The 125720-nt window shown below is 46.5% G+C and overlaps 12 protein-coding genes, 1 long non-coding RNA gene and 3 pseudogenes across 18 annotated transcripts; 7 read left to right on the top strand and 9 right to left on the bottom strand.

Annotated features, from left to right (window-relative positions):
* Positions 1-17387: 17387 nt before the first annotated feature.
* LOC120669099 lies at positions 17388-18650 on the bottom strand (annotated as a pseudogene).
* Positions 18651-19750: 1100 nt separating this feature from the next.
* On the top strand, positions 19751-21788 carry LOC120670722 (zinc finger protein CONSTANS-LIKE 16-like). Its single transcript, XM_039950865.1, has 2 exons — positions 19751-20975; positions 21058-21788. Exons 1-2 carry the CDS (start codon positions 19878-19880, stop codon positions 21310-21312), a joined length of 1353 nt encoding a protein of 450 aa, XP_039806799.1. The 5' UTR covers positions 19751-19877; the 3' UTR covers positions 21313-21788.
* A 13857-nt stretch (positions 21789-35645) lies between these two features.
* Positions 35646-37341, top strand: LOC120668553 (3-ketoacyl-CoA synthase 6-like). The gene has a single exon (XM_039948294.1). The coding sequence runs from the start codon at positions 35688-35690 to the stop codon at positions 37068-37070; it is 1383 nt and encodes a 460-aa protein (XP_039804228.1). The 5' UTR covers positions 35646-35687; the 3' UTR covers positions 37071-37341.
* Positions 37342-47152: 9811 nt separating this feature from the next.
* Positions 47153-47859, top strand: LOC120669098 (annotated as a pseudogene).
* Positions 47860-54463: 6604 nt separating this feature from the next.
* Positions 54464-54557, bottom strand: LOC120671704 (annotated as a pseudogene).
* Positions 54558-61569: 7012 nt separating this feature from the next.
* LOC120669826 (ubiquitin receptor RAD23d-like) lies at positions 61570-67627 on the top strand. Of its 2 annotated transcripts, none has more exons than XM_039949680.1 (12): positions 61570-61807; positions 62265-62426; positions 63279-63338; positions 63989-64071; positions 64144-64212; positions 64771-64945; positions 65259-65423; positions 65976-66083; positions 66161-66208; positions 66317-66429; positions 66506-66584; positions 67273-67627. In XM_039949680.1, the coding sequence occupies exons 1-12, from the start codon at positions 61742-61744 to the stop codon at positions 67396-67398; spliced, it is 1254 nt and encodes a 417-aa protein (XP_039805614.1). In that variant the 5' UTR covers positions 61570-61741; the 3' UTR covers positions 67399-67627. The 2 variants fall into 2 exon arrangements, with proteins under 2 accessions (XP_039805614.1, XP_039805613.1); XM_039949679.1 differs by having other exon boundaries at positions 64768-64945.
* A 9181-nt stretch (positions 67628-76808) lies between these two features.
* LOC120669591 (protein NRT1/ PTR FAMILY 3.1-like) lies at positions 76809-80057 on the top strand. Its single transcript, XM_039949382.1, has 4 exons — positions 76809-76993; positions 77117-77334; positions 77413-77981; positions 78766-80057. Exons 1-4 carry the CDS (start codon positions 76918-76920, stop codon positions 79697-79699), a joined length of 1797 nt encoding a protein of 598 aa, XP_039805316.1. The 5' UTR covers positions 76809-76917; the 3' UTR covers positions 79700-80057.
* Positions 80058-80124: 67 nt separating this feature from the next.
* LOC120669594 (acylphosphatase-like) lies at positions 80125-80802 on the bottom strand. The gene has a single exon (XM_039949385.1). It carries the CDS (start codon positions 80716-80718, stop codon positions 80371-80373), a length of 348 nt encoding a protein of 115 aa, XP_039805319.1. The 5' UTR covers positions 80719-80802; the 3' UTR covers positions 80125-80370.
* A 1331-nt stretch (positions 80803-82133) lies between these two features.
* Positions 82134-82858, bottom strand: LOC120669593 (acylphosphatase-like). Its single transcript, XM_039949384.1, has one exon. It carries the CDS (start codon positions 82801-82803, stop codon positions 82390-82392), a length of 414 nt encoding a protein of 137 aa, XP_039805318.1. The 5' UTR covers positions 82804-82858; the 3' UTR covers positions 82134-82389.
* A 4935-nt stretch (positions 82859-87793) lies between these two features.
* LOC120669592 lies at positions 87794-88678 on the bottom strand. The gene is made up of 2 exons (XM_039949383.1): positions 88346-88678; positions 87794-88261 (listed from the first exon to the last, which is right to left on the bottom strand). The coding sequence occupies exons 1-2, from the start codon at positions 88548-88550 to the stop codon at positions 87996-87998; spliced, it is 471 nt and encodes a 156-aa protein (XP_039805317.1). The 5' UTR covers positions 88551-88678; the 3' UTR covers positions 87794-87995.
* A 455-nt stretch (positions 88679-89133) lies between these two features.
* LOC120669595 (light-harvesting complex-like protein OHP1, chloroplastic) lies at positions 89134-89909 on the top strand. Its single transcript, XM_039949386.1, has 3 exons — positions 89134-89358; positions 89457-89579; positions 89681-89909. Exons 1-3 carry the CDS (start codon positions 89212-89214, stop codon positions 89747-89749), a joined length of 339 nt encoding a protein of 112 aa, XP_039805320.1. The 5' UTR covers positions 89134-89211; the 3' UTR covers positions 89750-89909.
* A 2234-nt stretch (positions 89910-92143) lies between these two features.
* LOC120671245 lies at positions 92144-95851 on the bottom strand. Of its 5 annotated transcripts, none has more exons than XR_005673563.1 (5): positions 95377-95851; positions 93584-95271; positions 93244-93357; positions 92975-93098; positions 92144-92563 (listed from the first exon to the last, which is right to left on the bottom strand). It is a non-coding gene; the product is annotated as an uncharacterized LOC120671245 (long non-coding RNA). The 5 variants fall into 5 exon arrangements; XR_005673561.1 differs by having other exon boundaries at positions 92975-93080; XR_005673562.1 differs by having other exon boundaries at positions 92975-93080; positions 93244-93740; positions 93834-95271.
* Positions 95852-98972: 3121 nt separating this feature from the next.
* LOC120671084 (protein CURVATURE THYLAKOID 1A, chloroplastic-like) lies at positions 98973-100378 on the bottom strand. Its single transcript, XM_039951321.1, has 5 exons — positions 100107-100378; positions 99875-99966; positions 99665-99772; positions 99491-99562; positions 98973-99225 (listed from the first exon to the last, which is right to left on the bottom strand). The coding sequence occupies exons 1-5, from the start codon at positions 100216-100218 to the stop codon at positions 99160-99162; spliced, it is 450 nt and encodes a 149-aa protein (XP_039807255.1). The 5' UTR covers positions 100219-100378; the 3' UTR covers positions 98973-99159.
* Positions 100379-100594: 216 nt separating this feature from the next.
* Positions 100595-104639, bottom strand: LOC120671083 (carbon catabolite repressor protein 4 homolog 3-like). The gene is made up of 13 exons (XM_039951320.1): positions 104309-104639; positions 103799-103962; positions 103658-103723; positions 103524-103576; positions 103348-103429; positions 102724-102804; positions 102436-102528; positions 102141-102173; positions 101887-101963; positions 101686-101797; positions 101536-101621; positions 101376-101460; positions 100595-101217 (listed from the first exon to the last, which is right to left on the bottom strand). The coding sequence occupies exons 1-13, from the start codon at positions 104607-104609 to the stop codon at positions 101056-101058; spliced, it is 1395 nt and encodes a 464-aa protein (XP_039807254.1). The 5' UTR covers positions 104610-104639; the 3' UTR covers positions 100595-101055.
* A 513-nt stretch (positions 104640-105152) lies between these two features.
* Positions 105153-111911, bottom strand: LOC120671082 (asparagine synthetase [glutamine-hydrolyzing] 2-like). The gene is made up of 14 exons (XM_039951319.1): positions 111663-111911; positions 110332-110470; positions 109940-110035; positions 109657-109798; positions 108622-108717; positions 108122-108216; positions 107199-107360; positions 106951-107031; positions 106643-106864; positions 106316-106450; positions 106139-106219; positions 105964-106050; positions 105773-105880; positions 105153-105670 (listed from the first exon to the last, which is right to left on the bottom strand). Exons 1-14 carry the CDS (start codon positions 111740-111742, stop codon positions 105434-105436), a joined length of 1761 nt encoding a protein of 586 aa, XP_039807253.1. The 5' UTR covers positions 111743-111911; the 3' UTR covers positions 105153-105433.
* Positions 111912-112688: 777 nt separating this feature from the next.
* On the top strand, positions 112689-115518 carry LOC120669097. The gene is made up of 6 exons (XM_039948914.1): positions 112689-112803; positions 112900-113846; positions 113927-114164; positions 114312-115086; positions 115174-115243; positions 115456-115518. The coding sequence occupies exons 1-6, from the start codon at positions 112689-112691 to the stop codon at positions 115516-115518; spliced, it is 2208 nt and encodes a 735-aa protein (XP_039804848.1).
* Positions 115519-125720: the final 10202 nt, after the last annotated feature.

Below are 125720 nucleotides of genomic sequence, written 5' to 3'. Positions count from 1 at the left end.
GCGGTGTGATCGTGCGCTTGGTCTTTGGATTGCAGGTACACGGGCGTCGAGTGTCGACGGGGAGCTGCCGTGGAGGTGCTGTGGCCGATGGACCGTGCGGTGGACGGCGGTGAAGGGCAGCCGGGACCAGAGCTCGGACCGGGCGGCAGCTGTGGCGTCCACTCCTGGATCGAGGGCGCAAGCGGCGACGGAAGGCGGGTTTCTTGGTTTGCACCACAAAACCAAGGAGGCGGACGGCGGTTGAAGACGCCAAGTCGTGGAGGCACGGGCGTCAGTCTCGGGACTGACGGAGGCGACGGGCGTCAACGGCGTCTAGGGCCTCGCTGCGGGCCAGGAGGTGACGGGCGTCGGGCGGCGTCTAGGGCCGTCAGAAGGCCGAGGCGGGAACGGCGTCTAGGGCCACGGCGTGGAGGCGGGAATCTTCCCGCGCGTGAGGTTTTGGCGGTTTTGTCAAAACCGGCCATCTACCCGAGTTTCGCGGACCCTTCAAAATCGCGGACTGGATCTTCATCAAGATGGCGGCATCGCGGAGAAGACTTCGTTTCGAAGAAAGAACCTCGGCCGTCGGATGAGATCATGTACAGGGGGTGCTGCAGGCCAACCGGTCTGACCGGTCTAACACACCGGTCTGACCGGTCCAGCGCACCGGTCTGACCGGTCCCGCGGGTATAAATACCCCTTCACTTGTGTTAGGTCAAGTGCGGCTTTTGTAATCTGTTCGTGGACTCTCTGTTTCTCCAGGCCGCCGCCCCTGCGTCTCCCTCCCTCTGTTCCTCTCGTTTGAGTTGATTTTGTCCATGGATTGTTGAAACCTTGTAAGGGATTTGATTGGGAAAGGAGGCCCTATCCTCCTCGTGCCCTCTGGGCTTTTGATCTGATTCAATCCCCTGGTTTTGTGCCTTGTGCAATGGATTTTCGATTTCGTTTTTGGCACACTTGATTGAGAGGAGGCTACGAGTTCTTCGTTGTGATTCCCGTGCTCCCAACTCTAACCTAAACCCTCTGGAATCACTGGCGTGTTCGAATTCGAGTTCTTGAGTGTTTGAGAAAACCCCAATCCCTTTTGATCTCCCCCATAATTCTCACGATTCGTTGATCTTTGGGTCGAGATCTTTTGGGGATATGCTCACGGGGTAGGGGCGAAGCAATCCCCCAAGTTTCATCGGTTTTCGTGGTCGTTTGCTCGGGATTCAATGTTTGAATCAAATTTCTCGGGGGTTTTCTGGGTGCTACCGGTCAGACCGGTAGGCCCGACCGGTCAGACCGGTACAGCGCACCGGTCAGACCGGTCCAGCGCACCGGTCAGACCGGTCCTGGCAGATCAGTTCTGCAGCTTTCCCGATTCGCTTCCGTTTTGCTTCGTGGGTTCGCTCGCTCGTTCGAGGCCTTTTGTGTTGGGTTAGTTTTTCAATAGTTACCCCAAACTTTGGTCAGAACGCTTGAGGGCTTGGGCGATTTTGGGACATAGGCCGACGGTTTGAATTTCGGAAGAAATTTTGATCGGCTCCCATTCACTCCCCCTCTGGTCGCCGGCTTCGGTCCCACAATTGGTATCAGAGCTTGGTTGAGGTTTTCAGTACCTTAACCGGTTCGAAAACCACTTGGCGACCATGGCGAGTCTTGGTAAGATCCCGGTGTTTTTCGGCGAGGACTATGCCTACTGGAAGGTTCGCATGAGAGCCTTCCTGCAGAGCATGAGAGCCGATGTCTGGGAGATTACCACGAACCAGCTCTACGAGGTGCTGGCTGTTCGGACCACGCCTCTTTAGGTGACCCAGCACGAGGCTAACGCCAAGGCGGTTAATGCCTTGTTCGCTGGCGTTTCTCGTGCGGAGTTCTCACGCGTCCAGGGGTTTCAAGAAGCCCACAAGATTTGGACGTGTCTTGAGAATTACCACGAGGGTACACCTCAGGTGAAGGCCAGAATGTTCGAGACTCACCGGCGTGAGTACGAGAACTTCACACAGGAGCCGGGTGAGAGCATTGACCTGATGTTCAGTCGTTTTCAGTCGATTGTGAACAAGGTCAATGCGAACAGATCTGCTGGTGCCCTTGAGTACACAGAGCACGAGAAGGCCCTTAAGCTGCTTTACGCACTTGATCGCTCTGTGTGGGATCTCAAGGTGAACACCATCATTGAGTCTGCTGGCTATAAGACTCTGACGGTGAACGAGCTTTTCAGCAAGCTCAAGGCCACGGATGTGGATAACCAGACACGAGCTAAGCTCAATGGTGCCCCTCCTTCCAAGAGCGTCGCTCTTGTGACTGGCCCAGGTGGATCGAGCTCTAATGCTAACTCTGCTCTTGGCTTTTCTCTTGCCTCTTTGCCTTCTGTTTCAGATGAGCAGCTGGAGACGCTGGGCGACGACGACTTGTGCCTCCTCATCAGCAAGTTCTAGCGCGTCTACCACAACAGGCAGAGGAAGAAGAACCCCGGGTGCTACAACTGCGGCGATCTGAACCACTTCGTCGCCGATTGCCCCAAGAAGTCCGGTGGTGGCCAGAACAACTCCTTCGACTACTACCGCCACCGTGACCGCGACGAGGGAGGCTCCAACAAGGAGCGTCGGCACCACAAGCACCGCAGTCGTGACCGGGGAGGACACTTCGACAAGGAGTCGCTCAAGAAGCGCTTCCAGTACAAGGCCAAGAAGCGGGAGAAGGCCTTCCTGGCGCAGCTCAGCGACCTCGACAAGAGCTCTGACACCGACCGCTCTTCTTCACCGACCTCCGACGACGACGACAAGAAGAAGAAGAAGCGGGACAAGGAAGCCACCGGCTTCATCGGCCTTTGCTTGGCGGCCGGTCGGCGCAAGAGCTTCTGCACCATGGCGGGCGAAGCCAATGGTGCTCGTGCGTCTTCGGGTGGACATGCTACACCGACGCACTCCGGCTCTTCTCCTGGATCCGAGAGCGATTCAGAGGTAAACTCCATGATCGACCTGCTTGATACAGAGGTTAGGGAGTTGTACGCCGCTCTCGACAACCAGAAGAGGCTGCTTAAGGAAGCAGCTAGAGAGCGTAGAAAGCTTAGGGCTGAGCTGGCTTGTGCTAGGGAGAAGTCTAGTGAGGATGAGTGCGCTGGCTGCATATCTCACATGAACGATCTTGTTCCTCTCCATGCCAAGCATGATGAGAACGTCGCGAACTTAGATGTTGCTAAGATTTCGCTTGCTGATGTGTCTCATGAGCTCGCTAAGGCCAAGCATGAACTAGAACTGGTTAAGGATGCTCCTATTGTTAGCGATGTGCTTGAATGTGAGGAGTGTCCTATCTTCAAGTCCGATCTAGCTTCTTTGCAGTCCAAGTTTGCTACTGTTGTGTGTGAGCTAGAGGAGATGAAGTCTAGGCCAGTTTTGCTTGGTGCTTGTAAGCTTTGTCCCACGCTTAGGTCGGAGCTAGAGGAGAAGAACGCTTTGATCAAGTCTTTTGGAAAGGCTAAGGTCATAGAGTCTAGCCCACCTATTGACTGCTCTGTTTGCCCTGGTTTGATCTCTGATTTGGATAATCTTGCGGTAGAGAAAGCCAACCTGGAGAATGAGAATACCTATCTTAGGGCGATTCTTAGTTGGGTTTCTGCTAGTGAGCCGCAGTTGGGCATGATGATTAAGCAGTTCAAGCGTGGTGATGGGTTTGGGGTTGGTTACACATACACGAAGTCAGACTTTGACAGGTTGTATGGTAAGATTGGCAAGGCTGCTGGAAACATTACTAGTACGAGCACGCAGCCTTCGCTTGTTGACCCCGCGGATGGTGTGCTTAAAGAACCACCGAAAGCACCTCCGCAGAAGCAGGTTTGGGTTCCAAAGCCCAATGAGCTGAGGAACTCCCTCGACACGCTCCCTGCTGCCACAACCCAGGTTGCCCAGAAGAAGAGGGCCGCTCCTCCCCATCCGCAGGCTAAGCCTCCACCTCCCAAGCGTGAGGTGAGGTACCACTACGAGTTCTGTGACAGGGAAGGTCACCTGGAGGAGTTTTGCTTCAGGAGGAAGCGGGCTGTGAGGAGAGAGCAGGAGAGATGGAACGCGGACATGTACTCTGCTCGGGTGCATGGTCCTTCTCGGCGTGGTGATAGGCGAGATGCTAGGGCGCGCCGTGTAGGTGGAGGTCAGGGAGACGGTGGTGGTTACCGTGCTCCAGCAGGTGGTCGCTTTGCCGGCAGTGCTCCTGGTCGTTTTCAGTACGGCTATGGACCACGAGACCGAGGCTTTGGAGGAGGTTTTGAGGCTCCACGCTTTCCTCGCGGTGGTGTTCATCAGTCACGCGGTAGACGGGACGGGGGATACGCTTTGTCTGGTTTTGCTAACCCTTCTGTAGAGCAAATGGCTCGACACTGGTTTGCTTCTCACTTTGCTGACCCCAGTGTTGAGACATTTGCTCACCCTTTGTCTCACTACTGATGTGCAGGTCGGAGGCTTGGAGAATAGGTGGATCATGGACTCCGGTTGTTCGCGCCACATGACCGGAAATGACAAATGGTTCTCCAGCCTCACCCCGATGCGCTCAAAGGAGTACATTGTGTTCGGGGATAATGGAAGAGGAAAGGTACGTAGACTTGGCGCTGTTCGGGTTTCTGATCGCTTCACCCTGAGAGAAGTTGCTTTGGTTTCGAATCTTGGATTTAATTTGCTTTCTGTTTCGCAACTTCTTGATGAGGGGTTTAAGGTTCGCTTCAAAGAGGGTTGTTCACGTGTTTTGGATTCCAGGGGAGATTTGGTTTGCCGGATTACACCTCGTGATCGAGTTTTCTTGGTTGACTTCTCTGGAACTCCTTTTGGCCCTTCTCATTGCTTGATGGCTGGTCCTTCTTCTGATTTGTGGAAGTGGCATAGGAGACTAGGACATTTGAGCTTTGATTTGTTGTCGAGACTGAGCTCACTTGGCCTGATCCGAGGATTGCCCAAATTGAAGTTTGAAAAGGACCTTGTTTGCCATCCGTGTCGCCACGGGAAGATGATTGCCACTTCACATCCGCCTGTTAATCAGGTGATGACCTCTCACCCTGGAGAGTTGCTACACATGGACACTGTCGGTCCTTCTAGGATGATGTCTGTTGGTGGGAAGTGGTACGTGCTTGTGATTGTGGATGACTTTTCTCGCTATTTTTGGGTCTTTTTCATGAGAACCAAGGATGAGGCTTTCGAGTTTGTTCGAGACTTGATCTTGAGGTTGAAAAACGAGCTACCCCAGGCCATGTGAGCGATCCGCTCTGACAATGGCACAGAATTCAAAAACGCTCGTTTTGACACCTTTTGCAGTGATCAAGGGCTCGAACACCAGTATTCTTCTCCCTACACTCCACAGCAGAATGGAGTTGTAGAGCGGAAGAATCGGACGCTGGTTGAGATGGCGAGGACGATGCTCGATGAGCATAGGACTCCTCGCAAATACTGGGCTGAGGCGGTTAACACCGCTTGTTACGTGTCCAACCGCATTTTCTTGCGTGCTTTCATGCACAGGACTTCTTATGAGTTGCGGTTTGGACGCCAGCCCCGTGTTGACCATCTCAGAGTTTTCGGTTGCCGGTGCTTTGTGCTGAAAGATGGAAATCTTGATAAGTTTGAGTCTCGCTCGTCTGACGGTGTCTTTCTCGGTTATGCTTCTCACTCTAGAGCGTACCGTGTGCTGATTATTGATACTAACATCGTCAGAGAGACTTGTGAAGTCACTTTCGACGAGACTGCACCGTGCAATTCCTCTGTCTTTGAAGTTGCAGGAGATGATGAGCTCGGCACCTCCATCTTTGAAGATGAGGAGGAAGAAGCTGCAGATGGCGAGGCTGTGGCTACCACGCGTGCTGTGGACCCGGCTATCTCTGCTACGAGCTCGGACGATGACGAAGGCCCCGATCCGACTACGTCTACTTCACGGGGGCTGTTCGAGGAGGTGACTCAGGCTTCACCAGCTGCACCTGAGGAGGCACCAGCTTTGGTTGAGGAGGAGGCGACTTCGATACGGGAAGCACCGCGACACATTCAGCGCCGCCATCCACCTCAACAGATGCTAGGTGATCTCAACGAGCGAGTCACCAGGTCCAAGGTAACTAGTATCGCTGGCTTTGCTCATTCAGCGTTTGTTGCCTCTTTTGAGCCCAAAGATATTGGACACGCTCTTTCTGATTCTAATTGGGTCAATGCCATGCATGAGGAACTTGAAAATTTTGAAAGAAACCAAGTTTGGGTTTTAGTCGAGCCTCCACCTGCTTGTAATCCCATTGGAACGAAGTGGGTTTTCAAAAACAAGCAGGGTGAGGATGGTTTGGTTGTTCGAAACAAGGCTCGTCTTGTTGCCCAGGGGTTTTGCCAAAAAGAGGGTATTGATTTTTGAGGAAACTTTTGCCCCTGTTGCTCGTTTGGAAGCTATTCGAATCTTTCTTGCATTTGCTGCTTCCAAGGGTTTTAAGGTTTTCCAAATGGATGTTAAATCTGCCTTCTTGAATGGCTTTATTGAAGAAGAGGTTTATGTAAAGCAACCCCCTGGTTTCGAAAATCCCAAGTTTCCAACCCGTGTTTATAAACTTCAGAAAGCTCTTTACGGTTTGAAACAGGCACCTAGAGCTTGGTATGATAGATTGAAAACCTTTTTGCTGGCTCAGGGTTTTAAAATGGGATGTGTGGATAAGACTTTGTTCCTCATGCGATCTGGCACTGATTTTCTTTTAGTTCAGATATACGTGGATGATATTATCTTTGGTGGCTTTTCTCACGCTCTTGTCTCCAAGTTTTCTGAGCAGATGTCCAGGGAGTTCGAGATGAGCATGATGGGTGAGCTGCAGTTCTTCCTCGGGCTGCAGATCAAGCAAACTCCTCAGGGCACTTTTGTCCATCAAGCCAAGTACACTAGAGACTTGCTGCGGAAGTTCGACATGAGTGACTTGTCTCCTCAGCCGACTCCGATCAGCACATCGACGGCGCTTGATGAGGACTTGGACGGCGAGGCGGTGGACTAGAAGGAGTACAGGAGCATGATCGACTCTCTTCTGTACCTGACGGCGACGCGACCGGACATCCAGTTCGGCGTCTGCCTCTGCGCGCGGTATCAGGCTTCGCTGCGCACCTCCCACAGGCAGGTGGTGAAATGCATCTTCAGGTATTTGAAATTCACCCCTGAATTTGGTCTTTGGTATTCTGCGGATTCTTCTCTGATTTTGGTGGGCTTTTCTGATGCCGATTTCGGTGGGTGTCGGTTGGATCGCAAGTCGACATCCGGCACTTGTCAATTTCTCGATACATCTTTGGTGTCTTGGTCCTCTCGCAAGCAGGCTAGCGTAGCGCTTTCTTCCACAGAAGCTGAGTATGTTGCCGCTGCTAGCTGCTGCTCCCAGATACTTTGGATGAAACAAACCTTGCAGGATTATGGCTTGAGTTTCGGTAGGGTTCCTATCTTTGTAGACAACATATCAGCCATTAGCATTGCAAAAAACCCTGTCCTACACTCCAGAACCAAGCACATAGACATCCGATTCCATTTCCTGCGAGACAACCATGAGAGAGGACACATAGACCTGATCCATATCTCTTCAGAGAGGCAAACTGCAGATATCCTCACCAAACCGCTAGAGCAGGACACATTTGCTCGCTTGCGAGGGGAGCTTGGGGTTTGCTACCCCTTTTGATTGCTGACTTTTCTTTGGTTAGCTTTGTAGATTTTATTTGCTTCTCTTTGTTTTTAAGGTTTGGTAGTTGCATTGTGCATATGCATTGTACATGTTTGCATTTTGTATTGTCTCACTTGCACTAGCATTCTTGTATACATTGCTATGATCTTCTAGTGCCTGCTAGTGTGAGTTGATAAACTTGATCATGTATAGCTTGCTCCATTGTGTATATGACATCATCTGAGTTAAGCTATTTTGATTTGAAAATCTGAAAACATGATCACCCTGTCTTGGCTACTAGCATGTTAGGGCGTGTTGATATGCTTTGCTATCTTATTCATGCTAGTGTGGCTTTTCGTTCAGCAATTCATACTTGAAATGATCTAAATCTGATAAAATTGCTTGAACTGTTCTTGAAATGGATTGAAAAGATCCATGTGGGATTGCTTGTCGCACTAATCGAGCTTTCGGGACGGCTCACTTTGCACTTGTGAGAACCCGGGCAAGACTGTGCATGACTGAAACGAGTGCTTTAAGCTTCTGATTGTCTTTTGGCATAGGCTTGGCCTCGTTGCTAAGTAAAGCATGACAAGCTTTCAACCCCTGGCACTTAGAATTGCTTGATATAAAAAAATTGATTGAAAAGTGAATGTTGGCAACTTGTTTTGGCTGTTTTGGCTCACCTGTATGAGTATGAGTAGCACTGCTTTTCATTCCCTACTTGTTAGTGCTAGATCATGGGTGATGCTTTTATTTCTTATAAACTGAACTTGCCTAGCTCTAGACTGATTTGATATACCCTGTTGAGCTAGATGCATGTCTGGTTTATGGATGCACACGTGCTTGAGACTAGATGTTGCTCATATCTTTGTATCCCTGAATGCTTTCACTTACACCTCCTGCATTGTATTCATGGCATAGCATCTGTTCAGGGGGAGTTTTTGCTTTAGGGGGAGCTTTAGGTCTTTTTAGGCTTGATGTGTGCATGTGCCAACAAGGGGGAGAATTTTGAGAGAAGTGATCGAACAAGGGGGAGACTTGTTTGATTTTTGAAAAACTTATTGTGCACAGGGCTTTGAGAGTGCATCATTTTGGGAGAGTTGCACTTGTGAGAGGGAAAAATTTTGCTTGGGGAGTTTCTGCTTTGGTTTTGGCTCCTGGTTTCCTTGTATTCCCTCTGCTTCTTGCATGACTGCGTCGAGCGTTACCTCTGTCTTTGAGGAGTCATGTTTTGGATTTTGATCGATTGCGTCGAGCTTTTGCCCTTGTCTTAGGGGATCGATCTTTGCTTGAGTAAGTGAATGTTCTTGCCTTTTTGAGCTTTTTGTCACCTGCTTGAGTTCTTCTCTTTCGTGCTTCTTTGTTCTTCTTTGGTTTCACTTCTCTTGGTTCGTCTATGGTGTGTTGACAATGCACTCATCAAGGGGGAGATTGAGGAATGTTGAGTACTCTATCCTGCTTATGATGAGTGAATTGTCAACCGTGCGGTGTGATCGTGCGCTTGGTCTTTGGATTGCAGGTACACGGGCGTCGAGTGTCGACGGGGAGCTGCCGTGGAGGTGCTATGGCCGATGGACCATGCGGTGGACGGCGGTGAAGGGCAGTCGGGACCGGAGCTCGGACCGCGCGGCAGCTGTGGCGTCCACTCCTGGATCGAGGGCGCAAGCGGCGACGGAAGGCGGGTTTCTTGGTTTGCGCCACAAAACCAAGGAGGCGGACGGCGGTTGAAGACGCCAAGTCGTGGAGGCACGGGCGTCGATCTCGGGACTGACGGAGGCGACGGGTGTCGACGGCGTCTAGGGCCTCGCTGCGGGCGAGGAGGTGATGGGCGTCGGGCGGCGTCTAGGGCCGTCAGAAGGCCGAGGCGGGAACGGCGTCTAGGGCCACGGTGTGGAGGCGGGAATCTTCCCGCGCGTGAGGTTTTGGCGGTTTTCTCAAAACCGGCCATCTACCCGGGTTTCGCGGACCCTTCAAAACCGCGGACTGGATCTTCATCAAGATGGTGGCATCGCGGAGAAGACTTCATTTCGAAGAAAGAACCTCGGCCGTCGGATGAGATCATGTACAGGGGGTGCTGCAGGCCAACCGGTCTGACCGGTCCCTGGCACCGGTCTGACCGGTCTAACACACCGGTCTGACCGGTCCAGCGCACCGGTCTGACCGGTCCCGCGGGTATAAATACCCCTTCACTTGTGTTAGGTCAAGTGCGGCTTTTGTAATCTGTTCGTGGACTCTCTGTTTCTCCAGGCCGCCGCCCCTGCGTCTCCCTCCCTCTGTTCCTCTCGTTTGAGTTGATTTTGTCCATGGATTGTTGAAACCTTGTAAGGGATTTGATTGGGAAAGGAGGCCCTATCCTCCTCGTGCCTTCTGGGCTTTTGATCTGATTCAATCCCCTGGTTTTGTGCCTTGTGCAATGGATTTTCGATTTCGTTTTTGGCACACTTGATTGAGAGGAGGCTACGAGTTCTTCGCTGTGATTTCCGTGCTCCCAACTCTAACCTAAACCCTCTGGAATCACTGGCGTGTTCGAATTCGAGTTCTTGAGTGTTTGAGAAAACCCCAATCCCTTTTGATCTCCCCCATAATTCTCACGATTCGTTGATCTTTGGGTCGAGATCTTTTGGGGATATGCTCACGGGGTAGGGGCGAAGCAATCCCCCAAGTTTCATCGGTTTTCGTGGTCGTTTGCTCGGGATTCAATGTTTGAATCAAATTTCTCGGGGGTTTTCTGGGTGCTACCGGTCAGACCGGTAGGCACGACCGGTCAGACCGGTACAGCGCACCGGTCAGACCGGTTCAGCGCACCGGTCAGACCGGTCCTGGCAGATCAGTTCTGCAGCTTTCCCGATTCGCTTCCGTTTTGCTTCGTGGGTTCGCTCGCTCGTTCGAGGCCTTTTGTGTTGGGTTAGTTTTTCAATAGTTACCCCAAACTTTGGTCAGAACGCTTGAGGGCTTGGGCGATTTTGGGACATAGGCCGACGGTTTGAATTTCGAAAGAAATTTTGATCGGCTCCCATTCACCCCCCTCTGGTCGCCGGCTTCGGTCCCACAATCTCCTCCAAGAATCAGCTGGGAGAAGAGACATTACGATGAGGCATTGATTAATTACCTTGCGCAGCTTGAAGAATGATAGATATCCGTTCATGTCTTGGTTGTCATGCTCGAGGATCGCATGCTGTGGGCTGATGTGCATGTGGAGAAACTGGAGGAAATTTAGCTCCCAACAAGAGGGCCCTGTTTACGCACTAACTGTAGCCTAAACGTTAAACGTGAACGGTCGGTCACCCACCGTTTAGTAAATATTCGGAATACACGGCCATTTAAACGGCCTTATAAATAGAAAAAACAGTTTTATACAGCTTTAGATGGCTAATCGGCCTACCCGGCTACCCATCGAGTAGTGTTTACACGGCGTGTAAACGGTGTAAACAGCCGTGTATGTGAACAGTGCCAACTGCTAACAGGTATTCTTATTAGCGTTAGTGGTCCCAGCTGCTTCCTTCCATATAGTACCGTGATACACTGAATCTGACTGAATTTCATTCTCGATCAACCTTAGAAATCCAACATTAAGGGTGAAGCCGGAAACTCGACTTTTTCTTCTTTCTTAGGGGAAGGCAGCAGTGCTAAATTATTTTTTTAATAAAAAATGAATACAAAATTTTGCAGTGCCGCGCCAGGGAAAGAAGTTATAAATCGTCATGTTCTTAATTAAATTTCATCTTTTTTTGGAGATGAATAAATATAGTATCGGCGCGACCATTTTATTTATCTGAGATGCAGCAGGGGCGTAGAGAGCTGGGCTACATAAAAGTTCATTTGGATCCTGAAGGAGCAATGCACATCGTGTTGGCTACTACAGCTCGTCTTGCCATCAAGAAAATGCAGCATTTCTGTAGAAAGATTGCCCAGCCCTGACTTGGCCTGAAATGATAGGCTTTTAGGCTGACCGAGTTGGCCTGAACATAAGAAGAAAAACGGGAACATGGGGGAGATCTGTGGGTACATCTCAGTGAGGTTGTAGGCATGTAGCTGAACTGCTCAAGTATCTTGAGTGCGACGGCCTAGCTCACATATCAACGCCAGCGCTAGCTGGGCCAAATTGCAGGTTAGGCCAGCATAACTAAGCTGAGGCCAATGCGGACAATGGACTGCGGGCCCAAAAGCTCAAGAGCGTATGTTAACTACACAAGAAATGAACAACCTAAATGAATAGAGGGTGATGAACTCCATCATGTCACTAATTTGAAAGCTATTCCAGTTGATCAAAACGTGATTCCATTCAATATGGACCCAAATAATTTCCTGTTTCCATAGTTGGGGTGCAACTTTTCTACTTCTTTACATGCTACATTCAATATGGATCCTTGATGGACCCGCTCAGGTCCATAAAGGATCCAAACATGCCGCCACCTTTGACAATTTATTTTTTGACCCACCCACCCCGCAATCCACATTTGGTTCTTCATCACTATGGTAATAAAAAAGTCCTATATAAATTTGGTAATAAAAATGGTATATATCAATAATTCTCAAAAATCTTCTTGACTATACATACTGTATAAGGTTTTAAAGCCAACCATTTGAACTAAAATTCTATAGCAAAAAATCCATCGATTGGGCCACGTTCGGCAGGCTGGGCTCCAATGAAGCAACCCAGGCCTGGAATTAGTTGATCCACTTGACGTGTGTTTGGTTGAGGGTTGGGGCGAGGTGGGTTGGGTTGGATCCGCCCCTATGGCTGTTTGGATACAATCTGAAATGGGTTGAGTTGATCCCTTGAAAGAATATTCCTCTCAGATGCGGGTTCATCTCATTCCTCAAAAAATGACGGATGGAGCGAACCCACAGAAGCCGACCCGTTTTTCTGGACGGCTGGCAACGGAGCAGACGGAGCGGGGCCAAGACTGGGAGACGGCGGTGGGCCGGCGGAGGCCGCGCCACGGCGCGTCCGCGGCTGGACGACGGTGGCGGGCGGCGGAGGGGCATCGGAGGGAGCGCCGCGGCGGCCTGGGGGCGGAGATGCGCAGGGAGAGGCGCTGCGGTTTGGCCGGAGCTGGCAGGGAGGAGCGATGTGGCGCGCCTGGACGAGCTAGCAGGCGGCGCACCTGGAGGAGCAGGGAGGCGCTGCTCGGTGATGAGGGCCCTGGCGCCCGATCCATTTTTTGCGGGAGGAGAGGAGGCCGATCCGTTTTGATGAGGAAGAAGAAAGGGTCCAGAGAATGACCGGTGGGACCTATCAAGCGGTTGCTCACGGTGTTAAATGAATCTTCCATCCCCTCTTTTTCATCCCTCCAACCAAACAAAAAATGGAATCAACCCAACCTCAACTCCAAACACAAACCAAACATGATAGAAATTGGAGCCAACCCCAAAATGAGGGTTGGAGCCAACCCATCCCTACTAGTTCCACAACTAAACACATGGTTGGTGTTACTCATTCCAGGTCTGGAATCAATCCAGGTGTAGGAGGGTCCGTCTCCATTCCGGGTCGAGAAGAGGAAAAAATGGCCCGAATTGACCACTTTTCATTTCGGGCCGGCATCTAACCGAATGGCCATTCCTGATTTGGTATGACTTTGAACTGGGCCATATTGATCCAGGTGGAACAGGCTACGTTCCGGACCATTTCGAGCCAAAACTGTGAAAATATTTTAAAATGTTTCTAGTCATTACATATGTTTTTTTTAAAATCCATTGTAACATTGTCATGACTCATATTAATAAAAAAATTCATTGGCATTAGTAATATATATTAATTTTTTTATATCTTTTTATTTTAGTGGTGGAGTTTAGAAATGAGACTTTGATGGAGGTGTATATCAAGTCCATCCTCATGTCCAGTAAAAATGTATAAAATATTCATGAATTGTTTTAGAACTACTGAAAATGGAATCTATACTATTATGACATCTTCATTAATGAAGTAGTGAAAATAGCACAGTGTTGTAGATTGAATATTCACTATACCCAAAAAGGTTTGCAAATATTTATAATTTTTATTAGGAGCAGGGATGGGCATAATATTTCTCTCTATAAAATTTCATTATCAAAATCGAGTTAAGTAAAAAAAATGGGAAACAAGATTTTCAGTCATACAAATTACAAATGGATTTTCCAATAAAAACATCTACAATATTTCAAGGAAGTCATTATTAGCGAGATTTATACCTTATTCCGCTGCCATATGCATATTCAATTGAATGTTGAAATAGTAGCCCTTTATTTTTAATTAATTTTGCAGGCAAAACGTAGTGCTCTGATTCTACCAAAAGCTAAAGCACATTCGCCAGCTACCAAATGTTCAAAAGTCAAGACAAGTTGAAGCCGTATATTTCCAAGTTCCTACCACTATAACACAAAGCCTCCAGGATTCAGCGACGTGCTACGATTTGCTAGGAGCATATGTGTGACTTTTTGTTACACTCACTGGGATTGTAAAGAATCCGAGACTCAATATAACTACAGAGGAGTATAGTAGTATACACTTATTTGCCTCTCCCTAATCAGGACACGGTAAAGTACGGTAGTCGTAGCCTTTTTTTTATATCAACACTGGATGAGCTACATCAAAGAACAAATGCTCCATAGTACATATACACATGCTTCGTCACAGACTCGCAGCGTCTCACATCGACACGTGTCCCTTCATGCATTTTAAATCCCCGGCCCGTGAAACATAATTTCTGGAATTATCCGTGACATTTGTATTTTCGCGTTCAGAGGGGAATATAGTACATGCCAAGACAAAGACGGTGTCCAAAAGGTATCTTGACAAGGACATATGAATCAAGTGGATAAACACTAGCCCCACCAGCAAGCAGTAGGAAATTTGATCTTTTGTGCCAAGCCATTGTCCTTCATTATTCCAGTTTAATCTTTTTTTGCAGCGGTTCATTTAAATTTTTTAAAACTCATGTAAATAGAGGTTGGGGGATACTCAGACTCATCTCAATACTCAGATCAAGTACTAGTTGAATGGCACTGGAGATTTGAAGTTCATTATTCATTTTTCTAGCTGCTTTCTATCTTTTTATGAACATGTACTGCAGCTGGCCGGTAAACTGGGCCACTGGGGAAAGAAGCGCGTCCATCTCAGTGACATGCACATCGGTCACATAGGACCAAGATCTGGACGTGCAATTGGCTATTGACATGCTTTGGATCATGAAGGGTACCCCATCTTCTCCCATTGGACCGCAGGGATGGGCATGACGTTGATGTCCCGGCTAGGTTGTTCATTCACATCCAAATCTCACTCTGCTGTCCCATTTTGGAGGAGGAGCACCTGCCTCTATTTCCCAAATAATATGCCTTTTTTTCTGATAGGGAGACCCTCTTCATATCTCGGTTACTGTTATTGAAAAAAATCTTGATATAAAGGCAATCTCTATAAAGGGTAAGAAGGATGCTCCTTTATAGAGATCCCAGGAACAATTCTAGTAATAAAAGGCAAACCCCGAGAATGTCAGAAGGTGTTCTACTTTATTTCAAAATGATTTTCTCATGAACATCACTTGAGCAATATAATTCAGCACCGAAATAATAACTATATCTTGATAAAATCCGGCCTTGACTGTTTCAGTAATCTATTACAATATACTTGGTAGACATGCATTAGTTTTTTTTTTTGCCACGAACTTGGCACATGCAAAGATTTTTGTCGCGGAGAAAAAGGGAAACCTTTGAACATACGTTGTGTGTAAGTTACCAATGCAAGCAAGTGGGTTATATTTAACCTGTCGACAACCAGTACATTGCTGGAGAATGTCGGAACTGATTGCTACGGCTCACTCGAGGACACGGAGGAAAAAGGAAAAGAAGGTAAGAAAACTAAGGAAGACAACTTGGAGCAGCGGCTACCTTTCGAAGCTGGCGACCTGTACCTTCGATGCGACATGCAAGTGCTAATCCATTCGCCATGCGCCAAGGACGATGTGACATGTTTATATATGGCCTTGTTTAGATTCCAAAATATAAAATGTAAATTTTTTGTAAATCAGTTGTAGAGTGTACTAAATGTAGCAAAAAAATAAATCGTATTACATAAATGGACGGTAAACCGCGATACGAATCTAATGAGCCTAATTATGACGTGATTAGACACTAAATTGCTATAGTAATATTACAATAAACATGCTCTGATGATGGATTAATTAGGCTCATTAGATTCATCTCGTAGTTTACAGACGAGATTTGTAATTAGTTTTGCGATTAGTCTACATTTAGTACTTCAAATATTGAAGATTCCCTTCCAAAAATATAAAAAAATACAAAATGCAAAGTAATCTAAACACACCGTATATCTCCCATTTTTAAGCCGGAATCGGCGAACTTGTTGGAATTCAGTGAACTGCAGAGTAGAGCAGTCATCACTAGGACTTGGCAGGTCGGCTGCTTGTAAAATTTGTAACAACCCGGTGGTTATGCTTATCAATTGATTGCTCGTGGTCGCATCAGCACGGACGACTAAGGGTTCAGATGGAACAGAGCTCTATAGTTTTTTTTTAATGAACCAGCCAGGAGAGCCTCCAATTATATTAAAAAGCAGATGAAGTCTGGGAAAAAACAAATAAAAAAACTACAGATCAACACCGGTCGGATGGAATGGGGCATCAGCACACGCCGCACAACGCTAATGAACTACTCAACTAAACTCAGCATCGGCAGGTTAGACTGGAGCATCGACACACACCGGACTCGACTCATCTCCAACTATTGTCCATTCGGATGGGACACCGACCGAGCCTCAATTTACTCTGGTCGGTCGGATTGGGCCATCAACCTGAGCCTACTTACTTTGTCTGGTCAGGTTGGGACATCGACACGAGCCTCAACAAGAACCCCGCTCAGTTGGATTGAGTCATCGACACGAGCATCCACAAACTCTGCCCGATTAGATTGCGACGTCGACACGAGCCACCACACACCCACCGTTACCAACAGAGCTCTATAGTTAACAAAACCGTAGTCAAGATCACCGTTAGATAATCAAAACAAATTTTCATGGGGAATTGCTTGAACGTTTTTTATACAGAAGGCACCACGATGCGTAATCGTTATTTTTCTTATGTTCTGTTATCTCAAGAGCTAGATAGAAAACTTTGCAATACATATTCTCAAGAATTCATATAACCAGTCATCTAAAATGAAAAACCATCGTGAAAATATCATATGTTCCACTGATCTCTTGGTTACTATTGAATTTCTGTCAAATTATGTAAGTATGCAAAGGGGAGCAAAATATACCTTTTCACTGACTGTAAATTGTTGAGAGCCTAGTTTTAAACCCCTGTTACATTCATATATACTAACGATATTACTTTTTATCTAGGCACAATTTAGTCTCCCATGACGTACAGAGAGAGCTGAGACAAAGAAAGCATGCACAGGGCACTCTATTCTTTGCCTGGGTAGGCATTTGCAATTTACAGGGCATTATCTTCACTGGATAAGACCTGTATAATTCTGGCATATCAAGTCGGCATCGGCGTGAGTCCGAGTGTTTTGTAAGCCCATGCGACCAGGCAGCTACGCTCCAAGCGGTCATCAACCACTATGTTCCACGGTATCAACATTTTGAAAACGATTCGAATCCCTCGGCCGGGGACCCGGAGGCCAAATATTTTTCTTCATGTTTTTCGGATGTGCAATCTTGTAGGCTTCCAAATTTTGGGCATGGCAGCTATGACTATGAGCGCATAGATCTTCCTTGGGGGACCATATGTTAGGACGCGGCGCACAAGCTAAGCTGCTAGTATCCAATTTTACTTCACCTCTCTAGTAAGACTGACTTCAACAAGGCAATGTAAAATCAGACATGCATCCCTTGGTTTGCATCCTGCACAGTAGTTGGGTTGCCTACGCATTTTTCGTTATCTCCAACAGCCGAGGCAAATAGGATTTTGCCACCACCGGCAGCAGAAGGCCGCCGCCGGTCTTCTTCCTCTGCTCTGCGCCCGCGCCGACTGCCGCCGCTTCCGCTGCCCACATCGAGAGAGGAGGGTGCTCCATGGACGCCCAGGCTCGCCGTCCTCCACCGCCGCGGCCTCCAACGAGATGACGGTGGCCAAGCGCCGTCGCAGGAGGAGGAGAGGGAGGCCCGCCGCGCACATCCGCAACACCTGGAGCGCGGTGTCACGGTCCGGGCACGGGACGGCGGCGACGAGGGCTCACGCGGCGAGGTGGAGCACACAGCCCACGGAGTAGACCGGCGCAGCGAGGCCCGCCTCGTGCGCGCGCGGCGCGGCGAGGCCGGCCCCGACGGCCTGCAGCTGCCGCGCGGCGGACCAAGTGCAGGACACGCTCCACGAGAGGGAGCGGAAGTGGGAGGAGGAGGCCGAGGCCGTGGCGTTGGCGACCGCGGAGCGGGACGGGGAGGCACGCCGCGCGCGCGGGGCCGAAGGAGCGGTTGCGGTGGGAGGCCGGCGGCGGCGTTGTCGTCGACGAGGAGCTCGGAGAGGTCGGAGAGCGCCTTGCGCGCGCGGCGGAGCTAGCCCTCGTGGATCTCCGCGGGGCCCCGCAGCACGGAGGCGGCGATGTCGGCGAGGCGCTCCCAGCAGCGCACCTGGTCGACGCCGTCGCGCGCGGCGTTGCAGACGTCGAGCGCCTTGATGGCGCGCTCGTGGAACTCGGCCACCATCTTCTCGGCCGCGGCGGGCAGCGCCCCGCGGCGGCGCGCCTGGGCCACCACAACCCGAAACTCCTCCTGGCAGATGACGAAGGCCTTGAGCAGGCGGCGGATCCACGTGGCGGAGAGGAACTCCTCGCCCCCCGCGGCTGCGGCCCCTGCCCCTGCTGTGGCGGCGTCCCCCCCCCCCCCCCCGGGAGCAGCTCCGCGAGGGTGCCCGGATCGACACGCCACCGCCGCAGCCTCCTCTGCGCCTCCCGCCCCGGCGACGAGGTCCCTGCGGCGTCGTATGCCTTCGAGGAGAGAGGCGATGCAATTTTGCGTCGCCTCTCTCCTCGAACGCAAACTGCCTCGCGTGATGCCTCGCGTTGTTGGATGCGATCCCTCGTGTGAACAGTACACTTTGGAGAGGCATAATTGCATTTGCCGTCTCTGTTGGGGTCAGCCTAAGGACATGGGGAATGCATAAATGACAAGATTACAATTGAAGATCCAATCATTGTCAGCTCTGCTCACTTGGAAATTTTATTTTGTATCAGCTCCAAATCTTCGTAATAAATAGGATTAGATCGTTTTAAGGAATTGGAATCGTTTAGAGCATCTCCAGCAGAATACTCATCCCTCTTCCCAATACCAAAAATATGTCATTTTGGTAATAGGAGGTGCTCTAACAGATTATCAATTCCATCGCTAAATACAAAAAAAAACAGTGATCGCCAACCCCCCCTCCCTCTTAGGATTACTCTCTCCACCCTATATTTTGAGTAATTTGCTACAATACTAGCTACAAAAATGTAAAAGATATTATTGGTGATGGAGAGAGAGAATATATTAGGTATGAGAGATAAGTAATCTACTGAAGATGCTTAGTGAGGACTCAGGACCCATTTGGGCAAGTATGATTTTACATGAAACAGTTAAAATAATGTAAGAACAAAAAAAATTGGCGTGATTTGAGATCAGGGTTACGTAACTGAAATGACCCATGCATATGTGCATGGTTTGGAACTTGTCCCTCTTTTAAATTTTATAAAAGAAGTTCAAAGGGCAAAAAACACTAATTCTGAGGTTTATAATGGTAACAGAACATGTGTTAACGAGTAACATTGTAAACTAATTCTAAAATGTAAGATGTAGGAGTTGTTGTTTGTGGCCACTGTGCTAGGAAAAAAAAATGGAATTCAAGGAAGACTTTTCTTACAGGGTCCACACGGTCCCACTGCCAGCGTGAACCCACAGCACCCGTGAGAGCGACGGGGAAAGGGCTCCAGGCGTCGCGTAGCTGAACGGGGTGGCCCACCGGAAATCCCGTCGGAGCCAATCACAGGCGCTCGCGCCGGATGCTGCATGCCCTTCAGCCAATCACGTCGCAGATAAGAACTGCAGGTGAGCCCAACCGCGACACCAAAAGTGCAAAGTACACACCATGGGTCCCCCAAAAATCACACAAGCCGGGCCCACGATCTCCTCCCGTTCTACAAAACCTAAGCCCACGATATTTTCGGCGCAAAAAAAATTGTAATCTACCGTACAAAGCTCAAAGTGTACATCCATACATGTGAATACTTGCGTCCCATCCCATTATCCCATATAGAGCGTACAGGGGACATCACTGACGAGCAAGATCGCTGCACGCTGCGTTGGAGCGAGATGATTGCCACGGGCAGCTCGGCGAAGAAGGCGGCGGCGGCGGCCGGGGCGGTGGGCGGCAAGGCGGCGCGGGCCTGCGACGGGTGCCTGCGCCGGCGGGCGAGGTGGTACTGCGCGGCGGACGACGCGTTCCTGTGCAAGGGGTGCGACACGTCCGTGCACTCCGCGAACCCGCTCGCGCGGCGCCACGAGCGGCTGCGCCTGCGCCCGACGTCGCCGCTGCGCGCGCCGCCGCCCGCGGGGGAGGCGAAGCGCGAGCCCCGGGACGAGGTGGTGCCCGCGTGGTTCAAGCGCAAGGCGCGCACGCCGCGGGGCGGGCACGCCAGGAGCCTCGGGCAGGTGCTGTCGCGGCGGCTCGTCGTGCCGGAGGCGGCGGGCGGGGACTCGCCCGACGGGCGGAACGGGGAAGAAGGGGAGGTGGAGGAGGAGGAGGAGCAGCTGCTCTACCGCGTGCCCGTCTTTGACCCCGCCCTTGCCGAGTTCTGCTCGCCGCCGCCTCTTGAGGACGCGGCGGCCGTCGCGTCGTCGTGCAACGAGGACGGCGCCGTCGAGGACCCCGCTAAGCCGGATCCGGCGGCACCGGCGGCTCCGCCGCCGGCGCAGCTCTTCCCCGACGGCCATGCCAGCTTCGAGCCCACCAACGCCGAGCTCAGGGAGTTCGCCGCTGACATGGAAGCCCTCCTGGGGCGCGGCCTCGACGACGGCAACGAGGAGGACTCGTCGTTCTACATGGAGACGCTGGGCCTCCTCGACCCGGTGGACGACGACGCCGCGCGAGTCAAGGTGGAGATCGACGGCAGCGGTGCCGCCTGCGAAACCAGTGGCACGCTAGCGTCGTGCGGCCTCGAGCTGGAGGCGGAGGCGTCTGACGAGATGCTGGACATCGACTTCGACTCCGGCTCGCCTGATCAGGAGACGCCGCCGGACGAGAAGGCCGGGAGCAACGACACGAGCGCCGACGCCCAGTTCCTGCAGACGAGCCTCTCGCTCACCCTCAACTACGAGGCGATCATCCAGAGCTGGGGTAGCTCGCCGTGGACCGGCGGCTGCGAGCGGCAGCACGTCAAGCTCGACGACAGCTGGCCCCACGATTACACGGTACGTACAAGCATCACGTTGACACCGTGCATGTGCGGATTAACTTAATAATAACTTGATTCGAGTATGGTTGTGCATACAGGGCGTGTGGTTGGTGGGAGGAATGGTCGGCCACGGCGGAGAGGAGCTCTGCACGCCGAGGCTGGGGACGATGGACGGCGGCCGGGAGGCCCGAGTGTCCCGGTACCGAGAGAAGCGCCGGACGCGGCTCTTCTCCAAGAAGATCCGGTACGAGGTGCGCAAGCTCAACGCCGAGAAGCGGCCGCGGATGAAGGGCCGCTTCGTCAAGCGCGCCACCGCCGGGGGCAGCGTCGTCGCCGTCGCCGGCGTCGCGTAATGCCCCGGCACGCGCGCGCGCGCTACGGTGCGTGTGCTTGTACGGTGTGGCGCGTGCCCCTCGCCCGTCGTCAGAGATGATGGCACGAACAAAACAACTCGTCGAAGCTGCTTTGAATTAGTTCATTCAACTTGAATCAAATTTTGTGCCTGTTTTTCAAGGATCAGTTCGCCACTGATGTTGTGCGCCTTCGAGTGGCGATGGCCGAATAATAATAATAATAATAATACTAGTGCAGTAGTGCTATCTAAGTGGATTGTAATGCTTGGTTACGTTGGACATATCAGAAGTATTTTTGCCCTTGCTTCAGAGGGGTTGTCATCAGTTGGTGCTGGCTCTGTATATGCCCAGGGTGATCATTGGCTCTTGCTGGGATTCTCCTTTTCTTTTGGAGAAATGCATATTGTATACCTTCAAAAAGGACATACAGGTCATACATGTAAATCATGAATACATTATTGACTGGATTTGTTGAATTGGGTGCCGTCATGATTTCTTTTTAGAAGGGTATACATTTAGAGAACTTATATGGAATTTTGTTTTTCAACTTCAAACCATTCATGTAAAAAGAATGATTATTACCATAAGGTGCTGACAGCTATAACATTCGCCAAAAGAATAAGGAAAGTGAGTGGCTATACAACGTCCAAGTGTTTTAGGGGCTTCTAATAATGCTTCATGTTTTACAGACTTCCGGTTTGAGATGTACAGCCCAGATTTGTATCTACCAGCAATAGCAAGTATACTAGGTTTATACATGTGTGTTCCTACATGAACAAAAATATTTTGAAGCAAGAAGAGGATTGTACTTCTAATAAGGATTGTACTTCTAGCTATCTCAACTGGTCGAGGTGCCTTCTCTCAAGCAACTTTATTGTATCTAGTATATTTCAAGTTTGTTTCTACCATTATTTGCGCCAAACCATCAATGACGAGAAGAAACCACTCCACATAGATAGTCACTATAGGTGCATTTAAATTTTAGTGAGGAAGCAACATCTAATATGCATGCTAGCTACTAGCTACATTTTAACATTGGTTCTACATCTTCCTCATTGAAATTGAAATTTTCATCTTCACGCCCTCTCAGTGTTTTAGTCTGAGGCACCTAATCAATGATTTGAGGCGCAAACATTGAAATGATTTGTGTTGTTTTGTGGACCATGCAACAATATAAATGATTTTTTTTTTGTCTTCCCAACTGTGACAGTGCCGGATTGGAGAACAGCAACAGAAGGGATACTCCAATATCCCTACCGGGCCAATAACACGACCAGTAACAAGGATACGATAATATTGATACCGATTCTAAAAACAACGGCGGCAGCTAGACGACCAAAATTTCTCTCGGTGCATAAAAATTTTCCAACAAAAATATATCAAATGTCCATGATGGATTTTTAGGAATGGAACGGGCGACTAGAGAGGGATGAACGGGAGCAAATAAAAATTTCTCCGAAGAAGCTGACTTCAATTCACTGTCCAAAACACCTATCTTCTAATCGCCAAGATGACAGGGAGCAAAGCGGAAGGTGCACATCCTAGGAACAATTAGAAAAATCTCAACGCAAAGCGGAAGCAAAGATTAAGCAATGTCGAGAGCTTGACACAGAGCGGAAGCACATGTAAAGCGATCCGGTCAAGCAAAACTATCACCAAAACTTCACTTAATCAAGCATGCAACGATTCAACAAGGGTTATCAAAGCTCAAAACCAAGCATAAGCGGATTGAGTAATATCATTGGTAAAAACATGCACTGGTCAAGAGCAAAGAGCACAAACTAATTAGCTCGCTACAAATTAAGCTCAACATACAGCACGTCACATACATAAGCTCAAGTTCATTCTGTGAGCAAGCTAATCAAGCAACTCAACACTAGTCGACTAAGCACGCAACAGCTAAAAAGCATTAGCAAGAACAAGAACTAATTAACACAAGCTAATTAACTAGTCTAATCATGTAATCACATAATCGTCGGGTTATCGTCGGGTCCCCTAAGTTAGGGTTTCTCTGTCCTCTGGTGGTGGCGCCGCTGGAGTCAAAGTTTCTCACGTCAATTGTGACGTGATCCCAATACTGTTGATCACTGTCTTCCCGTGAGGGGGGGTGCGATCAGCCATGGCGGATGGGGGTTCAGATCCGAAGGGGAAGAAGATAGCGAAGGAAGATGATGAAGGGCTGCCCGGTCTAGAGAAACATCTGGAGGGCATGACGCTACATGGGGAAGAGGTGGAGGACCTAGATTTCTCAAAAGTATTGGAGGATCTGGTGAAGGAAGTGTGCTGGCTCGCAATTTTTAGGGTTCATACAACGAAGCCTTTTAGCCATGCAGCTCTATTTAGTGCTTTGAGGAATGCATGGGCAGCGGCAAAGGAGGTGACGTTCAAAGCACTAGAGCCGAATTTGTTTGTGGTCCAGTTGCATTGTCTAGGGGACTGGACAAGGGTTATGGAGGGAAGACAATGGCTGTTCAGAGGAGCAGCGATTGTAATAGAAGAATATGATGGGTTCTCGAATGTGAAGGGGATAAAGCTAGACAGGATCCCAATTTGGGCAAGAATCAATGGGGTGCCTGAGCTGTTGATGAAGAAGGGGGAGTTGGCGGCCAAGGTTGCATCGAAGGTGGGGGATATTATCACGGTAGTGGTGAATGAAGGGAAGATCAACTCGACTCCGTTTCTGAGGGCTCGGGTCTGGCTGAATCTCAGGAAACCATTGATACGGGTGGTTCTTAGTGCAGTATGAAAAACTACCCAGCTTCTGCTTCTTTTGTGGATGCATGGGGCATGAGGTGTCAGAGTGTGGGGATGGGATACATCCAGCTGAAAAGTGCGAGTGGGGTGATTGGCTTAGGGTCCCCTTCATGGTTATGTCTGTGATAAGGGATGATCGAGGAGCGAGGGGAAGAGGAAGAGGAAGAGGCCGAGGAAGAGGTGTTGGCCGAGGATCGGGAGTTGAAGATGCCTTTGAGGATATGGATATAATAGTGGAGGAGCCAGAGCTGGGAGATGAGCATACTAAGAAAGCGAGTGATGGAAACCCTGATCATCCGGGTAGAGTGGCTTGGCAGGTTAACAGGCTGGAACATCCTACCCAGCACACAGGGACGATTAGTCCTTTGGCCGAGCAGGAAAAGAAGAGGCCAAGGAAGAGTGGAGATGGTGTGGAGGAGGAACAAAACATTTCAAATGCAAGATCGGCACTCTCCTTCGAGGAGAGTGGCCGGGCACAATGAAACTTTTAGCTTGGAACTGCAGGGGGCTCTCGAGCCCTCGTGCAGTTCGTTCGCTTCTAGAAGTTCAGAAGCGTATAAACCCAGATGTGTTCTTCCTGTCCGAGACACATTTGGACAAGGCGAAGGCAGACAATGTGAGAAGAAGAGCGGGGTTTGATCACTTAATAATACATGAGAGTGATGGGAGGAGTGGTGGTTTGCTGTTATTGTGGAAGGAGGAGGTAAACATCCGGCTTCAAGCAGTGACACAGAATTATATTGATGTAGTCATTGAGGAAAATGGTGGATGGAGGTTTACTGGGGTGTATGGAGAACCGGATTGGAGGCATAAAGCAAGAACATGGGAGGCAATTAGATCAATTAAGGGGGACCTCGGTGTTACATGTCTCCTCATGGGAGATTTTAATGAAATTTTGTATAATTCAGAGAAGGAGGGGGGAAGACCAAGAACTCAGAGGAAGCTTCAGGCATTTCATGATGCCCTCTCAGAATGTGAGGTGAATGATGTAGGGTTTGCGGGAGATATATATACATGGCAAAGAGGGCATATTAGAGAAAGGCTTGACAGGGCGGTGGCCAATATACAGTGGTCGAATATGTTCCCACAATCGTCTTTGATTAATAGTGAGATGATTCGGTCAGACCATAGGCCGATTCTAATGGATACTCAACACCTTGCACCAATGCAGAGGGGTACGAGGATGAGGAGATTTGAGGCGAGGTGGCTACAAGAAGATACGGTGGAGGAGACGATTAAGGCGGCTTGGGCAAGAGTAAAGTCGAGGGGCGAGATACCGACTTTCTTGGAGAAGGTGGGGGTGGTGCACGATGAATTACATAAATGGGATAGGGAAGTGTTAAAGAAACCGGAGAAAAGAATAAAAGTTAAAAAGCTGACCTAGAGCGTCTAAGGTGTGGGCCTATCACAGATGAAAACATAGCTGCGCAGAAGGATATTATGGTATGCCTAGAGCTTATGCTAGAACAGGAGGAGATTCACTGGATGCAGAGAGCAAGGGCTAATTGGTTGAAGAAGGGGGATAGAAATACAAGCTTCTTTCATAATTATGCTACGAAAAGAAGGAAGAAGAATACCATCAAAGTTATGATTGACCAAAATGGAGAATTGCAGGAAGATGTGGGGGTAATGTGTAATATCGTTCATAATTACTTTGAGAATTTGTTCTCAAAGGAAGTCGGCGAGGTGGAACAGAACATATTGGCAGATGTCCATCGGCGGGTGTCTCCAGAAATGAACACCTTGCTAAATGCCCCATTTTCTAGAGAAGAAGTGAAGAAAGCTTTATTTAATATTGGAGATCTTAAAGCTCCAGGCCCTGATGGTATGCATGCTATTTTTTATAAAAAAATATTGGGACTTGCTGGGGGATGATTTGGTGACAGAAGTGTTAGAAGCTATCAACTTGGCAAAAATACCTGAAGGGTGGAATGATACAATGATTGTTTTAATCCCAAAGGTAAATAATCCTACACTGGTTTCTCAGTTCAGGCCGATCTCCTTATGCAATGTAGTGTACAAGGTTATCTCAAAAATGCTGGCGAGCAGGCTCAGATCCATCTTATCAGAAGTAATCAGTGACAACCAAAGTGCTTTCGTGCCAGGTAGACTTATAACCGATAATATTCTTATTGCTTATGAAAGTATTCATACCATCAAGAAGAAAAGGGGAAAGAAGGATTTATGTGTTGTAAAGTTGGATATGCATAAGGTATACGACAGAGTAGAGTGGGGTTTTCTGGAGAAAATTATGCTAAAGATGGGGTTTGCACCACAATGGGTGAATCTAATTATGGCATGTGTTACTTTAGTAAAATACAAGGTTAGAGTAAATGGAATAGAGACTGAATCTTTTTTGCCGACTAGAGGACTAAGGCAAGGGGACCCCCTATCTCCTTATTTTTTTCTTTTGGTTGCAGAAGGGATGTCCTGCTTGATCAAAGGAGTGGAAAATAGAGGAGAATTACAAGGAATTCGTGTTTGCCGAGAGGCACCAGCGGTTTCACATATGCTTTTTGCAGAAGACTCTCTAATCCTGATGGAGGCAAACAAGGAGAATGCTGAAACTCTGAAGGGCTTGCTGGACCGGTATTGTGAAAACTCAGGCCAGAAAGTAAGTGAATCAAAATGTAGTATCTTCTTTAGTGAGAATACAAATGTTGCAGTAAAGGCAGAGGTGTGTGAGACACTTAATATTATGATTGAGTCACTAAATGATAAATACTTGGGGCTTCCTGCAATGGTGGGGATAGACCGAAGTGATTGCTTTCAGCATCTGATAGATAGAGTCAGAGCAAAAACAAAAGGATGGAAGGAGAAGCTACTAAGCTTGGGGGAAAGGAAATCCTTATTAAATCCATTGCTCAAGCCGTTCCGGTTTATGCGATGATGGTGTTCAAAATCCCAAAAAATATATGTAAAGGGATGACTGACGCCATATCTCAATTCTGGTGGGGTGATGAGGATGACCATAAGAGAATACATTGGAAAGCTTGGTGGAAATTATGTATCCCGAAGAAGAGGGGTGAATGGGATTTAGAGATTTGGAAACTTTTAACAGAGCCCTGTTAGCAAAAACAAGTGTGGCGATTACTGCAGGAGCATGTTTCTCTATGTGCTAGAGTCTTACGTGCCAAATACTTTCCTGATGGTAATCTATTGAAGGCAAAACAGAAGAGTGGAAGTTCTTATACGTGGCAAAGTATCTTGGCAGGGCTAGAGTGCTTCAAGAAGGGATATATTTGGCATGTGGGGTATGGATCACAAATTAACATTTGGGAAGATCACTGGATCCCGACAAGTCACAATCTGAAGGTAATGACCCCGAGAGGACACAGCCTGCTATCCAAAGTGGAGGATCTAATAGACCCTGCAACTGGGAATTGGGATGAGGATCTAGTGAAGGATCTGTTCTGGGAAGTTGATGCTAATAGGATTTTGCATATTCCCTTAATACAAGGAAGGGAGGATGTTGTGGCCTGGCACCATACTCAGAACGGATACTTCTCTGTAGGATCGGCATATCATGTCCAGTGGCTGCATAAGTTCAGAGCAAACACTGAACACCTACAAGCGAGGGGTGCAGGGGAAGAGCAAGTTTGGCCCAAGTTGTGGAAGCTAAATATACCAGCTAAGATAAAAAATTTCGGCTGGAGAGTATTGCATGGACTCATTCCTTGTCGGGGGATTTTAGCGAATCGACATATTGGAAATGTGAGCAGCTATCCGGCTTGTCACGAAGGGTGTGAGGATATAAAACACCTGTTGTTCGGGTGCAGTACAGCAAGCATGATCTGGCGCATTCTTGGAATTTCAGAAGAGATACAGAAAGTGATGATAGCTGATCGATCGGGTTCGGGAGTGGCTGTAGAAATTATCAAATCTTCAATGCAGCTAGGACATCTGGATAAAGTGGGGTTTGCTGAATTATTTCTAACGGGCAGCTGGTACATATGGTGGGAGCGAAGGAGGTTCGTCCATGAAGGTACTGTTCAAAATCCGACAAGATCGGCACTATCAATAGCCTCACTGGCGATCAACTATCTCAGGGTAACGAAGAAGTCGGCCAAAGTGCAATCAGGTTGGAAGAAACCCCCAGAAGATTTTGTGCCGCTGAATGTGGATGCAAGCTTTAATCATACGCGGAGTTCAGGGAGTACAGGGGCAGTGTTGAGGGACTCGGTCGGATCTTTTGTTGCAGCACCTGTAAATTGCTTCGAACATGTGCTTGATGCACCGATGGCGGAGGCAATGGCGCTTAGGGAAGGCATGGCACTGGCGCAGATGATAGGGTGCAGCAAATTGGTGATTCATTTAGACTGTCAGGAGGTTGTCGAGACAATGCAGCAAGGGGGATTATCGTCTACGGCTAGTGCTCCAATTTTTTAGGACTGTATTCATCGCATGGAAGACTTCGTGAGCTACTCTTTTGATCATTGTAATAGGGATATTAATAGGGTAGCCCATTAGTTAGCTAGAGTAGCCATGGAATCGAATTTAAATTGTAATTGGGTCGATGAACCCCCTAGATTCATTCTTGAACATTTGGTGATCAATAAAGTGCGCCAGATGGCTTCCCTAAAAAAAACTAGTCTAATCATGTAAGTATGAATTAAAGAGCTTGAGCAAAGAGAAAAATGCAAACCGAGCCTTCTCATGGGCCTTGCTCCTGATCTGGCTGCTGGCTGGCCTGCTCGTTCGGGCCCCTGGCTTGCAGCGCTCTTGGACTGGCTGCTAGCTAGCAACCGCTGCTGGCTTGCCTCGCCTGCTGGGCCAACTGTGCACAGGCCCAGTGCTGCCCGGCCTGCTGAGCCTCACGGTGCTGCTGGACGTTGGGCCTCGTACCCCTGTAGCCTACCTGCGTTGAGCGGAGAGGCCAGCTGGCCGAGCTCCCTCCTGGGCCACTGCTGCACCCACTTGGGCTGGCTGCCGCGCTGGCCTGCGAACGCCACTATCTATATGTCTTTCGGTCCTCTCAAAACAAAAATCTATATGTGTTTCATAAGATCAGTTTAAGATTCATGCAATCATCTATAACCATTGGATCTACCCAGTTAAACTCTAACCCTTTCGTACCTCCTTTCCTACCATGCACCCCCCACTCTAACCCTTTCGTTCCTCCTTTCCTACCGTGCACCCCCCTCCCCCACCGTCCCGCTCCACCGCCGAAGAAGAAAGTGTTAAAAATGTTGAGTTTTGATATTTTCAAAATATTGTTTTAACATTTTCAAAATACTAGTTCAACATTTTTAAAATTCTAGTTCAACATCAACTGGGCCTCAATGGACTTTATAGATGATTTGCTTAACCATCTTCCACAAGATGTATAGGAGCCCGTGCGAATGCTGCAGCTTGCCCCAAGCGCTCGCGTGCCTGAGCACATGGTGTGCCGTGCAGGCCGCCGCGTGACGCTAGCTGCTCCTGCCTGCTGACCGCTCCTAATGTCAAGCCGTTGTGTGATGCGTGTGCGCTGCACGTTGTTCACTACCATGCGCGCCGCTGCATCCTGCACCCTCCACGCGAAGCACCTGCTCAATGAAAAGAAATGAGAGAAAATGGGGGAGATAACACATCTTTCGATTACTCCACAAGGTCAAGTTACAAGCCACTTCTAGCCTAATCCAAGCATTGGATGGCGAAAATATCAAACAATAAGCCACACCACTCTCCATCTCTCTAATCCTAACCCAAACTCTAACACACACAAATGAGAGAACCTTCAAATATGAGATTGCCAAAGTGGTGGGCTGCCTACACATTCCCTCCACATATATAGGCACCTATTGAATACCAGAATGCTCTTACATGAAGCACATGAACAGAGCAAGAGTACACCGACAGTGAGATGGTGATGAAGATAGCGTTGGTCGAGTCAAGGAGAATGGTGATAGCAAGCTCGAGTAGGTTGCACGTGCGGCGGTAGCTTGTCGGTGTTTAGCCGCCAAGTCTACTCAGGGATACTGACGGTGTGCGACTACCGCTAGCTGGGATTACTGGGAACTCCCATTTAGAGATTCGGCCAGGGGTATAAACCGCGCAAGGATCTCCCCTAAGGAAGCGAGTTGAGGCAATGGTTTTTAGACAGGTTCAGGCTGCCCGGAAGCGTAATACCCTAAGTCTTGTGTATGTTGCGATTGGTTCTTTTGTGATCCCGAGTTGGAGAGCCCAAGCCCAGAACCTATGTACTCGTTAGGTCCCAAAAAGATCAGTCCCTTTACATGTCCTGGGATGCTTCTATTTATAGACTACATCTGCCTTCTCTGTTGCTTCTCTAACTGGTGTCAACGCGAATTTTGCATGGTAAGCACCGTCTTCAAGGCTGCCCCACCCCTGTCAGGCGGGCAGGCGCTTTGTCGGGCCCGCCATAGCAGGCCTCTAGGTCCCGCCAGTGTCAGAGTCGTCCGGGATTGCCCCGGGTGGCCGTAGACACCGACTGGTGGGTCTTCTCATCCCGGGGTGTTCCGGGACCTTCCGTCTGGTCCTCGCACTCCCAGGGCGCCCCTAGGGGCGTTCGGGGTGGCGCGAATGCGGCCACGTGGTGGCCTTCGGGGTCGTCCTGCGGACCCTCCTGGTCCGGGGAGACCCTGGTCAACCCCGGGGCGTCGCCCGGGGCGGCTTTGGTTTTTACCGCGGCGGGGACGCAGTAAAAGGCGGTGGGTCCCAGCCACCATCCCTCTTCAAGTCGATGGGACGGGCCGCTCAGAGATAAGCTGTCCTCCGCCTATCATCTTATCTTCTAAGCGCACGGCATCCCCGTAATCATGATGTTCTTACGGGGAAGTCGTGCACCCCCTCGGGCTTTGCATGGAGTCCGATGGCGAGGTGTCGTAACCGCCCAGTAAAAGGTGTTTTTACCGGGCGGGTGTCTTCGAGGAGAAGGAAACATCCCCCCGGGTTTCACGCGCCGGGTCATGCCCGGCCCTTTCTTGGTGGGCGCCCACCCCCTGTGGGTGGACGCGGCTGGCGGGCCCTCTCTTCCTTACTCGCGCATAAGTCCGGGGTTATGGGCACCCCCGTCCTCATTACGCTGATAGATACCCTTAGCAGTAGAATTGTAGGTAATGGATCGACTAGCTCTGAAACTCGATGGTGCAAGGAACACAAGGATTTAGACAGGTTTGGGCCGCGAGGTGTGTAATACCCTACGTCATGTGTGGTTGCTTGTATTGCCTTAGGTGTTGTTGACATTGTCTCTATTTTGAGGGGGTCCCTGCCCGGCCTTATATACTCTGGGGGGACTGGGTTACATGGAAAATCCTAGTCGAGTATTGTTGGAGTCCTACTCCGATGAGGTCGAGTAGTTTCCTTGCACTACAACTGGTTCTACGCCTATTTGGGTAAGTAAGGTACATCCATGAACTATTTCTTATTCTAGAACATTCTATGCCTATGAGCAGTCCCGCTGCCTCGGGTCTGGCAGAGCGCGAAAGACTTGAAGGTGTCAAAGCTTGGCAGAGGCCGGACATGCATCAACATCGGAGCAGACATGTTTCTTTACCGGTTTAGACCTCGCCCACTACTCCGTCCGGACTTCTCGGATACCTCGGCGCCATGCCTCCACTTGTCCTTCACCACCACATGATACATTGGCACCAAGACACTTGCTTGTCCATCATCACCGCATGGTACATCCCACCTAAGTTGGAGCTCGCTCTTCACTGCAATGCCATCGACCATCACGTCGCATCCTACACCTGCACATCACGAGCTAAGAGATACATCAAATCCACTCAACATTTTCAATCATTAATCATCCAAGGATGACCACCATGGATCATCATTGTTTTGCTAATTTGACCATGTTTTTTGCTATCATCTCTACTGTTAGAGTGGCATGAAGCTGTGGTGGCACAAGGGTTAGGGTTTGCGGTAGAAGGCGGCAGCGGTTTCGAAGAGGGTCAGGAGGGGGTCGCGCGGGGACTATTTATGAGGTGAAGGGTATCCTTGGCGTGTGGGCCCAAGGCGCGGACGGGGGTATGCGCCGGTCGAACTCGGGGTCGAGTCCCGGTCGGCCATGGGAAGGAGACGGCCCCGACAGGTGGGGCCCACCTATCGGTGGCAGAGAGGTGGAGGGGCGCGGATCGGGCCAGAAAAACGGGAGTGGGCCGGGAAAAGGAGAAATGGGCCAGTGCTGGGTTGGGCCGAGCTGTTTGGTTTGCTTGTAGGAGAAAAGAAAAAGGTTGCTGGGCTGGGCTGTAGGGAGAAAAGAAAAGAGAAAGGAATAGGGAGTTGGGCTGGACTAAAAGAGTGGAGAGAGGGAAAAGGTTTTGCAATAAAGATCAAGCAAATTCAATTCAAATATAAATTCAAGGAACTTAAATTCAAATTGAACAACAATCAAATTGAACAACAATCAATAAAATAATGCAAAGGCAACAAGAATGCAAAACAAATAGAACAAACTTATTTAATATCAAAAAACAACCAATATATTTTCTTTTACACTAAATTCTATGTAAACAAAATAAATGTTGGAAAATTTTTAAAATTATGAAAAAATTGTTTCTTTAATTTTTCTTTTTAATCACATCCTGAAATCCAAAAATTTCAGGGTGTGACAATAACTAATTCATGTGGCAGATAGACAATAAGCTATTTTCTTTCTCTGATTAATGTAGGATTTTCTTGAGAGTATGTGACTTCTATAGGTATGGTATATATAGCTGGGAATCTGATTATTAAAGGCAGTATATAAACCATTACAATTTACAATCACAGCATCTTCCCAACTGTCATACACCCAAATAACCTCATATTTAAATTAAATTATGATTTTCCATATAATAACTGAGAGTAATTTGGCATTGGCACCTAATGCCCTGTAGTGCACTTGATTTCATACTCTGTACTTTGATTCAATCCTTGCGGTGTCAAGACTGCAAGGTACTGAAAAAGACAGTATGGTTCAAACAAAGGACAAAAAGACCCTCAACGACTAGTATGGAAAATGTTTTTCTTATAATGAACGGATGAGGCGACCTGTTGGATGAGTCATGTATAGTGACCACGTTTTTTTTTTCTGATTGGACTAACATGTTCCAACTAACAACGCTTAACTGCTCTCGGCATTCTAACTTCATGGGCTATATATATAAGGATGGATCCGGATGGCTGAACATCCGAATTATTCGTATTCGTATCCGCTTAAAATATAAATATGGATATCCGTATTCCTATTCGATTTTAATATGGATGCATCCAAATCCGATTTTGAGAACTTTTCTCTATCCGATTCCATATTCGTATTCGAGAAATATCCGATCACATCCGTATCCGTCCGTATCCGCAAAGAAAAAGTGACTAGAGACAATCTTAAACTTATCTTTATACCTAATTACTTAATGATATACACTATTTAAATTATTTAGAAAGCTAGATAACTAATAATATATTTATTAAAATTAGTAATGATATAAAAATTAACTTTAACTATTTAATATATTTATTTCATTATTAAAATTATTATATACGAGTCAAATTAATTATTTATTTAATGATAAAATCTTTTTATATATTTTAATTATTAAGTATTTAAATATTTATTTATTTTACCTTTAAAATTAATATTATATATTTAATATAAAAGCTATACCTAGATAATTATATTTTTTTATTAGCTATCTTCTAATCCTTTACTTCCTATTTGTATAATGATTTTGATCTACTATAAAATTGTTGACAAAATAAATTGATACTCGTGATAGCTCTATGTTTCAAATCGAGAAGGTATCTGGATTCGAATCCGGATTCGAACTATCCATTTTGTATTCGTATCCGATGAGATCCGTATTCGCATTCGTATCCGGATTAAAATGTGGTAAAAGGTGACATTCAGATTTGATTTCATCCGTATCCGATCCGAATCAATCCTTATATATATACATATATTAAGCCAAAGGCTGCTGACAGCCTGGCACATCGATTAGAAGCTCAGAACAGTGCATTAGATGTGCACTTCAAGAAAATGCAGGTCACATGTGCAGGTCATGAGGAAGAAGCAAGGATAGGGGCAACATATTTGAAAGACGATGAATTGTAGCGATAGGTTTGTAGCATCAAGGAAAACGAGCGCAGCTTTATTTGACGCACTGCAACAATTCTTTTCTTTGCGCTGATTGGACGAACGAAAGTGCTCAAAACTGAACTGCACTCGTTATTCCACTTTCAAAAATATTAGAACTAACTGTTGCAACTAACAACAACATTGACAGCTTGCCAAACTATCTGCTAACAAAAAACTACAAATATTATACGCACTGCGAGATTCCCCACAGTTTTGTATATATATGAGTTGCCAAAAGTTTTAGTTCCTTTTTCTTTCTCGAGTAGCCAACAGTTTTTCTAGTACAGTTTACATCTTCCCTAATAGTTTTATGGACAATACGTGTACAAAGTTGCCTTCTATACTTCAATTAGACAGAAGTGGCTCTGAGGGTTACAAAAAGTTGAGTCAGTGGTTCCGAGGGCACAGGGTGTGTTTAGTTGGTGAAAAAGTTTGGGTTTTGGTACTGTAGCACATTTCATTTTTATTTAACAAACAATGTCCAATTATGGACTAATTAGGCTTAAAAGATTCAGCTCGTGCTAATTGGTTCGACTGTGTAATTAGTTATTTTTTTCAACTGCATTTAATGTTCTATGTATGTGTCCGAAAATTCGATGTGACGGGTACTGTGTAAATTTTTTTTGGAACTAAACAGGGCCAAATTTTTCAGTGGCATTATTTAAGGAATTTGAATATATGACTTTTACTTAATTGACTCAAAGATATTTTCTTTCTCTGATTGACTTAGGATTTTCTTGGGAGTTTGTGATTGCTGTAGTTATAGAAAGCTGGAAATCTGATTATTGAAGACAACACCTCCTACTGAACTATGTTGTTTCATCCATACAGTGATAACAGAGTAATTTGGCACCGGCACCTAATGCCCTGTAGTGCACTTGATTTTCATCTTCTGTATTGCATTAGAGACTTAATAAGTTCAGCAACAGGAACAGTGGCCCGCATTAGACTTATGAGACTTAATGGCCTTGTTTGGTTAGGCGCGCTAGGATTCTAGCGCGCCTCTTCTAGTCTCCGCATGAAAGACCAAATGAAATCTATTTGTAAATTTTTTTTAGGGATGGGTGTAATTTTTCGCGACGAATCTAACGACGGTAATTAATCGATGATTTGCTACAGTGATGCTATAGTAACTATCCTATAATCACGTGGTCAACGTCCTCATTAGATTCTTTAGGGTCACTAGCGCGGGGTTCTGAAGTTGGTTTTATAAACTGGCTTTGTTTGACACCGTAATTAGCAGTTAAACTATCACTATTTACTAGCACGCTGCAAACCAAACGGGGCCAATAAGTTCGACCACATGTTCCAACTAACAACACTGAACTGCCTCATATATTAAGCCAAAGGCTCAATATCCACTTATCCAGGTGATCGCCAGGATTCGGATCGTAGAGTGTCTTTTATGGAACATGTTTTTTGCATGGTAAGAACGAGTAGCAGCTTTAATACTACTGCCACCCCCACCCCAACCCTCTATATTATCTATATGTATATATATAACATATACAGTATGGCTTGAACAATATGAGCTCAAAGTTGTTGCCAGTTTGCCACCATGACGGTCACAACTGCCATGACCCTCAAGGTCACACAGATTTGCCAACACTGGCTGCTCACCTGGTCCACTACTACCACCCCACCCATCCACTACCTTTGGGCTTTCTTACTCCTAACTGTAATAGCTGTCAAATATCTTATGCAACGTCCACGTACTGTATACCTTGTTGACTATGCTTGTTTTGGCCCCAACTCAAACTACCGTCTCAACCCGGCCTCCTGGGCCGAGTCTCTTCGCTTGTTTCTTGATAAAGATACCATTTCCTTCCTAGCAAACGTTTTTAGACGCTCTGGCCTTGGTGATGAGACTTGCCTCCCCTCTTCACTTAGTTATATCCCCCCGACCTATAGTTTAAGCTTAGCCCGTGAGGAGACAGAGATGATCATCTTCACTGTCATTGATGATCTATTTTCCAAGACATCCAACAAGCCTCATAGTGTCGACATACTGATTGTCAATTGCAGCCTCACCACAATGATACCATCCATGACTGACATGATCATAAATAGATACAAACTGCGTAGCGACATCCAGAACATACAACTCTCTGGGATGGGGTGCAGTGCAGGACTGATTGCGGTTGGTCTAGCCAGAAACCTCTTGCAAACCATGCCTTACGGTGCACGTGCGCTAGTGGTATCCACAGAGATCATAACTGGCAACTATTATGTAGGGAAGAAGCGATCGATGCAGCTAACCAACATGTTGTTCCGGATGGGAGGCGCTGCCATGCTACTCTCGACTTCAAGGGCCAATGCTCGATTCGAGCTTACGCACATTGTGCGAAAATCCACAGCCGCCCAGGACAGTGCATACCATTGTGTTTTCCAAGAGGAAGACGACGAGGGAAACAGGGGAATTGATTTGTCTAAGGACCTTGTGGCCATCGCTGGTGAGGCACTCAGAGCCAACATCACCACAATTGCCCCCGTTGTGCTCCCATTCTCTGAGCAGTTATCATTTGTTCTCTCCTTCGTTGCGCAAAAGGTGTTGGTCAAAAAAAGTGCAAGTACAAAGCAGTATGTTCCTAATTTCGGCTTGAAAGTTGAGCATTTCTGCATACATGCTGGTGGGAGAGCTGTGATCGATGCAGTCCAACGCAGCCTCAACCTGTCCGACGAGCAGGTTGAGCCGTCGAGGATGACACTGCATCGATTTGGAAACACATCGAGCAGCTCACTATGGTATGAGATGGCGTATTGTGAGGCCAAGCAACTGATGCGGAAGGGGGATCGAGTTTGGATGATTGGGTTTGGGTCTGGATATAAGTGCAACAGCGCTGTGTGGAAGTGCATTCTACCAGCTCGTGGGGCTGACTCGGCATGGGCAAACTGCATCCATCGTTACCCAATGGATGTCACAAAACAAGTCTCTGTCTAAGGATGCCCTGACAAAAAGTTAATAATGTCGAGTACTTTTCAGCGGGAGGAACAATATATAATGATATTTTGGGGCATGTTCTCTTAAGCATGCTGCGGTCTTCTATGTCACCCAAATTGTCGGAGTAATCATGCACCATTTTTTTCTTCTAGACATGTAAATGTAGCATGTAGCAGATGCATGGACATGTTGCAACTACGGTGTTGATATTTGTATTTCCCATCTAAATTAAAGGCAATAAGATAAGTCTGAAGTTTTTAGACTTTGATTAGTTCTAGTGCCTTTTACTAAACAATAATATCATGTATGCATGACCCTGATCTTTTAATATGAAAAATGAAGATACTATACCGTACATGACTACATGCTGATTTAGGCCCCGTTTGGGAGGACTTTTACCAGCTTCAGCTTCATCTGTTTTGCATAAATCGAGACACTATAGTGTCAAGCCATTTTATAAGCCATGGTAAAAAATAAACTAGAAATCGGATGAAGCCATTTTGGCCTGTCATTATTTCTTCATAAACGATACTCCTATAGAGTGGCTACTGTTGTAGTACTTTGATTTGTCACATATCACAGAACATACGTGATAGACAGTACGCTACAACAACAACCTAACACAGCCACCTAATTCTGCTCTACCAATTGAAAACGAGATGGAGGACTTTCGTGCCTAGCAATTTGATGGAAATGAATTTGTATAGTGAATTCTGCAACAAAAGGTAAAGATTAAACAATTTGCTCTGTGCGGGTGCAACGTGGACGCACCAGATTCAAAGATGTATGGACTGCAGGTTGATTTGAGAAAAATAAAGGAGTTAAAATAGAAAATAAATAACTATAAATTTTATATGTCCATGTTGCATTGGACGGACGGATGGAATCCGATCGGGTGCACCGAAGCACATAAACGGCTCTCTCCAAGCACAACATAATCAGCGGTCACAAGTGAGTGGAGCACCGTCATATGGTATTGTTGATAACCAAATTTTGTACAATTTAAATGTGGAGCAAATTCCCTGTGTGCCATCGATAAATGTAGCTCATCCCCTATGTGCATCGGAAATTAGCATATCCCTTCAATGCCATTGTTTATAATTTCCTTTCTCCTATGTGCCATTACCGTCAAATTCTCATATTAACACGTCAAACTTTTAATGTTGGGATGTTTTACCCCCCCCCCCCCCCAATTCTCATGTTAAGCAGCACCAACCTATTAACAAAAACGGCGATCCCCACCCCCCGTTCTCTCCCACGACACCCGCTCCCATGAACCTGCTATCCCCGGCCGCCCTGCATCCGACGGCTACAGCTGCTCTCCCTAGCATACCGCGCAGGAGAGGTGATGACCTGGCGGCCGGCCGGGAGTGAGGGAACAGGAGGACCATGGGCTACCACGGGGAGAGAGGTGAGGGCGCAGGAGGAGCGGGCCACCATGGGTCAAAGGGCAAGCGGTGAGCGTGCATGAGGAGCGGGGCCACTGCAGGGCGTGTGGCCACCTCCCCGCCGTGGCCCTCAGCGCCCGTGCGAAGGGGCGCGCGGGCACCTCCCTGCCACAGCCCTCAGCGCGAAGGCTCGGGATGTGGCCGGGGATCTAGGGTTCCTGTGGGAGTCATTGAGATGAGGAAGGGTGCAGGATGACAGGGGATGTGTGTTTCTTTTGTTTTTTTATCATTCTCGTGTCTGATATGAGGAGGATAAAAATGTCCGAAAAGAAAAAGTTTGGCGCCATTCACAGTGGAATTTGACAGTAGTGGCACGTAGGGGAGGAGAAATTATAAACGATGGCATAGAAGGGATATGCTAATTTCCGATGGCATGTAAGGGATAAGCTATATTTTGTAATGGCATATAGGGAATTTTCTCTTAAATTTGCTAGATAATCTGAGCAAACAAGACTGGCCGGTGGTCTTAGGAACCGGTCAAACCAGCGGTCAACAGGGTCAACAGGTATCTTCCAATCGGCGAGCTCTATCATCCTCTACTAAACCCTGTGAGTCTGTGACGATGCCTTGCCTCTACGTCGTGCCCCATGGCTGGAAGCCTGAAACCATGGGCGGCCTTCCAATGTCCCACTCATTTCATCACTCGCCAAACAATCGTCGCTCTACCAGTTTCGGGCTTTCGTCGGCCTGCTTACCGCGGCGCAGCTCTTTTTTGCCGGCTGGCTTCGCATCCTAGGGTCGGATTAATGTAGGATTTTCTTCCTCTGATTAATGTAGGATTTTCTTCAGAGTAGGTGACTACTATACATTAAAGGCAACGTAAACTGAGGATCAATGGTGGTCAACACTGGATGATGAGTGATCGACAACGTTGTGTGAATTTGCTGTCTCTTGGATTGTGATGTGCAGATGTAGGATGCAACGTGACGGTTGACGGATGCGGTGAAAATCAAGTGAAAGGTTCGTGCCGATGAACCAAGGGCGGTCAAGGATGAAACCGACTAGGCTTGGACCGAGGGACCCAAGGAGTTGGGGCAGAGTAACAGACGGTCCACATGGTGCACTAAAGAGCAAAATTACATGAACAGATGAAGACGGCGTCGGTCGAGTCAAGCGGGACGGAGGCGTCAGATGCTTGACGGAGACTGGACATGCGCCAACATCGAGGCGGTCATGTGGTGGCTAAGAAAAGATGGACAGTTTGTTGGTTTGGGCCTCAAAACCACTAGGCAGGCAGGTTTACCGGTTTTAGCCTCAAAACCGGGGACGCGTCCTGTGCGGCTAGATTGCCGAGGCGGCGTGTCCGTCCGATAGTTCTACAAAATTCTATACTATTTTGCCCCTATGTACATAGTTATTGTAGTGTAGGGGCAAAAACAAAGAGATGAGGGATTCCGTATGCCCCCCCCCCCCCCCCCCCCCTCTTTCCCTTCAATTTTTTTGCATCTAGAGTTAGGAATTGAGATTAAGATTTTGTATCGTGGATCATCGAGGAATGAAGACCATATTCTCCTTTTGCCCTCCGAGATTTTCATTCGATTTAATTTACGTCTCTTTAATATTGATTCTTGTTGGAATTTTCATAGTTCCTCTTGTTTCTTTTCTCTTTTTCCGTTCTGTTCTTTGCGCTGCAAGAACGAGCGTTTGCGAAGGGAGGCAGCGCGAGGCGTGCGCAGCAGCACGCGCACACGGCGCAGCGGCACAGCAGCGCAGCAGGCACCGCTGCTAGCCAGGCGAGGAGGCGCGTCCTCGCGTGTGCTGGCTAGCGCACGAGCCGGCGGCCTTTTTTCATTTTTATATTTAAAAAAAAATTCAAAAATATATGTCGAATAGGGGAATTTTCAAAAATAGGTGTTTGTCGCCCCCCTAACGGGCGACAGGGTGCCTGTCGCCCATCCAGTGGGCAATAGGACCTAAATGTGAAAAACAATTTACATTTAGGTCCTCGCACCTAGAGCGCATTAAACAATGAACTTGTAAAATCGATATAAAATTGTTGAAAAATCGAAAAAATACAAACTCAACTATTATGGATTCTATGAAATAATATATACAACTTTTGTTACATAAAGTTTTTCATTTGATCAATGTATCTAAATCAAGAAAAATAGTTTTTGTACCTAGAAAAATTTGAAATAATTCATTTGGTCTAGTTGTGCTTATCTAAAATTTACCAAACTTTTTTTATAGCTCTTAGGAAATAAAATAATAGTACTGTAAAAGTTATGGTTTCTAATACTCAGTATAGCAGCATGGATAAATAACTCATTTAAACTAGACATATTGCAAGATCTAATTTAGAAACTTATTCTAGAAATGTTTTCTGGGCCTACAAATTTTGTACAAGCCTATGCTCACCATATTCAACACTCTGGCCAAAGATGACATGCATCCAAAGGATGGATCTTGAGATTTAAATAAAAGTGCAATAAATTGGTATTTAAATAGAGCAAGATACATTGATAAAATGAAAAACTTTATGTAACAAAAGTTGTATATCTTGTTTCATAGAATTCAGAACAGTTGAGTTTGTATTTTTTTGATTGTTTTACGATTTTATATCGATTTTACAAGTTCACTGTTTAATGCGCCCTGGGCGACAGGACCTAAATGTAAATTTTTTTACATTTATGTGTCTATCGCCCATTAGGGGGCGACAGGCACTCATTTTTAAAAATTTTCTTATTCGGCATATATTTTTGAAATTTTGTTTTTTTAAATATAAAAATGAAAAAAGCGTCGAGGCGGCAGCAGGGAGCAGCCAGACCAGGTGGTGCCACGAGCTCGGCCCGCTCGGATGTGCACAGGAGGCGACCCACACGAGCGCAGAGCAAGCGCCGGCCCAGGTGGTGCCGCCCAACGCTTTAATCAGCAGGCCCAAGGAGCAGCTGCCCGTGTGAGCTTTTGCTCTTTATTTTATTATTCTATTTAGTTATTTTCTGCCTATCTATTTTAAACTAGTTAACCAGTGTTAATTGTTATTATTTATTAGAGTTAATCTTTGCTGCTTAATTATATAGTTTTAATTAGTTTTGTTCTTACTAATATTAGTTGATCTTAGCATGCTTAGTTAGGGTGCTTTAGAGGTAGTCTTGCTTCTCCTTCAGTGCAAGTTTTTCTTTATCGTGTTTTCCGCACTCTTCCACTTTGAGTTACAGATTTCTAATTGTTGAGCGTGTTACCAATTGACTCTTATCATCTTGGTGATTAAAATAGAGGGTTTTGGGCTGGGAATTGTAGTCAGCTTTTCGCATAACTTTTTGAAGGCTCCCATCCACTCTTTGGTCGTCCGTTCCGGTCCCACATAAACCATTACAATCAGATGCATCTCCCCCAACTGTACAAATATAAGGTGTAGTCCACTTGAAATTATATTCTGTACTTTGATTCAATTCTGTGCATGTTAAGACAGCAAGATAATGAGAAAAGGACAGTATGGTTTCAAACAAAGGACAAACAGACCCTCTCGACTGGTATGGAAAATGTTTTTTCTATAATGAACAAATGAGGTGACCCGTTGAATGAGTCATGTATAGTGACTATGCTTTTTTTTCGCTGATTGGACCAAAGTGTCAGTCTAGCTTCGTTCATGCGCCATATACATATACTAAGCCAGAGGCTACAGTGAATGCACTACTAGGAAAATCTTCATTAGTACCGGACGGAAACCCCTGGTTAATACCGATTCCCCACCCGGTACCGTCTGGCCGGTACTAAGTGCGCCGTCACTCAGTACCGGTCAAGCCGTCCCGTACTAAAGAACCACTTTAGTACCGGTTGGTACCACCAACTGGTACTAAAGTGAAGTATCAAAAAAAACTGGTACTAAAGTGCTTGTCACGCAGCGGTCCCTGGAGCGGCCATTATCACCAACCGGTACTAAGTGTTTTTTTTGTTTGATTTCATTTCTGTTCTTTCTTTTTTATGCTGAAACTAATTCATATTTGTGTATGTTTGCGTATTCGTATTCGTGGACGTTTACGTATTCATATTAGTATCTAGCATATAAAAGGCTATATTTATTATATTTATATACACTTAAAATATTATATTTACTTCTAATATATAATAATAATGCACTCGGGATTCATAAAATATTTACAAGTTGTCATTCACATAAGTTTTTTTTGCCAAATTTGTACAAGATGCTAGTTCTCCGCCTCTTCATCGCTCACGTCCTTATTCGGATCCAGTCGACCCGCACTTATCCTAGGATCCGCATAAAATTCTCCATTTGGAGTTATGATCTCATCTAGCAAGAATCCACATATTGATTCTTAAATTGCTTTGAGTTCCACATATTGATTCTTAAATTGCTTTGAGTCTTTCTAGTTCGATGAGGCCCTCCGCCATATTCGTAATCTGTCAAGTGCAAACACCAATATTTTCAATTAATACCTAGATGGAATTAAATGCAAGTAATTGTTAGTAATGGTGTTCTACGTACATTGAATTGATGTTGTGTCATCGACTTGCGAGTGCAAAAAATTATATGTGCTCACATACATAGTAGCCACATAGGTTGTTTTCTTCTCCTGTCTATAGATGGGTTATGAAATATTCATGCTGTTTAAAGAAATGACAGTAGATGTGCGATATGTATTCGTACTGGAAAGTCAAGGTTGAATTCAAGATTGCATGGTGTTGACGCGATTTCTATATTTTTTTTGATGAAGCGAGCTCATGCCTTTTGCATGATGTCTATGAGGTCTTGATAATATTATTTTGGCTTCCTCACCACCACTCGGCATCGGTCGATCTCGATAATAAGCAGGATTCAGTGGAAGCTGTTTCATACACATATGTAGGAGAAATGTTGGATACATATACACATATATATGGTCAAGTGATGAAAAAAGGTAAAGAATTCACTTGAAGTTGTACGGGAACAGAATGTATTGACAAGTGTGCTGCCTTTCCAAGACCATGAATATGTTATTCTCGATCCGATTATGCCATTTTCTGACACTCTCCTCATGTATATTAAATGGGTCTATGAAGCTGACGTGGTAGATTTTTTTTCTAGCATATGGATCAGAAGCTCAGAACAATGCATTCGATGTTCGTTTCAAGAAAATGCAGGTCACATGTCATGTGCACCCGGGTGGATCTGCTCACCACTCAACCACCATCATATGTATGATATTATGGAAATTTCTTTTGGTCGGAGCATGTTTTTTGCATGGTAAGAATATGTAGCAGCTTTAAGACGCCTGCCCGGCCGTCTTCTATACTTCGTTCACAAATAGTGTAGCTTGAACAATATAAATATGTGTGCTCGAGGTCGCATGCTAATAACATCAAATATCTCAACCAGCTTGTGTATAATTGCATCATCTTTGCTGCCACCAATCACAACTGCCATGATCCTCAAGGTCTCACAGATTTATCAATACTGGCTACTCACCTGGTCCCCTATCACCCCACCCATCTACCAACTTTGGGCTTTATTACTCATAACTGTAACGACCCAAATATAAGTATCATGCTAAGCAATGCATCATGAGCATTCTTGTTAGCATCTATAAAAATTTTGTAATTCATTTGAATGCATTCGAATTTAATTTTAAATTATTAATGCATCTTGAACTCATGCTTTTGTGAAGCAACTTGCATTTTCATTATATGACTTATGTTGGAAATTATTTTTGATAAAATACTACTTTCAAAAACTTGAATTTAGGTGATTTTTCCCGGATTTTAGGAAACCATCTTAAAGCCAAACAGTTTAGCCAAAAACCTAGAAATAGCATTTCGGGAAGAATTTTCATTTCAAATCTACAATAGTTTTTCTACCAATTCCAAGTAAAATGGGTTGCTCTTGATTTCTAGTATCAACACCAAAATTGGTGGAATTTTTAGAGGCCTAGAAGATCAGTTTTGGAGTTTGGAGTAAAGGAGTAAAGGAAGAAGTTTCTATATAGAACTGGATGTTAGGTAACTTTTTAGTCCGGACTATCCGGGGCTGAACCCGGAGTATCTGGGTTTGCAGAGCTGGATGCGTGTTATGCACACAACCCTTAGATGCCACGTGTCCTTACGGGCCCCACATGTCAGCCCGAGTTCCCCTCCACCGCTAGCACCCCCTGCCCTCTATGTTGCCTCTCTCTCACACAACTAGGGATGGCAACGGGTATATACCCGCCGGGTAGTTCTATCCCATACCCGTACCCGCGAAAAAAATTATACCCGCTACAATACCCATACCCGTGTGCGGGTACGAAATCGTTCCCATACCTGTACCCGTCGGGTAAAATAAACCCGATGGGTAACTCGTACCCGATTAGATACCCGCTATGCACATATTAAATAACACAAAACTAATAAATATATGATATAAATACAATCACAAATCATCAAATATAAGTAAATAAGAGGAAGACAATAATTAATAACATAGCAACAAACAAATTGATCAATTTTTTGAATATATATACCTATATGGATCTAATTTATTATGTTCTATGCATGATTGTTGCGGGTATAAATTACCCATGGGTACGCGGGTATGAGTAGTTCACACCCGTACCCGCACCCGCCTACCCAACGGGTAGAGGATTGTTCCCATTAACATACCCACGGGTGAAGAATTCATTCCATACCCGCCTTTATATCGGGTAAAACCCGTCGGGTATCCGGGTATCGGGTACCCATTGCCATCTCTACTCACAACAGAACACTCCCTTCCTTTCCTTGCTCTCTCTCTCCCCCAATCCACCCATGGAGGAAGCAACACTCCCTCATCCAATCCACCCTACCCTCACCGGAGATCGCCGGAGGACGACGCCGACGAGCTTCTCCACCACCTCGAACCCTTCTTCTTTGCCGGAGACCAAAGAGAAGGCCATCCCCAAGCTTCTTCTTCATCTTTCCCAAGCCTTCAAGGATGAACTCGACCCGATCTACACCGACGTCTCTCTATTCCAACAAGTGGCTCCTTGCTCGTGCTATACTCGTCACCGGTGAGCTCCCCTCGCTGTTCACCTTCCTTTCCTTGCCCTCAACCAAGCTCCCTAGTCCATTCATGGCATTTTCACCATTGATGACCTAAAGGTTTAAAACCCCAATACATGTCGATTTTAGCTACCAAAATAGACTTCCCACACTCCTAGGAACCTTTAGAAAGAAACCTCATCCAAAACTGTGGTCGGAATCGCCGGCGACGAGCTCGATGTTCACCGGCCGGAGTTTCTGGGCCTAAACCCGGAGTTTCCGGGTCATTTCCAGAGTTTCTGGGTTAGCGAAACCCGGAGTTTCCGGGTCCATTCCCGGAGTATCGGGGGTACTGTAGCAAATAGTATTATTTGCCTGATTTTAGTGCGTAAGCCTACATCATCTTATAAAATTCATATAAAATTGAAAATAGCTCCGATTGATGTGAAACAAATTTTGTTGGTTTCGTCTTGACGTTCTCTACCTGTTAAAAATATGTTTGCTCCCAAAATAACTATATTATTTTCCAGTTTATTAAATAATGTGTTTACCTTGTTAATTGTAGAATTAATTCTCTGTTGGTCCGAAAATTATGAAACCAATTTTGTTAGCTTCCTTATGATGTGTACTTTCCATTAGAAGTGTTGTTTTGTGTGAATTGTTTGTATATTTATACAGTTTAATCTATATTTGCTTAACACTAGTTAAATAGTATATTGCACAATAAATACATATGTACCTCTAAAATTGTGAATCCATTTTTGTTTACTTTGGTCAACCCTTATCTTCTATCTAAGATTGATACACCTATGAAATAGTTATATACCCTTTTAGTTTCTAATTTATGACTTAAGTGCTTGCTACCTAGTTGGATGAATGGTCAATTATGATGCTCCTAAAATCATGAAACACTCTTGTTAGTTACCTATGACCATGATATGATATGATTAAATATTAACCTTCATGATGTGGTGGTAGAAGGATGTTAACTTAGATATGTTTGTTCTAAAACTAGTTTACTTGTAAAATGTCTAAGTGAATCAATTGTGCTCATTTGAGCTATCAACTTCCTTTTGTTAATTAAATAAATGGCATATGTTGTTATGATTAGGAACCTCCATGAAACAACTTATAATGATGATTGTGTGAGCTACTTATTCCTAATTTATATTGCGAACAATATTAGCACAACTAGTTTTGATGACATCCTCATGTTATAACTTGCCTTGTAGAGTGTGTGCTTGTATGAATAATTATTTTGCATCTCCATCCTATGCAATGTTTGTGCGCCCTAATCTACCTCTTTGAATTGCTTACTTTATGACCTTGAATCATGTTAGTCTTTACCTCTCATAAGTCATTGCATCTCATAAGCATATGCATTCATGGCATCTTTTCTAATTCATGCATTTGTCCACTTTCTTAGATAATGACATTCCGGAGTGTCGCGGTTGCGGAGTAGCAAGGCAGGCACCTATGTATCTCAAACCTTACTTTTGAATCTTAATTTGCTATTATAAATTATTGCTTGTGCATGGGCTTAACCCTATCTAGTCATGTGATTTGTGTAGAACTACGCCTAACTGTGGGGGCAAACCCTCCCCAAACCCACCCCACCCCGCAAATGAGGAGTCAGTTCACCCGCCCCGCCCCGCCCCACAAAATGATCTGCTCAACCCGCCCCGCCCCGCCCCACAAAATATGGCGAGAAGTCTTGCCTGCCCTGTGCCCCTCCTCAGCGCGCGCCCACTGCTCGCCACATCACCCCCAACGGCCGTGCTCCGGCATCTCGCCGCCCGGCGCTCGCTCATGGAGGTCGCCTCGCTGCAGCACCTCGGCGACAGCTTTTCCTGCGGGTGGCTCAAGCGCGGCGCGCCGGCGGTGTCATTCGAGCGCCTCGTTGATGCTGACCTCGGCAATTCCTTCGGCAGCTCCAGGTCCTTCATTGACATGGACCCCGCCGAGCTCTTCTCCATGTGGTGGACCACGAAGACCACGGCGACGGAGAGCGATTTCGAGTTCGGCTTGCCCGACGGCGGCGGGAGCAGTGACCCGCCGTCCCCGGTGCTGGTCAGCGCCAGCCAGGTCATCCGCAACGGCCGCCTCCTCCCCAGTGAGCCCGCGGTCGCCGACCTTCCCAGCAGCACCCCGCGATCGCCGTCGCCCTCGTCGCCGCTGTACCGCTCGGCACAGAGCACGCAGCCTCCAGCGGGCGGAGCGGCATCGCCGGCAGCAAGAACGCCGCCGCCAGGCCGCCCCCGCTCTTCGCCGTTGGGAGGTGCGGGCGGAAGTCATTGTCGTGGAAGATACTGGTGCAGTACCTCCGGTTCCTCATGCTGCTGTACCGGAAGGTCAGGGCACTGCGGCGGTTCTCGGCGCCGAGGCCGAGGGTCGCGCTGAGGAGATGACGCGAAGGAGAAGATGGGGGAGCAGATCTGGAGGAAAAGCACCTGGATCTACTACCGGCGTTGGAGGAGACGACGCTGGAGCCTGGAGCGGAGGCGCGGCGACGACGTCAGCGAGCTGGCGGTGGATGAGCTTCGCGCCGCCGCTTGCGTGAGGGAGCCGCTCCGCTCGTGAGACGAGAGCACGGGAACCCAACCCGCCCCAAACCCGCTTTTTTGTGAACCCAACCCACCCCGACCCGTGAGTTCAGAGGACCTGTTTCACCCGGTTATATACATTCCATTATGAAACCCGCCACAAAAAACTTGTTTCGCCCCGACCCGTTAGCAGGCCTATGTAGAACCCACTTGGCATGTTTTCCCTTTTAGCTCTAGAACAACTTATACTAGGTAAAGTATGTATGTTTAGACTTCTCGAATTAATTTGCTTAGCCATGCTTAGCTTACGGTAGAAGTCGAGAGATGGCAAGGTCACCATCACTCACGAGCTATAGGGTGTTTGCTTAAATATACTTGAGTAGATGAGAAAGATTAAAACATGAGCAATGTATGAATGATGGATCGAGACTTGAGCAAGTGTGGTAGGGCCATGTTGGAAGTGGAATCCAAATGGTTTAGGCTTGCTTGAGTTGGTTAACGACCGATGCGTCATCACTTTGATACTTGAGCACTTTTCTGTACAAGCCACATGCTTTATAATGGGATGGTAAGCTCAGTACCATATGTGCACCCTTCACTGAGCGGATTCGGCGCAGTTTGTGACGGGGTGTAGTCGGCGGTTCCGTTGCACCTGTCCATCCCGGCCGTTCGTCTCAGTGTTGGGGATGGGTATGCGAACGGTTGACACGTGAATCATTGCTTACGGACCGACGGGTCGTATGGCCTATGGTCTCGTGTCGTGTGGGAAAAGTTGTACACCCCTGCAGGGTTTATAATCTATTGCAATAGCCGCGCTCTCGGACATTGAGCACGCTCTTGTACTTTGACTTTAACGTAGAGTTTCGTGAAGGGCTTATGGAAGATTGAGCTCATGATTACGTGATCACTTTACTTATGCAATTGTATTGGTGCTTGATATAGAAATATTAGATGTCATGTCTTTTACTTATTCACTTGACAACTATGCTCGCATTTTTATATGGTATTATGGATAAGTCCTGCAAGTACAAAATGTACTTACGGTGCTACCGTTAAGTTGTTTTGCAGGTTCTCTCCTAAGGAGTTACGCAAGGTTTTTTGAACCGATCGGGAGGGAGGAGGAAGTTTTTTTGAACCAATCGGGATGGGGGAGCGACATCGGGGGAGGCGGGGCGACATACGAAGGGGGGATGACGAACGAAAAAAAATGACCCTTAGCTTCTTTTTAGTAGTAGAGATAGAGATTGCTAGGCCAAGAGAGAATTCCTAGTGGGCTCAAATTTCTCAAGCTAAAATTGAGTTACGCAAGGTTTTGGACCGCACAGCAATACAGCATATAGGATTTGCTCGAATGGACAAAAGTATTAAGGACATAAGGAATTCTCAAAAAAAAAATTAAGGACATAAGGAAAGTAGTTCTTACATTGGAGAATATTCTCGTTCCCTTCTACAAATAAAGAGCGACTCCCCTGGTGATCTCCGGCTCCAGCATCGATCTTGCTACTCCAGAGGCCGCAGTTGGAAAGGTAACCAAAGATTGACATTCAATGTTGTTACTAGCCTAGGATATAAAAGTTGTTGAGGTATTAGATTCTCTTTACGTGAGAGTTTATATTCATCCGACCAAACATAAACAACTGCAACAGTAACAATACATCTTCCCATTTTGGGTTCTTTGCCCCCTCAACCGGTGGCCTTCTTCCCTACCAAGGGTCTGATTGGTTTACTGCTATGCAGCGCCTGGTTCGTACCAAGGAGCCAGGTTCTCAGGAACCAGGCCGAGCGCATGCAACACTCCCATGATTGGTTGTAATCTTTGTCTAGGCTGGCTGCTCAGTGTTCCTGTTTGGTTGGCCGCATAAAATAGCAGCTGCATACGTTAAAGCTTGTTTCAGCGGAAACTGAGGGCGCGGTTGCACCACCAAAGCCAGGCTATGAAGAAACGATCATTTTCTCCGTATCCCGAGAGCCTGGCTCACCAGCACCTTTTGCATCCGGCCGGCCAGGCTCAACCCTTAGTCCAGACAACCAATCAAAGCACAACTGCATCTGGAGAGGCTGGCCAGATCAAATTCAGCGAACCAAATAGGCCCCAAGTGGAGCAGCATTGAGGAAGGGATCTCGACTGGGCGCGATTATTTGTCACTTCAGGTGACGCAATCACGCGTCGAAGGCACCGGCCCATGAGCAGAGCGGCCCACAAGCGAGGAAGCTTCATCCTCTTTACCGCGCCGCCGGCCACCTCTGCCTTCAACGGCTCCCGCCCTCGGAGCCGCTACTGCCGCCGACCTTGCTCGCACCTGTACCGCCACCGTAGTATCGTTTTCGCCATCGAATCCGCCGTAGTATAGTTTTCGTCGTCGAATCTGCCGCCGCTGCCTAGCTCCGTCGAGCGTCGAGGAGCTCACCATGACTCCCCCTACCGCATCCACGGGCCATCGATTGTCCTCCACGTTCCACGGCTGGTGGCTCCCGCCCACAACCCGCCACCTCCACCCACTACCCTACCATCGGGACCTTGAAAGATTTTGGGGTAACGTGGTTAAGTGCCTAGCACACCACGGTTCCATGTTTATATAGTCTCCAAGGACTCCGATTTACATGGTGAGGTTGTTGTGATCCCATTCGGTTGTGTGGATTACATCTTGGTGAACAATCTATCTATAACCGAATGGGATAGACACAAACAAACCAGAGTTACATGGAGATAAGGAAGAGAGAAGCACAACAAACTTTAACACCCTCCCTCAATCTAAAGACTGTCTTCTTTGGAGATTTAGATTGCCAACAAACGCTTTGAACTTCTGAGTAGGTAATGCCTTGGTGAAACCATCTGCTAGCTGATCATTAGTGGAGATAAACCGAATCTGCAATTGTTTGTTAGTAACACGTTCTCTAACAAAATGAAAATCAATTTCTATGTGCTTAGCCCGAGCATGGAAGACGGGATTAGCAGCTCGATATGTTGCACCCAAGTTGTCACACCACAAACATGATTTCTGTGTGATCTTGATTCCAAGTTCGGCTAACAAAGACTCCAACCAGATGATCTTTGCTGTAGCATTGGCCGTAGACCTATATTCTGCTTCATTACTTGATCGTGCCACTGTGGCTTGCTTCCTGGCACTCCAAGAGATAAGATTAGACCCAAAGAATACTGCAAAGCCACCAGTGGATCGCCTATCATCAACATTGCCAGCCCAATCAGCATCAGAGAAAGCACTGATCAATAAGGAAGAAGATCTCTCTATTCTTAATCCAAGATCTAAAGTATACTTTACATATCTCAGAATTATTTTAACTGTCGTCCAATGAATAGAGGTAGGTGAATGCAAGAATTAGCAAACCTTGTTGACCGAGTAGGCGATGTCAGGACGTGTCAATGTTAAGTACTGTAATGCACCAACAATGCTATGGTATTGTGTACTATCTTCAGGCCCCAACAGATCACCTTCTTGGCTAGACAATTTTTCGCTAGTAGACAAGGGTGTAGTAACTGGCTTACATGAAAGCATACCTACTCGAGTAAGAATATCCTTTGCATATTTTCCTTGAGAAAGAAGGATTCCATCTTTTTGCTTCTGAACCTCGATGCCAAGAAAATAGTTCAGTTATCATAGATCTTTTAGTGCGAAATCATGCTTTAGATCCTGAAGTAGGGCTGTAACAGCTTCTGGGCATGAACTAGTGACAATAATATCATCAACATAAATGAGCATAAATATAGTCACTTGTTGTCTTCTGTAAATAAAGAGAGAGGTATCTAACTTTGAAGTAACAAATCCAAGTTTAATAAGCTTTTCACTTAACCTGGAATACCAAGCCCTTGGAGCTTGTTTTAGCCCATAAATAGCCTTATCCAACTTACATACCAGATCTGGTGATTTCTCATAACCAGGAGGTTGTCTCATATAGACTTCTTCTTCCAGAATGCCATGAAGAAACGCATTCTGCACATCCAACTGTCTCATGCACCATCCCTTTGACACTGCAACAGATAGCACAAGTCTAATAGTAGCAATTTTAACAACAGGACTGAAAGTGTCTTCATAATCAATCCCATAACGTTGTTTAAAACCTTTTGCAACAAGCCTGGCCTTATACCTATCTATACTCCCATCAGCCTTCTTTTTAATTTTATAGACCCACTTGCAATCAATAATATTTGCCCCAGGCTTAGGTGAGACTAAATGCCAAGTACTATTACGAATTAATGCATCATACTCATCTTGCATTGCCAACTTCCATTTTGAGTCATCAAGCGCTTCCTGTACAGTCTGAGGTTCACCTGTAGAAGTAAAGCAGCCAAATCTGATAATACCATCATAAAATTTCTTGGGTCTAGTTATCCCACTCTGAAGTCTAGTTCTGGGTCTTGGCGGTGAAGCTGTAGAGGAAGGAGGTGACCTGGGGGCGTAGAAGATCTCGGGGGTGACGCAGGAGGCGACGCTGACGCGGGCGTTGGAGTTGTCGGCGCAGCAGATGCGCCCACAGGTGCAGGCGCAGATCCTGCCCCCCCCCCCCACGTGTCAAGCCCGGAGAGGCCGGAGTCACAGCCGGAGAATCCACCCCCGGATTGAGGTCGATCGGAGCCAGGAAATCATCCTGAGATCCCACGCCGGGATTGTTTGTGGCCACGCCGGATCCAACCATATCAGGACCAAAATTTGCTTCCTGTTGATCTGCAAAATCGGAACCAGTGCCTTCACAAGAATCATTAGAAGCATTAGTAATATTTGGAGCAGTACAAGTTACATCCCCAACAGAAAGGTTGTCTGGTAGAAGAATAAAATCTTTGCGCAACTGGGCGCCTGCATTGGGATGAAGATCAGCAAAGGGAAAAACATTCTCATCAAAGATAACATCTCGAGAAATATAGAGGCGACCAGATGATATATCAAGACACTTAAAGCCTTTATGCATGGAGCTATATCCCAAGAAGGCACATTTGGTAGATCGAAAAGAGAGTTTTCGAGTATTATAGGGTCTAAGATTAGGCCAACATGCACAACCAAAGACACGCAAGGAGTTGTAGTTAGGCTTTTCTTTGAGAAGGCGTTCAACAGGAATCTGATAGTCAATGACTTTGCTAGGTAGGATATTAATCAAATATGTGGCAGTAAGAAAGGCTTGGTCCCAGTATTTTAAAGGCATGGAAGCGTTGGCAAGAAGAGCAAGACCAACATCAACAATGTGCCTATGCTTGCGTTTAGCTGCCCCATTTTGCTGATGCGCATGTGGACAGGAGACACGATGAGAAATGCCAAGACATTGGAAAAAGGAGTTCAATTTTTCATACTCGCCTCCCCAATCACTTTGGACAGAGATAATTTTGCGGTCAAATTTGTGCTCTACCAGATTCTTAAAGTCATGAAAAAATCGAAAAACATCTGACTTGTGGCACAAAAGATAGATCCAAGTATATTTACTATGGTCATCAATAAAACTAACATAGTATTTGTTTCGACCCACGGATTCGGGAGCCGGTTCCCACTCTTCTGAGTAGATCAAATCAAGCGGAGATTTTGATATCTCATGAGATGATGAATAAGGAAGCTGATGGCTCTTGGCCATTTGACATGAATCACAAATCAAGGCAGGAGTTTTATTATCACTATGAAAAGGTAAATTGTTTGAATGTAAAATTCTCTCAACTATGGAAAAGGCTGGATGACCCAGCCGATCATTCCATCTCGAGGTGGATGGTTTATTTGCTAGGAAGACATGACTGCTAACTGCTGCTCCTGCCGATCGTGATCCTATTGGGTAGAGGCCGCCCTTGCATCTACCTTGATGGAGTATTTTCCTCGTGGCCTGATCCTTGATAGAAAAAGAATAAGGGTAAAATTCAAGGAAAGCATTGTTGTCTTTGGCTAATTTGTGGACAGAAACAAGGTTCTTATCAGCGCTAGGAACGTGAAGAATATTTCTTAGATGCAAATCCTTCTGCGGGGTATGTAAAATTGTATGCCCAATATTACTAATTTTCATACCTGCTCCGCTTGCAGTATGCACCTGGTCGCGTCCATTGTACTTGTCCCGTACGGTCAGGTTCTCCAGTTCACTGGTGATATGATCAGAAGCACCGGTATCAACGTACCAGTTCGTGTCGGCGCCATGTCCAACTGCTGTGGCGGTCTTGGTGTTGGTTTGCTCATCATCATCGTAGCGGTACCAGCACCGATTTGCCTCATGTCCCACTTTCTTGCAGATCTGGCACTTGGGTCGTGAGGTTTGCCCTCCCTGTTTGGGAGGACCAGATCCGGGGCTAGGGTTGCCTCGATTCTGGCCTTGTTCACCACCGCGACCGTTATTACGGCCACGGTTGTTGCCTCCACGGTTGCGGTTGTTGCCACTGCGACCTCGTCCTGCAGCATTGACGGAAGCTGGTACTGCCCATCCCCTTGGTACATCTCAAGTTGTAGATCATACGCAAGAAGTTGGGATAGCAGATCACTCAAAGTAATAGGATCAAAATGACCAAGCATTGATGAAACAAATGGATTATACTCATAATCAAGGCCATTCAGAATATTTGTCACCATCTCATCATCATCAACCTTCTTGCCAGCCACCGCCAGTTCTTCTGCCAGAGCCGTCATCTTATTGAAGTAGGCGATGCTCGTCATGGCGCCCTTCTTGGTGTTGGTGAGCTGCATGCGCAGATTGGACACACGCGCTCTGGAGTGCGCTGCGAATCTCGTCTCCAGCACTTTCCACGCCGCCGATGCGGTGGTCAGGTTTGCCACCTGCGCCAGGGCGTCCTTGGTGAGGGAGTTCAGCAGGTAGCCGAGTACCTGCTGATCCTTGGCCACCCACAGCTCGTAGGCGGGGTTGGCGACGATCTGTTTCTTGTCATCTTCGATCGTCTTGGCAGGCTCAAGAGTGGTCCCATCTAGGTAACCCATGAGCTGCGCTCCTCGAATGGCAGGGAGGAACTGCGCCCGCCATAGGAGGTAGTTTTCCTTGGTCAACTTCTCGGAGACGGGAGGCCCGAGTTGGACCACCGGCGCCGACGTAGATGAAGAAGCCATGGATAGGGAAGTTTAGTGGATGTGTATGGAAGAAGTGGCTCTGATTACCATGAAAGATTTTGAGGTAACGTGGTTAAGTGCCTAGCACACCACGGTTCCATGTTTATATAGTCTCCAAGGACTCCGATTTACATGGTGAGGTTGTTGTGATCCCATTCGGTTGTGTGGATTACATATTGGTGAACAATCTATCTATAACCGAATGGGATAGACACAAACAAACCAGAGTTACATGGAGATAAGGAAGAGAGAAGCACAACTAACTTTAACAGACCACTCCCTCTAGAATCGGGCATGTCGAAGAGAACCCACCCCAGCAATCTAGGACTCCAAACCCTAATCCTAGGAAGAAGCATGTAGCGGCAGCAAGCAGCGGTAGCACAAGCATGATGAGGAAGAAGCTTACATGGGCTGATTCTATTTAATGTATTGAAATAAGCAACGCTAGATCGCTAGCTCCTCTAGGCGATGGTTCATGTTTTTGGAGCGCGAGTGATATATAGCTCCCACGATCTCGACTGGGGGGCGACAAAGACAATCGATTGAGTTAGCCGACAAATGCAGTAGCGGGAACTAAGCTTTATTGTTACATAACCATTCTTAAAAAAGATCATCCAAGAACAACAAGAGCGATTTAGGTGTTCCAGGGGCGTCGGGTGCTCCGTGCGGGTGCCACGTGGACACACCAAATTCACCAAGTGTACATACTGCATGTTGATTTGAGAAAAATACATGAGCTAAAATAAGAAATGAATAATTGTACATCCGATGTGCCATGTTGCATCTGACGGATGGATGCAATGTGGACGGGAGCACCCAATGCACCCTTGAATGTCTCTCCAAGCACAATATAAGCAGTGGCTATAAGTGACTGAATCACCATGGTATGGTATGTTCCAAGGGAATATATCAGGTGTAAACCAATCTTATCGTGCAAACTATGCAAACTTCAATCTGGACCATCGGATCAAGATCCAAGGAGGTGCGTAGGGGAAGTGGGGGGAAGTATTTGCAAAAGTGTGATTAAAGGCGAGCGATTAATTATAAAATTACCCAATCCTCCAATGCCCCATGGATCATCCGGTGGTCCAGATTGAAGTTTGCATGATGAGATTGGTTTGCACCTCATATGTTCCCATCTTTCAATTTGTGAACTCTCTATCCCTCTCTACTACACCTCATCTTCGCTGAAAGAGTGAATGTGAAACCATTGGCGGCCTTCCGATGTCCCGCCGTTTCATCATTCGCCGAACAATCCTCGCTCTGCCAGTTTCGGGCTTCCGCCGGCCTTTCTCGCCGGCCGGCTTCAGAGCAGATGGCCCCTGCCTATCCGAAAAGCCCCCAAAACCAAAAAGACCACCTCATTTCCCGTCTCGCCTTTCAACGGCCTTCACCCCGTACACAGTGTGCAAGTGCACACCGATACGCAATAGGCAACCGATCCGGACCGCGCACCAACATGTACTCTTCCACTCGTGTGCCCAGACCAGAATCTACCACCACCGTCTGTGTCACTGTGGCGAGAAAGGGCACACGAAAAGTTACCATCGTCGCGCACTGTGCCCGCGCGGCGTCGCCAGTAAAAGGCCAGGTTTTATCTCCTCGCCCTTTCCACAAAGGGAGGGATCGATCGACCATAGATCCGTCGCCTTTTTCCATTTCTCTCCTCCATTCTTGCTCTCCAAACCAAAGCCGAAGCCAACCACAGCAGACCGGCACGGCAATCTTTTCCCAATTCCCACCCGCACCCATCTTTTTTTTTTTGAAAATTAGGGCAGGAGCACTGCCGAATCATGTTAGAAGAAGAAGAAGGCCGAGTATTACATAGTTGTGATTACATAAAAGCTTTAAAACCTCTGCACGCATGAAAGGCAAATGCATAGCTAACTAAGATACATCATAAACATCAGGGGCACCACACGCCCTAAAACGCAGGTTGACCTCCTCCTTGACGAAGTGCAACACCGTCGATGGTCCAGCTTCCTTCCCTTCAAAAACTCTCATGTTTTTCTCCTTCCATAAGTTCTAGGTCTTGTACATGAGCACGGCTGCTTTTGTTCTTTTTTGCGCTCTTGGTAGGTTCTGCAGGGAGTGAAGCCACCAAACCTCCAGGCTTATGTCAGTAGCTGGCTTGGAAACCAGATCATGCGTCCAGGCTTGGACGAGCTCCCAAACTCTCTGCGCAAATGGGCATTGCAGGCATAAGTGTAGCGCTGACTTCGGAGCTGTTTGACACAAGGGACACGCGGGGTTGCAAGGCCAATTCCGAGCTTGCAACAAGTCTGCTGTGAGGATTTTTTTCTTGCAGTAGCAACCATGTGAAGAAACGATGCTTGGGCTCTGCATGCGCTGACCAGATCCAGTTGGGCCTCAAGGTGCAAAAGGAGCCTCTGAACTGTACTTCATACGCCGATTTCGCTGTATACTGCCCGTCCGTCGTGAACTTCCAATCAATCTGATCCTCGGCATCACTAAAATGCACATCCTGCACAAAGTCCCATAGCCTGATGAATTCAGCCATTTCCTCAACTGTTGACATCCGCCATAAGCCACGCGTCCAGCTATGATTCTCTAACTGGTCTGTGACTTTCAATTTCTTGCGCCAAACTAGCTTGTATAGGAGTGGTGCAATATCTCGTGGTGCTCTGCCTTCAATCCAGCTTGATTCCCAGAATTGAGCCTTGTTGCCGTTTCCAATTTGCACCGTGGTGCAGGCCCTAAAGAGCTGTCGGTCAACTTCACTGACCGGTGTGGCACCACCAACCCAAGGTCTGTCCCTGTCGACCCATTCAAACCAGAGCCAGCGTAACCTTAGAGCCCTACTGAAAAGCTCCAAGTCTAACACTCCAAGCCCTCCAAGCTTCTTCGGTCTTTTCACCTTAGCCCACTGAACCAGACAGTGACCGCCATTTGCATCAGCCGAGCCTTTCCAGAGGAAGATGCACCTTACTTTATCAATTTGTTTAATCGCCCACTTTTGCAGAGGGAATACCGTGAGAAAATACACTGGAATTGAGGAAAGAACCGAGTTCACCAAGGTAAGACGACCTGCCCTGTTCAGGAACTTCCCCTTCCACGATGGAAGCCGAGCTGCCACTTTATCAATCAGAGGCTGAACATCCACTCTCCTTAACTGTCTTGTGTGCAGCGGTAGCCCAAGATATGTACAGGGGAAAGCCTTGATCGGACACCTGAACTCCTCCATTACGGCATCTATGTCAATGTTGTCACAGCTGATTGGATAAACCGCGCTCTTGGAAGTATTAGTCAACAGACCAGAAACCCGCCCAAAAGTGGTCAGAACTTCTAGCACCTTTGCCACTTCTTCCTTCTTCGGTCGCAAGAAAATCGCTGCATCATCCGCGTACAAACTGAGCCGGAGTCTTGCTGACCGGGTTGGTATCTGCTCAAGTTCGCCATCCACTGTGGCTAGGTGCAACAGATGTTGCAATGGCTCCATCACAATGATGAAGAGCATTGGCAATAAAGGGTCGCCCTGTCGTAGACCAGTGTGATGTCTGAACCACCCGCCCCTCGAACCATTGAGAAAAACTGAGGTTGTTGCAGTAGCTAATAGCGTTGTGACCCAACTGCGCCATTTCGGACCAAACCCCAGAACATGCAGTACCTCCATTAGATAATCCCATCTGACACTGTCGAAAGCTTTTGCGATGTCGAGCTTAAGGAACAGTGAGGGAATTTTTGCACAATGCAACTCTTTGATCAGATTTTGAGTGTAGAGGAAGTTGTCGTGAATGCTCCTCTTTTTAATGAACGCACTTTGCGCGCTAGACACTAACACGCTAAAAAACGGCGCGAGCCGGTTTGCTAACAGTTTAGACACCAGCTTTGCATTGCTATGTGACAAGCTGATGGGCCTGTAATCCCCGATCGACCTGGCCTCCATCTTTTTTGGGATCAAGACGATGTGCGCTGAGTTCAGTTGCTTGAAGTGCTGGTCGTGCTGGTTATAGAAAAAATTAATTGCTACCATGAGGTCATGCTTGATCGTTGTCCAGCTTGCCTTGAAAAAAGCTCCAATATATCCATCAGGCCCTGGTGCTTTGTCAGAGGCAATGTCCTTCACCACTAAGAGAACCTCTTCTTCTGTAAATTCTTCCTCCAGGACACTCAAATCATGGCTCTACATACCAAGCGCCCCCCAATCCAGAGTGAACTGCCGTTGCTCAGGAGTGCCAAACTGTTTGCTGAAGTGCCGGAAGATGATTTCTTCCTTCTCCTTGTGCCCAAACACCGCCTCGGAGTTAGTGAACAGCTGTTGAATAAAATTTTTCCTCTTTCTCCCGTTAATCCGCATGAAGAACATCCTAGAGTTAGCATTTTCAGCTTTTATTGCCGTCAGCCTTGGCTGTTGTTTTGCTCTGATTTTCTCCACAGCTGAAAGCCCCAAAACCCGTGCCTTTAAGTCTCTTTTTAGCTGAATCTCTTGTTCAGTGAGTTGCCTGAAGTCCTGTACAACATCAAGTATTCCAATAAGTTGTTTCGCTGCACAAAGTAGTAACTTGACATGGCCAATCTTGGAGCGAGCCCAATTCCTCAGCGCCTTTCCTGTTCTTTTGTAGTTTTGTGTGCAGTCTCAGGAACAAGTTAACCACAGTGAGTTCTTGCTCCCATGCTGTTTGAACCACCTCACTATATCCAGCTACTTTTGGCCAGAAAACCTCAAATCTGAAACCTGAGTACTTGGCTATCTCTCTTCTGCCCACTAAGAGAAGTGGACAATGGTCTGAAACCGAGGATGATAGTGCCTGAAGTGCACAGCCCGGCAACATCAGATCCCAGTCAGAAGTGCAGAAAGCACGATCTATTCTGGTTTGCGTAACATCATTTGACCACGTGAACCTTCTCCCTTGCAGGCTCAGTTCTTTGAGTTCCAGATCATTGACCCAACTTCGGAAAGTCCCCATCATGCGCCTATTCAAGTTAGAGTTGCTTTTGTCTTGTGCTTGCAAGATCAAGTTGAAGTCTCTAATCACTAGCCAACGATCAGATAGGAATTGCCTGAGATCCCGCGGCTCCTGCAAGAACTGAATCTTTTCCCCATCCTCCTGGGGACCATACACCACTGTTAGCCACCACTCTCCCACTCCGGTTGTTGGTTGCAGCTTTGCTGAAACGGAGTGTCCACGGACTTCCGTTTGTAGGATCCTGTAGTAGTCCTCGTGAACGGCAAGAAGAGCCCCACCTCTTGCCCCTGAAGCCGGTAGGAACACAAGACTGGCTCTGAAACTTGGTCCCAAACTCTCACAGACAGTAGCATCATCGATTGTCTGCATCTTTGTTTCCTGCAGGCATGCAATAGTGCATGCCGTATCTCGTGCTAGATCCCTGACCACTTTCCTTCTTGCCGGGCTAAATGTTTCCTGCAGGCATGCAATAGTGCATGCCGTATCTCGTGCTAGATCCCTGACCACTTTCCTTCTTGCCGGGCTATTTAGCCCGCGCACATTCCAGTTTAAGAGAACACACCTTTGATCAATCATTACAACCAACAAAGACTCCACACACCCCCTCGTAGAGGTACAGCAACCTCCACCAGAGGTAACAAAACACGAGCAGAGGAGAAGAAGAGATGGAACACTCGACCAGTGGGAGTGGACACACAACAGACACGCAAACAAGAGGGTAGGACGGCCATGGACACACACACACTGCCGAGAAACACGCGACATCAAGCATCAGCACACACCGCCACTGCACTGAGAGAATCAGTGCCGGCGCCATTCTCAATCCCGAAGAACACGCGATATCCAGTGACACTCTCATTTGGCATTGGGTCTGCAAACTTGCTGCAGAAAACATCAGCCTTCTGGGCACTTGCCAACTGACTTTCATCTAGGATTGAGCTCTTCTTGATGAGCAAAGTAGTCGCCTGTTCCTCCATGGTCAAGCCAGAGGCCGGTTTGTTTGCCAGCCGTGTACTCTTGCGCGAAGCTTGCACGGGCGTACCGGCCTTCTTGCGAGCAGAAGCGGTCTCGGCTTGCTTGATCGGTGTAGCGAGGATCCCTCCCTGAAGTTTCTTGGTATAAGCAGGTAGCTTCTGACTTGCCACTGCATACTTGCCTCGTTGTCACCCACATCGCTGAGCAACACGGCCTCCCGTAACCAGTCCGCCTCCCACAGCAGTGCTCCCGTTCGCTAGCTTTTCCAGCCCAAGCACAGGTCCACTCACCGGCTCGACTGCCGGCCCAGCCTCATCCGTAGGTTCCAGGAGGCTTCCATCCTCCGCAATATTCCCATTCGCTGCCAGCCCAATCAGAGGCCCATCCGCACCCTTTCCTCGCCGCCAAGTATCTCCCAGGATCCCGTACGCGCGCCCACTCTGTGGCCTCCCATCCCCTCTGCCAGCGCCCGCCCTTCCTCCACTCCGTGCCCACACGCCGCGACGCGCAGGCGGATCAAACCCCACCGCCTCGCCGTCTCCCGAATCCCGATCCACCACGCCCCGGGTCCACCTGACGTATCCCCACGGGACAGCGAGAGCGTGTAGGTGCCGGGCTCCGGCGCCTCGCGCTGATTATCACTAGTATCCCCCTACCCCTGCGGCCCTCCCGATTTTTTTTCCGACCTATAACTCCCCGTGCGCTCTCGTCCGTCGTCTTCGCGAGGTCGAACCCCAAGGCGAGGCAGCGAAACCCTGAGTCGGCCGGCCAGTGCGAGGGGAGAGAGTGCGCGAGGCGGCGGAGGGCGAGATGAAGCTCAACGTCAAGACCCTGAAGGGCACCAGCTTCGAGATCGAGGCGAGCCCCGAGGAGACGGTACGGCCCCCCTCCTCCCGCGCCCCTCTCTAGTCTCGTTCCACTCCAATCCGAGCGATTCCGTGCAATTCACGGCCGTTTCGCCCGATTCGGGCCGGCGCGGCGCCGGGATTGCGCGCCCGGCCGGTGGGGGCGCGGGGCGGCGGTGATCTGAATCTAGGGTTTTTGTTTCGGGGCCGTCCAGCCCGGCCGGCGATTGGGGGCGACTGCCTTCTGCCTAGCTGGATTTCGAGCGTTGGTTTCTCATGGGATGCAATTTAGGGTTTGCTGTGTAGGTTGGGGTTCGACGTCGTGGGGTGTGTGTCGTTTGTGTAATCGTGCAGTATAGATTGTAATGCGGCGCGGTTTCCTGCGTCGGGCGGTTGATTCAGCATGCCCCGGCGCTTGATTTGTGTTGCTTGAGTTCGTCTCTAAAGTCCTGCAGCAGCCTACTCACTGCTCTGCTCTGCTTGTGCAGGTTGCTGGGGTGAAGCGGATCATCGAGACGACTCAGGGACAGAGCGTCTACCCCGCCGACAACCAGTTGCTCATATACCAAGGGAAAATTCTCAAGGATGACACCACTTTGGAAAGCAACAAAGTTGCTGAGAACAGCTTCCTTGTTATAATGCTGTCCAAGGTACTTGATGCTATGGTTTGTTGCAGTTGATCATGTAGTCAATAGCGCAGCAATTCATTCACTGGAAACTGATGCCAGTTTGCACGTAAATTTTGCCACGTTTGTATTGAATGTTGTAGGTTGGTTTCATTACGCTTGCTTTCCTATTCTACTTTACTTCCCCTGATATGCGTATCAGGACATGGGTGTGGTGCTAGTAAAGTAGTAATTACATTTGTTCACTGCCTTCTGTTGCTCCAAGTTAACTTAGGTAGACAGTTGTCTTATTTACTGATTTGTGCTTTAGAATTGTGCACCCATTTACCAAAACATTGGACATGGTAACACGTTTCTTTTTTGATTTCCATGTAAATTGTGTCATGTTTCAATGAAAGCAAACATTATTTGATCCCCTCAATTCTGTAGATCCAGATTATTTGTACTCTACAAAAATGAAACATCAGATTTATCATATGCAGAGTTGGATTTCATCTTTTGCCTTTTCCAGTTTCTCCGTATTTACTCTGCAATAACTTCTGACCACTGATATGTGAAATTTGATGGCAACATTTTTCAAGTTATGGACTGCATTTCAAATAAAATGCAACCTCTAATTGCCTGAATGAGGATTGGTTGCTTTCAATGTGATAGGAAAAACAGAAAGATGAAAAGTTTTGTATTGAGTGCTGTGAATTTTATGAGGAGAGGACTCATCGATTGTCACATTATTGGAAAACATTAATATCTTAGTGTTAAACATTTTTCATTTCACATCCTTAGTAAGAACTGCCAATGATTTATTGTATGAAGGTGATATTAGCTTGTAATCTTATGTTCTATTGTATCTGACATGCATAAAATGAAATTTTGTAGGCTAAGGCATCGTCAAGTGGACCTTCTACCGCTACTCCTGCAAAAGCTCCTGCAACTCCGGTGAGTATATTCGTATATTTAATTTGGTTGCTCTAGCTTTCATTTTTTTCAGTGCCGTTCTTCTAGGTTCCAATGAAACAATACTTGGGCTGAAACAATCAGTTACATTCCATATTTGGTAGTCTTTTTTTATGCATTGGAACATTAGTACAAAAATAGGGACTGCTATGGCTTAATTGTCTTGTGGGAACATAAATACCAAATATGTGACTGATGTGTCTTTCGTTTTTTATAATTTACAGCTAGTCCCTTTTCCTGTATAAGTCCACCCTTTATTACCTGCATTTCTCCCCTCATATTCACCAAACACATGATGACATGTAAATCATTTGATGCCATGTCAGGAGTGTTCTTCCATGTCACATCCCTATTTGTTTTAATGGACACTTTGGGATGATGAATTAGCAACGGATTTGTCATTTCAATCAATGAGTTACAGTCTCAAGAGAGCATTGTCTAATTTGAATCCTTTGGTTACTTCTTTTTTAGCATCATCACATATGTGTTGACCATTTAAGCTGTTTTTACATACAAAAGGACATAAATACATGCTATGCGATACTTGTATGTGAAATATGTTATTGTATTTGTTTCATACAGCACTGTTACTGACAGGTTTCTGAAATTCTTATCTGTTAATTCTGCAATAGGCCCAACTTGCTACGCCTGCAGCCCCTGCTGCTTCAGTTGCAAGATCAACACCTCCTCAAGCGCCTGTTGCCGCGGCAGTAACGTGAGCTCTCTCTCCTTAACCTTGTGTGGAAACCCTATCAGGCTTCTCTTATATTACCGTTACCTTTGACAGGGCGCCTCCAACTGCACAGCCTTCACCTGCTCCTGCTGCTACTGCTCCAGCTGCTACAGTTGCTGCATCGTAAGCCCCACTCAGAGCCTTAATAATCACTGTTTGAAAGCTGTCCATGGATCTCTTTCAATTGTAGAAATAAGGAACAGGCTTTCATTTTAGGCATACTGCATGTGATCCCATTTTTGTGTTTCTTGCATTTGTGCAAAACTGATTGGAGAACTATCATTAGCTCCATTAAGTATTGTTTCGGATGTATTGTAAACAAAAGATTAATTCTTGTGATCGCAGTAAAAATCATAGACCAACTAAACTACAATGCTATGGGCATTTTTGTTTACTTTTGCATCTTTAGTCACATAAACTGAGTCTTGGTGGCCATGCTGTGGATGGTATAATTTTGAATTGAACACTAATGAAAACCTAAATAAAATGTATATATATGTATATAAAGTTAATTTTTTAGCCTCAGTTCATTGATATCATACTTCACAGGATGGCTCATATTTGTGCCACTGAATTTTATTCTCTTGTACATAGCTTAGAAAAAGAACCTTAAAAGTGTCCATTCGATGTCATTCTCTTCTAGTTTGTTAAATTAATCCTGTTCTTTCATGTGGACAGCAGTGATGCTGATGTGTACGGTCAGGCAGCATCAAACCTTGTCTCTGGTAGCAATCTAGAACAGACTATCCAACAGATTCTTGACATGGGTGGCGGTACATGGGAACGTGATACTGTTGTCCGTGCTCTACGTGCTGCATATAATAACCCTGAGAGGGCAATAGACTATCTATATTCTGTAAGTTCCATGTTAACAAATTATTTTCCAATGCATAACTTTCATACCCTGCTGATGATGTGCTCAATTTTTTAATTTGCTAAAAAATATTGAAAGTGTCTTTGCAATGCGTTCCTGTTTGGCTTGAGGAAAGATTATTTTATGCTTTATTCACCCCCCCCCCCCACAAAAAGGAGACTGCATGTGATGGGATTATGTTACTATTGAAAGGAAAAATATACATGATACATTTAAGCTTCAGTTTCTATCATTACTGGTGCAAAGGATTGCATACAGATCCATACTGAAGCTGCATCTGGTTTACCATTGGTAGGGAATTCCTGAGAATGTTGAGGCCCCGCCTGTGGCTCGAGCACCTGCTTCTGGACAACAAACAAATCCACAGTCTCCACTTACTCAGGCTGCAGCTGCACCACCATTGCAGCCATCCCCTGCCTCTGCAGGGCCTAATGCAAATCCTCTAAACCTTTTTCCTCAGGTATGTGCTGTCAATGTACCTTTGATAATTTTTTATTAGTTTGGCATGGAATCTAGTATTTGAAGCTTTTATTATTATGCTAATAACTGCTATTTTTGGAAGACACTACCTACTAATTTATGTCGTGCTAATCAACTGCCATTATGAGAAATGCCAGCTTGATTTTCTGGAAATGACAATGTCATAACATTTTGCCAGATGTTCTTAAAAAAAACGTCATAGCATTTGTAGCCATATGGTTAGCTGTTTATGTGAAATATTGTTTTCAGAAGCTATTCACTGTACCTACGTAATCGATGTTCATGCTAATCAACTGCCATTATGAGAATATCGGCTTGATTTTCTGGGAAAGATAGTGTAATAACATTTTGCTAGATGTTCTTGAAAAGAAACGCCATGTCATTTAGCTGTTTTCTCATGCTGGCAAATCCATGTATGATCAGGGTTGTGTCCTGGTCACATAAGCCACTTGACCTTTTTGTTCCCATGTTTATCCTGAAAGTGACGTTCCCTTTCTATAATATGATTTCGTTTTCCTATTCTAATGCTAAGGGTGTTCCAAGTGGTGGGGCCAATCCAGCTGCTGGTGCTGGTGCTGGTGCTGGTGCTGGTGCTGGTGCAGGAGCTGGTGCCCTTGATGCCTTGCGACAGCTTCCACAGGTAGAAGCTGTGCAGCTTCTTAAAGAAAGAAGTCATTGATGCCCTGCAATGATCTAACTGTTATTTTTCCTTCTCAGTTTCAAGCACTGCTTCAATTGGTCCAGGCTAATCCTCAAATCTTACAGGTGCCTTTACAAGTTTGTTGTTATTTAGTAATCTTTGTCCCTCTTTTATGTTTGATAATCTTTCATTCGGCACGTGGCTAATGGTTGTGTGATTCTGTTGATTAACAGCCAATGCTTCAAGAGCTTGGCAAACAAAACCCACAAATCCTGCGGTTGATTCAGGAAAATCAGGCTGAGTTTCTCCGCTTGGTGAATGAAAGTCCTGAGGGTGGTGCTGGAGGGTAAGAAAACTGCATAACTTTGTGAATCTGCCATGTAAGTGTACAGAAATATTTACATTATGCTCTGGTGGACCAGAAACATACTAGGTCAACTAGCAGCAGCCATGCCACAAGCGGTGACAGTTACTCCGGAGGAACGGGAGGCTATCCAGCGGGTACATTTCTTTTATAATTCAACTTATTTGGAGTTCTTTATAAAACATTTTTCTGTCACTTCAAGTAACTTTGCATTCATAATTCTGAGTATTCTGGTCTTTTGTTCTAAGTTGAACAAGCTAGATGGATAATGTAGCTGAGGAAACATAGCACTTTTATTTTACATTAGTGCGCACCTTTGTACGCACTAGTGGCAGGCAATTTTCCAGAATGCACTAGTCAAATTCATGTGGTAATCTCAGATTTTGTTTTTAGCAACTTTTGAGAATTAACATTCAAATTAATATGCGAATTCAAGTAATTACGGTGCTGTAAAATGAGTTTGCTTTGTTTGTATGACATACTTTTGCATGCGTCAAGAATGGGGATATGGATAGTGCACACAAATATGTATAGTTGTATAGAAATTGATGCCCTACCAATTGTTTACATATAACAATGGCCAGAAAAATTACTATAGTTCTTCCAAATCTGTAAGGTTCTTCCAAATCTGTAAGGATTACATAAACGTTTTATATAATCTGCTTCTGTCATTACTGGTGTATTGCTTGCTATGATAACCAGACTTCCAACACAGAACCTGTCATCACATTGTGCACCAATTATGTTTACTTGCAGAACTATCTAATGATTAGGAATAGTGTTCTGTTTTCTTGCCTACTTTCATTCATATATATTCTTGGACAGCTCGAGGGAATGGGGTTCAATCGTGAGCTTGTGCTGGAGGTATTCTTTGCTTGCAACAAGGACGAGGAGCTTGCTGCCAACTACCTCCTGGATCACGGCCATGAGTTTGACGAGCCGCCGCAATAGATGCTAGATTGGTGATATATCGTGGGGGTGGAGGTGGTGAAACTCAGGGAGAAGCAGAGCAGCTCAGTGTCAGTTCTTATTCCTTGTGGCAGTTGAGAAATACCTGGTCGTCTATGCAGTGCTGCTGACTATGTTTTTTTTTCCATATATGTGTCTGGAATGCTTTCTAAGTACATATTAATTCCATATTTCGTGCACTCTTGGTGTTTGTGCAAAATCAGTTCGCTCAGCCGCCCAGCTTTTACAAAGTTGAATGCTGCTGCACATTACTCTATTTCGCAAGTAATAAGGTGGGGATAATGTATGGTTTCCATGCTAAACTATATGCGTCTGTGATGTTGGATCGGTGGGCGGTGGCGCTTCTCGAATGCAGCGATGGGATGCCATTAGACATGCGGTCTCCCATGGTATGCGGCAGGTTGTACGCATTCCTTGAATCGTGTTAGAAAATCCCGATCACCTGATGAGAACTGTCCATTTCATCATTTGCTGCTGCGATTTATTTGAGCGGTGCTTGTCGTTTGCAGCCTGCGATTTATTTGTTTGTTTTCCTTCGTTTAGATTAGAGGAAAAGCAACCGCACGGAAGACTCGATCCATTGTCGGGCTCTTGCAGAAAGTTGTCGTGCTCGTGCCCAAGCTAAACCGACCGTTTTGGCCTCGTCCTACACTCCTCAACGCACAAGATACGACGTCGCCCGTGCATGATTGCCTCGCGGGCGGTGGTTTCCCGACGAGCAGAGCACAGGTCAGGAGACGGCTACCAGCTCGAGCGCCCCCCGCCCCAGCGGGAGATGAGTACGCGCAGACGTGACCGGTCGGTGGCATGCAACGGTAACACCACGGTGCCTAACACCACCGAGTCCCTGAGATTTTCCACTCCTCAGCAGCGGTGGCACTGGACACAGTTTCTGTAGCACCAGTGGCGAAGCTAGAATAATTTTTAGGAGGGGCTATCGTCTACTTCTAAACAACTTTAGTCTCTTTTCATATCATAGTGTATTCATGTCAAAAAAATATAGAAAGAGTTTAGGAGGGGTTCCATGGATCCAGCCCCTCTAGACCACCGCTGAATCTGCCCCTGCCTAGCACTGTTGCCTGCCCTGCCCGGTAGACAGACACTGGCGCCTCGTCGGCATGCGGCGGAAAGCAGCGGCGATGTGAAAGTACGCTGGCCGTCGGGATCGATGACGATGAGCGTGTCGGCATGCGGAAAGCCGTGGCGTGGCGGTGTCAAAGTGAGTGTACGACGTAGCAGGCGACCGGTGCAGCAAGAGGAGCCGCGCGGCGCAACATGGAATGGAACTGAAGCTTGCCTATCGACATGCAGCGGAGGAAAGATTTGCACGAGTCTAGCAGCCCCCGCTAGACAATCTTTTTTTTTTTTGAAAAAAAAACTGCTTTTCTAAAAAAAAATTGCCGCTAGACAATCATTGTCTTTAATTTGATAAAGACTACACTAGCGGCTCAAAATAAATGAGAACATACACCCGCAAAAAAAAAAAGAGAGAACATACGGAACCAGTTGAGCGTGTGCGCACTAGGGTGGAGCACGGGGTGAGCCTTTGCCGGGGAAAAAAAAGGCTTTTGGAGAATCTTTTTTTCTTTGTGACTGGCTTTTGGAGAATATTAGACTCTAAGCAATGTATAGGGTTGTTTTATTATTTTTTCTTATAAAATTAGCCTTTGTAAAGTAAATTTTGCTATACGAGTAATATCATTTCCTGTGGGTGGTGATTTCGTTTCTACAAACCTGGCAATATATAAGAGTAGTTAATAGTCCATGACTAATCCTAATAACCATCCAAAACCATATCACACCGTCTATTCTAGAATGGAGGGAGTACCATGTCGAAGCAAATTAAACAAATTGAGTCATGGACTGGAAAACTATATATAGAGACAAATTCATCAAGGTGCTCGATCAGTTTCCCTTTTGGATTTTATATCACCCAACAAGAAGACCGTACCTCTGCTCTAAGCATGAGTTCATGACTGAGGCATACCAGGCCTGAATTATTGAGGCGGTCATGTGAACTCGTGACTGGGGGGTTTGTCCGAGATTTGCATCACAGCCACTCGCATCGCAACAATGCTACAGAGTAAAAAAAAATATTACCATGCTACTTTGCTCTTTGCACGAACAAATTAAACTAAAAGGCCGCGCAGAAAGGTAAACTAGCAACAAAACCGCAGCAGCAGTGAAAGAAAAAACCTTTTTTTTACCATGCCTCTCGCTACGTGTAACAGTTGATGGTCCGCCGTTCCGTGCATGGTTGTAAAGATTTCCGGCCGCCATATTGTTTGGCCGAAAACGTCACATCAAATGTTTCGACACATGCATGAAGTATTAAATGTGGATAAAATAAAAAATCAATTGCACAATTTGCGTGTAAATTACGAGACGAATCTTCTGACCTAATTGCGCCATAATATGACAATGTGGTGCTACAGTAAACATTTGCTAATGATAGATTAATTAAATTTAATAAATTCGTCTCGTGGTTTACAAGCAGAATCTGTAATTTTATTATTATTAATTCACGTTTAATATTTCAAATGTGTGTCGGAATTCACGTTTAATAAATTCACTCACTTTGCCTTGTCAGTTGTCACCATCCGACTGACGTCTCCTTGGCGCTGATTGCTGAACTCCTAGCAAGCAGCTATGAACTACCGATCCCCAAACCCAACGCTGCCATTGCACCTTTCCGTGCAAAGAAAACACAGCCTCCCTTTAAGGTTTATGGTTTAGAAGTTAGAGTGAAAATTTTTGTATTGGGTAGCGTGCTCCGTGAGAGGGGACATGGTCTTCGATGCAAAAAAAAAGGCATTTTGGGGAATTAAACACGGCTTTGGAGCATTCTGATGCCTTCCCATGCTATCGACCTCAGTATTACTCAAGAAGATGTGACCAAGACCAAAAACCATGCATGCAGATGCAGATTTAAGAGAACGGGCATCCGTGCACCGGTGCACGTTCCTCTCTCTCTCTCTCTAACAGACCAGTCTGTCAGCCTGCCTGCCTGTTTGCTCTTGTCCCGCTCTCTCTTCATTCGCCACGGCCAATGCATGGCATGCAACTGCAAAAGTGAAAGAATCATCAGAGATGCAGGAAAAACGAGGAGAGCCTAGGTAAACGCAGCCAACGCCAACCTACACAGCCCCAGGGTTAACCATTTCGTTTTCCGGTGAAATCCCGGTGATCAGCGGAAACGGAATTCCGTTCCGGAATTTCGGCGAATTTCGGCCGAATTTTTTTAATTTTGAATTTTCAAAATGAAATTTTCCGAAAATACCGAAATATTTTTTCCCGGTACCGAACGGAAACGAAAAATTTTGCCGAAATTCGGCGAAATTTCGCCGAAATTTCAAACCCTGCACAGCCCACGTCCACTTCTTGCCACTGTTCTTTGCGGCTAGCTCGTGTGTGACGCGAGGAAGACGAAGACGGATCGGACGGAAGAGGCTAGTCTATAATATGACCAACCACTGAGGCACTCTGACCAAGGACGGTCTGCTCTCTAATCCCATGGTCGTTGGTCCAAGCACGCATCAATCATATACTACTCCATACGTATGTTAGTGCCATGGTGGCCTTGGCTAGCTAGTGATGAGATAGAGCTGAGTCGAGGCAATCATCAGTCCCGTCGTCGTCTATACTATCATCAGACTTTCTAGAGGATATGGTTCAAGCGGCAGAGCTAGATCGGCTGGTGGCTGAGCATGTGGTTGGCGAGGAGGCAGGATCACAGGATCCGCTTGCTGATTCGCCCGGCCGGCCGATTCATTTGGCGCCGTCTGCTTGTCGATCCCAAGCGCCGCCGTGCAGTGCGGCCGGCGTCGCGTTCCGCCGTGCTCCGCCCGTCGTCCGATCGAGAACTAACCGACGCCCGAGATCATTGCGTTGCATTTGCGAGACCAGGAAAGCAGCAGAACCGTGGAGTTGTCTAGCTAGCGCGTGGAGTGTAGCTTCTGCACACGGACCTGTGATACGATGGCAGGAGACGTTCGTTCTTCCTTCCGTCTCGCAAGCTTCCGAGGCAGAGGCCTCCACTTCAAGCAGACACGTGCCACTGCCACACGCTCCTCCATCGTCATCTCACCACACAGGTGGCGGCAATCATGCACAGATATTCTTTTTTTGTGAGAAAGATATCATGGAAATATTTGCGACTGCCAACTATTTGGATCCATCGGGCGGCTTGAAACGACCGTAGTGACGACCTGGGACTGAAGCAGATCTTCAACAATGCCGTCGCGCGATCCTGCATGTCGAATCTAATGGAACACCACTGCATCTGTTCTTGTTAACCATACGTTTTTTACAAGCGATTTGCATCTAGCTATCTCCTTCCCACAGGAAGGAGATTCCCCGCGCCGGCCGGGTCCTGCATGCGAGGCCGCCCGGCCGACGGCGGCGGCGAGATGCACAGCCAGATTGTATTCTATTTTCGAGCATGATGAGCTTATTAGTTTGCAATGGAAATCAGGGGCCAAATATTCATTCCAATATATGCACACAATTCAGCTTGCAGCAGTCCGATTACCACTAGGGTTGAAAACGGTAATCTGAACTGTTCGAACAAATTTAATATTTTAAAATAGATATGTATAAAATTGGATGGTGATCATTTCTTATATTATCAAGCACATTATTACAAATAAGAATAAAATTCTGCATAAATTATTTTATGCATTATTTGCTCCCTACAACAAAAAAAAGTGAAAAACATACCGAATTTGTTTCCGAATCCATACCGAATTTTATATCTATCATTTGAGAAAATATAGGATGAATTTGAGGTTTACCTTTTTTGAATCTTTACAAGCTCAATGCTCAAAACAAGAATACAAATTTGTATACAAGATTCTATATCCTATTTATTCGCAATCAAAGAAAAACGACCAAAAAACTGATTACCGAATAATTACCGTTTCCGACCGTTTTCAACCCTAATTACCACTGGCTGCTAATTAACGTGACCGGCCTGTCAGTCATTTGGGTGAGATTTGTTTGGAGCTGAGCCAGGTGCTAATAAATGAAAGTGTAAAACTTTAGCACTAGTGTATCCAAATAGAAGGGCTAATAGGGTGAGCTAAAGTTTAGCAAAAACTTAAAAAATTTAGCAAAGATGTGAGTGTTATGTCAGCTTAACTGGTTACTCCATTGCGCTAGCTGCAAGGTTGTGCCTGGTATCATCGCACAGTTTCCAATATATGCACACAATTCAGCTTGCAGCAGTCCGATGACCACTGGCTGCTAATTAACGTGACCGGCCTGACAGTCAGTCACAGTTTGGAGCCAGATGCTAATAGGTGAAAGTGTAAAATTTTAGCACTAGGGTATCCAAACAGAAGTACTAATAGGGTGAGTCACTATATTACAGCCCCTCACACTGCTTGAAAACTGCACATACGTACCGGGCCGTAACCTCCGGTTTGTACCGGGCGCCGGCCCAGTACCGCCTGGCCGGTACTAAATGGCCCGCCACTTAGTACCGGTCAGCCGGCCCGGTACTAATGGTGCACTTTAGTACCGGTCCGTAACACCGACCGGTACTAAAGTAACTACCACGCAGGCGCCGCAGGTGGAGCACTTTAGTACCGGTCGGTGCCGACTGGTACTAAATGTCTTTTTTTTCTTTTCTATTTTTTTATTTTTTGGGTTTCAACTAATTCGTATTCGTATACGTTTGCGGATTCGTATTCGTGCATGTCTGTATATTCACATTCTAGCACGTCTGTGCATTCGTATATATTCGTATCTAGCATACAATTGAATACATTTATTATAATTACACAAACTTGAAATATTATATGTACTTCTAATATAAATATGTTAATAATAAACTCGGGATTCATAATATATTTACAAGTTGTCGTGCACATAAATTTTGTCCGACAAATTTTTACAAGATACTAAGGGTCCTTAGGCGCCTCATCATCGCTGATGTCCTTATTCGGATCCGCTCGACCCACACTTATCCTAGGATTCGCATAAAATTCTCCAGTTGGATTTATAACCTCATCTAGAAGGAATCCACAGATTGATTCTTGAATTGCTTTGATTCTTTCCGGTTGGATGAGGTCATTCTCCATGCAAGAAATCTGTCAAGTGCAAACACCAATATTTTGAATTAGTACCTAGACGGAACTAAATGCAAGTAATTGTTAGTAATGTTATTCTACGTACATTGAAATCATGTTGTGACATCGAGCTGCGGCAGCAAAAATCCATCATGTAGTCACATGCGTAGTAGCCACATAGGTTGTTTCTTGGCGCCTGTCTCATAATCTATATATACATATATATATATATGGGTTATGAAATATTTAAGTTGATTAAAGAAACGACAGTAGATGTGCGATATGTATTTGTACCGGCCAGTGAGTGGTGAATTCTAGTGGGGCTGGCGGTGACGATATTCCTATATGTTTGTGGAGGAAGCGAAGCCCATGCTTTTTGGATGATGTTTATGAGGTCTTGGTAATAATATGTTGGCTTTCTCAAGGAGTCGTACACCTCAAGAAATCTCTATATCTCCTAATTATTTTGACACCCTTCAGTTTCAGGCGAACACTCTTTTGATCAATATCTAGAAACCATCTATAAGAAAAAAACTTTATTTCGGAAAATGTATATGTCGGTAACCTCGACCCTGCGGTGATGACACTACTTTTCGGGGGGGACACGGTGTGGTACAAGTACATCCACAATAGGACAGTCGCAATACCAACATTTCCGGTTAATAGGAACACAACACTTGGCACAGGCAGCGTGCTCGTTGATATGCTCTCAATGCAACAATGGCCACGCTAACTGCACAAAATGCTGTGTTCGCATCAACCGAAAATGCTGGTGTTGCGACCAGCCCATTGGCGACGTCCTTATAGCGCATCGTGTATCCCTGAAATGTAGTGTTATCACCGTTGAATGGAGATTAACGACATATACTTGTTTCGAAATAAAGATTTTTTTAAGCTTCTTGATGGTTTCAATGTGAGTCTGAATAAATACATCACTAGAGTGTCAAAATAATCTTTTCATAATAAAAAAATCTATTATACTTCTTTCAATAATTCATTATAAAAAAATTAACTATCCACATTATGGTCATATCTACTACAATCACATGAAGTGTCTACACTCATTCTAAAAATTTCTACTATCCACATGCTCATTTGAATCTAAAAATAAAAAAAATACTACGGTCATTTCCGGTGTATAGAAAATGATTGAAAAATATGTCTATAAATTTTTCACATTCAACCTAGCCAATAAACCTACTCTCACATTCAAATCATCGGTTCTATATATCTCAAATCATTGCATAAATCAAAGAAATCATACTCATCCTCACTATTTCCAAAAGTCACAAATTTCTCTAACTATGGAGCATAAAACGAAGCATAAAGACAATCAATGAAGAGAGGATGAAGTTTCAAACCTTTGTCGCACTTGGATGACTAGAACACTCACTAAAACTAGAAAAAATGGCGGCAACTCTCTAAGGGGAAGAAAACCCCGAGCTCGAGCTTCTCTGGTGAAATGGCACTGGCTCGGACTCGGGAAAGAAGAAGGCGCCAATTTATAGTGGGTGCATTAGTACCGGCCGGTGGTTCGAGCCGGCACTAACGAGCCATATTTAGTACCGGCTGGAGCCACCAGCCGGTACTAAGTTTCCTGGCGGCAATTTAGTACCGGCTGGTGGCTCCAGCCGGTACTAAATTGTCACTAGCCGTAGCAGGCGGAGGTCAGAGTCTGTCGGTGGCGCACTTTAGTGCCGGTACTAATAGGTTCCCATGGCCACTGTTCTTTTGGCCCGGTACTAAATTTGCACGTTAGTACCGGCCAAAGCCGTGACCGGTACTAACGGCCGCAGACGAATATGCGTTTTTCCAGTAGTGTCAAAATTTTAGCAATAACTTAAGAACAGCAAATATATGAGTGCTATGTCAGCATAACTGGTAATTCCACTGTGCTAGCTGCAAGTTTGTGCATAGTGTCATCGCACAATTATTAAAAATGCCATGCCAGCTTAACATTGGAATGAAACCAACTCCCTCAATGCATAGTTTCATCGTACATTTTCATAGATAAGCTATCACATTTAATAGTTGATAGGTATTAATGATCAAATGTACCATGTGACCAATGGAAGTCGATGGATGTGTGTAGATGAAATTCAAATCCTCTCAATGTGGTTTCATACCAGTTTCATAGCTTTTGGTAAATGTGAACACCAAGTTTCATCACCATAAAACTATTATTTTCTTTCTTCTTAAATTGCATGCCGCGCCATGTCATCAGTTTTACCTATGTGGCATATCGTTTAATGAGAATGAAACTCATATAACACTTGCATTAAGAATGACCAGGTGATAAAGTTAAACACTCAACTTTAGCTCCTACAAACATACCTAAGTGTTTAATTTGAATTATCTTGTTTTCCAAAATCACTCAGTGTACACTACGCCAAACAGGCGTGTGGACTTGTCGTCGAGAAATCCTGATCCGATGCAATCAGATACTGCATGCGTGCCCCAACCGTCTCCCTCTTTTCAGGAAATGTGAAAGGGGGCCGGGGAGAAAGGAGACTTTATAACAACGCCGCGAAAATTTTTGAGTTTAGTTACTTTAGTATTTTTATTGTTATTTGACAATTAATGTTTATTTATGGACTAATTAGTTTTGAAAAATTCATCTCGTCATTTACAGTTGAACTGTGTAATTAATTATTTTTGCAACTGTATTTAATGTTCCATACATATGTTTAAATATTCAATGTGATGGGTGCTATAGTAAAATTTTTAGGAATAAGTACTTGTCACCGCAATAGCCACATCACCTTTGTCACTGACAAATTGTCACAATGATGTGCATTATATTGCTTTGGTGATGTTGCGTTTGACATCACCTTATTGTGTGCTTTGCCTCTCAGCAAAAATGTAAAACTTGGCCTAGCTCTCTTCTTGCTACGACTAGCATGCAAAACGCCAAAATAACCTTGCAGCTAGCACAGTGGAGTAACCAGTTAATAATTCAGGTCATGTTTAGTTCCCACCCCGTAAACGCAAAAACACAAAATTTTGCGAAAGAATCTTGCTAATTTGAAGTACTAAATGAAGTCTATTTACAAAACGTTTTGCATGGATGGGCTGTAAATCGCGAGACAATCTAATGAGTCTACTTAATCCATGATTGCAACAGTGATGCTACAGTAATCATCCGCTAATTATTAATTAATCATGGATTAATTAGCATCATTAGATTAGTTTAAATCTGTGCAAAAAGTTTTGTAAATAGACTTCATTTAGTACTTCAAATTGGTAAGATTCTTTTGCAAAAAAAATTTGCAAAAAAACTAAACACGGCCTTATATAAATAAGTGGAGTGGAGACGATGGCCAAAGCAGCAGCCGCCATCGCCTACGTTTGTGGCCGTGCCGCACCGTGCACGAGCGCGTCGCGCCCCTCCACCACAACGAGCTGAGACGACGGCGGAGGAGAGGCGGCCATGGCCATGGAGGACGACGCGAGGAACACGACGGGCAGGAAGAAGGGCGGCCTCAGAACAATGCCCTTCATCTTCGGTGAGCGAGTTCCCTGATCCTGCAGCATCGATTGGTAATAAAACTTGTGCCTGTCGCGCGCGCGCTCTTCTCTAATGGTCGTCCGGTTTTGCTTTTGCACGTACGCTCGACGACGGCGAGCAGCCAACGAGGTGGCGGAGAAGCTCGCCGTGGTGGGGTTCTCGACCAACATGCTGACGTACCTCACCACGCAGCTGCACATGCCGCTCGCCAAGGCCGCCACCACGCTCACCAACTTCGGCGGCACCTCCGCCGCCACGCCGCTCGTCGGCGCCTTCCTCGCCGACGCCTGCATCGGCCGCTTCTGGACCATCGCCGCCGCCTCCGTCGTCTACCAAATCGTGCGCCCCTGCATGCTCCAACAGTAACAGATGATTCAGCTTCTCCTAAATTATTACGCTGACGACGTACGGCGACAGGGCATGGCGCTGCTGACGGTGTCGGCGGCGCTGCCGCAGTTCCGTCCCCCGCCGTGCACGCCGGGGGGCGCGGCGGCGTGCCAGGAGGCGGCGCCGTGGCAGCTGGCGGTGCTGTACGCGTCCCTGCTCCTCAACGCGGTGGGCGCCGGCGGGTACCGGCCCTGCATCGTGGCGTTCGGCGCCGACCAGTTCGACGAGTCGCGGGCGGCGGAGCGCGCGCGCTCCTGGGGCTTCTTCAACTGGTACTACTTCTGCAACGGCGCGTCCATGCTGGTCGCCGTCACGGCGGTGGTGTACGTGCAGGACAACGTCGGCTGGGGCTGGGGCCTCGGCGTGCCGGCCGCCTGCATGGGCGTCTCCGTCGCCGCCTTCGTCTCCGGGTACCCGATGTACCGCCGGCTCGACCCCGCGGGGAGCCCGTTCACGCGGCTCGCGCAGGTGGTCGCCGCCGCCGCCAGGAAGCGGCGGCTGCCGGCGGCCGACGTCCACGCCGCGGCGCTCTACGAGAACGACGACCTCGACGCGCCCATCTCCATGTACGGCAAGCTCGTGCACACGGACCAGCTCAGGTGCGCCGCCGCCGCATCCTCTCTGCTGCCTACTCTGCTCTGCTCTCTCACTGCCGTGCCACTCCATAGTCTGTCTATTTCCAACCAAGTTTCGAGCCGAGAAGATGATTAGATGAATGGATTGGATCGACAATCTTGGCCGATAAAAACACAAGAAATTGACAAGAAAGGATCACGGCCATGGGAGATCTAATCCAATTGCATTGATGAACAAGAGGCCAGAAGATATCACAAGGCCACTTCACGTGGCGCCAAAAATGGACTCGGTGCCATGTCGCAACACTAGCATGTGGTTCACTAGCATGTGGAACACTAGGATATGTCCTCTAGTGAATGAAATTCCTTGCGGACAGAGAACGAAGTAGTTCTAAGTGTTTCCTCTTCCCCTTCCTTTCCAATAAGGGAACTAGATCCATGAAGAGGTGGCAACAACCATGAGAAAACCAGTACTAGTTTATTTATATTTAAAAAAAACAGTAGTTTAACGAGTTATTCAAGGTTTGGATATCCGAAAACACCTTATTGTCAACGTGGCAGAGTTTAGTAAAATATTTTAAGCATTTCCACATGGTTTGAAGTGTTTTAAGCATTTCAACAAATTACTATAAGCTGGGTACATTAGATATTTAAATACGACACCTTTTTCTTACATAATTTTCTGTTGAATCCAGAACAGAAATGATCGAGTTCAAGTCGTCATGCTGTCCATTTTGACATTGAACGTGGTGCTGTTTTTATTGTTTAACTGACACTGTTCCGGTGTGCGCTTGCCTCCGGTGTGCAGCTTCTTGGACCGCGCGGCGGTCGTCACCGACGGCGACCTGGTCACGCCGGCCGACGCCTCCTCCGGCAAACCATCGCCACCGCCCGTCCCGAACCCGTGGCGCCTGAGCACGGTGCACCGCGTGGAGGAGCTCAAGTCGGTGATCCGCATGGGCCCCATCTGGGCGGCGGGCATCCTGGTGATCACGGCGTCGTCGACGCAGCACACCTTCTCCCTGCAGCAGGCGACCACCATGGACCGCCGCCTCGCGCCGGGCCTCTCCGCGTTCCGGATCCCCGCGGGCTCCATGACCGTCTTCGCGCTGCTCGCCATGCTCCTCACCCTCTTCGTCTACGACCGCGCGCTCGTCCCGCTGGCGCGCCGCGCCACGGGGCTGGACCGCGGCATCTCCTTCCTCCACCGCATGGGCGTGGGCTTCGCCCTCAGCGCGCTCGCCACCCTGGTCGCCGGCCTCGTGGAGCGCCGCCGCAGGGCCGCCGCGGCAGCGGCCGGCGCCGCGGACGCCGGCACGTCCCCGCTGTCCGCCTACTGGCTGGTGCCGCAGTACGCGCTGCACGGCGTGGCCGAGGCCTTCACCTCCGTGGGGCACCTCGAGTTCATGTACGACCAGGCGCCCGAGAGCATGCGCAGCACGGCCACGGCGCTCTTCTGGCTGTCCATCTCGCTGGGGAGCTACGCGAGCACGGCGCTGGTGGACGCCGTGCACCGGTGGAGCGCCGGCCCCGGCGGCGCCAACTGGCTGCCCGACAACATCAACCACGGCAGGCTGGACTACTACTACTGGGTCGTCACGATGCTGCAGCTCGTGAACCTGGCGTACTACGCCATTTGCGCCAAGCGGTTCACGTTCAAGCCCGTGCAGCTCCACAAGGAAGCCGAGGAAGAAGAAGAAGAAGGCGGCAAGGCGCTGGTGGAGCTGCAGGAGAAGGTTTGAGCAGCATTGCCCGGACGTGCAGCTCCACAGATCTACATAGGTACAAAGCAGGTAATTAGTGAGCACTAGGCAGATTGTCTGAAACTCCCGGTTGATGCATCAGTTGTAGTCATGTACTAGATCAGAAACAGAGGGAGGTGCAAGCAACATCGAATTTGTCAGGAACAGACTGAACCTCCATGTTGCTGCAAGCAACCTAATTTGTAAATTGCAAAAGCTCAAAGTGGCAACTCAGTTGTACTGTGACTAGAAAGCAGGCACTAGGTAAGTGTAGTCTGAACCTCGATGTTACTGCATATTTGTGTGTGTAAGCATTTGCTTGTACATTAGGGATAAAGAGAGATTGTTCAGGCAAGCAGTTTCTGACAGTTCTCCAGCTAAACTGCCAAATCATGCAACACATTTCGCAATTCCAGAAACAATTCTTATCTTCAATCATGCCACAGCTGACAGTTTATTAGAACTCAATAGTACTTCATTATTCAAGTACTGGAAGCCACCTAGAAATTGGAAACAAGCTTGAAGTTTTGTACACACAATTTGACATGGACTCCCCAAGCTGAGACTTCGCAGTTGCAGAGCAGATAAACGGAGTACTGGGTGCCGCCTCCGATCCTTAGTAGGAGTACTGAGTACACAGCGATCCGGCCGCAGGACGGGCGGGCGGCGGATCACACGGTGAACTTGATCTCGAACCCGGCGGACGGATCGACGGGCTCGGCGGGGGAGGGGACGACGGCGGTGACGGTGGCGGCGGGGGGCCCGACGGGGAGGCGACGGGTTATCATGTCCTCGATCTTGGCGGGGTCGCCGGAGAGGAGCGCCTCCACGCTGCCGTCGCGGCGGTTGCGGACCCAGCCGGCGAGACCGAGGGACTCGGCCGTGGAGGCGGTCCAGTCGCGGAACCCGACCCCCGTGACGCGGCCCTTCACCACCACGCGGACCGCCTTCCGCGCGGGCTCCGTCTGCCGCTGCGGCGCGGGCGGAGACGAGGCGTCGGCGGGCGCGGAGGTGGCCATGGCGCCGGCGCCGGCGAGAGGCGGTTCGGGACTCGGCGGGCAGTGGAGCGTGCACGAGGGGGCCGCGGCGACCGAGAGCGAATGTTCTCGAAGTAAGCGTTTTTTATTTTTATATTTTTGAAAATCGTTTTTTACAAAAAATATATTTTTAGTTTTATAATTTACAGTTTTATACCCCTACCGCCAGATAGTGCATTCAATCCCGCCAGTTAGTGCACGTGATTTTTCACGATAGTTTCATCCACATGAAAAAAGCAGGCCTAAACAAGACATAGCGGGCCGCTAAAAAGGATCAGCAGCAGTTACGACGTGGCTACATCACAAATAGTTCCAAAATATTATGAAACTGGAAGCAATTTAGCACGCGAAAGGTGTTTGTTATATATATTAAAAAAATTGTAGTACACCAAGAAGGTGTGCGTAGCTTACCCTCTCTTTGCCGTGTGACTGCGATGCGTACGGTGGCCGCGTCGATCGATGGGGATCCGCGGGGAGGGACCCTGGGCGGGTGATCACCCTGATCGGATCTGGGACGTGCCTTGCACACCGCCACACCGGCACCGTTTCACAAGAGACGACATAGGATGGCCGGGCCCTCGCGCTGGACCAGTGATTCCTTGTAAGATGGATCGCGACACGGCACGCGCATTGAATGCAAGTAGATGGAGCAGTGCGCAGCAGCAGCCTGACGCCCCGCCACCGGGCGGCCGGTGCCCGCTGCCCGCCGCCCGGCTGCCAGGCGGCCGCCTCCCGTCAGGGGTCTTCATGTAAGAAAACCTAAATTTTATTTACATATAGGTCCCTACCGCCCGGCAGAGGGGCGGCAGGCCCCCTGCCGCCCCGCAGCCGGGCGGTAGAGGTATAAAACTGTAAATTATGAAAATAAAAATATATTTATGTAAAAAACAATTTTCAAAAATAAAAAAAATAAAAAAAACGCTCGAAGTAATGTTAGAGCGGAGGCTTGGGCCTTTTGGGCCTCGTTTGATTTGTAGCTCTGACGGCCCTATTGCTCACATTCCTCAATGCATTTTTGACAAAATCTAGCGTGGGGCGTAAATTGGTAACTCTTAATTGTATTTCCATTTTTTTATTTAAATATTTATACTATTTTTTAAATTGTGAGAAGTAATATGAATATTTGAACTAAAGAGATTTGGAGATGGACCTAAGAGTCACCAATTTGGACCCTAAATCTACCGTCAATTCAGATTATTGTAGGGTGAATGATTCCGGTAAACGGGTCAATCCTGTAATCACTAATCAGATTTTATAAAAAATGAAACATGGCTTCATCAAGTGTAAAACGATTTGGCTTTTCCCTATGGCAATTAGGCAGACACCTCCATGCCTGACCATAAAAAACATGGTCGATGAGCAACTGTATAGTGAGTGACCACGGACACGGATACGAGTGCACCAAGCAATCACCATTCACACAATTCTGGTCGTATCCCAAATCTTACACGAGCAAGTGCTGATACAGTCGTGAAGGTCACACATCCAAATATCAAAACTTTAAATTCAAAAACCTGTCGATACAACTAGAACTAGCATTATGCATTCGACCATTTTTTTTTTCAACCGAGTTTGTGACCGACAAAGCACACGATTACAGAATCCGCAGTTGTCATCGACACCAAACGGCGGACGAACCAGGCGCCGCGCCAATCAGGCGGTGGGCTTGCGGCGGAACCCCTCGGCGGGGTCGACCGGGTCGGCGGGGGAGGGCACGACGGCGGTGACGGCGGCGGCTGGCGGGCCCACGGGGATCCGCCGGGCCACCATCTCGTCGACCTTGTCCGGGTCCCCGGAGAGGAGCGCCTCCACGGTGCCGTCGCGGCGGTTGCGGACCCAGCCGGCGAGCCCCAGCGCGCGCGCTGTCTCCACAGTCCAGTCCCGGAAGAAGACCCCCTGCACGCGGCCCTTCACCACCACGCGCACCGCCTTGGGGGCCGGGGCCGGGGACGGCGGCGGGGGAGGGTCGGACGGGGCGGCCGCGCACGCCGCCATGCCGCGGCGGGGCGCGGTGGCCGTGAAGGGGCGGAGGAAGCGGGGCGCGGTGGCGCAGGTGGAGGGGAACATTCTGGAGGAGCCGAGGAGGACGCGAATACGCGATGCGTTCTTTGAGATGGTCGGACGGAGGGGCCTCTCGATCTGAGATTCTGAGTTCTCCCCTCTGGTGGATGCTGGTGGTGGTATGGTAGACTACTGGGCCGAATCAGAAGGTGGGCTTGGGCCGGACGTATTACGTGTTGGGTCAAGTAAATCAAAACTCGCCAAGTTCATGTGTTGGTTTCCTTGGGTTCTGGTTTGTTTCCGGACCAGCCCGGTGTGGGTTGGCTTTGCATGGGCTGCCATCGGTTGGTTAATTTGTTGGCTTGGTTTGGTTTGACAGTGGCGATTCAAAACCAGTTTTTGTAAAACACATGTTTAACCTGTTCTTTTTAGCAAAAAAAGATTTTAGCTCGTTGTTAGCGTGTGGATTCTTGACAACACCAGCATTCCTGGGCTTCAATATTTGAAATCCAATCGACTTCAATTTGCTCAACAGACAAGCAAAAAAACTAGAATACGGTATGGTTCAAAAAAAAAAAAAACTGTCACAACTCAACGACGACAGCCGCATTTTGTTTGAACATGATGTGCTCAATCCCTCCCAAAATTTCAGGAATGCCGGACTCTTACAAGTCGACAGTGTCTAATCTTGAATAAAAGCATACTTCTAGTTTTGCGGATCAGGACTTCAGGATCTGATCAACACAAGCACAAGTGCTGTTTCCGGACTTAATCTTGTCGACGTTATCAGCATTCAGAAAAAAAAGGGAATGCAGAATGTGCTTTAAGCTGGCAAGATTGTTTGTACGCTTCATTTTATTCGACCCGTAGAGGCACAACACAAGGAACTGCAGACAGAATCTGACACACCTTGGACTCGTTTCCATTCTGAAGATAAATGACAGGTGCATAAACCAGTTGGGTCAAGTAAATCAAAACCAGTTTTCGTATTAATTAAAAAAACAGTTTTCGTAAAACATGTTTCAGCCTGATTTTTAGGAATGCCGGACTCTTACAAGTCGACAGTGTCTAATCTTGAATGAAGCATTCTTCAAATTTTGCGGATCAGGACTTCAGGAGATCTGATGAGCCCAAGCACAAGTGTCAAGTGCTGCTTCCGGACTTAATCTCGTCGACGTTATCAGCAAAGGGAGAATGTACAATGTGCTTAAGCTGACAGGATTGTTCGGACGCTTCATTTTATTTGAACCGTAGAGGCACAAGGAACTGCAGAGGGAGTCTCACACACCTTGGACTCGTTGCCATTCTGAAGATAGATGACAGATGCATAATTCAGAAGATAAAGCGCTGATGTCCAAAATTCTTACAACAGCACGTTCAAATTCGCTATCTTTACACCACGAGGACTATAAATTTCGGACCAACCCAGGGCTCCCTCCATTCCATCCACACGAACCAGCCCAAACGCAGGAGATCGATGTCGATGGCGTCCAGCAAGCTCGTCGCCCTTCTCTTCGCCTTGGCCGCGGTGGCTGCGGCAACGGCTGTGCAGCCGTCCGAAGCGAGGACGATCCAAGGACTCGGCGGCGGGGCAGACCAAGTGCTGCGCCCCACGACGTTCCACAACACCGCGCCGTCGCCGGGCTCGCCCGGCGGCGTAGTCCCACCCCAGCCCACCACTGCAAGCGCCCCGCCGCCGCCGCCGCCGGCGCTGACGGAGTGCATGACGCCGCTGATCGGCATGGTGCCGTGCATGGACTACCTGACCAACCTCACCGTGCTGGCGGCTCCGGCCGCGTGCTGCGACGGCCTCAAGGCGGTCATCCGCGACGCCCCCATCTGCCTCTGCCATGGCATGAACGGCGGCATGAACAGCCTCATCATGCCCCGGCACATCGACCCTGTCCGGATGATCATCCTCCCGCTCACCTGTGGCGCCCTGCTGCCGCTCCAAACGCTCTTGTCCTGCAACAGTAAGCTACACACAACCTTTTCATGCAAATATATATGGTCCATTATGTTTGGAAAGGGGATTGATCATAACATGGTGATGTGTTTTGACAGCGCAACATGTGCCGCCGATAATGCCACCGATGCCGGCGCCGGCGCCTGCCGATGCTCCTGCAGCGTCACCGTAATCAGGTGATTCATCTTGTTTGAGGCACACCTTATTTTGAATGATCTTTTGAAATTCTTGTTGTAACTGCCACCTAATAATATCCTCTTCTTGTTTTGTCTTCGGATAGTATGTCGGAGCAGTAGCAACTAGCAAGAGGATGCATATGCATGGATGGTTGTGGAGTCACTAGGGTCTAGGGGTACCGTCTTCTTATAGTTTTAAGATGATCTTTGGATAATAGCACTGTTTAGGTAGAGGGGAATTATTGTAATCATAGATACAGTCATGTAATTATTCCGTTTGAACGATGCGATCGTCAATGTCGGATTTATATATATACTAGATATTAAATAAATGGCGGTCTACGTTGTGATTGTGATACCTGGATCTATGATATCTCATATTTGCTTCTGAATTTATTTTCGACTCGTCAGTGTTTTGTATGGTCATAAAACTACGTGTACCATAGACGACCAGTGCACGGATATATATATATATATATATACTAGAGTAAAGCTGAGCTGATTGCAGTCTTTGTTTCTTCTTTTCTATCAAAAGAGAATTAAGGGAGTATATATTATTGGTATAAAAATTATAAAACTATTCTGATAATCATGCAAGTCTGTTGCATAGTCATATATAGGGCAGAGTTTTTTGAAGTTCTTAAAAGCGGTCGTCAACAAGACCTATTGAGTGTCGCACTTGAGCAAATCGAAAGAACATGAGTTATGGAGAGCCGTTCAAATGCAGTCGCGCAAGTTCTCCGGCTTTGTGAATTGAGATATCATCTTGAATTGAAGATCATCTATACGTGATTGTTCATGAAATTCAGTGTTACTGTTTTTCCTTAAGAATTCCTGAGCCATTGCATTAACAGGTGTCCAGTGCTTCCACGTATCAACTCGGAAGTTTCGTTTGCCAGCAAATTATTCATGGGTTAATTGGATCTATAACAATTGTCACGTTTTGGAGATACACCATTACTCTTGCCATTATAATTTTACATACGTATCTTTTCGATGTGTTTATAAAAAAATTTGGATTAAAATGCCCTCATCTTCAACCTCCCACCCCTATCTAATTTCTCCCCCATCATCGAGCTGGCGAGGCAGTCGGCGGCCGCGGTGCGTGATGAGCGGCACGCGCACGACCGCGCTGCTGCTGGCGCGGAGGTACCGCTGCGTGCATGGCACGACACCAGGTACGCCACCACGGTCTGCAACTCCATGAGGAAGCGGCCGATGTAGCTGGGGCCGTACGTGACTGCAGAAGACTATATATCGCTCACGCGATAAATCCGAGTACCATGGTCTAAAGAAATTCCACCTGGACCAGTAAGCTAAATTCAGGTCAATAAACTATCAAAGCAGTTAGATGCTTAGAGCGAAGCCCAGTATGTCATGTTTGAACTCCTGTTTTGGCTCACAGTTGGGCCCAACATTCTACTACGTTAAGCATTATTGGCACCCCCTTTTTCTTTCTATTTTCTGTTTCTATTTTATTCTTTTCTTTTTCTAGACACTTTCTTTTTGATGCTGTGATCACATAAAAACATAAACTTTTCTTTTCTAGAAATAAGGATGTAGTGTATCTCATTCTTTTATATTTATTCATTTTTTCTGTTTTAGTTGTTAATGTTTTTTAGATTTAGATTATTTTTCTTTATTCTTTCTATTTCTTTCCATCATTCTTTTCATTTCTTTTTTCCTATTTTTTATTCTAAATTTGTATATACAAATTTGTTTCAATATATATAAGTAAGCTTGCATATTCTTTTGTTCACATTTAAGAGGGATTCATACTCAATATATACTAATTTATCTGTCTGTATCGTAGATTCATAAATTAGTGTGTGAAATATTTTTTTCTTTTATATGCTATTTTTTTCATGTAAAATTATTTATATGTGTGTAATTAATTTGTTTGTGATGCTAAATTACTTATTTGTTTTGTAGATTAAATCGTTCCGTGGCGTTGCCCCATTTATTTGTGATATTCATTTTTATTATTTTTTCTATACAATCAAATGTTCGCTATGTGTAATATTTTGTTCGTTGTACATTGTTATTTGTTCATTATGTTTAATTTTTTCGGAGAAAATAATCATTTGTTCGTGTTCTTAAAATATTTGTTTCCAAAATCTGAAATTACTTATTTAGTGTTAATTTTTTTTTTTGAAAAATATCATGCAAATATAGGCAAGTGTAGTCTTATTTTGAAGATTTTGCCATTAGAAAGATAATAATGCATTTTAAATTTAATTTGGATGCGCAGTTTAATAGTTATAGATTTTTTTAGTTTTAGATTTGCATGCATGTGGTGATGTCACAATTTTGGTCTATTTTCGCATGTATGTATGCACATATTATCTTCTATTTGTTGTCAACAAGGGCAGCAACGAAAATAGGTCGGCCCAAATTTAATGTCTCACAATAGTAATTACCTCATGAACTCATACATTTTAGGTGATGGTTTGTGCGGAACCATCACCTGAAGTGGTGGATAGTCCATATGCGACGGTCGAGAAGGCCACGTACGCCTACGACGCCACCGCGAGGCGCGTGCTGGGGCGCTGGGCCATGCCCAACTTCCCCAACCCCGCGGCACGGCCTGCCCGTGCCACAGTGCCGACGACGGAGGCCACAACGCTCGAGGATCTCACGCAGGCGGGCACGCTCAGGAACTTGCCGTGCGCCAATAGCCGCCGGCACTTCGTGCTCATGTGCCCTTTTCCCACTAGGCAGGGGCACGGGCGGAGCGGCGGCGGCAGCCGCCACGAGGTGCGTGCGGCGGCCAGGCAGGAGGTGAGCAGCGGGGCTGCTGCGGGCCGGCGGGCACTTAGGGGGTTGAGGATGGGGGAGAAATGAGATAGGGTGGGAGGTTGAAGATAGAGCATTTTGGTCAAAAAAATTTCATAAACACATCGTATGGCATATCTTCAGAAAGTGTGTAATTGTAATAGCATGTTTCTGATATTGCAAATAATAATGGTGTATATCCGAAACATAACAATTTTAATGGCATACCAGAACGCTCCATCACAGCCATATTTTTTATTTATTTAATTGACCTATGTAGAATGGTCTGTGGAACACATGCATGTAGCATTCATTATTCGGTGGCTTTGCGTTAAGCTGGTTCAGCCAATCCTGGGGACCTCGGCGACGGTGTCAACCCAGAGACGGACGCGCTTCGGGTCGAAATCTTGGGGGACTATGGTGCCAACAGGGACCGGCTCCACATTGAGGTCCGGCCGCTCCGCATTGATCTTCTCCGTCGCCTCCTTGATCGTGCTTCCCACTAGCTCAGGCCACTCTGTCTTGGGAGTAGCATCACACCCCTTGCCATCACCAACTGCCGAGCTGCTCATCTTCTTCAGAGATATATACCTGCAGATTTTAATCTCTGCACATATGTTATACATGGGAAAGCTAACTAAAGCAGAAGAGGAAATTGAATGAAGTAGGAGGGGATCGGAGTACTTCTCACCACAAGATGTAAGCACTTCGAATGCTGCTTCTTCTTGTATGTTTGAGGGGTAATGCTTGGTGAACGTAAGTTGGATCGTATTTATAGGGCAGCAACACGTTTTGTTCAGAGCCTTGTGTGCACAAGCAACCGCGGGAAAGTTGAACTTGAAGCCATGTCTGCCGAACCTTATCCGACTATGTATGGAATTTGTCATTGCCAGCATACATGTTGGACCGGGAAACTCTCTCAATGGCGATCGAGCAAGTTGATGCGTGCAGACAAAACCAAACCTTGTGTTTTCCAGGAACTCATGCAGAACACAAATTGAAAACTGTAAGACATCAGTAGGTTGGACTCGGCTCGTCCTTGACTCCTTGTCAAGCAGAGATCTTGCTGACTCACTCCACCCCGGGCCGGGCTTCGGTGTCCCTGCCGTCAGCGTTGAGCAGGTGAGGCCGCAGGAGTTGAGAACTGAGATGTTCCAGCTAGCTTTGGTTCTGTGCGAGCAGATCTCACGGCGCAACCACGGAGGCAGCGTCGTCGGTGGCCTCTGGGCCCGCGCCCAAGATACGAGGTGTGTTCCAGTTCCAACGCCAACTCCGGTGAGCTCGTGCGGCGAGCTGCGGTGGCGGGAGCGGCGCCCGCCGTTGAGGTGGCCTCGCGCCCTCATATCTGTCGCTGAGCTCTCCAGCTCGGGAGCCAAAACGAGCTGGCCCAGACGAGCCGGAGCCGACATCCACCCCTAAATGTGACCCCAACGTGGCCACGTACAATTCATCTGATCCTCTAACGTCTGGTTCATCTTGTCCCAACATGCACAGTCCTGGACCCGACTCTTCCAGAAGGGGCAGCAAGAACAGGCCACAGAAAGAACAATCCCAGCAATGGCAGCAAGGTGTGCTCTTTCTGCCCCATCCAGCGTGGTTCGCCAACCCCTCTACGGCAACAAGCTCGCCAAGAATCTCACTCCATGCCTGCCGTCGCCAAGAGCCGTGAGGGTGAGAGTGAATGCTGCAAAGCTTCCTCCAGGGGTGAGTGAAAAAAATCAAGAACTGTTTCTGGTAATTGTTGCATAAAGATAGTCCACGGAAGTTTTCACAGGTACCTGTTCGATTCCTGTTATGTTCAGGTTGAGGTGCCCAGGGTGCAGCCGAAGCTGAGCGAGCCCTTCTTGGGGTTCACCCAGACTGCCGAGATCTGGAACTCCAGGGCCTGCATGATGGGCCTCATCGGCACCTTCATCGTGGAGCTGGTAATGAAAGAACTCACAGCATAATCTTCACTAGGATGAAATGTTTCGATTGTTTTGCAACATCTACTTGAGTTTCTGAAGAACTGTGATTCTTAATTCAGGTGCTGAACAAGGGGATTCTTCAGATAATTGGGGTGGAGGTGGGGAAGGGCCTCGACCTTCCTCTTTAATTGCCATTGGCAAAGCTGATTGCAAGCCTTACTCTCTCTCTCTCTCTCTTTTGAAACCTAGGAGTACCTATTATATTGCTCTAAACATTATTCTGTCGAATATAGATACTCATGCAATTCTGTTGCGTAACCATATGACAGAGTTTTTTAAGTTCTCAAAGCGATCCTCAACTAGATCTACTGCTGTGCTGCACTTGAGCAACAAGATCTACTGCTAGTGCATGAAGCGACCATTTAGTCCATCTAGCAACGTTTACCTCTGCTCCGCTTAGGCATATAATCTCTCTCGCTCTTTTTTTTTACCTCCAGACGACCAACCGTACAGCCTAAACACGACAGCTGACCTTCAGTTTCTATTTAAACATTGTTTATATGGCCGTTTAGACGAACAACGGTAACAGTGCTGCGGTTTTTCTTTTCTCAGCGATCTCATGGCCTCAACAGGTTTTTTTTTAAGAGAACAACCTCAACAGGTTCTTTAGCAATGGTTTCTTTAAACATCTGTGTCTGAGCTAATTACCTTGAGACAGTGACCTAGTGTGGCAAGCCCATGTTTTGCCCATTGTGCATGTGTGCTGCATGTCTTATGGGCATCTTGGATGGATGTAACATCACTGGTGTTAATCACCTATAATTAAACCTAGCCACGGACATTAGTTAAACTTACGCGACCAAAACCATTAGCTAAGAATTTTTCTGTTTGACTGGACCAAAACCGGTGCCACCGGTTTTTGGAAACCAGTGCCACCGGTTTTTTCGCGGGTCAGGGGCAGAGCACGCATCTTGGCGTGCCACGCGTCGCCGCCGGCGAGCTGCGCCGAGGATGCGCCACGTCACCTTATCCCCGCCTCACTTATCCCCTCCTGGCGCCGTGTTCCTTTCCCCTCCTCCTTCTCTCTCTCCTCCCGTGCCCTAGCGAGCTGAGCCGCCGTCGCCGCCGCTCCGGCTATCTCTGACCGCCGGGCGTCGATTTCTTCCACCCACACCTGCCTCGCCTCGTCCTCCACCCATCCCCGAGCTCATTTGAGCCGTTCCACGGTCGAAATTGCTTCCCCATCGACATGGCCGCTTGAAGATTCGCCTCACACGTCGATCTCCCTTCTCCGGCCTTCTTCGCGCAAACTGAGCACGGGGTAAGCATCACGACATCCCCCTCGACCTTCCCGAGCCATTCCTTCTTCCATTCCGAGCGCTGGGCGCCAATCTGTGCGCCGCTAGCCGAAACCGGTACCACCGGTTTTGGAAATCCGGTGCCACCGGTTTTGATCTGACCGGTGCCTGAAACCGGTACCACCGGTTTTGTAATCCGGTATCACCGGTTTTGTTAGGTTTGCAACTTCAGCTGAAACTTATAAATTTCATAGGAAATGTTAGAAAAATGGGAAAATGTAAAATTAAGTTTGTTAGCTTCATATTTTCGTGCTCCGTAGGATAGAACTATAAAATGTATTATTTGACAACTTTTACTATATGGTTTTAATTATGCTAGATAAAATGCTTTTAATAGCTTGTAAATGCATAATTGGAGCTAGGAAAATGGTAAAAATATAAAATAAGTTGGCTTAACTTTATTTAGACTCATGCAAGATTTACTTAACCTCTGCTTATGTAGTTGTTCATGTTTAGGCAATAGTGAACTTATACTTGTGTTGTTGCACTTTTTACTGCATCGTCCCTGCATTCATATATATGCATCATTGCATCTTATTTATGTACGCTAGATAGACAACGTGTGGACATGCAGCACGCGGTGTTGGGGCCGAACCACAAGACGGTGCTCGGTGGACATCTCCAGAAGATGGAAGGATCTGTTGAACCAACCGAAGACCCGGCCCAAGGTCGGAAGGGCCCAAGGCCGAAAATAATATTAACACTAACTTAGTTTTACCCTCAGGCAAGCCCCGTTGCACAACCTATTAATATATATATATATATATATATATATGGACACTCCTATTCCATACCCTGGGTACATAATAATATTCGGTACCCGAGCGCACCCACCATCGCGCCTCCGTCCGAGGCCCCCGCCGGGTTTTCCCGTGTGAGCACGCCCGGTCATGGAACTGCCGGGCGCTGGACTCTTCGATCTCGCCAATTTTCCACCAGCAGGCGGTTTCCAGTGCCCGTGCTGCCACGTTGTGTCACCAGATGAATCTGGCAAAAGGCACGATGTGGACCTTTTTGTTATTTGACGCAAAGACCTGTTTGAGCGGTGCTACTGCTGTACATATAAACACTCGCTGTTTTACCAGGCATTGGCATTTTTTGTCCAGGCAACTAGCATTGAATGTAGGAAAAAGTCCCATCTCCTTCATGACAGTTTAACATATATTTCCAATTTGAATACTCATTCGTAGTGTAAAGCTAGCATTTAGAAATGTAAATATGATATCTCTGCAGCAACTGGCTCATCTCATTCATGGGTATCCTAATCCTAGTAGAAATTTCCAATTTGAATACAGATGTTTTACGCCATCATCTTCGTGCTGGCATAAACTAGTAATTGGAAATGTAAGTATAATAACTTGGCTACAACCGGTTTATCTTATTCGTGAGCATCCTAAATACAATAGTTTTACGCCAGTCACAACCATACGTCGTCATAAAAATGAGAGATACAGAGAAAGCTCCTTGTCCCTATGAAGGCCCATTTCCTTGTCCAGACCAGCTGTTGATGTCAAGCGTCATCCTCTGGTTCTACTGATCCTTGTCGTCATCAGCTAGTCGACCTGCTTCATATGGCCTTCAGCTATTGCTGATACTTCATCTGAAATGCAGAAAAAACTGACAAAAAGAGAACTTATACTTGACCTGAAATACAGCACAAAGATCAGATCAGTGGAAAGCATCATTGTGTTGAAGCATTAGCTAAGACAAGCTGAAAATGCATTAGCATGTAATATAGCTCTGGGAAATCAGTAGCATTCACACAAATATAAATCCAGGCTACATTTACTGGGAAATTAAGCAAATGATGTGATACAACCACCTCTGCATCAGGTTTTGCCATAAAAATGAGCAGTGCAAAGTTCAAGAACAGTTTCCAAATGTTACAGAAGAGCTCAAAAATGAATAATCTCCAATATTTATACAGCTAGTTCAAGAAATGAAGGTGACATCAATATGAATCTTCTATTTGTAATACAAAATCACACAGAGAATACCAGCAACGCAAAAAAAGAAAAAACATAAGAGATGTACCCAGGGGAGATGAGCAAATACCGTGGCATGATGGCAGAAGAGATCATGCGGCCAGCGGCATGTCCTGGGCAGTGGGCACTGCTGGTCGGCGAAACACCCACCCTGCGATGTTGCTCCAGTGGTGCTCCTGTTAATCAGGAGATCACTGGTTTGCATTATCAATGTACTCACATACTCAGAGATGCAGTGAAATGAATTAAATTAACTAACTCATGATTGCTGAACCAAAAATTGAATAAACAAAATGAAAGGATAGGCTAGCAAAAAAAAAAAAAAGAGGTGCTGCACACCTGATCTCACCAAATGCCCAAATCACAAGGGAATATATGAAACCACTGCTCCCCATGCACCTTCTGGCCTAATCTGGCCTTCTTCCCTGTATCCGAATCGCTAAATAAAAAACACTGCATCCATAAACAACAAAAACACACACGAAATGATAGTCTAGAATCAAAAGTGCTACAAACAGAACATTCAGATCACACCGAAGAGAAGGTGAAATGAGCAAGGAGTAACAACAAAAGTACGCAGGCTATTTTTATTTCTTACTAGGAGGTCTAGTTCCACAAGACAGAAGCTTCAAAACAATATCGTTCAGAAGGTGAAATGGGCAAGGAGTAAAGAAATTACATGAACTATTTTTATTTCTTACTAGAAGGTTCTGAACTCAACCAGGATAGAATTCTCACTCCCTCATTGTCAGTAAATAGTCAGCTAAAAAGATCGTTGAGAAGGAAGAAAGTCCAGACTGTATGTAGCACCATGCCGTTATACATAGCTATCGAGCCTGCAAGAAACCGTAATTATAATAATGAAACAGGGAAAATGGGACTAGAATAGGTGAAAAAAATTAGACATGTAGGTGCAGATGCAGTAGTACTCAATATAGCATTATCTTCTTATGTGAAGCCAAGAAAAATGGCAGTCTTGATCTTTACTGGAAAATGAAGTTGCCACAACAAACTGAAAATTTGGTTACATGAATTAATTAGAAATGTCACTGGCCACATCAATTTGAAATTTGAAAAAAGATAACTACAGTGAATTAATTAGAAATGTGGTCGCCACATGTATCTGAAAAATTGGCTATAATGGATTGTTCAGAAATGTGAACTCCAATCTAGAGAACTCGATCAATCATCATAACCGTATACTAGTCATTTATATCTCATTTATATGCTGAAATTTAACAGCAAAGGATTGAACGAACCAAGGAAACAGCTATAATCAGCACATAGGAAGTGCTTCGTTTCTGCCCATTATTAGAAGATAGTGACAGTCCTAGCTGATGAAATCCTCAATTCTTAAATATAAAAATCATCCTTATTATCTGCACTAGCCCATTATTTTGCGTTGACTAGTGAAGAAATCCTCCATCATCAGCCATCACTATATCAATTTTTATACTGACAAAAGGAATTCTAGAATACAAAACCAGTGACAGCTTAAGTCCACTAAACAGGTTAAGCATTGCTTTGTCTAAATACCTTCAAAATTTTGCTTTGTCTAAGGAACAATCAACAATTCGTACAGTTCCAATTTGTCAAGCTGGTTAAGTGAAAGAAAGAGCATGCCTGAAAGGAACGATACTGCAAAATCTTCTGTCAAAATATCACAGCACTACTTGCCCTCATGAGCATTTTGTCAAACACTTTACGGGCATGGCGGATGGGCTCCCTTGGACGGGGTGGCACTGATCCTGGTGCAGCAGATGAGCTGCCAGGTTCCATCCCTTGGAGACGTGGCTGCTGCGACCGCTGCAAGGTGAGCTGACATGAACTGTCTTGCACTACTGCTTCACAGGCCTGTCGTACCTGAGCTAGAGGAACCTATACCCTGGAACTGTCTTGCAAGATGGAATTGAATATTAAGAACAAAACTGAAATTGGATAAGAAATGTACTTCTGTCACACTATATGACATCGGAAGCTAAAGTGTGCCGAAATGAATCAGATCGGAATCATGTCAGAAAGATAACCTTGGATTTCGACACCCTGGTGTGCTGCCTCATGGAATCAAATGGGAAATAGGAAAAATATCCTGCAACTCCATGATTGCAACAATCGAATTCCAAAATTCATGTACTATTTGCGTAAATCATTGGCACCACCACGAGAAATCAATCAAATTCAACTAAAATCAGACCGGAAAAGGACACAGGGCACCTTGCGCTGGCGGGGAGAATCAGACCTCATCCATCAGAAGAGCAGATTGCTGGGCAGGGGCCTGGGGATGCTTCTACCGCACATCGCGTGCAGCTGGATCAAAGTGGGCCGCCGTGCCGGATCCGCCCAAATGCTACACCATCGAAGAAGCTCCTGTGGAGCGGAAGGCAGGGCGATGGGTTAGCTCCGCGCGTTAGGTGCATCGGGTTGCAGAACTCTGGTCGGCGGTCGACGGTAACGGTGGCGGCAGCTACTGACCTGTGGGCAATGACGACGGGAGTGGATCACCATGCCGAGCTCGGAACGCACGATGGCAAGATGATGAATGAGTTCCCGCGCGTTAGGATTGGGTCGCGGGACTCTAGCCGGCGGTCGACGGCAATGGCGGCGGCAGGTACTGATCTGATCTAGGGGGCGATGGTGACAGAGCGGATCGACCTCGCAGAGCTCGGAATGGGCGGCGGTGCGACGGGCGAATTTATTATTATTTTTTTTGATGATGAGGGGCGAATTGATCGGCTTGGTGGAACGGGGTGATGACTGGGAAAGAAAAACCGGCGCGGAGGTGGGTCGTCAAAGCCGAGCACTGGCCGGGTGGATCGGATGCTAGGCCAAACCGGGCGCAGGGCGGGTCGAGGCCGGCGCTGCTGCGGGTTGGATCGGGACGCTGGTAGGTTGGCTCGGGTACAGAATTCCCTATTCTATACCTAGGGTACAATATAGAGCTACTATATATATATTACTTATGCATTACGTATAGGAATTGGTTGAAACCCTAGTTGCATGATCTCTAGGTTTCCTTGAGTTTATACTAGTATATTAGGACGATAGTAATGCTATGCTTAAGAGTTCTCGGTACAAGTCGAGTGACTTCTTGTCACTCGCGAGATATAGGATGTCTAGAAGTCGAGTAATTTCCGGTTACTTGCGAGATATGAGATTTATTTATATTCCGACACATGAGTTGTTGAAATGGATATAGAATGCATGGAAATTTGAGACCGGACATGAATTGATGATGATATATAGGTATGGCAGCAGGACATGATTCCTGGGTGTCTTAGTCCCGTCTGAGTTGGTTAAGGACCGTACCATTGTTGGCCCTGCTGATCATATTTGAAATGTACTAACCGCATGCCGGGAGTAGGAGGTAGTCGAAACCGGTAAGCCTAGTATTACCTCGCTTCGAAAGTACAGAACTTCATCACCACCCCTTAGGGCGAGTCGAGTAGTCGCGGAGAAACGGGATGCATATGTTTATTTTTTGTGGTCTCTCGTTGAGCTCGGCTGACTATATGTAGGTGGAGCGGTTCTGTAGTTCGAGGCAGGGAGGGGAAGGGTTGGTGCGTGTGGTCCGACGGGGCATACACATGCCGTGTTGGTTAGGTCCACCTTGTAAGGTTAAATCAAATCGATTCGCCGTCAGTCGCTCTCGGATATGAGCACATTGATCAACTGCGTCACATCGTAGTAATATGATATGGGACATGGATTATATTATATATGTTGATGTCTACTTTAAATTGTGATTAATATTCTACCATGTTTGCTATAGCTAGTTTATGCAAATGATAGATTATGGTTAATTTATATAGAATCTGGGGCTAAAATGATGAAAGTAAGGAATTACTCTAGTTGCTTTTTCTGTAAAATAACCACCAGCCAGATGTCTTGCATGTCTAGATATGTGGGCTAAATTATACCCACTGGTCGGGTAAGTCTTGCTGAGTATTAGTTGCTCAGGGTTTGTTGTTTACCCTATTTCAGGTATAGGAGCTAACTAGGTTTTACATCGGTGGGCTCGATGTGGCATCCTGTCTTCACGCCTCGTTAGTTCTCGATTTATTTTGTTTATTTTATTTATTCTCTATTAATAATGCTCCTTTAGTTAGATTCGTTTCCGCTGCTACTTTTTCTTTTGTAAATTTTAAATTTAAAGCTATTTTGTAAAAGTCTTCATATTATTTACTAATTTTTGTATGATTTTATCATACTGGTACCTTCTGCGCTCGCCTTCGTGCGAGACTTCTGGTGTGTTTCGATCGGCCTGTGGGTTGGAAACAGCCTGTCGAGTTACACTTAATTAAGCTAATGCGCCTGATGTGTTCAAATGATGGCGGTTAAGCTTAATTAAGTGTTTTAACTCGGCGGGTCTGTCACAATGGATCTTTCATTCAATCAGCTCCGACAGTCCTCATCGAGACAATCAATGGATGCATGGCCACTCAATTTGAATCCCAGTTGAGAAACTTATGGCGATCTAAGGGCCTGTTTGGCAGGGCTTCAGCTCCGGCTTCTTCGGCGGCTCCTGCTGGAGCCCTTCCAAACACTTAAATAGTGGAGCGGCTCCATACTGTAGCATGTGAGGAGATGGAGCTGCGGCTTTGCCTACGAGGAGGTGGAGCTGCTGGAGCCACAAAACCCAGTTTCACCTGCTCCAGCTCCGGCTCCACCTTTTTAGCAAGGAGCCAGAGCCCTCCCAAACAAGGCCTATACGTGCTTACAGGCGGGAATTCCGAATCATTCATTTAAAACTATATATCAGATTTAAAAATAGGACATATAGTTTTCATGATCAAAGCATCCGGTTTTGTCCAACTCAGGAGTTGTAATTAGCTACAGGTCAATTTTTTTTTAGAATAGCTATAGGTCAATTTAAAATGTATTTGTTGATGTATTTCGACTCTACATAGGGTAAAACCTCCTCACCCTATACATACAAAGAGCCACGACTAAGTGGCATCCAAATCGAATCAACCTTGTATGTGTTTACCTTCTATTACCTCGTCATATTGTTCCAACCCCTACATGTTCATCTTCTGATCAAAGAAGACTAGAGATGGCGCCCTAGGATAAAAAAAACTCTATTGACATATTATTTGCTTTGGGAAAATTACGACTGTATCTACATCTTCATACTCATTATATCATATATCAACACCTATCCTTTGCTCCACCTAAAGTTTTTAGCTGGATCTGCCACTCAGAAGGTCCAATAAGAGGGAAAAAATGCACTCATCATCAGAGCAATGAAGTGATACCAACAAGAAGAAGATAGTGCAATATCCAAGATGAATTTTTCATTTAATGGTTCGGAGAGATTAATTTGTCCTCATCGGAGCATTGCGCTTGAGGCAAGTGTGCAGAAATTGCACATTCTTGAAGGTCCGATGATGAAGCAAATCAATTGAAGTTTACAATGTCTCACACAACGGATGGTCCAACAATCCAAGATTATACATGCTAGAGTGACAATCCAAAATTGTAGAAGTTGAGGTATTGGAAATAGAGTCCAACATGAAGTGTTGAAGATGTGGATCCCAATACTGATCCGACTCCTGGGGGCGTAACGCTAGGGCGGCGGCGCGGTGAGGTGCGACGGCGGAGCCGTGCGGCTGGTAGGTTGGCGGCGGCAGTGCAACTTTTTTTCTTTCTTTTGATGCAAAAAGTTTTACAAAACATTTTCTTCATTTTTTTTAAATTTTTTATGGAAAAGTTCTACAAACAATTTTTACTTGAATGTTTTCTTGACTTTTTGATGTAAAAGTTGTTTCTTCAAAAAAAAATCAAAATACTTCTGAGTCCCTCTCCTGATATTTCTTTGGACTTTTTTTTATTTAATCCAGATCTAATTTTAATTCACTCCCACGAGGAGTCGAACCTAGACCAGCTGGATGCCACTCAGACGCGGTAACCACTAAGCTAGAAGTCTTTTCGCGTTCTGAATGTACTTTGGTTTGGTGCTAATGATGTATCTTTGATTGAGACTTCCTAGGTGGACACAGATAACACAAGCAGTTGTCATGGTTTATGTATTTTGTGTAATATGTACTCACCATTTTGCTAAAGGAAGAGAGAAATTAAACAAACTGGTAGAGCGATATATTTAAACTACAATGTTACTGCACAACATAACAAAGCTTCCTTTGTATCCAGATATATAGCACACATCGGCAGTAGTACTCAAGCAGACGGTTCTCCCATTACATATTTTCTCCCCCAAGATGAAAGAACCACTCAAAACTCTCCAAGAGCGTGCGTTTATTCTGTTCCGGTGATCTTTTTCTTCAAGGTCTCAATGTCGCTAGCCAACTCTTTCCGGCTTTCCTGCAATCAAACAAGAAAAAGGGCACATATATTTCAGTACATAAGTTGGTTGCGCAGAAATGCGCACACTACCAGTGCAAGAAAAACAGCTAAGGAAGTTGGATTTTTTTGTGAAGAAATAAAGAAGTTGGAATTATTTAAGCCAAATTTACAAGAACTTTCTTTGCGCGCTCTCTCTATCTCCATGCCTTAACAATTCAATGTTTCTAGTGCAGCATTAGCTTTCCTGCAGCCGAAATATGTATGGTTGTTGGACATTGGTTACCTTGAAGAGGAGGTAGCGGTAGACGAACCAGCCGGTGTAGCCGAGGCCAACGAGCTCCATGATCTTGGGTAGCTGCATGCTCAACCACGTACATCATGGCCGCCGGATTAGCCCAGAAAATTCAGAGCGCAGCGCGCACCAACACACACAAAAGGCAAGGCACATGATCATTACCAGAGGCACGGCGTTGATGGCGCCGACGACCACGGACGTCAGCCAGAGCGCGACGATGGCGCCGCCGCCGTACAGGAGCACGGTGGGTTTGTCCTCAACGGCGTCCCACTGCATACACGTGTGTCGAACGAAGGCACGTCACATTGCCTCACGGCCATGGATACCTCTGCGCGGCGGTGCGCAAGGGACAGTAGGTAGCACGCGTCGTACCTTGGCTTTGAGGTCCTCGATGAGCTCGTCGGCGGAGGCCGAGGTGTCCTCGGAGGCGGCCTTCACGCGGAGCAGGGAGAGCCTCGGCGCATCTGCAATCAACGCCGGCCGCCAGAGAACAATCGCCAAAACCCACCACTGATTAGTTCTTCCGGAACCGTCAGATGAATCATCTTGCGCTCTTATCAGAAAGCGCCCCCAACTCCAAGGCAACCAAGTACCAGCAAGTTACCTTGGAGGCGGAGCTGGCAGGCGCTGCGGCGCGGGAGGGCGGCGGAGCGCGGGGCGGCGGGAAGGCGCGCGCCGCCGAGGAGCGCCACGGAGTACGCCGTGGCCGCCATCATGCCGGAGCACCAGCTAGCTCGGGGCAGCTACCCTTATCGCTACGACGGCTAGCTGAAGCGGCTTCTCGGCCTCTCCTTTTTTTTTCCCTCTCGCTCGCTCGGTCTCTCGTTGCTGTGGCGTGCAATGCGACCAAAGTGGAGCGGTTATTGTGCACGTATGCCTGGGCCGCGCCCTGCCGTCCTCTCGCGCTGTGGTGAGGGCACACGTGGCCGGATGCTGGGCTCTGATTGGCCGGGCCCCTATCTTCAAAATCCATGTGGATGGCCTCTCGTTCCCGGGACTGATTTTGATTTTTTGAGAACGGGAGGGAGCAGAGCAGGCCCCCACCTGGCGCGCTGTTTATACTTGGCTTTTGTGAACTTTGGGCACTTGTTCTGATGACAGCCATTCGGCACTTCACTTTCCATGCTACACACCCATACGAGTGCAGAACCAGAAGTACAACATGTACTGTCAGTAGAGGTGTACGATTACAAATGAAGGTGCCAGTTAACCTCTATCGGTACAGCATGCATAGAATTATCGTGTTGGAACATACTGGTCAACACTATCGTTGACACATCTGATGCAGAATAAATCCAGCAGCTGAATTGCTGACTATATGGTTCTTCTCGTCACATACCTGATTCTGCTCCGCTTGGGACAATGGGGAGCAGAATTTGCCTCCCCTACAGAAACTACATCGGCAAAGGTACCGGCGAAATTCCTTCCATACTGATGGAGAACTTCTGTTTTAAGGACCTTGGCAGACGCAGTGTAGTATCGCGCGCACCATGCTCCCAGTTCTCCAATAATGTACCTTAGACCTATTTGACCAACTGGATCACTTGGTCACTTCAATGGGACTCGCCATCTGAGAGATATACGTGTTGCGCTGTGGTCACTTCTTGCTCAGACTCATCATCTTGCTCAGACTCATCTTGTCCCTCAAAATCATCTTCAAGTAATTCTGTGAAGGCGAATTCAGCCATAATGGGCAAATGATCACTGCCAATTTCCTGATAATTTTTATGACACGTGTTAGAAATTAAATATAATCAGTATATAGAAGCAAAAAAGGATATCACGATCAAGCCTCACTGAGTTTAAGCTTACAATAGTTTCGCACCAAAGGAAACATTTAGAATACTACAAGACATATCAGATTAGGCATTACCCTGGTTGGAAGACCCCTTGTTCTCCTCAAAACACCTATAGGGAAAGTGTCCAAAACCTTGGAGCATTCAAGTCCATGAGTGTACCTTCAATAAAGTATCTTAGTCATATACTCATATTATGTGTGTACAGGGAGCCGCAGACAATATTTAGAGGCATACCACAGGTAATCCACCGTGCCAAGAAATTTCTTGTGAAAGGAGGTTGCTAGAGGTTCACCATGAAGACCCCTATTGTTTGAATTTCCCTATAATGATTAGCAATTAGTTTCAATAACTTGGTGTGCTCCAGTTTTAGTTACAAAGTGGTACCTTTAAATTAGCATATGAACTACTGAGCTTCAATGGATGTTCAGCGACCATAACATTTGAATACCCAGTCGCATTTCTCACTTCTTCATCACTCCATTGGTATTTCAGTGAACTATGAAAAATATCCAGATAATTACTCAATAAAGTTCAAAAAAAAAGATAACTGTCTTCTACAATCAAATCTAAATTCAGACTGCTGACCTGAAAAGCTCGTATAGATCAAATTCAGAGCTATCAAGTCCAGATAACTGTCTTCTATCATGCAAAGAAATGTTCAGCTGGTGACACAAAAATCAAACACAATGCACATGCCAGTTAAATTTTGTAATAACTAGGGGTAACTATAACTTCTAAGGAAGTACTACCTCCGGTCATGAAAGCTAAGCGGAAACAAGTTAATTAGCTTGTCTGAAGCAACAAGCATTCATGACTGGAGGGAGTATGCCTCACTCTACCTTCATTGTCGTCAAGAACTTGTAGATAGCACTCTGCTCTCAAAGGAAACAAGAAAACAAAACAGAAGAAATAAAAATGTCAGCAACATATCAGAAATGCACACAGAGTCTTCGAATTAGATATCATATTAAAAACTTAAGATGGCCTAATTGTACCACACTACCATGGCACATAACTAATTTATAGCATATCACTAATGAATATTAGTGTGTTTACATTGCTGTTGCATAACAAGATACTTGCTGCACATAATTTTGTTCTAACCATATATGTCAAGAGGAAATAGAAACATACATCAGGTGTGCTGTTGAAATCACCAGCAAGCACAATAGGAATTTTATCCCATTTTTCAGCAAGAGCATTTGCCTTCTCAAGTAGCAATCGAATCTGCAGGGAGGAGAACAATGAATTGGGAAAAGGTCTGGGTAGCGAAATAGAAAGTTACTTGTTTTAAGCAGAAACGTCAAAACTGCACATTCTATTAGCATCAGGCCATCAGTAAATATGATCATATCCATATGAATAGGAATATGTATAAAGGATATAAAGGGGAATAAATGAGGCTGAAGTAAACTGATATACCTGGCCTAATTTTACATCACCCCTCTTTGGATTAAACAAAACATGAATATTCCCAAGAACTAATTTGTGTGCTCCATTAAGCTGAGCAAACATAAAATGAGGTCAATATAACAGCAATAAACACTGATTACTGGGCAATAAATTGACAAAGGAAGCTGCGAAATTAACAGATTTTACACATTACAACAATTAGGAAACAGTTTCTCTAATTAGTAATATTCAGGTTTTATTGGTACTTTCATTCAGCAAATATTAAATCATGAGTCAAATTGAGGTTCTCAGCACAGGGAGTGGCATATATGCAATTATTCTTGAACTTACTAATGCTAAATCATGAGTCAAATTGAGGTTCTCAGCATAGTGGCCGCGGTGGAGAAGAAAGAGAAGAAAGAAAAAGGAGAGAGGAGAGAAAGGTGATGACATGTGGAGCCCACCTCCACATGTCATCCACGTTAGCGAAACCACCATTCAAAACCAGTGAATGGCCAAATGTAAATGGTTTTAGAAGTTTGATGGTCGAAGATTTCTGGTTTTGGAGTTGGATGGCCAAAACTAAACTCAGGTGATAGTTCAATGGTTAAAAATGGACTTCTTCCAAAAACAAACTAATGCTAGTCCAAGTACCTCAAAAACACATATTTGAGCAACATTATTTCGGAGATCGAATTCACTAAAGTCAATACTATCTTCCTCAAGCAGATGTAACCTACATTTGGAAACAAAGAAAGAAGATGAAAATACCACTTTATTCAGATCAATGGAATTATGAATATAACAAAGGGCAAATGCATCATTCATACCGTTTTGACTTCCAAAACATGGCACATCCATCTCTAGTATCTCCAGTTCGCCTCTGACGATCACACAATTGTCGCTTCAGAACTGACGCACAGCAATATTTGAACGGAAGCATCTTTGTGGAGAAGTGATGTACCTGAAATATACCTTCATACCCACTGCTCCTCATTCCTGCAGCAATGTCCTGAAACCTATCCACCTCCTAACTTCCCAATATCAAAGTGTTATGGAGTAGAGTGCAATAATGTCATTGCCAGCATGGAGACTAAGTTCTTACTTGGAGACACACTAGGTCAGGGTCCCAGTGCCTAATTTCACGGATAATAAGCCGCCTCCTTGAATCCCACCTCATTGCATCCCAAGGGACATCCCAATAAAGGTCAGGATGGTTCCTTGCATTGTAATCAGCCAAGATGTTGTATGACATGATTGTGCAGGTGTCTAGGAAAACAAAGTACAAGCACTAAGCTAACAATACAAAATGTCTTCCATCATACAAGAACATAGTTCCACACTATATAATACGTGCCAGTACAGCTTAATGGTAAACGACCAGAAAAATATCACAGCTTTGGGGGACAACAAAGCACTGATTCATGCAAATTATCTTACTTGCACTAAATGGGCAGAAAATTTCCTAGACAGTTCCTAGTTGTAAAACTACAACAATAAGAAAGCAACATGGCAACCAATCACGTATTTAGACAAACACTTGCTGAGCATAGGTAACTGTCAGCTATTTTCTCCAAAAATTAAGCAACGTCAGACTAGGAAAAGCGACGAATACCTCCGGAAGAGGAGGTAGAGGCGTCTTCCGATGAAACCCACCGCCGCGAGGAGGGCAAGGCAGGCTGCGGCGGGCGGAACTGCCGCCAGACGCGACCAGGGGCACGCTCCGGGGCTTGCCAGCGGCTGCGTTGGTCGCGGGGCGCGGCGTTCTCGGTGGATGCGCATGCGCGCCACGAAGATATGCTTCCTTGGGCGGGCGGCGACCGGCGCCGCTTCCGCGGGGGGCGAACGGCTGGCGCCGGCGGCGAAAGGCGCGCGCGGGGGGCGGCGGATGATGCCATTGCGGCGCGGCGAGACATGGCAGTTGGAGGAGGCCGGGAGGGGAAGGAAATTGATGATGGGCTTGCTTTCTGTTACGGCTGTCGGATCTGGGCCGGTGTCTTTTGATCGACGGCCACAATGCTCTACGGAATCTACCACCCAAGCGCTTGGGATTCCACGAGAATCTCATCTCAAGCAAAAAAATATCTTAGAAAAATCCTCAACAAGTTTTTTTTAAAAAAGAGAATATTCAATAAATCATACGGTTGTGCGCTTAAAAAAATAAGGATACTTTCCTTTTTGTCATGTGTGCAAATGTGAAATTTGTTCTACCCTCGCCAAAAAAGGAGAAATTCAGCTACTATATGCTCGGGTGTCAACTTTTTATTAAACGCTACAGGAATGGCTATCTGACATCTATATGCTCGGGTGTCGATTGTTTATTAAACGCCACTGGAATGACTGGGAGGCGATCCAGGATCGTTTCCTATAGTTCAGTCACGTTTCAGATTAAAAGAAATGAAAACCTTGGGTACACAAAAGAAAAGATAAACTAAACTGCGCGCAAGTCAAATTATCTGTGAGGTGTAAATTGGGAATCTACATTAACCACTGCAATCTGCAAATCAGATAAACAACATCAGTCACATGGGCAAATATTTACAGCGGTCTAATCAGTGCATAAAACAAACAAGCAGTGTGTACAATAGAAACCGAACATGCCAGGCATGGAGCATGAGAATGTCTCCATGGCCGGACTGAAGGAACTTGCAACATGATCTGAAAAGAAGCTGAATAACTAGAGAACAACCTTATTGTTCGAGCTTTCTTATGAGACAACAGAAGCTTAGAAAGCAGTGGCTTAAGCAACAGGTTTCACGAGGCCTTCGCCAATAGCTGGACGAAGGCTGTTATGTGTAACTGGATCGATGGCAGCAGGAGCTTCCCCTGGAGTATCTTCGTACGCAGCATCATGTACACCTAGAGCAGCACGACCAGATGGATCAAGGTTCTTCGACCAGGCAGCATCCCATTCAACAGCTTTGGCGGTGCTGCATGCCACACTTGGACCTCCAGGGACAGTTGACCTTGCCGCGGGCTGTAATAATCAAAGGGTTATGTAGGTGGGCAGAGGCATTGTTTCAGGCTAAAGATTATTCTAAACCAATATAGAATTACAGGAGCAATGTAGCTTACAGACCTTTGGGAAGACTTTCTCGAATATCATTCTATAATAGTACCCTTCTTTTGTTGTGGGTGTGTTCTCTGGGTAAACAAAGCAAGCATTCATCATCATGGAATCCGAGACCTGAAACATAAAGAATAAACATCAACTGCAAGTCCAAAACGGGCCAACTACTTGAGTGGTTCAACAAAGGAAATATGACATACATGTTGACTTGCATGGTCCTTCAATCCATCAATCCAACTATACCCAACACCATCACTGAACTGTTCCTTTTGCCTGTATAGAATGTGCTATTCAAAGAAAGTAAAACCTACATAAGTTGCCACATCTAGGATTTACAAAGTAACACAGTCCAATAACAAGAGAAACTTCGCCTACCTTAGGTAAATATGGCCTCTTCTCATCATCGAATGCATTACGAATAACCCACTTTTCAATCCGACCAAGGTCACGTCTTATCTAAAATTTACAGGTAGTTATAAGAAAGCAATCATGCTGGTTAGAACCAAATATGTAAGACCATGAAATTAGATGCTTGAATGGTTGTCAGCATACCATCTTCCATTCAGGATCGATGTCCATTGCTACATTGATGAAACTCTTGTCAAGGAATGGAACACGTGCCTCAACACCCCAGGCAGAAGTTGCTTTGTTTGCTCTCAAACAGTCATATAAATGTAGAGCTTTTATCTAAAGAGCGGGGAAAATATCTCTTGTAAGTACATCTAATTGCAATGTTTATGATTAATTGAATGAATGACTAAGCAACTGAACTGAATGAAGCAATATGTCTGCGCTAATCAGCTGTAAATGCTTCAAGAGTACTCTTTATTGGCTTAAATTTTGGGACAGCAGCGTGTTTCCAGTGAAAACTTCCATTACCTTCCGACATGTTTCCTCATGGAATTCCTTCTTGTTTGGTGCCTTATGAAAGTAAAGGTATCCACCAAAAATTTCATCTGAGCCTTCTCCAGAAAGAACCATCTTCACCCCCAAAGATTTGATTTTACGTGACATCAAAAACATTGGGGTACTTGCTCTGATTGTCGTAACATCATATGTCTCAATATGGTAGATGACTTCTTCCAAGGCATCAATGCCTTCCTGATATTTTGTTGACAACAGTACAAAAAGAAAATCAAAGAAAGTCTTTTTTTTCTGATGTACAAAGATAAATCAAATTGTGGAACCTGCACTGTAAAGTGGAATTCATGATGTACAGTGTTGAGGTAGTCAGCAACTTCCCTAGCAGCTTTGAGATCAGGAGAACCCTAGAATGAACAAAAACAAAAGAATCTCATCACATTTTTCCTCTGCTTAAATTATTCTGAGTAGATATTCCATATGCTTGTAAACCACTAAGCAACAAGGAAACAAACTAAAACTGGCAATATGACCAAAAATGATGCTCAGCAATGAGGGTCAACAAGAAACTTACCTTCAAGCCGATACAAAAGGTATGCAGTTTGTTTCCCCACGGGCTGGCACCTTTTGTTTCTTCTAAGTGCCGTGAAGCAACAGATGCAACCAAAGAAGAGTCAAGTCCACCAGATAAGAGTACACCAAATGGCACATCAGACATCAGCCTCTTGATAACAGACTGTAAATTTGTAAATAATGTTATGATGACATAAAGTAGATATTAGTAAGCAAAACAATTTAGAACCAACCAACATGACTATGAAAATGTCACTTATCTAAAGTCCTAATGCATAAAACAACACATTGAGCTATCATTGACTACAGAACGACAAAAAACTCGACCTGCGAGGGGCAAGCCGCCCCCCGGGCATTAATGTAAGAAGACCTCTCACGCAGGTCGAGAAAACCCCCGAACCCCTGCCCCACCCTTACACAGGGGCGCCGTAACCCATACCGTAACCCGTGTGAGAGCGGGCCGGGGTGAGCCGGGACCTATTTCCATGTGCTTTGGCATGTAGGCAGGCGAGGGGATTTTTTTAACATCAACCTGAAATTCGCTCCCACCGGGAGTCGAACCCAGGACCTGAGGAGTGCTACTGAGGCCACCTAACCAATCCGGCTAGGCACCCTTTCGTGATTACAGAGCGACACATCACACTGGAATTCATCATTGTACATACAAAATCAACTGATATACAAATAAACAATTGAGCATTGCCTAACCAGAGGCATTAGTAAAGCATATAAGCATCAAAACAAAGGAACAAAATTAACAATAGATTAGCATGAAAATGAATATGACATACATAAAAATATCAAATGCATGATTACTATAGGCATCAAAACTCAAAAGATGTGAAAATCAAATAAATACTGAAAAGAAAGATGACTGCACAGACTGTATCAGTAAGTAGAACACGGTAACAGGAAGGAACATGCCTTCTCAAACATCTCTCGAAGGAGGAGGGCATTGTACGGGGTTGAGGGAATGCTCTCTGAAAACCATGGTGGGTTGTACCATCTCCTTAGAGCACCTAGGGAAGATATAAACAGGTTAGAAGGCAAAACAAAAAAAAAATCAAATATAAGTACTAACTCTGATTGTAAATAAGCCCATTAAGGATTTGTGTTGGTCAAACTTATTAAACATGACAATAAATATCTAAAACAATATAAAGATTGACAACAGAAGATTGATGACTCTAAATTCACCATGAAACTTACTTATGATATATAATTCTTTCTATTTGCTATATTTTATCTCTATAGATGCTGTTTGTCAAAACTGTTATATTGGATATTATGTCCACGTCCTAATGGACTATTAAAATATCTGTGATCAGAGGAAATAGTAGCTTAGATTTCTTTTTTCCTTCAGGGTCCAATAACAGTATTTTGGTATTATGCCTCAGATGGGATTGTCAGCTACAAAAGTCAACCTGTTTTGCTGGAGTACAGGTGTCCAGGTGGGAAGGTTATGAAGCGTTCACAATCGTCGCTCAATGCCTTCATCTCGGAAGAAAACCAAACTGACCCTGAGAACATAACACACTACAAATTAATGCTACGTAGCAGCTACATGAAATTCGAAAAAGACATAATAACAGTTCCTTATATCAGAGGAATAGAACAATTCTTCGAACACAAGAACAATAGTTTCCTAAATAACATAGGTACATAGTAGTCTTTATATTTATTCTTCGGCAACAGAATAGACTTTAGCTTTGAGAATCCTGCTTCCAGATGGGCAATAAACCAAAAGGTCCACAAAAGCTACTCTTAAACTGTGTGGTTATCTCAAACTCCAAACTGTTGGATTGATTTTTAGATTCAGTAACCATAAAACTATTGATATTTCATGGACACGCAGATACCAATCTTGGTTGTAGCCCATGTTCCTACCTCCAAGAATACAGTGTGCCAATAACCCATCTGACATCTTCGTTGCATGCAGCAGGTCTAACCACCAGGAACTAGTCCAGAAAGTACTACTTACGATTTCCAGAAACAAATTCTATAAAAGCCAATTTTGGCAAATCTTGAAATATATCCAAACAATAAATAATATAGGCATATAGCTACATATCTCGAACACCAAGTTAGTTATCTCCTGTCAGCTGGAGGCATTGAATTCCATATGGCAAGATCAAATTTTGCAACTGTTAGCTCTTTTCAAATTATTGCAGGAATGGAAGAAAATGGTGTTTGTGCTATTTATTTACTATGAGATGAGCATTCAAAATTCAAATTTGAATAAAATGTTCTGTGCGGTTTCTCAAGTTCCTTGCAGTAACTGGCTGGTTTCAACCAGGAATTTGGACCCTGATCTTCAACCACTGATTGACTACGGCAACAGTAGTATAACAAAACAAGTGATTGGCAAATTTCAGAAGATAAATTTGAGATGGACAAGCATTCACACCCCTGAATTTCTGCAAAGGACAGAAATTGAATGAATAGTTCGTGGTACATACCATCAAGACCCCATCCCATGTATAAAGGGCAGATACCAATAGCATCACGAGCTGCGATAAAGGTTTTATCACGTGTATCAAGAAGAACAAACGAGAACATGCCATCCAACATATCCATGAATTCTTCCCCATATTCTTCATACTGTGTAAAAGCAACATTGAAAGGTATCAATGCCAGGATAAATAGGCTTATGATGGAGGATGATGCATCGGTGAAGACAATCAAATCGTTGACAAAAGCTACGTCACTGTAAAGGGTGTAAGAAATAGATATGTGGCTTACGAGATGGGCGATAACTTCACAATCACTGCCAGTTTGGAATTGATGATTTGTCAACTTAGCTTTCAATTCTTCATGGTTATAGATCTCTCCATTCACCTGGAAATGTGAACCAGATGATAAGATGTTGTCCTGAAACAAATAAACAGGAACAGAAACACATCTCCTCTAGTTTGTTTATTTCAAGCAAGACTTCTGGTGGGTACATAATTATCATGACACATTAAGACGCACTCAGCCCAATGACAATATCTGGAAAACCCCATACTAAACTTTCAGAAACAGCTGACGACCAAAAGCAGAACAGTGAAATGAGTCATGTGTTGAAATGAACTCTCCAGTTAGCGCAAAGAACTGAATCGATACTGTATTGTATTTGCAATCCAAATACAGACCGTTACAACAATTGATTTGTCCTCATTGTACAAGGGCTGGTCTCCAGATGTGGGATCAACAATAGCCAACCGCTGGTGTGCAAGATAGCAATCCTGGTGGCAGTGTAGACCACTCCAATCAGGTCCTCGATGCCGTAACCTACAAAATTATAAATTTCATTTGAGAGAGTGCATAAGAAAATTTATAAAATGAACCATGCACCATGTATTTCCTAAGACTACAGTGCTAAAAAAAAGCCACAGAGAAATATTACTTTCTACAATAAAGAAAAATCAGGCTCCCAATTTGTTAAACAGCTATTTAATCTAGTAGACGATTAAGTGAAGTTCAGGAAATTGTAACTATGATTCAACAATTGTGTGTTCCGTAAAGATGAAGAAGTTGCTCATAAGTCATAAATACTACTCACTCTGATTGCTTCTATAAATTGATTTGAACTTCTCAATTTTTCTCTAATCCTAAGCCACCGTGGAACTTCTAGGCAATCTCTTTCTTTTTTTTTCTCCTCTGACTTGCTAAATAAGTTGCATCACTCATTGGCAATAAGAAATAATTTTAGTGTAGCACAGTCAGTTCATTTAAATTTTAAATCCACGAGCACATGTTTGTTATCGCAAACCAGAACGTCCATGCTTTCCACCACAAGCACTACCAACAAAATCCTGGAAGCGTGTTGCTGGACATTAAGCGCATCAGCACATGCTACATTTTACTCAAATTCAAACCAGTTACATTTAAAAACCATAGACATGCGAGAGCACATGAGAAGTGCATCTGCTGCAGATGAAACGTGTCCATACATATCCATTCCTACTATCTTTGAAAAATACATATTTATTTCGAAATGGGCACTTTCAGTATGGTAACCTCACGAAATGTGGTCTACATAGCCACATACAAGTCATGAAGTCTACACGTCCAGAATCGGATCGTACGACCTCAACTCGACCGGGGCTCAAAAATCAGAATTCAGAAGCCCGTCAAGCGGTACAGCCCATTCCCAAATCATCGGAGACGAGTACTGCTCTATTTTGCACGTTTGACTGCATTGCCCACATATCGTTGATTCGTTTCGGCTTGCGCGAATTCATGGCAAAATCTTCATCTAAATCAAATCGACACGTGGCCAACTAAAAATGGCTAGATAATCCAGAACGTCCCCGTTTCGCCAAAAGTAAAACACAATATCTCAACCCGTCCGAATCCGCCACCAAATTCCCGGCACCCTCTCCCCATGCGGCGACGCAGGCCGCCGCCCCCCGCGCGTACAGGCACGGAGGAGACAGATGGATAGGGGGGGACGTCGACTCTGGGCGGGGGCGCGCCTCACCTGCGCGAGAGCTCGATGATGCGGGCGCGCTTGGCGAGGGAGACGTCGGCGACGCCGAGGACGGCGAGGATGCCGCACATGGTGCCCCTGCTCCGGCTCGGGCTCGCGCTCGCCTCGCCTGCCGCTGCTCACCTCCACCACCCGCCCGTCAGCCCCCGCGTCTCCTCCGACCCAAAACTAAAGGCGCCGCCTCGGGATGCGAAGAGGGGTCTCTCGCGTCACGGACGGCGGAATGGTGTGGGTTTAGCCAGCGGAGGAGTGGGGTGTGGGGATCTAATTAGGGCTTTGCAGGGTTAACCACGGCATCCCGGCCGTCGGATCTGCGGGTTAGTTGGCTGGCGGCTCCGATGGCGCCCCCCACCACGAGGCAGCCGCCGCTTTTGGCGACGAGCTGTGGAGCGGTGACATGTGGGGCAGGTTTTAGCGTGGGGTCCAGTGTCATTGGGTCCAAGTGGGGTGGATAGAGGTGGATTTGGGTCCTTCGGGTGATGGCGTGGTCAGAATCTTGGACCGGGCGCGCACGGAGATTCTGCCGGTCCACGTGATGAGGTGGATTCCCGCGGCCCCGGACGTGCGCGCGCCGCCCGCTGCCCACTGGTGCGTTTGCGCTGGCCGTCTCTGTCGCGATAGGGTTTTTTTTTGGTTTTTTTTGGATCGACACCGTTACAATTCTTGTGCTTTGGAGAAGTACCATTAATATTCGCCTATTCGGAAAGATACCATTACAATTCTTGTTTTGTCACAGCAACACCATGGAGTACGTATCCGATGGACTCGGGCCCAGCCGCAGGCGTATACCCCCGTCCGTTTTCCCATATGGCCCATTTTGCCCCCGGCTCAAGAGGTAAAGGGCGTCGGCCTCCTCTGTCTTCCGCGGCCGACCGCTATCGTCGTCCTCCTCTGTCCTTCCCCTTTCCCTCGCCGCTGTGCTCCCCAAACCCTAGCTGACGGTGGCGAATCCAACTCCGGCGCCGGCGGCGAGAAGAACCAATCCGAAGGCCGTTGCGATGGACCCTGTAGACCGCAATGGGTGATCCGCAGCCGCGCCTTCCGTTGCGCTGTCCGGTGGAGATGGCGGACGACGACAGCGGGTATGGATCTTCCTCCTCCTTTAGTTGCTTAGTGAATGATTGTGAGAACGGTATCAGTAGATTTGCTTTGGATTTAGTCTATCGATAGTGATTGATTCGATTTCGGGATTTTTCTCTTGTCGCTAGGGTTTCATTGTTCTCACTAGCTCTTAAAGTTGAAGGATTCAGTTCCACAGACAGTAGTGGTAGAAAAGCATACACAAAAGGACGCGTGATTAAGTGGGATGTTGAAGTAGGTTCTTTTTCTTTCGATTTGCTGATGAATAGCCTGCGCAATGAGTTCCAGTGGTCCAGTAGTCAGTCTGCTAGTGTATGGTTCTATGACAAAAGGATGGGGGAAGATGTCAAGCTAGAGAATGATTTGCAGATGCATGACATATTCGAAATGTATAAGGATCAGATGCAATGCGACTTTATTGTTGGGGTTTTTGACAGTTGTCATAGACAGGCTTATGAGTTTGATGCTTTAGAGCCACTTTGTGTGATCCCACCTGTTTATTTTGGTGATGATAACCCTGATCAGATCCCACCCAATAGCAAAGACATGCCAGCTGGACTTGGTAATGATGCTGCCGATCCTATTGACCATAATTCTGGGGAGGCAGAATTTTTACCAATAGATCCAGATCCTGAGCTTGAGGCTGATAGGGAGCCTGATATCTTTGACAATGGTGAGGAGTATGTTGGAGTTGATGATGAGGTTCAGTTCATGCCTGTACCATCTCCTCAGGCAGCTAACAATTCAGCCCCAGAATCATCTAACAATGCTGAATATCCTTCTTTTCATGATGCTGATGAATTTGATGGGGTTCCCAATGCTGAAGGAGAAACTCCTCCTAAGGCAGAGGTAAATGATGCAGATCCAGAGGAGGTTCAGGTTATCCATGATCCAGAAAACCCCAAGATAGAAGTGGGAGAAAGGTTTCCTGATATTGTTGCATTTAGGAAGGCAGTTAGGCATTATGCAGTTCTGACAGGGTTTGAGTTTGCCAAAGTCATCACAGACCAGACTAGGTTCATTGCCAAGTGTAAAGCTGAAGGATGTCCTTGGCGCATACATGCTTCAAGAATCTCTCATGGCAAGACAATAGAGGTGAATTGTCCTTGTATTTTGTATTCCTGTTTTGCACTGTCCTACCATAAATTACTGATAATATTTTATCTTATTTGCAGATCAAAGTATTGCCTGCAAAGCACAATTGTCCAACTACTAAACTGAGAGAAGGGAGAATGGCAACACAAGGCTGGTGTGCAGATAGGTTGGGGGATTGGCTGAAGAGAAATCCAACTAAAGGTCCAAAGGATTGTAAGGAAAAATTAGAGGGGGATTATGGTATCAAGCTCAAGTACTCCAAAGCATGGTCAGGCATGAAGGTAGCACTAGAGCAGATCCATGGAAAGTATGAGGAGAGTTTTTAGCTTCTTTTCAACTGGAAAGCTCAGATTGAGCAGTCATCACCTGGCAGCATAGTGCAGATAGAGTGTGAGAGGGTTCAGAAGAAGCAAAGGTTCAGGAGAATGTTTGTAGCTCTTAGACCTTGTATTGATGGATTCCTAGAGGGGTGCAGACCATTTATAGGTGTTGATGCATCCAATTTGTATGGCAAGTACAGAGGACAGTTGGCATCCGCAACTGGTGTAGATGGCCACAATTGGCTGTATCACATTGCATATGCTCAAGTGAAGAAGTTCAAAGGGTTGCTATTGCATGAACTAGTAGACAAGCTGAGGGAGCTCATAATGGAAAAGAGATACTTGAGAAAGAAACTGGCTAGGCAGTGGCCAGAAGGAATTCTGCCTAATGTCATGAAAGAATTGAATCTGATTAGCAACCAGCTCAAGGTCATAAAAGTTACAGTGAGTGATGATTACATAGCTGAAGTCACCCTTTTGGACCATTGGAACAATAAAAAATGGCACACAGTGGACCTGCAGAATCACAAATGCTCTTGCAGGGAGTGGCAAGTTACTGGGAAGCCATGTAGACATGCTTTGGCCTGGATATTGTCCAATAGGGGGATCAAAATTGAAGACTATGTCCATGAGTACTACTCAGTGGCTAGGTTCAAGAAAGCTTATGAAGCCAGAGTTGAGGGAATACCAGATAGGTCCCAGTGGCCTCAAGTGGATCTTGGTTTCAAAGTGCATCCACCATTGTTGGGCAGAGGACCAGGGAGGCCAAAGGTGCAAAGGATTAGAGGGTGCATGGAAAAAAGAACCACAAAGAAAAAGGTTAAATGCAGCAGATGCCGTGCACTAGGCCATTTTGCAAAAACTTGCAAAGAGCCAGAGGTTGGTGAAGATGGCGCAAAAGGGTTGAGCAGGAATAAAAGGTAAGAAATCTGGCACAAAATGCATGAACTTGAACAATCAATTACTTCATGTCCAGGTACTGTAATTGTTGCATCTGCAACTTGTAGGAAGAAGTGCACAGAAGATGATGCTAGCCCCTCCAACGTGAAGAAACAGAAGACTCAACAGAAAAAGAAGGTACCCCAAAAAAGAAGAAGACCCCTGCAAAGAAGAAGCAAAAGAGGGCAGAGGCAAACCCACCTCCCACTGTTGTCACCAGCATCAGAAAATTAGTGTTTGAAGGACAGTTTGCATGAGAGTGTTGTGTTATGTCGTGCTTTTGGACACAAAAACTTGTAATGTGTCTCCTTATGCTTCTGGCCACAAAACTTGTAATGTCTGTGTACTAGAATTCTGTTAAGTCTGTGATTTGGATATTTGAGACACAAGTGATGTCAAATATTTATGTCTAATATTTCTGTCAACTATATCATGACCAAGTGATGTCAAATATTCCTGTGAACTGTATCATGATAAAGTGATGTCAATTGGTGCTTTCCATTTGCACAGAAAGGACAAAGATGCTGCCAAAATTAAACACCCAACAACAGAATCAAACATAGCTCCGATTAGGCAAGGGTCCAACCATACTGGTTAGAATTGATCAGAAACATAGATTACATGGAGCTCCAATTACAAACAAATACAACATGAAGCTGCACTCTAAGCTAACACAGCTACATGGATCCAAAGCTACATTACATGGAGCTTCAATTCTTCCAGTACATAGAGATCATGACAACAACTAACATTGCTACAAAAATAATAGCAGCATTGCCCACCACAATTGGCCTATTACCCTTCCTGAACTCATCCCTCAGTTCTTTGATTTCATTCCTCACATTGCCAATCTCCAATTTGATGTCAGCAAGCTGCATCTTCAGATCAAGTGCCACAATCTTCAACTCCCCACTAACCTGCTGCATTCCTTGAACAACATGATCAGGAGCCTGCCCAACTACTTGTATGTGCCCAGAACCAATTGAGTTGTCCAATAGACGTGCTTGATTATCGCGCAAATAGAGCTCATATGCTGCCTCAAACCAGAACTGACCGCACTTGTTGGAGCACCGGTAGTAGATGTTGTCGTTCTTGCTCCTGTGCTTAGCAACCGGCGCCTGGCATTCGGGGCAGTTGATAAGAGGGAGAGCCCTTCCCCGTTGCGAAGAGCTTGAACCCGTGGCGGCCATGTCGGAGGTACACGCGCGGAGGCGGAGTTGGCGTAGACGGCCGAGTGGTTGACGACGGATGCGGATGCGGAGGCGGCATCCACGGCAGGGTCGGGGAGGGGGTCGTAGGCGGCGTCGACGGTGGAGGTGCCATCGACGGCAGAGGTGGCGTCAACGGCCGCGTCCACGCCGCGGCGGAGCTCAAAACGGTCGCCGGCGACGAATCCCTATCACACGGGGAGTAGACGAGATGAGAGAGGGAGGGCAAGGAGGAAGACAGAGTCCCTGTGGGGGACGTTATCCACTTGAGCCGAGGGCAAAATCGCCCATACGGAACTACGGAGCCGCCGGGTACGCCTGCAGGTGGGCCCGAGGCCGTCCCATACGTATAACATGGTGTTGCTGTGACAAAATAAGAATTGTAATGGTATCTTTCCGAATAGGCGAATAGTAATGGTACTTCTCAAAAGCACAAGAATTGTAATGGTGTCAATCAAAAAACCCTTTTTTTTACCGGTGGGGCTCAAACCGCCGCCCACCGATAATGGTTTACTACCGATTTGACCAGTCATGGGTTAAAATCGGTTAAATTCAAAATCGCATGTTCAACCGATTTCGATCGACTTACCGACCGGTTTGACCGGTTACCGGTGTTTTAACTAAAAATTTCGACGGTTTTAAAGTGGTTCCTCGGTGTAAAATAAATAAAAATTTTGGCATAAGCTATGCACATATTAATATAAAAGGCCACACCAAAGCAATAATGGATAATCATGCATACAAATACAATAGTAATAAGCGTGCATATAAATACCGTAGTCATAAGCGTGCATACAAATAACATAGTCATAATCGTGCATACATTGATACATATCAATAAAAGTTCAACGTAGGAATGGAAAGACCCCATTTGAGATGCGGTTTGGTATTCGGCAGTGGACATCACAGCGATACCTCGCACTCTAAGCACCTTAGTCTTGTAGTGTTGCCAAGTTTGGCCCGTTCACGCCGATGTTGTCTCCCATTCCTAAACTAACATAGTGTAAAAATAGGAGTCTTCCCATTCGTACACCTATCTCATCAGCGGCTGCATGCTGATGTCCTGAATGTGATAGTGAAAAGACTGCGAGCTCGCTGTAGGAGGAAGAAGAGTACTGTGGAGTGTCATAGTCCGTCGGTCCAAACATTGTCCTCTGCGATTGCGGTTGTAAGCATCTAGGCCCTCTATGTATGTTTCGGTGATTAATGACAACCATTATTGTGACTAATGAGTTTGTGCAGCTTAATAAATCATTACCGCTCATTTGGTCATATGTCAAAAGAGGCCCCTCAATTTCGTTATTCAAAAAGGCGATCTCGGTATTCAACTCAAATATATAACAAGACTAAGGATCTTTCTAGTCCTAAGTGTCGTAAGGTTGAGAAGGACACCTAGGTTAGTATAGGTTTTATAGTTTTGTAGTGATCGCACTATTAAGAGGGGTTAAGGTCAAGTAACTTGAGCATGGACATGATCAATCAAAAATGGATGCACACTATGATCACTCAGGTTCTAAAGAAGTTCAAATAAGTGGTTTTCAACTTATATCTCAAGAATATTTGGATTTCACTCAAGACTCAAATCAGAAAAGGCAAAATCAGAAAAAGTCTATACACCAGTTTAACCGACGACTCAACTTTTCTATACGTCGGTTAAACGCAGTTATCAGAGTCTGGACAGGTTCTATACACCGGTTAAACCGACGATGCTTGAATTAATGTCGGTGCATTAGTCCAGAGTTGGTTTTTCCAGGGTATTTCAAGTTCTATACACCGGTTAAACCGACGGTGTTTGAAATGAAACGTCAGTGCAATTGACCAGTGAGATGGTTTTTCTAGGGATTTCAGAAGTTGTACTCACCGGTTAAACCGACGATGGATTTGAGTTAACGTCGGTGCAGTTGTCCAGAGACTTGGTTTTTCAGTTGATCAGTGGACAACTACACTCACCGGTTAAACCGATGATACGTCGGTTAATCTGCCCGAATTGTAACAGCTAGTTTTCAGAATGGGCAGTTTACATTCATCGGTTCAACCGACGCTGACTATTGGAGGTACGTCGGATTAACCGGCGCTAAGCAGTTTTCTGGCAGCTTTTCTCCAACGGCTCTATTCGTGTGAGCTGCCTATATATACCCCTCCAATGGGTCATTTTGCACTCTCTTGACATCAGGCAACATTCATACACTCATATATTGTTGAGAGCCATCTTGAGCTTCATCTTCCACACATTTGTTCATTCAATCATTCAAGAAGCAAGACTAAGGACTTGAGTAGAGAGAAGCTTGTGTGCATCCATTCTTGGTGATCGGTTCTTGCTCAAGTGAAGGCCCTAGCTTGTTACTCTTGGTGATTGGCAGCACCTAGGCGATCTTGATGATTGAAGGTGTTTCTTCCGGAGCTTGCCAAGGATTGTGGGAGCCCGAAGAAGTTTGTACGTGGCTTGAGCTCCACCACACCGGGATGGTGAACGGAGACTCTTAGTGAGCGCCCAAGTCTCGGTGACATGGGAGGTGACTAGACTCTTAGTGAGTGTCACAATGTGGATTAGTGAAGCGTCCCCTCATAAGAGAAGACTTAAATGTGATACAAAGCACCAGTCCCAGGAGGCTGATGCCACATTTATTACATCAGATGGTTCAAAACCGTACAAACCTTGGAGGACACTCGATACAGATGATAATAATAATTAACCAAGCTACGACGTAACACCAGACCACAAACCACATGGGGTCTACGACGGGCTCTGAAAACTGCGACAGCGGAGGCATCTCAACAGGGCCGGTTCCACAGGCAAGGTTGGGTGTAGAACGATAACCCTACTCAGCGTCGTCTGGCACGAAGTCTGGGTCTTCTTTTGTAAAAAGTAAGAATGGGGTGAGTACAAACGTACTCAGCAAGTCCAACCACACCCACGGAGGGGGTTATAACAGAATAATATGCATAGGTAAATCAAGGATAAGGTTACGGTTTAATTTGCAGAGAAAACGACATTTTATGCAGGGGTTTATTTTACGGAAAACCTTTTAGAAATCAGTTTTTGCAGTAACACAGAGTTCAGGTTTTAAAACTGCTACCGGACTCCCCGTCCGTCGTAGCACACGGCACAACTGCCGGACACAATTCCAAAACAACTCACACCAGCCCATCCCAAAGAAACACTAGTTATGTGACCACACCGTAACTCGCCCAATACCGTGGGCACGGACTATTCGAATAGATTCTTAACTCTGCAGAGGTGTGCAACTTTACCCACAAGTAGGATACCACAACTCGAACACCGTCGTGTCGGTGTAGATCCCAACATAGCCATTACCCACCATAGCTAAGCCTGACTAGCCATCACGGGATGCACCAAGGGGTCATTGACCGTTCACTTAGGTATAACCGGGCATAAGTCACTCGGGGCTTATCTCTTTTCCTTAGTCACCCGTTGCTCTCAGCTCTCCTGATGGCTACCACACCAACTAGTGGGATTTATGCTACGCCGTTGCCCATTCAACGGTCGAGTGGTTTGCACGATAATGGAGTTAGGTGAGATGACACACCAACTCGGTCCTTAGACACGACAAGATGGATATCTCCCTTCTTTGCCCTGCCACACAGGCATAAGCACACCAATCGGCAATTCACACAGAAGTGCCGCCCATCCCGTCCATACTCATCTTTCGAAAATCCACATTTTATCCCTTTCCATACACACACATTTTCTTTATAAAACAAAATGAATTTATGAATAAAATCTTAAGCGTTCTAATAACGATTAACGTCCAAGCAAAATCAGACATTAATCTAGGTGGTCAAGGGATGGTCATTACAAATCAAGGGGTGGCTATCCAACCATGTTTTCATGCAAGCAAAAACATATGCAGTTTTATAAAGCAGGCCATTGGTTTGTATTTATAAAAACTAGGACAGAAACATGCATCAAAGGATGGGATTGAACTTGCCGTCTTCGTAGCCTTCGGGGAGGTCCTTTCCTTCGGGCTCGGGGTCGCGGAACGGGTCCTCGTTCACCTGCTCACAGTACTGCTCGTTGACGGGCTCTCCTTCGTTCACTCCGTGGTCTACAGCGCACACAAACCATCACACAATCAAAACACAGAAAAATAAAGATCTATCGTTGAGCTCGAATCGGAGACACATAAAATATGGAGCACAGAGTAATATTTTCGAGTGGTTTCTGAATGGCATGGCCGGAACCAAGTTAAGAGAGGCGTGGTAAAGTTTTAGGTTGATCCGAGGTCGTTTGGCGCATGAAATGATAGGTTAAAGAGGCGGTTAGGGGCTAAACCAGGATTCAGGGATGTGTTTGTAATTATTTGTGGGAGGGAAAGGACTTGATTATGATTTATGGAAATATCTGAACTGTATATAAAAAAATAGGTACAATGGTTAGTATATGATTTTATAGGAATATAGGAAAAAGAATCAATGGAATTGGAGTTTGGATGGTGGAAATACTGTGCTTGCATTGTTGGCTGTGAAATAATTCCGAAAAAAAAATAATATAAAATAGGAGAGGTGGTTCAAATGCTGCGTGACTTGGTGCTTTTAGTAGCTTTGGGCCAGCAACCTTGCGTGTGGGCCATGGGCTACCTCAGCTTAGGAGAGGGAGGCAGGAATAAAGCAGCAAGGCACCACGACAACAGGTCGTGTTTCCTCTGCTCCGCCATGGGAGGCGGCCGAAGCTCACTGGAGCTTCGTCGAGGGTGATTCCGGCCACCATTTTCAAAACTGAGGGCATGGCTAGAGAGAGGATGGAGAGGGGGTTCGATCTTGGGGCTTCCGAACGGGGGTTGCTGCTGAACAAGGTGGGTGCCACGGGCGGCCATGGATGGCGGCCTGCGAGCTCGTGGGGAGCTCTGCTCCGGCAGGGAGGGGGCAGGCCGTGGGCTGGGGCTGGTAGAGGAGGGTCATGAGGTGCTCACCGCAGGAGGAATTGAACCGAGATGGCCCGGGCGAGGAGATCGACGGGGAGGTCTGTTCTTGGGGAAAAAACAGAGGAGCGGTGAATTGGAGCGAGGAGGAAGACGGGCGGCGGCTGCGCAGCTTGTGAGCTCGGTGGCGGCGTGGAGCTGCACGAGGGCCTATTTATAGGCGTGGAATGGCGGTGGCGAGGGGAGGGCGCCGGTGGCCGGGCTTGGCGGCCAATAATGGCGCTCCGGCGTCGTGACGCGCGGGCGGTGGCGCTGAAAAGACGGCGGAGTTGACGACGCGCTCTACGGCAGCTGGGCTGGCGTGCTTGGGTGAGCAGGGGTGGGCACGGCGTCGTACTGGGGCGGCTGCGTGTGGCGGACGGCGGCGGTGTGCCAAGGTCGCCGTGCACAGGGCGGGAGGCGACTGCGGCGCACGTCGTCAACGGCGGCAGTGGGCGAGCGGGGCAGGGCGGCGTGGCTTTGCGTGAGCGTGTGCGCCGAGGCGGGCCTCGGTGGTGCAGGGCGGGCGGGTCCGGCGGCGCACAGCTCGGTTGCTGTGGCGTGGCGTGCGTGGTCGCGTGGGCGGTACGAGGAGCGCGCGCGGCGGGGTGGCGCACAGGCCAGTGGCGAGTCCGCGCGCGTGTGCGTGTGCGCGCACGTGACGTCGCGGCGGCGCTGGAGCGGCTCGGGCGCGGCGGTGTGTACGTGCACGGGGCAGGCGCGCGGGGCGGCGAGCAGGGTGCCGGGCCGAGCGGCGCGCGAGCAGGCTGAGCGGGGCGCGGCGCGCGTTGCTAGGCGAGCAAACGGAGCAGAGCGGCCGGAAGCAGGGAGAGGTGGCGCGAGCGGCTTGCACGGGAGAGGGGGGGCAGGCGCGGCGGCGAGCTGGGGCAAGCCGGGCCGAGCGGCGCGCGGGAGGAGAGAGGGGTCGGCCCTGGGTGCGCGCGGCAGGGGAGGGAGAAAGAGGGAAGGAAAAAGGAAGAAAAGAAAAAAGAAAATAGAAAAAGAGAAAGAGAGAGAAAAGAGAGAGGGAGAGAGCGGATTCGCGCCGTGATCGCGGCGCCCGGTCGGCCACGCGTGGCGCCCGGGCGCGCGTGAGCGCGACGCGCGGGTCGAGGGGAAAACAGGGTGCGGGATACGGGTGTCGGCTCCATGGGGAATCGGAAGATCTGGCGGAACAGGGAAGTTCTCGAAAAGCTGGGGTTAGGGTTTTAAGGAGGGATCGAGCTCAACGACGAAACAAAATTTTTAGCGCATGATTTATTTTAGTAAATTTTTGGGATGTTACAATTAGGGGTGTGTGCCAACACATCGACACCACGGGAAAAAATCCGGTAGCCTCACGTAGATCTGAGAGGTTTATTTGATCTCTGACGATATGGGACGGGAGAAGGACGTCTCCGTCATCATCATCCTCGTTCAGAACTGGAGCCCGGTTAGATCTACCATATTCCATCCATTTCCGCACCGGATTATTCTCATCATAGAAAGAAAGATGGGCCAGCTGGTCAATGAAATCACCTTCTTCACGCATCGGTGGGCAGGAGAGCTCCTCAAGTCGCAGACGAAGGTTGTAGTTGACATAGACAAGTTTGTTAAGTTTCTTGTGCGACAACCGATTGTGAACCTTTGTATGCAGCAAGGCAAAAGTACTCCAGTTCCGCTCGCATCCACTGGACGAACAACATTGTGAAACAAGCCGCATGGCAAGATACTGCAGCTTTGGAGTGCTTGATGCGAACATCATCCACCAGGACGCTGCATGTGCAACCGAGTATTTAAGCAATATATTCGAATAGAGCAAAAAACAATGGGACGCTGCAGACTTCTCCCGTCTCAACCTCTCTCGAGCCCGGTTAGCAGTTGCCTTCTTTGCTCTCTCAATGTCACGCTAAAAAAACTCCCGCACATCTGGTGGCACATTCCTGCAATGGACCACCTCCGCTCCGCGCCTAGCCAAATGTTGTTTCAATCTAGTCGCATCACCTCCTCCTTTCTGCGTACGACAATAGTTGCATCGCCATCCGGGATAAAGATTTTCACCATATTCCCATACAACATATCTATATGTGCCTGCCATTGTCTATCTGCATAAATGGACAACAAAAACATATCAATCACATAAATAAAATTCTAAATCCTACACCTAAATCTTACCTAAATCCTAAAACATATCAGTCATATACCTAAATCTTATCTAAATCCTAAAACAAATCATCTAATATTCTAAATCATACACCTAATAAATCATTTTAATAAAAAAAATTGAATTTCATACCTTGGTACCGGTCGGACCGGCTTACCGGCGCTACCGCCCGGGCCGGCTTACCGGAGCTACTGGCCGGCTAGCCGTGCGCTCCGGGCGGTGGGCCGGCTGCGAGCGCTGGTCACGGCCTGGGGGTGGTGGACGGGGCGCGCGGTGGGGGGATTAGGTTTCTGGGGTCGCGCGGAGTGGGGGGTGGGGCGTTGCTGCAGAACCTTTATGAAGGTCGCCGGCGCGGTGGGCCTTAATGGGCCGGCCCATTTTTTTCTTTTTCTTTTTTAATTTAACTTCAAATGCCCGCAAACTATACTAAATGAACGAATATTTGAGAAAAATTAACACCATTAGATTCGTCGCACCTTGAAGTATTTTTTGGATTTTTTTTGGATTTTTTCATTTTTTTAATTCAAATTTGAATTTTGAATTGGGGCCGGTTTCAAACCGGCCCGAACCGAAACCGGACCAGTTCCGGTCGGGAAATTTAACCCTGAGTAGATCCACACCCTCTGTTTTGTTTTAGTTTTTGCTATAAGTTTAATTTCTTTAACTTTAATAAAGTTTGCAGGAAAATATATTTACATATGTGGTATATCAAATAAATGCACTGCCGTGACACACGAATGGAGGTTTAAGTTAAGATTTTTGCATGTGAAAGAAGACATCATAACATACGTTTAAAATATGTTATGAATTTCTTCGTTGTTATTTTGATAGGCTAAAAAGTGATGATGGAAAATTTATAATATATTTCTTATTTACTATATATACAAATTTTGAATTTGAAAACCTCACTTGTGCATGGATAAACAAAAAGACAAATGTCATAACGAGTAAGTTGGACTGGGTAATAATATTGCGGGGTTCATAAAAATAGTTTAAAGAGTTATATAGACTTTAGCTATATGTGATGGGAGTAATTTGGACTTTTTGCTATCATATATTCATATATGATACAATACCACTGTAACTATAGCTGGTGCAGCGTGTATTGGCGTTTCATTGGCGTTTCGCCCTTATATTGCTACGAAACACTTATTTTTTTAAAGATACTACGAAACACTTTTGAAACATTACAAACTGCCAAGGTATATCTTTTACATCTTGATTATTAGACACCAATAGCTAAATGTTTTGGTGAATTCGTTCGGGCCATAATTGGCCATCTATCGAAAAGCTGCACGAGCTTGAAGTTCATTTTTCTTGCCTTTTTCTGAGAATATTCATTTTCCTTGCTGGGCCACTAATATGTTGTACGGTGTCCAAAATTCTCAAAGCTAGCTGGTGTGGCGTGCGGTTGGTCTGTCAGCGTGGGCCGTGGAGGGAACGAATATGATACCTCAGCCTAGGGCTGGAAAAAAAAAAGCCCGTTAAGCTGGCTCGGTGGCTCGTTTCAAAATTGCTCCGATTACGTTTGTTTTTTTTAAAATAAAGATTAGTTGATTTGGAACAAAAGTCAATTTTGGCAGGCTCGGCTCGGCTCGTTATGCTCGATTTGAAATTGAATATCAAACAACGCGGGAGACTATAATAAATACGAATATATTGATTTCGAAGAAAGCTCGAAAAAAATCGAGGCTCGGCTCGATTCCAGCCCTACCTCAGCCCATGAGTGCCCACGCGGCCACATCGAGTGGAGCCTTAGGCCCCGTTTGGGAGGGCTTCACCGGCGGCTTCACGAGCGGCTTCAGGTGAAGCCCTCCCAAACGTTTGTTTCAGGACCGGCTTCATGTGTGAAGCCGGTTCTGAAGCCGTCGGCGGCTTACACAGGCAAGGTGAAGCCATGAAATCGTGGCTTCACGCGACTTACACATCAATCTAACAAGTGAAGCTGTTTTGCCAAATATTTTCTAAAATGACTCCAACTCCACCAAAAAAACCGCTCCATCTGAGGAGTCAGAGCCGGAGCTGTTTTTGGAAGAGCCGAAACCCTACCAAACGAGGCCTTAGAGGCGTCCAGTGGCAGCGATCCGTGACCGTGCTCACTTGTCAGTCGCCGATCAGCCGGCCGAGCAGTGAGCACGCCGGCCGCGCACGGGCACGGCGCATGATTGCCGGGGTCCCAGCCGCGTCGTCACGCCTGAACCCGCGGCCTCTGCGCGCATCCCCGCCCGCCCGGCACGCCCGCCCGCCTCGCCTCCGCCCCCACGGCCTGCCCTGCTTCTGCTCCCACCGCGCGCGAACGGCCGGCCATCATGAGATGGGGCGTCTGAACTCTGAACCCCTCGGGC

This window comes from Panicum virgatum, chromosome 4N, assembly GCF_016808335.1.
Source record: "Panicum virgatum strain AP13 chromosome 4N, P.virgatum_v5, whole genome shotgun sequence".
NCBI classification, from domain to species: Eukaryota; Viridiplantae; Streptophyta; class Magnoliopsida; order Poales; family Poaceae; genus Panicum; species Panicum virgatum.
Note: the sequence above shows the minus strand (reverse complement) of the source record. Positions and strands in the feature narration are given on the sequence as shown.

What these genes read in the sequence shown, in the direction of transcription:
- LOC120670722 (XM_039950865.1), top strand. Translation starts at nt 19,878, where the DNA reads ATGATTGCCACGGGCAGCTCGGCGAAGAAGGCGGCGGCGGCGGCCGGG. An exon ending in GCTGGCCCCACGATTACACG is followed by an intron (nt 20,976 to 21,057) that starts GTACGTACAAGC and finishes TTGTGCATACAG; the next exon opens with GGCGTGTGGTTGGTGGGAGG.
- LOC120668553 (XM_039948294.1), top strand. Translation starts at nt 35,688, where the DNA reads ATGACGGTCACAACTGCCATGACCCTCAAGGTCACACAGATTTGCCAA.
- LOC120669826 (XM_039949679.1), top strand. Translation starts at nt 61,742, where the DNA reads ATGAAGCTCAACGTCAAGACCCTGAAGGGCACCAGCTTCGAGATCGAG. An exon ending in CAATAGACTATCTATATTCT is followed by an intron (nt 64,946 to 65,258) that starts GTAAGTTCCATG and finishes TACCATTGGTAG; the next exon opens with GGAATTCCTGAGAATGTTGA. An exon ending in CCTGAGGGTGGTGCTGGAGG is followed by an intron (nt 66,430 to 66,505) that starts GTAAGAAAACTG and finishes CTGGTGGACCAG; the next exon opens with AAACATACTAGGTCAACTAG.
- LOC120669591 (XM_039949382.1), top strand. Translation starts at nt 76,918, where the DNA reads ATGGCCATGGAGGACGACGCGAGGAACACGACGGGCAGGAAGAAGGGC. An exon ending in AACAATGCCCTTCATCTTCG is followed by an intron (nt 76,994 to 77,116) that starts GTGAGCGAGTTC and finishes GACGGCGAGCAG; the next exon opens with CCAACGAGGTGGCGGAGAAG. An exon ending in GTGCACACGGACCAGCTCAG is followed by an intron (nt 77,982 to 78,765) that starts GTGCGCCGCCGC and finishes TCCGGTGTGCAG; the next exon opens with CTTCTTGGACCGCGCGGCGG.
- LOC120669594 (XM_039949385.1), bottom strand. Translation starts at nt 80,718, where the DNA reads ATGGCCACCTCCGCGCCCGCCGACGCCTCGTCTCCGCCCGCGCCGCAG.
- LOC120669593 (XM_039949384.1), bottom strand. Translation starts at nt 82,803, where the DNA reads ATGTTCCCCTCCACCTGCGCCACCGCGCCCCGCTTCCTCCGCCCCTTC.
- LOC120669592 (XM_039949383.1), bottom strand. Translation starts at nt 88,550, where the DNA reads ATGCTGGCAATGACAAATTCCATACATAGTCGGATAAGGTTCGGCAGA. An exon ending in CGAAGTGCTTACATCTTGTG is followed by an intron (nt 88,262 to 88,345) that starts GTGAGAAGTACT and finishes ACATATGTGCAG; the next exon opens with AGATTAAAATCTGCAGGTAT.
- LOC120669595 (XM_039949386.1), top strand. Translation starts at nt 89,212, where the DNA reads ATGGCAGCAAGGTGTGCTCTTTCTGCCCCATCCAGCGTGGTTCGCCAA. An exon ending in CTGCAAAGCTTCCTCCAGGG is followed by an intron (nt 89,359 to 89,456) that starts GTGAGTGAAAAA and finishes TGTTATGTTCAG; the next exon opens with GTTGAGGTGCCCAGGGTGCA. An exon ending in GCACCTTCATCGTGGAGCTG is followed by an intron (nt 89,580 to 89,680) that starts GTAATGAAAGAA and finishes TTCTTAATTCAG; the next exon opens with GTGCTGAACAAGGGGATTCT.
- LOC120671084 (XM_039951321.1), bottom strand. Translation starts at nt 100,218, where the DNA reads ATGATGGCGGCCACGGCGTACTCCGTGGCGCTCCTCGGCGGCGCGCGC. An exon ending in CTGCCAGCTCCGCCTCCAAG is followed by an intron (nt 99,967 to 100,106) that starts GTAACTTGCTGG and finishes CGTTGATTGCAG; the next exon opens with ATGCGCCGAGGCTCTCCCTG. An exon ending in CCATCAACGCCGTGCCTCTG is followed by an intron (nt 99,563 to 99,664) that starts GTAATGATCATG and finishes TTGAGCATGCAG; the next exon opens with CTACCCAAGATCATGGAGCT.
- LOC120671083 (XM_039951320.1), bottom strand. Translation starts at nt 104,609, where the DNA reads ATGTCTCGCCGCGCCGCAATGGCATCATCCGCCGCCCCCCGCGCGCGC. An exon ending in CTGACCTAGTGTGTCTCCAA is followed by an intron (nt 103,724 to 103,798) that starts GTAAGAACTTAG and finishes TTGGGAAGTTAG; the next exon opens with GAGGTGGATAGGTTTCAGGA. An exon ending in AGTTCTTGACGACAATGAAG is followed by an intron (nt 101,964 to 102,140) that starts GTAGAGTGAGGC and finishes TTGTGTCACCAG; the next exon opens with CTGAACATTTCTTTGCATGA.
- LOC120671082 (XM_039951319.1), bottom strand. Translation starts at nt 111,742, where the DNA reads ATGTGCGGCATCCTCGCCGTCCTCGGCGTCGCCGACGTCTCCCTCGCC. An exon ending in ATCATCGAGCTCTCGCGCAG is followed by an intron (nt 110,471 to 111,662) that starts GTGAGGCGCGCC and finishes ATAATTTTGTAG; the next exon opens with GTTACGGCATCGAGGACCTG. An exon ending in AATTCCACTTTACAGTGCAG is followed by an intron (nt 106,865 to 106,950) that starts GTTCCACAATTT and finishes ACAAAATATCAG; the next exon opens with GAAGGCATTGATGCCTTGGA.
- LOC120669097 (XM_039948914.1), top strand. Translation starts at nt 112,689, where the DNA reads ATGGGTGATCCGCAGCCGCGCCTTCCGTTGCGCTGTCCGGTGGAGATG. An exon ending in CCATGGAAAGTATGAGGAGA is followed by an intron (nt 114,165 to 114,311) that starts GTTTTTAGCTTC and finishes ATGGATTCCTAG; the next exon opens with AGGGGTGCAGACCATTTATA. An exon ending in GGGTTGAGCAGGAATAAAAG is followed by an intron (nt 115,087 to 115,173) that starts GTAAGAAATCTG and finishes TGCAACTTGTAG; the next exon opens with GAAGAAGTGCACAGAAGATG.